The following is a 121,896-nucleotide window of genomic DNA, read 5'->3' as shown; positions in this document are numbered from 1 at the left end:
CTGTCGGGGGGGGGGGGGAGTATAGTAGGAGGGCAGATGGAAAAATACCTGCTGAGGCAAGCAGCCGTGTCCTGCATAGTTGTGTGGTGCAGAGAATTGTAGCAGATCAGGTTAGATGTAAGGGCTGTTCACACCCACTCCAGTCCATTGGTCAGACTTCCCAACTCCCACCCGCATGACGTCTTGAGGAAGGGGGGGGTACGATACACCTGTCATTCTCCGTGCTTCAGTGCATACCTGTATACATCTGTAGAGTTACAAAACTAGGCAGAGGTAACTACGCGTGACCAGACAATCCAGCAGCCACATTGGACTCCTCAGCTTGGAGAACCAGGTACAGAGTCGTAATAACCTCCATGCTCCCTGGGCACAGACATCTATGTGTTACTGACCGATTGCCTGGTACTTTTTTCTATACAGACCCCCTTGAAAATGGAGGAAGAGGTGAGAGATTTGATGGAGCTGACAGTCTTCGATTACGATGAGTGAGTATTTTACTGCCTCCGTTATTTCCATTGTATTGAAAGAATGCATGCCATAGACCGGTTTGTAGTGGACTCCTCTACGTCAGATGCTTAGAAATTCTATAAATGGCAAATCTGGCAATAGGACCACCATATAATATGAGGTACCGTACCTGCTCCGTCACTTTCGAGCAGGGGGCCACACCACTATATACTACTACCATAGGCATTAGGCGCCTGTCCCGGCATCAAGCTGACGTTTTAGTGGCTCTGAAATAAGAACAGTAATAGAGGAAATTGACACCAGTTTTCTACTATGAAAAAGGCACACAAACTTTTTAGCTTTTTGTCTCCTTCACATGACACATTTTAAAAAAGTGGGTGGGGCTTAGTGGATGGAGCGGGGCCACCATGGCCAAGCAGATTATAGCTGAAATGGATGCCAGATCATGAGAATGAGGACAGCAGCAGAGGATGAGTGTACTGAGTTTGTGGGAGACAGTAACCTCTTCATTTATCTATTAGTAAGGCAAGGCTGCATGGGACATCAGGGAGTGTCACAAAGGAAGCGTGCAGTGTAAACCTATCGACAGCCAATCAGATCATGGGAATAAGGGCAGCAGCAGAGGATGAGTGCAACGAGTTTGTGGGTGACAGTGTATATATCAATTACATATGTTAGTATGGACAGAAATGCAAGGGACATAGGCAATGTCACAAAGTAAGGCTGGTTACAACCGGATCTCTGCCGATCCTCATTATAGTTAATGGGGTCGAATGGCAACGCTGTGGCTTCCGGCAATGCCCGATCCAGAGAGACCCGGCAGGTTGTTTTCCTGTCGGATCTCACAACGCCAGTATGAAACTAGCCTAAGTGTGCAGTGCAAAACGTTTGACAACCAGTCAGATCATGGGAATGATGACAGCAGCAGAAGTAGAGTCCAATGAGTTTGTGGGTGACAGTGACCTGTTTATTCATATGTTGGCAAGGACAGGGCTGCATGGGACACGGGCGATGTCACAAAGATGCGTGTAGTGTAAAACCTTCGACAACCAATCAGATCGTGGGAATGATGACAGCAGCAAGGGATGAGTGCAGTGAGTTTGCGGGGGAAAGTGACCTCTTCATTTATCTATTAGTAAGGCAAGGCTGCATGGGACATCAGGGAGTGTCACAAAGGAAGCGTGCAGTGTAAACCCATCGACAGCCAATCAGATCATGGGAATAAGGGCAGCAGCAGAGGATGAGTGTACTGAGTTTGTGGGAGACAGTGACCTCTTCATTTATCTATTAGTAAGGCAAGGCTGCAGGGGACATCAGGGAGTGTCACAAAGGAAGCGTGCAGTGTAAACCTATCGACAGCCAATCAGATCATGGGAATGAGGACAGCAGCAGAGGATGAGTGCAACGAGTTTGTGGGTGACAGTGTATATATCAATTACATATGTTAGTATGGACAGAAATGCAAGGGACATAGGCAATGTCACAAAGTAAGGCTGGTTACAACCGGATCTCTACCGATCCTCATTATAGTTAATCGTGCCGGATGGTAACGCTGTGGCTTCCGGCAATGCCCGATCCAGAGAGACCCGGCAGGTTTTTTCCCTGTCGGATCCCACAACGCCAGTATGAAACTAGCCTAAGTGTGCAGTGTAAAACGTTTGACAACCAATCAGATCATGGGAATGATGACAGCAGCAGAAGTAGAGTCCAATGAGTTTGTGGGTGACAGTGACCTGTATATTCATATGTTGGCAAGGTCAGGGCTGCATGGAACATGGGCGATGTCACAAAGATGCGTGTAGTGTAAAACCTTCGACAACCAATCAGATGGTGGGAATGATGACAGCAGCAAGGGATGAGTGCAGTGAGTTTGCGGGGGAAAGTGACCTCTCCATTCACGTTAGTAAGGACAGTGGTGCATGGGACATGGGCAATGTTATAATGTAAGTGTGCCATTCAAATCATGGGAATGACAGCCGTAGAGGATGAGCGTACTACTTTTGTGGAAGACAGTGACCTCTCTATTCATATGTTAGTTAGGCTTCTGTTTAAAAGTAGGTTCTCTGCACGAGACAGGTAGATTTCACTTCTGAGGTGCTAAAAGTATCTGCTTGAGTCAAGGACAAAATCCTTCATTCATCTTCTGTTTTTATCAATAGGATTTGGATCGGCACTTAATTTGCCACTTCCCATTTCTTTAAAAATCTAAAGCCCACGACCCACCTTGGGCTACTTTCACACTAGCATTTTTTGCAGATCCGGCATAGATCTGCAACCGTCATGAACGGATCCGGTTGTATTATGTCTTATATAGGCATGACAGATCCGTCATGACACACATTGAAAGTCAATGGGCGGCGGATCTGTTTTCTTTTGTATCCGGGAAAACGGATCCGTCCCCATTGACTTACATCGTGGACAGAAAAACGCTACTTGTAGCGTTATTCTGTCCGCGATGGGAGTGCAACCAAACAGAATGCATTTTGATGCATATCTGTTTTGTTCAGTTCAGTTTTGTCCCCATTGACAATGGGGACAAAACTGAAGCGTTTTCACCGCTATTGAGATCCTATGACTGTTCTCAATTGCGAAATTGAAAACGCTAGTGTGAAAATAGCCTTAGATTTCTTCTGACCCACCATATACACTCACCTAAAGAATTATTAGGAACACCTGTTCTATTTCTCATTAATGCGATTATCTAGTCAACCAATCACATGGCAGTGGCTTCAATGCATGTAGGGTTGTGGTCCTGGTCAAGACAATCTCCTGAACTCCAAACTGAATGTCAGAATGGGAAAGAAAGGTGGGCTACAACAGCAGAAGACCCCACCGGGTACCACTCATCTCCACTACAAATAGGAAAAAGAGGCTACAATTTGCACGAGCTCACCAAAATTGGACTGTTGAAGACTGGAAAAATGTTGCCTGGTCTGATGAGTCTCGATTTCTGTTGAGACATTTAAATGGTAGAGTCCAAATTTGGCGTAAACAGAATGAGGACATGTATCCATCATGCCTTGTTACCACTGTGCAGGCTGGTGGTGGTGGTGTAATGGTGTGGGGGATGTTTTCTGGGCACACTTTAGGCCCCTTAGTGCCAATTGGCCATCGTTTAAATGCCACGGGCTACCTGAGCATTGTTTCTGACCATGTCCATCCCTTCATGACCACCATGTACCCATCCTCTGATGGCTACTTCCAGCAGGATAATGCACCATGTCACAAAGCTCGAATCATTTCAAATTGGTTTCTTGAACATGACAATGAGTTCACTGTACTAAAATGGCCCCCACAGTCACCAGATCTCAACCCAATAGAGCATCTTTGGGATGTGGTGGAACGGGAGCTTCGTGCCCTGGATGTGCATCCCTCAAATCTCCATCAACTGCAAGATGCTATCGTATCAATATGGGCCAACATTTCTAAAGAATGCTATCAGCACCTTGTTGAATCAATGCCACGCAGAATTAAGGCAGTTCTGAAGGCAAAAGGGGGTCCAACACCGTATTAGTATGGTGTTCCTAATAATTCTTTAGGTGAGTGTACATGCACACTCTACGTGTTCTCAACTGAGAGAAAGCAGATTTTGGGACCAGTTATCAGGAATTAACGTTCAAGGAAATGTGCCGCCAGTCATTGCTCATTTTTCGGGCGATATGATTGTTTATGCATCACGTGAAATCACTGTTCTGTTACCCTGTGTATCGGCCCATGTAAATAGGTCCTAAGCAGGTGCCCGGCATCTCTGGTGGCATCCTACCTCTTGTGAGAACAAAAGATAGGACATGTTGAAATGCAACTGCCTGAACCTTCTTTTCTTCGACATCTACCATCGGGGCAGATTCAGGACACCCACATACACATTAGGTGATCTGCCAGTCCTGATGAAATTGGTGGTCGGGCGTGTCTAGTGCCGCCCCATTCAGCTCTGTGGGACTCTGGGAGTCCCATAGAGTAGGATGGAGCAGCAGCAGACACATGTGAAGGCCACTCCATTTAAACTGGGGAACATAGGAACCCTGTACTCATAATTGATGAAGTACCTAGACATTTGACCCCCTGCCAGTCAGACACTTAGGCCCCTTTCACACAAGCGTGATTTCCACGCAGGTGCAATGCGTGATGCGAACGCATTTCTGCCGCACTGAATCCGGACTCATTCATTTCAATGGGTCTGTGTACATGAGCATGGTTTTGGACGCATCACTTGTACATTGCATGAAAATCGCAGCATGTTCTATATTCTGCGTTTTTCACGCAACGCTGGCCCCATAGAAGCAAGGGCAGATGCGATGCGTTTTTCACTGATGGTTGCTAAGAGATGTTGTTTGTAAACATTCCGTTTTTTATCATGCGCGTGAAAAAAACTGAACTACTTAACACAATCGCAGACAAAACTGACTGAACTTGCTTGCAAAATGGTGCGAGTTTATCCTGAACGCATCCGGACCTCATCCGGATCGTTTGTGTGAAAGGGGCCTTACAGTATCTGATATAGGCGTTGGGCCCCTAAATTAATTTCCTGTGGTAGGCCCAAGGAAATCCAGTCTAACACTGCCTGGACAGCCGTGTGCACCCTGCATCATGGATGCGGACCCATTAACTTCAATGGGTCCGCAATCCAGGAGGTGCAGAACGGAAGCACGGATCGGAGTGCTTCTGTGTGGTTTCTGTCCGTGCCTCCACACCGCAAAAAACTAGAACATGTTCTATTTTTTTACGGTGCAGATGGATCACTGACCCATCCAAGTTAAATGGGTCTCGATCCGTCCCGGCCGCTGCACGGATGTTGCCCGTGCATTGGGGAGCACAAATTGCGGTCCCCAATGCATGGAATTGCCGCACAACGGCCGCGTGCATGAGGCCTAAAGGAGCTTCTCCGTCTTGACCCTGTAGATTAACCCTAAGGCATCACAAGGAGTAGGGGGTTCCTCCTTAGCATGTAGATCAGGCTAGTTTAACCACACTTGAACCTTCCCTAGAAGACACTTACTACTCGTGGATGGAGGTTTGTCTCAGGCGCTGTTTTGTTGTGGATGATTGGGATCTGGGGCATAGTACACTGTAGTGGTAGACATACCGTTCCGTGCCAGTAAGCATGATAGGAATGTGGGAAGACTTCCCGCATGTATCTGTCTGAGCTCTGACATCACGTCTTATTGTTTGACATTTCATCCGATCAGCTATCTCTCCCGGCTTCCCCATACACACATTTGGCTCAGCTGAACATGTATGTGTATTCTATGAGAAAAAAACTGAGAAAAGCTGCTGCCAGAAACCCATGGCGTCAGCTTATCTCCCGGGCAAGCAAATGTTCGGGTGAAAGTATTCATTCCACCCGATCCTTCTCTCCACCGAAATTTGCAGTACGCAGCCCTGAAGGGTTTGAGCGATGGTGAGGTCACAGGGGTAGTTACTAACCAAGGGTGTTTCTGGTACTCACAGTTTTTCATATACCCTGGGCAAGCGTACAGCAGTGATGGAGAGGCTGGCTCATGGATCCTCTGGGGCACTCTCTATGTATAGGGACCAGGCCGGGTGGTAGGTGAGGTGCCCTGGGTGTTGCAGGTTTTTAATGTGCCGGTGGCAAGATCCCTTTAAGTTCGTGACGCCAGTGCCGGTAACGGTGGCACACCGATTTATTGTAGTAATAATTGAGGAACACAAGTTGCAGTGAACCAGAACTTCCTTTTACTGAAACAGTTCAACTATTTACAGTCTTTAGTTGGTTCCATATGTCAAAAGGTTGAATACAGGCAGGCTTGATACAAAATGGCAGGCAAAGTCCTTGCAAGATACTCAGAGGGCATAAACACCTACAGATCAGGCTGCACTTTTCCTCAGTTCCTGTCTGGGTTACTCCAAGGCCCGTATGCCCTATTGCTGGCTTTATACTTGGTTAGGGAAAACCTTCCTCTGGTTTTTGTCTCCTTGCTATAGAATATCCTTCTGCCCTTCAGCTCTCTGTTTGGCTGGAAAAAAAATTTGCGCTGTACTTTTTTATAGGAACTTGGTTTCTCAGGAGGCAAACCCTTCTCCTGGTGGCTAGCTAGGAGCCTGGGCTATCTAGCTGCATGTCAGAAGCTGCTCCTCAGCTCTCCTCTGGCTAAAGTCCACACTGACTCCTGACTACATACCCCTCTAGACTCTCCTTTCCTGTCCTGAATCTGACTATATATACTAGGGGGTTCCCTAGCTCCCTCTACTGTCTAGGAGGTGGAACTACCCCTAACAGGCCTGGTACAGGAGATACACAGGAAAAAAAATCACATAAAACATCATATAAAATACAATGGCCCTGTTCCACAGGAGGTGGAGAACAACGTGGCCCAATTGACCCTTGTGTAGTGCCCACATTTACCTAGTGGGACACTACACATTAACTGTTGGAAGCTACCCATATACACTAGAGCGTTGGACAAACCTCCCGTTCCCGGTGGGTTCCGCCGAAAATAGACTAATGTTTATGGAGTCCTTTAAAGAGGATCAATGAATTGCAGCTCTGGAGTATAATACAGGATCTAAGTCAGGATCAGTACAGGATAAGTAACGTAATGTATATACACAGTGACTCCACTAGCAGAATAGTGAGTTCAGCTCTGGAGTATAATACAGGATGTAACTCAGGATCAGTACAGGATAAGTAATGTGTGTACACAGTGAATCCACCAGCAGAATAGTGAGTGCAGCTCTGGAGTATAATGCAGGATGTAAGTCAGGTTCAGTATCTCCTGACGAAGCTGAGGCGAAACGCGCGTCGGGGTTCCAGCCTGCTCTGTGTCCGGTGTCTCTGCCCTCCATCATGTCTGTGGGTATGTCTGTTTTTCCAGCGGATACCTGTGTGAGAGACTTTTCTTTGTAGCCTGCATATGATGGCTTGGTGTATAGGGGCGTATCTACCTGAATATTCCAGATAGATACTGTGCTATTATCTGTTCAGTTTTATACATTACTTAGGGCCCCATAACCATATAGACTCTCCTCATGGTATGCAGTAAAGTGAGGATCACAGTTACCTGTAGGTGTTTTGTACCAGATACTATTTACTCGTAAATCACCTCACTGCATATTGTTCATACATCTTACATGTATTCCACCTGTTTGGCGGGTTATTGAGACACCGGAGGGGGGGACTACGGCATCCAGGTTGTTTTGCTGACTGTTCTTCAAATTAATTCTGTGTAAATTTTTGATCAATTGATGACATAATAAAGTATTTATATTTTTAATTGGGCATTCTATGGTTGTTTTTTAGCAACATTTTTAGGTTTACATGATTGGTTCTCTGTTTGCCCTTATTTACGGTGTTATAGTGAGGCCTTTTTCTTTTTTGGTTCTATATCAGTACAGGATAAGTAATGTATGTACAGTGACTCCACTAGCAGAATAGAGAGTGCAGCTCTGGAGTATAATACAGGATGTAACTCAGGATCAGTACAGGATAAGTAATGTAATGTATGTACACAGTGACTGCACCAGCAGAATAGTAAGTGCAGCTCTGGAGTATAATACAGGATGTAACTCAGGATCAGTACAGGATAAGCAATGTAATGTATGTACACAGTGACTGCACCAGCAGATCAGTGAGTGCAGCTCTGGAGTATAATACAGGATGTAACTCAGGATCAGTACAGGATAAGTAATGTAATGTATGTACATGGTGACTCCACCAGCAGATCAGTGAGTGCAGCTCTGGAGTATAATACAGGATGTAACTCAGAATCAGTACAGGATACGTAATGTATGTACAGTGACTCCACCAACAGAATAGTGAGTGCAGCTCTGGAGTATAATACAGGATGTAACTCAGGATCAGTACAGGATAAGTAATGTAATGTATGTACATGGTGACTCCACCAGCAGATCAGTGAGTGCAGCTCTGGAGTATAATACAGGATGTAACTCAGAATCAGTACAGGATACGTAATGTATGTACAGTGACTCCACCAACAGAATAGTGAGTGCAGCTCTGGAGTATAATACAGGATGTAACTCAGGATCAGTACAGGATAAGCAATGTAATGTATGTACACAGTGACTGCACCAGCAGAATAGAGAGTGCAGCTCTGGAGTATTATACAGGATGTAACTCAGGATCAGTACAGGATAAGTAATGTAATGTATGTACATGGTGACTCCACCAGCAGATCAGTGAGTGCAGCTCTGGAGTATAATACAGGATGTAACTCAGGATCAGTACAGGATAAGTAATGTAATGTATGTATACAGTGACTCCACCTGCAGAATAGTGAGTGCAGCTCTGGAGTATAATACAGGATGTAACTCAGGATCAGTACAGGATAAGTCATGTAATGTATGTAGATGGCGACTCCACCAGCAGAATAGTAAGTGCAGCTCTGGAGTATAATACAGGATGTAACTCAGGATCAGTACAGGATAAGTAATGTAATGTATGTACATGGCGACTCCACCAGCAGAATAGTGAGTGCAGCTCTGGAGTATAATACAGGATGTAACTCAGGATCAGTACAGGATAAGTAATGTAATGTATGTACATGGCGACTCCACCAGCAGATCAGTGAGTGCAGCTCTGGAGTATAATACAGGATGTAACTCAGGATCAGTACAGGATAAGTAATGTAATGTATGTACATGGCGACTCCACCAGCAGATCAGTGAGTGCAGCTCTGGAGTATAATACAGGATGTAACTCAGGATCAGTACAGGATAAGTAATGTAATGTATGTACACAGTGACTCCACCTGCAGAATAGTGAGTGCAGCTCTGGAGTATTATACAGGATGTAACTCAGGATCAGTACAGGATAAGTAATGTAATGTATGTACATGGTGACTCCACCATCAGATCAGTGAGTGCAGCTCTGGAGTATAATACAGGATGTAACTCAGGATCAGTACAGGATAAGTAATGTAATGTATGTACATGGTGACTCCACCAGCAGATCAGTGAGTGCAGCTCTGGAGTATAATACAGGATGTAACTCAGGATCAGTACAGGATAAGTAATGTAATGTATGTACATGGCGACTCCACCAGCAGATCAGTGAGTGCAGCTCTGGAGTATTATACAGGATGTAACTCAGGATCAGTACAGGATAAGTAATGTAATGTATGTACACAGTGACTCCACCAGCAGAATAGTGAGTGCAGCTCTGGAGTATAATACAGGATGTTACTCAGGATCAGTACAGGATAAGTAATGTAATGTATGTACATGGCGACTCCCCCAGCAGATCAGTGAGTGCAGCTCTGGAGTATAATACAACTTTCATGTAGAATCATGTGTGAACTCACGATGTACGTGTGAGTTGATGTTCTCAGGGAAGGTAGTTGCCCATACGATGATGTTGTGACAGAGCAATGAGTTCCATTAGCACTTGATGGAAGACTGTGATTTCTTAGGGTATTTTGTACATTTTGATCATTCCTTTTTGCTACTTATTGTGTAAGCAGCACATAGTGACCTTGTGGTGGAGCCTCCCTGGGGGAAAACACCTTGATTGTCAAGCGGTCAGAACAGGTTGTGAGTTCAGCAGGTAACAGAATGTCACTCAGCTACTTCTGCTGGTGATAAGATCAGGAGATGGACCAGTCGTCTGCACACAGGGCCATTCTGTCAACCAAAGCAATATCCAGCCCGTCAATCAGAAAGAACCAGCAGTACGCCGAGGTACGAGGCTCTCCGCACCCAGCCAGATGTGTACTGTGAGCAGATGGTACACGCCTCAGCTGCTGCAAACCTCTTTTTTCTTTGAAGGCTTGAAATCCGCCGCAGAATTTTTATGTTACAGTCGGATTTGCACAGCAATAGATGAAATCTGTGGCCAGTGCTGGGGGCTTGGAGACCTCCGTCAGACCATACAAATCCATGTGGAATCATTCTGTAGCATGGGTACAGGGGCGCAGACAGCTGGGGTCATGGACAGATGGGGACCTTGCTAAACATTAGGGGAGGTCCACATGATACAGGCGGATTTGTGCTGCAATGGATTACAATATTAGACAAGTGGGTGAGATGTTAAAGGGGTTGTCCGAATGTTTAATACTGACATCCTGAGGGTAGGCCATCAGTATCTGATCGGTGGGGGTCCAACTCTCGGCACCACGACTATCAGTTGTTTGAAGAGACCACGGTGCTCCGTGAGCGCCGCAAGCGCCCTACACCATTGATGTCATGTTCATCAGTTACATGGCATAGGTGCAAGTGAATAGGGCTGAGCTGCAATACCAAGCACAGCCACAGTCCAGTGGGTGGCGCTGTGCTTGGTAAGCTGCAAGGAGGCCATACAGCTTCAAAGAGCTGATCAGCGGGGGTGCGGGGCCTCAGAAACACCATCAGTCACAGGCGTCATGCACACGACCGTTGTGTGCATCCTTGGCCGTTGTGCCGTTTTCCGTTTTTTTTCGCTGACCCATTGACTTTCAATGGGTCCGTGGAAAAATCGGAAAATGCACCATTTTGCAGCTGAGACCGTGATCCGTGTATCCTGTCCGTCAAAAAAATGTGACCTGTCCTATTTTTTTGACGGACAACGGTTCACGGACCCATTTAAGTCAATGGGTCCGTGAAAGAACACGGATGCACACAAGATTGGCATCCGTGTCGGTGATCCGTGGCCGTAGGTTACTTTCATACAGACTGATCCAAAGATCCGTCTGCATAAAAGCTTTTTCAGATCTAAGTTTTCACTTCGTGAAAACTCATATCCGACAGTATATTCTAACACAGAGGCGTTCCCATAGTGATGGGGACGCTTCTAGTTAGAATACACTACAAACTGTGTACAAGACTGCCCCCTGCTGCCTGGCAGCACCCGATCTCTTACAGGGGGCCGTGATCAGCACAATTAACCCCTTCAGGTGCCGCACCTGAAGGGGTTAATTGTACTATCATATTCCCATGTAAGAGATCAGGGCTGCCAGGCAGCAGGGGGCAGTCCCCCCTCCCCAGTTTGAATATCATTGGTGGCCAGTGCGGCCCCCCCCTCCCTCCCTCTATTGTAATAATTCGTTGGTGGCACAGTGTGCGCACAGTGTGGGACTCTGATCGGAACTCCGCTGCCACCAATGATCGGGGGGGGGGGATGGGAGGCCGCACACTGGCCACCAATGTTGTTAATGCTATAGAGGGAGGGGGGGCCGATGGGGGGCGCACACTGTGCCACCAACGATTTATTACAATAGAGGGAGGAAGGGGGGGGCGCACACTGTGCCACCAACGAATTATTACAATAGAGGGAGGAGGAGGGGGGCCGATGGGGGGCGCACACTGTGCCACCAACTAATTATTACAATAGAGGGAGGGAGGGGGGGGGGCCGCACACTGTGCCACCAACCTATTATTACAATAGAGGGAGGGAGGGGGGGGGGCCGCACTGGCCACCAATGATATTCAAACTGGGGAGGGGGGGTCTGCCCCCTGCTGCCTGGCAGCCCTGATCTCTTACAGGGGGATATGATAGTACAATTAACCCCTTCAGGTGCGGTACCTGAGGGGTTAATTGTGCTGATCACGGCCCCCTGTAAGAGATTGGGTGCTGCCAGGCAGCAGGGGGCAGTCATGTACACAGTTTGTAGTATATTCACGATCTAACTCATATCCAACAGTATATTCTAACATAGAGGCGTACCCATGGTGATGGGGACGCTTCAAGTTAAAATATACCATCGGATTGGAGAAAACTCAGATCCGATGGTATAAAAGGGACTCCAGACTTTACATTGAAAGTCAATGGGGACGGATCCGTTTGAAATGGCACCATATTGTGTCAACGTCAAACGGATCCGTCCCCATTGACTTGCATTGTAATTCAGGACGGATCCGTTTGGCTCCGCACGGCCAGGCGGACACCAAAACGACTATTTTTTTCATGTCCGTGGATCCTCCAAAAATCAAGGAAGACCCACGGACGGAAAAACGGTCACGGATCACGGACCTAAGGACCCCGTTTTTGCGGACTGTGAAAAAATACTGTCGTGTGCATGAGGCCACATACTAATAAGTAGGTCATCAGTTTTAAACACTCGGACAGCCCCTTTAACACATCTTATCTATAGGCTGTGGTTCTTTGTGGCCCCGAAGAAGATCCCTCACCAGAAAAGTCATATTGTATAAGAAGGTACAGGCAGGGGCGGACTCTGGGAACTTAAAGTTGCTCTAGAAAAAACCTAAAAGTCTCCCTTATGTTGTAGGTGCAGGCTCGGACTGGCCCACAGGGGAACAGGTGAATCCCCCGGTGGGCCCCTGAGCAAGGTGGGACCCTAGTCCCCTATCCCCTGCTCTGTCGGCTCGTGGCACAGTAGACTGACATATTGATATGTTGACTGAGATTCTATACACTACATTGCCCATGTCTATATAAAACACTGGGTAGTGTGGGCAGGTAGTATATGCATGTAGTTTTACAGTGGGCCCCCAGAATGAATTTTACTGGCGGGCCTTAGGTACCCTAGTCCAACACTGTGTAGGCGGGTCCAAATTAACAGAAGGCGGGGCAACACAAGTAGATGGGACTAGCAATACAGTAGTGCAGCACAATATACTGCCCCAGCAGAACCACATACCACAGTGCAGCACAATGTACTGCCCCAGCAGAACCAAATACCACAGTACAGCACAATATACTGCCCCAGCAGAACTAAATACCACAGTGCAGCACAATATACTGCCCCAGCATAACCAAATACCACAGTGCAGCACAATATACTGCCCCAGCAGAACCAAATACCACAGTGCAGCACAATATACTGCTTCATTAGAGCCAAATACCACAGTGCAGCACAATATACCGCCCCAGCAGAACTAAATACCACAGTGCAGCACAATATACTGCCCCAGCAGAACCAAATACCACAGTGCAGCACAATATACTGCTTCATTAGAGCCAAATACCACAGTGCAGCACAATATACCGCCCCAGCAGAACTAAATACCACAGTGCAGCACAATATACTGCCCCAGCAGAATCAAATACCACAGTGCAGCACAATATACTGCCACAGCAGAACCAAATACCACAGTGCAGCACAATATACCGCCCCAGCAGAACCAAATACCACAGTGCAGCACAATATACTGCCCCAGCAGAAGCAAATACCACATTGCAGCACAATATACTGCCCCAGCAGAACCAAATACCACAGTGCAGCACAATATACTGCCCCAGCAGAAGCAAATACCACAGTGCAGCACAATATACTACCCCAGCAGAACCAGATACCACAGTGCAGCACAATATACCGACCCAGCAGAACCAAATACCACAGTGCAGCACAATATACTGCCCCAGCAGAACCAAATACCACAGTGCAGCACAATATACTGCCCCAGCAGAACCAAATACCACAGTGCAGCACAATATACTGCCCCAGCAGAACCAAATACCACAGTGCAGCACAATATACTGCCTCAGCAGAACCAAATACCACAGTGCAGCACAATATACTGCCCCAGCAGAACCAAATACCACAGTGCAGCACAATATACTGCCCCAGCAGAACCAAATACCACAGTGCAGCACAATATACCGGCCCCAGCAGAACCAAATACCACAGTGCAGCACTAAATACTGCCTCAGCAGAACCAAAATACTACAGTGCGAGTACAATATGCTGCCCCAGCAGAACCAAATATTACACTGCAGCACTAAATACTGCCACCCTAGTATTCAACTGTATCATCCTCCTGAGGACTACCATACAGTTGAATTCAGGGGGGCGGCTCAGGTGGACCCCCTGGGCTTTGGCTCATCTGCAAATTTTCCTGTAGGGTCTATGGCCTGTCCTCCCCCCTGGGTACAGGTGCCTAGCCCTGTATATAGGGCCCCAATACAAACCTATAATCCAAGGAGAAGTATATAACCTTCACCGTTCTGCAGATTTTGACATGCACAGTGTGAGCAGAGCCCTGTCATTGCTTTGAGCACCAGATTAACCCCTTACGATCAGCCCCATCATCCTCACGTCTGTCCGATGTGCCGCTCCCCTGTATACAACACTCTCTGCGCATTGATTGACCGCCCTAAGCCGAGAGCCGTCGCTCTCTCTGGTTCCTCAGGACCTGTTTTTCTGTTCCCAACATCTCCCCTGTCCCATTGCTGTGTGACGCAAGCGAGGACTGGCATTTACCGGATGGAGCAGGATATGGGCGTGTGGTCCACATGTCTTGCAGAATAATATGTAGGTAACAGGAGAAGAAACCTGAAATAGTGGCGGTGTAAAACGCCTGAGTAAGCATGAGTGACAAGGGCCATAGTGGGTCAGGTCATCTTCCAAGTAGTAGCTCTTCAAAGGTCCTGGTTCTCCTTGCAGAGATCCCGCCGATCCAGGAGGAACAGAACTGTCTCTCTAGTGCCACCTCTTGGTAACTACTCTGTAGTCAGTGTCCAACTTGGTCTTAAAGGACATCTGTCAGCAGTTTTATACCTATGACACCGGCTGACCTGTTACATGTGCACTTGACAACTGGAGACATCTGTGTTGGTCCCATGTTCATATGTGCCCGCGCTGCTGGGAAACATGATGTTTTAATATATGCAAATGAGGCTCTAGGAGCAACGGGGGCGTTACCATTACACCTAGAGGCTCTGCTCTCTCTGCTCGAGAAGCTGGGATAGCTGGATTACTGCCGCTGTGGCAGCTGAGGACATCGAGGTTGTCATCTAGAATTCCCAGAAACTGATGTAAGGAGGAGGTGGTCACTTATTTTACAGCAGAGGGCGACTCAAAGATTAATATAACGTGGCAGATTATCCGTCGCTTTATTCTCCTGGACTACCTCATGTGAACCGTTCCTGGTGTTACATAATGCGTCACACGTCTCCAGCCTCGCTCACATCCACTCCTCATCTCCTTCCAAGTGCTCCACGTTCCTAGGCAACTCAGTGCTGGAAATACGCCTCCCACCAGGCACTGCCCACCAATATTTACATGCCATATGCAAATCAGACACACCTAATGCCCAGACGTCTCCTGTGACACCGTGCCGCCCCAGGGGCACATCACATGACTGGGGAGTGGATGTAACCGGCGCTGTATGTGCTGCGCATCAGACATGATTAGTGCACGGGCTGAGGGAGCAATCACCATGAGAGCAGGCGACACACACAACATACCGTCATATGTACATGTTACTGTAAACAACTTCTATCATTTATCTATCTTTTACCTATCTATTATCTATCTATCGCATTATCTATCTATCTGTCTATCTATCTATCCCATATCTATCCCATATCTATCTAATCTGTCATTTATCTATTATCTATCTATCTTATCTATCTATTATATTATCTATTATCTATCTATCTATCTATCATTTATCTATCTTATACCTCATATTTATCATCTATCTGTCTATCTATTATATTATCTATCATCTATCTATTTATCTATCTTCTATCTCCTATCTATCTAATATATTCTCTTTCTATCTATCTATCCCATATCTATCTAATTTTGTCATCTATCTATCTATCTTATCTATCTATTATATTATCTATCATCTATCTTATATATTATCTATCTATCTATCTATCTATCTATCTATCTATCTATCTATCCATCTATCCATCTATCCATCCATCCATGATGAATAGGTGATCTCACCCATGCCCCTGATATCTGAAGGAGAGAAGTATGAGAGAAGACGTGGTGACTGTAGTACACCCTTCTTCCTGCACTAGTTATGCCGTGGTATACATAGTGTCATATGAGCTATCTTTTTGGTATGGAGATATCTAGGGTGGTTTCACATGGCGTTTGCGATATTCTTTTTTTGTATATGCGCATATATCAGAGGAATCCATAGGCTCCCACTTATCCGATTGAGGCTGAAAGAATGTTCTTTTTGACCTCCATTGGGTTGGTATACCTTGGTATATGGTTTAAAGGGATTGTTAAAGTTAAAGGGGTTAATACCGATGACATCTCCGCAAGTCATCAGTATGTGATCGGTACCCCCGCCGATCTCCTGTTTGAAGAGGCTGCGGCGCTCCAACGATTGCCATGGTCTCCTCCAGTTCACCCAGCACAGCGCCGTACACTGTATAGTGGCTGTGCTTGGTATTGCAGCTCAGGCCACGTGATCGATAAACGTGTCGTCACTTGCTTAGGCAAAGAATCCATGAGCGCTGTGGTCTCTTCAAACAGCGATCGGTGAGGTTGCCAGCAGCTAGAACCTCACCTGTGGAAAGGTTTAGGAAAGTTTAGGAAAACAAACCCAAATTACCTTGCGCTTCATGGTAACAAGTTAATTTTTCCTAAAATGGCGGCTCCATGTGTTACAAAGTGAAAGTATGAAGCCCGGGAATGCAACATCACCCATAATGCCGTGCAGCCAGCCAATCCGCAGATAGCCAGCCCCTGTGATGTCACAGCCTGACAAAACCCTCATCCCGAGCGGTCTCCGCTATTGTCCTGTGAGCATAGGGAGAGACATGGCAAGTGCTCATGCGCTAGGGACAGTGTTGCTAAGAAACTATTGATACAAGAATATTGGAGAGGGAGACTGCAGGGACAGTGCAGGGAGACTGCAGGGAGACTTATTGTGCGTTAGTTTTATTTATTTATTCCTACATCAGCCATAAATGTAATTCAATACCAATCAGATTGAAGCCTTTACTATTCCGGCGTCAGCGTGCTAACCAATACCATCCAGTCTGCACCCCTTAGGGGGGACCAGGTCTTAATGATGACTAGGCAGAAACCAAAAAACAAAAAAAAATTATTAGTGGCAATTTTGGAGGAGCTGCTCAACCCCTGACACAGTGGCGTGTCTTCAATTAGGGGGAGCAACCCGACCGCATGTGGACCGCGGTAATCGACTAACCCCAGCAAAATATGCATACAATGGAGGATGTCGGCGCGGTCCACATGCACCACAAGAGCAAACTACACAGAATGTAGCAATCATATGAAACACAGAGAAAGAATGCACCAAACAGATATAACACTGACTATGCTGGCAAGACACAAATGAAGATATTAAAAGCTGAGACTTTCGCCAATATATACCATGTGGTGCATGTGGACCGCGCCGACATCCTCCATTGTATGCATATTTTGCTGGGGTTAGTCGATTACCGCGGTCCACATGCGGTCGGGCTGCTCCCCCTAATTGAAGACACGCCACTGTGTCAGGGGTTGAGCAGCTCCTCCAAAATTGCCACTAATAATTTTTTTTGTTTTTTGGTTTCTGCCTTGTTAGATTTGAGTGTGTTTGCCTTTACCTGGCATTCAAACACTCCTTTGCACCTGGTAACCTCCATCACATGGTCTGGTGTGGGTGTGGCTTGCAGCCTGGCTTCATTCACATTGCACAACCGCAGCATTCATGCTGGGCGTTCGTGGGAAGCTTTGCTGCGAGCTGAATTATATCACCCCCAGGCCGTGTTCACACCATAGTTAGAGCAGCGGTTAGGACCCCTTGCCATGCTGAGAGCCGTGACGTGGTGCACGATGGGCTCCGATATATCCATCACTGGTATATATTGGCGAAAGTCTCAGCTTTTAATATCTTCATTTGTGTCTTGCCAGCATAGTCAGTGTTATATCTGTTTGGTGCATTCTTTCTCTGTGTTTCTTAATGATGACTATCCTGATCTTTTGTTGGCTTTACTTCTTCCAAATCATCCTTCTTGGTCTCCATGTCGTAGAAAAGTCAGCATATTCTCATCGATATTAGATGATGTGGAAAAGGAGGAAAAGCAGATGGCAGAAGAAGGGCTCCCACCTGTAGAGCAGAGAGCGCTGGGGTTGGAGAAGTGGGTATGCCGGAGCTGATTAATATTCTGTGTTTACTGTCAAATAACCTGCAGGAGATCATAGGCTAGAACAGCAATATATGCATATTGTGCCCCCACCGAACCAGCCAAACCCCATACCAGCAACAGGCCCTATTTAAGGCTAGGTCTACACGACGACATTTGTCGCGCGACATTTTGTTGCACTAATGTTTATAATGGCAGTCTATGATGTCGCACTGCAACATGCAACATGCTGCGACTGCGTCGCAACAGTCGCAGAAAATCCATACCAGAGAGCAAAACGCAGCATGCTGCGGTTTGCTTTCCGTCATGGGACACGGAGCAAGACAGATCTGTCATGAGCCACAATGCAAGTCAACTATCAATGGAGTTCATGACGGATCCGTCTTGGCTATGTTGAAGATAATACAACTGGATCTGTTCATAAAGGATGCAGATGGTTGTATTATCAGTAACGGAAACGTTTTTGCTGAACCCTGCCGGATGGAAAATAAGTGACCACCTCCTCCTTACATCAGTTTCTGGGAATTCTAGATGACAACCTAGATGTCCTCAGCTGCCACAGTGGCAGTAATCCAGCTATCCCAGCTTCTTGAGCAGAGAGAGAGCCTCTAGGTGTAATGGTAACGCCCCCGTTGCTCCTAGATTCTCATTTGCATATATTAAAACATCATATTTCTCAGCAATGCGGGCACATATGAACATGGGACCAACACAGATGTCTTCAGCTGCCGAGTGCACATGTAACAGGTCAGCCAGTTTCATAGCTACAAACCTGTTGACAGATGCCCTTTAACCCATAAGTACCACCGCCAAACATGAACGGCGGGCTGATAGGGCAGGTGCAGGAGCTGCGCCCGCCTGATCAGCAACACCTCTGCTGTATGCGCCGGCATTGGTGAAAACACAGATGCCTTCGCATTAACCCTCGCACTGCCACGGCCAGCACTGACCGCAGCATATGCGGGATCCTGCCGGGTGCGGGGTGGCCATTGGGTCCCCGTGCTGCTGTGCCGAGGACCCGATGGCAGCCCGATGCCTTATGGATCTCACAGGCAGGAAGCTGTAAGTGTATTACACTTACAGCCAAATAATTACAATACAGAAGTATTGTAATAATGCATTGTAAAGGGTATTAGACCCCCAAAAGTTGAAGTCCCAGAATGGGACAAAAAATAAAGTGAAAAAAGAAGTTAAAAAAATAAAGTTTTACAAAAAAATTAAAAGTTTCAAGTAAAAAAATAAATAAAAAAGCGTCCTATTTTTAAAAATAGGGAAAAAAAGAAAAGTAGACATATTAGATATTGCCATGTCCGTATCAAACGGCTCTATAAAAATATCTCATGACCTAACCCCGTCAGGTGAACACCGTCAAAAAAATAAAATAAAAACTGTGCTAAAAAAAAATTTTGGGGTCACCTTACATCACTAAAAGTGCAACACCAAGCAATCCAAAAGGCGTATGTCCCCCAAAATAGTACTAATCTAACTGTCACCTCATCCCACAAAGAATGAGCCTCTATCTAAGACAATCGCTCCAAAAAAAAATAAATATATGGCTCTCAGACTATTAGGTATTGCCACATCCGTAATGACCTGTTCTATAAAAATGTCACATGACCTAACCCCTCAGGTGAATACCTTAAAAAAAATTAAAACAGTGTAAAAAAAGCTATTTTTTGCCACCTTACATCGCAAAAAGAGTAATACCAAGCGATCAAAAAGTCATAAGCACCCCAAAAATCATACCAATTAAACCGTCTTCTCATCCCGCAAAAAACTATGGCTCTCAGAATATGGAGACACTAAAACATGATTTTTTTTTGTTTACAAAATCCTGTTATTGTGTAAAACTTAAATAAATAAAAAAAAGTATACATATTAGGTATTGGCACTTCCGTAAGAACCTGCTGTAAAAAAATATCACATGACCTAAACCCTCAGGTGAACACCATAAAAAAAAAGTGTCAAAAAAGCCATATATTACTAAACTATGGCACATAGCACAATAAAGAGCATATGTTTAAAAAAAAAAAAAAAGCCATATATTTTACATCACAAAAAGTGTAATACCAAGCGATCAAAAAGTCATATGCACCCTAAAATAGTACCAATCAAACTGTCATCTCATACTGAAAAAATAAGACAGTCGCCCAAAAAATAAAAAAAACTATGGCTTTTAGAATATGGAGACACAAAAAAATATTTTTTTCAAAAATGCTTTATTATGTAAAACTGAAACAAAGAACCATAACAACCTGCTGCATAAAAGTACCACATGATCTAACCTGTCAGATAAACATTGTAAATAACAAAAAATTCAAACGGTGCCAAAACAGCTATTTTTTGTTACCTTGCCTCACAAAAAGTGTAATATAGAGCAGCCAAAAATCATATGTACCCTAAAATAGTACCAACAAAACTGCCACCTTATCCTGTAGTTTCCAAAATTGGGTCACTTTTTTGGAGTTTTTACTCTAGGGGTGCATCAGGGGGGCTTCAAATGGGACATAGCAAATTAAAATTATCCCAGTGAAATCTGCCTTCCAAAAACCATATGGGGTTCCTTTCCTTCTGCGCCCTGCCGTGTGCCTGTACAGCAGTTCACGACCACATATAGGGGGTTTCTGTAAACTACAGAATCAGGGCAATAAATATTGAGTTTTGTTTGGCTGTTAACCCTTGCTTTGTTACTGGAAAACATGGATTAAAATGGAAAATCTGCCAAAAAAGTGACATTCTGAAATGTCATCTACATTTTCTTTTAATTCTTGTGGAACACCTAAAGGGTTAAGAAAGTTTGTAAAATCAGTTTTGAATACCTTGAGGGTGTAGTTTCTAAAACGGGATCATGTATGGGTGGTTTCTCTTATGTAAGCCTCACAAAGTGACTTCAGACCTGAAACATTTTCTGAAACAGATTTGCTTCTAAACTTCTAAGCCTTCTAATGTCCCAAAAAAAGAAAATGTAATTTACAAAAGTATCCAAACAGCAAACATATGGGGAATGTAAAGTAATAACTATTTTAGGAGGTTTCATTATCTGTTTTAAAAGCCGAGAAATTTAAATTTTGAAAATTGCTAATTTTTCCACATTTTTGGTAAATGTGGTATTTTATTATAAATAAAAATGAAATATTTTGACTCAAATTTACCACTGACATGAAGTACAATATGTGACAAGAAAACATTCTTAGAATGGCTTAAATAAGTAAAAGCGTTTTAAAGTTATCACCACATAAAGTGACACATGTCAGATTTGCAAAAAATGGCCTGGTCTTTAAGGTGAAAAATGGCAGGGTCCTAAAGGTGAAAAATGGCAGGGTCCTGAAGGGGTTAAGTGTTTGGTTCTACTATACATTTATATACATTGTTTTGCTTTTTTTCTTTGAACTACATGTCCTTGGCATCATCACATAGAACATTTAGGAGACGCCCATGGTATCAATCATGTAATTATGTCCAGAGAAAGACGGGTAGGCAATACAGCGAAGCAGCAGAACGCAGCGTCCCTAGGAATGACTCCTGATGGTCCACAATGCAAGGCGGGGGTCCCGGGCGGAATGGATATGTAAATGATAGTGGGTGATGAGCGGCACCATGTGGGTATATGACATGTACAGGCGGACTGTGTACATAATAGACTGGAGACAAGTATTAGGTAGACAATGTGTGGGGGGCGTAAGCTGGCGAGGGTGTGGAGGGGGGCTTGGATTTGTACATTCTGATAACTGAGCCTATGACATGGGGGGTATGTGGGCAGAACCTACCAAGAAGTGTCAGGTTGCATCTGCAACGCTCCTAAATATTAATATCTATATATATACAGTGCGTAAAGCCTAACGTCACCCGCTGCCTAAATAATCGGCACTTTCATAAATAACAATTCCATAATTTCTGTGTCTTGTCACACCGGTCATGGGTTGGAGTGGCCGCCATCACCCTGGAGGACTGTGACTTCACACCTGGCAGATTAGTTGCACACATTTCTCAGATCTTGTCGAGGTGAATGGACTGATTTTCCGTTGCGGAAATTCCTGCATGCGAATCTAAGCTTAAAGAGGTTGTCTCACTTCAGCAAGTTAATACCAGGCACTTACTAATGTATTGTCATTGTCCATATTGCTTCCTTTGCTGTCTGGATTCGTTTTTCCATCACATTATACGATGCTTGTTTCCATGGTTACGGCCACCCTCTCATCCAGAAGTGGTGGTCGTGCTTGCACACTATAGGAAAAAGCACATTAAAGAAATTCCAGCTCACCTCACAATCCACAGCCGTGTGCACGGAACGAGCCGAGCAAATCACTCTTGTTGAGAATAGGAAAAAATAGTTCCATCACTTAAAATAAAACTCAGTTGTTCTTCTTGTAGCATGTAACTCACATAAACACAAACCTTCACCCCGGCATGGTTGACGCATTTCAAACACAGGTGTGTTCTTAGTCGTAACCTAATGAGACTATCCCTGCAGGGCTTTAAATACATATCCCACCTCCAATTACCGTAAGTCAGGGGTGGGAATATACAAACCCCTTGCCAAGGAATGCTCATTAACTTGCCACACATAACAAATAGAATCCACATCTAAAATTACATCAAATGCGACATTTCATGCTGCGAGGTAACAACCAATATATAACCCCAACCAAAATTAGGTCCACAACATGAAAAAACGCACAATGTGAACGAAATAAAAACGGAAAAATTGTGCAATTAATTTCCTTAGTTTACACTGTCAAAATAAAATAATAAAAAGTATTAATACTCTTTTGACAACATACAATGGAACTTGCTTTGTGCTTGCACAAGGGAAACATGAGAAAAGGAAAAAGCACCAGCACCTACTGTCCCGGCCACCAGAGAGGTCGGAGCTTTCTCCTGTAGTGTGCAGACACGACCACCACTGATGGATTGCAGGGTGGTCGTAACCATGGAAACAACCAGTATATAATGTGATGGAAAAAATGAATCCAGCCAGCAAAGGAGACAATATGGACAATCACAATACATTAGTGAGTGCTTTGTATTAACTTTCTCTGCATAATAAATCCTATTTGCTGAAGTGAGACGACCCCTTTAAAGAGGACCTTTCACTAGTGCTCCGGCCAAAAATCCTGAAGACTTGCCGCAAGGCCGGATCCGGAATGAATGCCCATTGAAAGGCATTGATCCGGATCCGGCCTTAAGCTAAATGTCGTTTCGGCGCATTGCCGGATCTCACGTTTAGCTTTTTCTGAATGGTTACCATGGCTACCAGGACGCTAAAGTCCTGGCAGCCATGGTAAAGTGTAGCGGGGAGCGGGGGAGCAGTATACTTACCGTCCGTGCGGCTCCCGGGGCGCTCCAGAGTGACGTCAGGGCGCCCCACGCACATGGATGACGTGATCGCATGGCACGTCATCCATGCGCCTGGGGTGCTCTGACGTCACTCTGGAGCGCCCCGGGAGCCGCGCGGACGGTAAGTATACCGCTCCCCCGCTCCCCACTACTACTGTGGCAACCAGGACTTTAATAGCGTCCTGGCTGCCATAGTAACACTGAACGCATTTTGAAGACGGATCCGTCTTCAAATGCTTTCAGTTCACTTGCGTTTTTCCGGATCCGGCGTGTAATTCCGGCAAATGGAGTACACGACTGATCCGGACAACGCAAGTGTGAAAGAGCCCTTAGTCACTACTTGCAACCCCTGTATAATAACTATTCTGGAGCATCTATTCTTATGACTCTATGTTGTGTCACTCCTCTATTATTTCTGCTTGTGGTACCTTTTAAAATAATCATACTCACCGCCCCCCCCCCCCCCCCCCCCCCCACCGCATTGTTCGGTGACTGTATGGTACTTAAGGCTACTTTCACACTGGTGTTTTGGTTTTCCGTTTGTGCGATCCATTCAGGGCTCTCACAAGCGGTCCCAAACGGATCAGTTTTGCCCTAATGCATTCTGAATGGAAAAGGATCCGCTCAGAATGCATCAGTGTGGCTTCGTTCCGTCTCCATTCCGCTTTGGAGGCGGACACCAAAACGCTGCTTGCGGAGTTTCATTGTCCGTCTGACGAAACTGAGCCAAGCGGATTTATCCTGGCACACAATGTAAGTCAATGGAGACGGATCCGTTTTCACTGCCACAATCTGCCACAATAGAAAACGGATCCGTCCTCCATTGACTTTCAATGTTGTTCAAGACGGATCCGTCTTGGCTATGTTACAGATAATAGAAACGGATCCGTTCTGAACAGATGCATGCGGTTGTATTATTGGTGCGGACCCATCTGTGCAGATCCATGACGGATCCGCACCAAACAGCAGTGTGAAAGTAGCCTACCTTGTCTGCTTCCCACCACAGGACTGTCGGGGTCATGCCCACAGCCAATGACTGCACCCATGTGCCACCCGTCATTGGCCATGTACTGGAAGATTGCTGAACAGGGCTAGGACACCCTGGAACAAAGCGGTGAGCGGGTAGCGGAGTATGATTCTTTAATTAGACACCACACGCTATGCGGACTCATTTAAAGGGGTTGAAATCCTGGACTACCCCTTTAAAGGGGGTATTCCCATCGCAAGCATTTATGGCATATCCACACCTCTGGGACTCTACTGTACCTCCATAGGGAGACCTATGAGGGTTTTTCCAGCTGATGCCCCCTAGAATTGCTTCTGTGGGAGAATGTCGCCATAATACAACCCACACAGAATACCTATGGCTCCATACATGACTGCAGTAATAAATAAGAAACCGTAATATAGTAGACTTGGCATTCGGCATCGGCTTTTCTAATCCTGTGCAATCTGTCCTCTTTATTTGTCTGTATGACAGCCCCAATTTCACGGCATGTTTACGAAATCCAGTGCGATATCTGTACAGAGAGGTCAGCATGTTCTATGTATGGCTCCCGTTCCGTATCTGTCAGCATATTATATAAAGAACACACTGATCCTGAGCAGCAGCAGCATCTGGATTTTCCAAGACGTCAGTTACACAATGGTGTCTGCAGGTGGCGCTCAAGACTTCCCCTTCCAGTTAGAATAGAATTCCTCCCCTTCATTGGAAACACATATTCACATGCATACACACACACACACACACACACACCTCCCCGCTGGAAACCAGAAATCGCAACCTGCTCCCATCACAGCTACAGGCACTCTCATAATGACACAGGGCTATACACGCTGCAGCATCTGGATGCACAGCACGCATACACTGAGGCATGCATGGAGGCACTGGTAATGTGACCCAGCTGGTATACCGTGCCATCCCATTCCCAAACAGACACGAGATCTCATATTAGATCAGCAAGGACACCAAGCATCGGGCATCCTGCAGACACCCATCTGTTCCTGCACCCATTGCAGCTCCCAATAGATGAAGCCGGGCACACACAGATGGGTATAGATGGATACACGCACACACCGACACTATCCATGTGTATATAGAGCTAGGCACGTATACCCATAGCCTTGGCCTGTCGATTTCCGATCTGCGGAGAGGATGCGCGGGTGACAACATGGCCGCCATGTATGGGACCAGACTTGGTGTAGTATCAGCTATGTGTGTGTATGACTGGAGTGATGTCGGTGGATGCGGGGTTCTCAGGGGTCTTGTGATTTTTGTTGCATGCTGCACCTGTTATATATATATATTTTTTTGGGGGGGTACTGTTAATATTGATGTGTCATATTTGTGCACCCGTGTCATGTGATTTTTTTCCTGCTGCGTAGGCGCTGTGGTTTCCCTGCTCCTGCACTTTGATCCTCAGCCTGAAGAATGTGACCTGATTCTCAGCATAATCTAAATAGGGCGAGAAAGTTATTATTTTTTTAACCAGGCTTCGTGCCCCGGGGGACACGGGATTTGGCAGCGCAATACGACCTGGTTTTGTCTTATAAATGCTGAGCTTGAACTTATTTGGTCTTTCATCCTTGGCCTTTCGATTGGCACAATTCTAGATATTATGTAGCGTCGCTTTAAGCCTCATGCACACGGCCGTATGTAGTTTGCTGTCCGCAAAAAATGGATCCACCAAAAATACGGATGACGTTCGTGTGCAGTCCGTATTTTACGGAACAGCCGGCCCCTAATAGAACAGTCCTATCCTTATCTGTAATGCGAACACTAATAGGACATGTTCTATTTTTTGGGCAGAACGGAAATATGGAAACGGAATGCACACGGAGTAACTTCCGTTTTTTTTTTGCGGACCCATTGAAATTAATGGTTCCACATACAGAAAGAAAATACGTTTGTGTGCATGAGCCCTAATACTGCAGATGGAGCCATGCATGGAGGCACTGGTAATGTGACCCAGCTGGTATACCGTGCCATCCCATTCCCAAATTGGTCATTGCCCTCGTACAGGCTGCGTTACTGCTCCTTCTTTACAGAGTGCAGATAATGCAGTAGGTTTACCTGCAGTCCTATGTAAAACGAGCGGTAATGCATTGTGATATCCAAAGCAGGGCCCTCATTGAGCATATACTATGTACTGGTCTCGTATGAAGCAGAGAGACCTTTTTGGCCCCTTCAGGTTCCCCTACAACCCTGGTGATGTCACTATGAAAGGCGCCAATGGACAAACTCAGCACAACAACGTATGACCAGCGCAGCTCTGCTTCATCTAGCTAACACAGCTCAGCTGCATATGATAAAACCTAGCCCTCTTACCTATTACCAACTCAGCTCTGCTTTATGTAATAGAGGTATAGGTAAATGTATCACATTCTGGGACTCGGAGTTCGCACTATGTAGAGCTCAGATTATTCCTGCTTGTCTGACCCGTATCTGAACAGTTCTTGTCTCTTATAATAATGTCTAGGATGTATTCACACGAACTCATTTTTGTGTGTTTTCTTTGCCATAATGTTTCTAAACAAGCAAAAAATTTGCCCAAAAAATTAAAAAACTAAATAAAAAGTTTTTAAATGGATTTTCTGGGAGCAGAATATTAATGACTTGTTTTTAGGATATGTCCTCAATATCTGATCAGTGGGGTCTGACACTTGGCACCCTGGCTAGCTGTTTGGGGTCCACGTCCTCCTCACAGCTCACCCAGAACAGCGCCGCACATTGTATAGTGGCTGTGCTTGGTATTGCAGCTCAGTCCCATTCACTAGATCGTGTGACCAATGAATGTGATCTCCCTGGCTTAGGAAGAGACTGCAGCACTCACCAGAGCGTTGCAGCCTCTTCAGACAGCTGATCGGCCGGGGTGCCAGAAGTCGGACTCCTACTGATCAGATATCGATGACCTATCCTATAGGTCGATGATATTGAAGTACCACCGTGCACTCTTTATTTTGATGCAAGTAATATATGTTTTACTGCAAGTCCTCCATGTAATCAAATGCAGTATCAGAATAGCATGAGCTCAAAAACACGTGACTTTTGGTTGTGATGTTTCAGTCCGAACCCGGAATGGAGAATACCCTGTGGTACAGCGGTGTGGCACTGCGAGGAATGGCGCATATCAGGCTGGAGTGTGTGGCACCTGATTTATCACAGGGGCTCAGGCCGGATGACGAATGTGGTGCGGGGATAGACAATTTATTGGTTGGCTTAGTTTCAGACAGAATTTACGCCCAAATTTGAGTGCAATTTCGGCTCAAAATGTTGCCGATTAGGCAATTCCTTTCCCTTGGGCTAGGTGGAGATAATTTCTCTAAACCTAGATACACCAAATTGCGCCACATTTTGGTGCAATTGACGCCAGAATCTTGGTGAGCTCAGCAAATGTGCGCCATTGTATGTAGATTTTTTTAATAATTTCCTATAGACTCCAGCGCCAGGTTGGGTTACCGCATGGGATATACGCCATTGGTAGGTGTAGCTATGATACAGTAAGTAGAGGGGTAGGTTTGTGCTCACAGAATGCAGACGGCTCATGTAAGGCCGAACTGCCGATCTCTTAGGCCCTAACAAATTCAGGCGTTAATGGCCATTTTGTTGTAAGGGGCCTGGCAGCATCCGTGGTGAGTGAATAATGAGGCAGATAACGATCAATACCCATTATATTATAGCAAGTCACCAACTGGCTAAGAACCAGCGACATCAGGGCGGCACCTTATCTGAGGATCTGGGTGTAAGAAATTGTTATATATAAATACTGTATACAATACACCCTCTTATTTGGTCTGATGCGAGGTTGGATGCAATAAATGAGACACAAGAGTGAGCGTATAGAAAAAGATATATTGTATAATGTGGAAAATTGATACCATAGTTATTATTGATGAGTATGGAGTTACAGTGGAACAACAAGAAATGAACAAGAGAGACACATATAGCAATAATTACTTCACCAATCCAAGATGACAAACTTATACAACAGACAACTCTTTAGGGCCTTATTCGCACATCGTCAGTGTTTGGTCAGTGATTTCCATCAGTGATTTTGAGCCAAAACCAAGTGCGGGTCCAAAACACAGAACAGGTGCAGATCTTTCCCTTCTACCTTATGTCTGTGTAGGATCCACTCCTGGTTTTGGCTCACAATCACTGATGGAAATCACTGACCAAATACTGACTATGTAAATGAAGCCTAAACCCTACAGTTCATATTTACCACACATGGCCTTTTTAGGTCTGTCCACCAGTCTCCTCTCCTGTCCCCTTTCTCCCAGCCTCCTCCAGCTTTTCCTCCAGCTTCTCCCATACCCCAAAGCATGGATCTTTTATCCCTTGAAAGTTCTCAACCCCCATTCTTGCCAACGCCCCACATCGGTAATCTGAGAGTCTGTGGGCCTGCCCAGAGTCATGGTCAACCCGTTATTTTAGCATTTTATGACACTTTGCTCTTGTTCACCACACATTTTGGGTGCCTTTTGTTCTGTGCCATTCAGCATATGTAAGAGGTACAGAATCCTACAAGGCCTACACGTCTGTGTCCGTGCTCAAATCCGTGAGCAGGTGGTCATTGATGCATCCATGAAGCTGTCTGTGAAGGATCCGTGTTGGGTCCGTTTTTTGCTGTCCGTGTACCATCCGTGTTTCACTGACACTGAGCAGCTGAAAAATAATTTTCAAAGCATCTGTTCTTAATGATCAGTGAAACACGGATGCAACATGGAAGTCATCCGTGGTTTCCACGGACTCATTGACTATAAGGGGCGGGAGGGATCTGGGAACACGGACCAAGATAGGACATGCATCCGTGCTGAAAACACGGATCCACGGACCGTTCTAAAACACTGATGTCTGAAAACACACATTCAAATAAATGGGGACGTGTGCTATCTGCGGAGAACACGTACGTGAAACACTGACGTGTGAATGAGGCTTAAGACAAAAGGAGCTAGATACGGTACATACTAATGCGTACAGTCGCCTACTCGTCTCTGATTCACACAAATAAATCCCTCATAATCTATAAAATATAATACAACATAATGCATATATTATTTCCAAAACCTGTATTTCTTACATGGGTGCTGATCCCCTTTAGGCTGGGTTCACACCTGAGCGTTCTGAAAGGAGCGCTCTATATGCGCGATTGTACCGGCGTTTACAATCGCGCATGCAGAGACAAGCGAACGCCCATTGTCGCGCGTTCCCGAAAGTCTATGTACGGGAACACGCGACAAAACGCCCCAAAGAAGCTCATGTACTTCTTGGGGCGTCGGGCGTTTTACAGCGTGATCGTACGCGCTGTAAAACGCCCAGGTGAGAACCATTCCCATAGGGAATCATTGGTTTCTCCTTGTTGAGCGTTTTACAGCGCGTAGGAACGCGCTGTAAAACGCTCAGGTGTGAACCCAGCCTTACAGTCCGTACCTAGGAAGACCCCTCCTGTGTATATAATCTGTAGCCCTACCCAAGCTCTGTGGCCCTAGTGGAAAATTAGTAATGGCCCCCCTTCCATGAGACGCTTATAATACTGGTTTCTTCTTATGTGACAGAGTTGCCATTGGGTCCCCTCAGGCACCAGGGCCCGATTGCAACTTTTGCGTCTACACCAGGCATGTCCAAACTGCGGCCCTCCAGCTGTTCCCAAACTACAACTCCCAGCATGCCTGGATAGCTTACAGCTATTAGAGCATGCTGGGAGTTGCAGTTTTGCAACAGCTGGAGGGCCGCAGTTTGGACATGCCTGGTCTACACTAAGTGCTAAACTTGTGTTGCACTGGAATCTATAAATAAGGATGCGTTCACACATTGAGGTGCTGTTAAAAATAGGAAGAAAATGCATTTTTGCCACAGTTTTTAATACACTGTGTCACCTCAGATTTTAGTGGTATATTGCTATGCCACCAATGTCAGATAGGTGCGGGTCCAACCTCTTGGACCTACGTCTATTTCCAGAGCGAAGGAGAACACACTGCTCCTGCGCGATTTCACCTCTGTTGGAAATAGCCAAGCGCGATCATCTGTTTTCGGAAGTCCCATAGGGGTGCATGTAGAGTGCACCGCGGCCACCTCTGCATTCACCTCTATGGGTCTGCTTCACTTTGGGGGTGCTTTTTCTGGAGATAGCAGCGGGTCCCAGAGGTGGGACCTGCACTTATCTGACATTTGTGGCATATTGCTAGGATGTCTGAGAGGAGACAACCCCTTTAACAACCGCAAACTGCAACCACATCGAAAACTGCCCAAAAAAAAAAACACATTGGGGAGTTTTATCAATGCTTTAAAAGTCATCTGTCAGCAGATCTGTCCCTATGACACTGGCTGACCTGTTACATGTGCACTTGGCAGCTGAAGACATCTGTGTTGGTCCCATGTTCCTGTGTGCCCGCATTGCTGAGAAATATGTTGTTTATATATGCAAATGAGCCTCTAGGAGCAACGAGGGCGTTGCCATTACACCTAGAGGCTCTGCTCTCTCTTCAACTGCTGTGCCCTCTGCACTTTGATTGACAGAACCAGATGTGATCACATTTACACTGCCTGGCCCTGTCAATCAAAGCGCAGAGTGCACGGCAGTTGCAGAGAGTGCAGAGCCTCTAGGAGTAATCGTAACGCCCCCGTTGCTCCTAGAGGCTCATTTGCATATATTAAAACATTATGTTTCTCAGCAATGCGGACACATATGAACATGGGACCAACACAGATGTCTTCAGCTGCCAAGCGCACATGTAACAGGTCGGCCAGTGTCATAGGTACAGATCTGCTGACTGATGCCCTTTAAAGGGAACCTGTCATGTGGATATTTGATTATAATCTAACTAATTATTTACAATCATTAACTACTAAAACGTACCTTAAATGTATTCACTTACTGGTGTGACAGATGGTTACCTCATAATATACACACAAAGATGCCGCATGCCAATGAGCTGATTGGAGTCCGGCGTGATGTCATTGAGTCCAGCGTATATTTAATTCAGAGCTATAGCCACTCCCCTGCCCACCTGCTGCTGATTCCTATGGAAACAAACTGTCATTCAGCAGCAGGTGGGCGGGGAGAGTCAGGAGCTCATGAATATTCATGACTCATCATTATCAGCTGGAGCTTCTCAATACAAGATGTTGGCAGATTGACTGGGTCAATTAAAGAAAGTGACCCGGCATTTTGCTAAGAGAATCAGCCACTTATTTATGTTGCCCTTAGTTAGGACACCATAAAACTGGTGACAGGTTCCCTTTAATGTCACTTTTGTTAAAAAGTCTCAAATTATGTTTCATATTAAAGTGTATAGAAAATGGTGAAGCAGGAGGGGTGTAGCCTCTGCCTCCCCCCAGATTTACTATCATTTACACCACAAACTAGTGTGATAATTATTTATTTTCTGGAACACAAAGGGCCAGAGAGCCTCCTCTTTGATTAAGGCCTCCTGCACACGACCGTATGGCTTTTTCAGTATTTTTCGGTAAGCAAAAAACTGATTCACAAAAAATACGGATGACGTCCGTGTGCATTCTGTTTTTTGCGGAACGGAACAGCTGGCCCCTGATAGAACGGTACTATCCTTGTCCGTTATGCGGACAATAATAGGACATGTTCTATCTTTGAACGGAGAAACGGAAGGCATACGGAGTACATTCAGTTTTTTTTGGCGGACCCATTCAAATGAATGGTTCCGTATACGGAACGCAAAAAACTGTCCGTAAACAAAAAAAAAACGTTAGTGTGCAAGAGGCCTAAGAGGCAGATGAATAAGATGCATCTCACTCCGGCGCACAGGCGTATGGGAATGTCAGTCTTGATAAATCTCCCCTATTAGGTTCATTATATGCAACTTTCTCATTAGGCCTCATGAAATCGACATTTTCTGACAAACTGTCTTTGTTGTCCATAGCAACCAATCACAGTGCACCTTTCATTTTTCCAGAGCACATAAAAAAATGAAAACCGGACTGTGATTGGGTGCTATGGGCAACAAAGGCAGTTCTTACTGCTAGCAGTTCAGATAAGGCCTATGCCTGCTGTTAGTCACTCTGGGCATATTTATGAAAACAACCTAATAGAAAAAAATGTCTATAACAACCAATCACAGCGCAGCTTTCAGTTTTCAAGGGCAGAATCCGAAATGAAAGCTGTGCTATGATTGGTTGCTATGGGCAACAATTCACTTTGATAGTGAAAGTGCAAACTTTTGTCAAGATCGCCATGTAGTCCTAGGCCAGGATTAGGTTTTACCTGCTGGTTGTAGACAAGAGTGTTTCCATTCATTTTCTGCAAGCAGAGATATTAAACAGCAATTTATCAAAACTGGTGTAAAGTAGAACTGGCTTATTCGTCCATAGCAACCAGTCAGATTCCACCTTTCATTTTCCAGCGGAGCTCAAATAAATGAAAGGTGGAATCAGATTGGTTGCTATGGGCGACTAAGCAAGTTTTACTTCATACCAGTTTTGATAAATCTCTCCCTCTAGTGTTTTACTAAAGTTACATAATTTTGGACTCTGCAATGAGGTTACATAAAATAGCAGAACCTGAAGGGCATGTTCACACGTGATTGTTGAGGCAAACAATCTGCAATGTAATACAGTGCAAACAAAGTGAAGGCGGTTTTACAAGATCTCATCCACACAGTGCAGAAAACAATGACCTGTGGTGCCGCTATCTAAGGCCTCATGCACACGACCGTTGTGTGCATCCGTGGCCGTTGTGCCGTTTTCCGTTTTTTTTCACGGACCCATTGACTTTCAATGGGTCCGTGGAAAAATCGTAAAATGCACCGTTTGGCAGCCGCATCCGTGATCCGTGTTTCCTGGCCGTGAAAAAAATATGACCTGTCCTATTTTTTTCACGGCCAACGGTTCACGGACCCATTCAAGTCAATGGGTCCGTGAAAAATCACGGATGCACACAAGATTGTCATCCGTGTCCGTGATCCGTGTCCGTGATCCGTGTCCGTTTTTTCCTATCATTTCAATGGCAAACTTGACTTAGATTTTTTTTTCATTTTTCATGTCTGTGGATCCTCCAAAAAACAAGGAAGACCCACGGACGAAAAAACGGTCACGGATCACGGACCTACGGACCCCGTTTTTGCGGACCGTGAAAAAATACTGTCGTGTGCATGAGGCCTAATACTAATTTTACTCTTTGATATACAAGGGGTGAAATCATCGATTGCAAAATTCACCTGTATAGGGACTTTTCTGCTGAATCATCGAGATTCTGCTGTGAAAAATCCATCAGGTGTCCTAAGTATTAAAGTAAGGCTAGGTCTACACGACGACATTTTGTTGCACTAATGTCGCGCGACAATTTTTATAATGGCAGTCAATGGTGTCGCACTGCAACATGCAACATGTTGCGACTGCGACGCAACAGTCGCAGAAAATCCATTCGAGATGGATTTTTCTGCGACTGTTGCGTCGGAGTCGCAGCATGTTGCAGTGCGACACCATAGACTGCCATTATAAAAATTGTCGCGCGACATTGGTGCAACAAAATGTTGCGCTACAAATGTTGCAGTGTAGTTGTGCCCTATCTGTCGCGCAACTTATTGTCGTCGTGTAGACCTAGCCTTAAAGGGCCATCACTAATGGATCGGCAGCCCTCACCCCGTGATCAGCTGGTGAGGCATTGGTACCAGAACTCCACAGCACCATCAACCTTGTAGTCAGGGCCGGCTCCAGGTTCATGTGGGCCCTTGGGCGATAAATCTCAGTGGGCCCCCTTGTGGCATTTGTCTAATGTCACCACGGTATCTGAGAGTGTTAAAAAACGGAAGCGCGGGCTTCCTGCTCAGACGCGCCTTCCCCCAGCGGAGATCAGGGAAAGCACCCTGTTCTAAAAATGAACCGCAGCCTGTACTAGGCTTCCAGGCTCATTGTTATTATACCCCAGTTCAGGCCACTGGGTGGCAGCACTAAACTGTGATATAGTGATTTCTATAGAGAATAATGGAGTAATTTCCATTATTCTGTATAAAGTTGCAATCTAATAAAAAAAGTAATTTTAAAAAAGTTTAAAAAAAAAGTTTGGAAAATATTAAACTTAAAACGTAAAAATCACCCCACTTAAAATTATGGACATCGTCGCATGCGAAAACACCCATACTATTAAAATATAAAAAAAGTTAGCCAATATGTTGAAGGATGTAACAGAAAAAAAATTAAAAAAGGCTGATTTGCCATTTTTTTCATCATTTTATCTCTCAAGAAAATTTTATAAAAAGTGATCAAGTTATACACACCCCAAAATGATATTGTAAAAAAAAAAAGACAGATTTCCCTCAAATGAGCCCCCACACATCTCTGTAGACATAACTATAAAAATGTGTTATGGGGGTCACCAGGGAGCAGCAGTTCTGTAAGGCTGGGTTCACACCTGAGCGCTTTACAGCGCGTTCCTACGCGCTGTAAAACGCTCAACAAGGAGAAACCAATGCTTCCCTATGGGAATGGTTCACACGTGGGCGTTTTACAGCGCGTACGATCGCGCTGTAAAACGCCTGACGCCCCAAGAAGTACATGAGCTTCTTTGGGGCATTTGTTGCGCATTCCCGTACATAGACTTACGGGAACGCGCGACAATGGGCGTTCGCTTGTCTCTGTATGCGCGATTGTAAACGCCGGTACAATCGCGCATACAGAGCGCTCCTTTCAGAACGCTCAGGTGTGAACCCAGCGTTAGGGTTGCCACCTTTCCCAACAAAAAATAATAGTTACACAAATTAAAAAGGTTGCTGTGTCTATATAAGTTATTTAGTCTCTATTTTTGAAGTGATTATGCTGGGATTCAAACTCGCAGCCTTCTACATTAAATTCAAGAACCTTAACCACTGGTCTATAGAGCTTCATGTTAACCTGCTGTACATATATTATGGCTAAAAACCTCAGTAGTAGTTTCCCACATATTATGCATTCATATACTGTATATCAGAAGTATGATTTTATATATATATATATAGTAATGACGTTTATTTTGTGGCATACATTTTTTTACAATTACTAAAAAGAATATAAAATTGTACTTCTGCTGTATAGGAATACCTAATACATGAGAAACTACTATGAGGTTTTTCTAGTACAGTTTAGCATTGAGCTTCATAGCTCAGCGGTTAGGGTTCTTGCCTCTAATGTAGAAGGTTCAAATGTGAGTTCAAATCCTGGCAGAAACATTTCAGAAATAGAGGCTAATTTAGACTTAAATATATTGGGTGTCCCCAAGCATACTGATAATGCTTGGGGATACCCCCTTCATGTTCATAGCCATAGTCCTGACTGTTCAGTAACATTGAGGGATTCCCCATACAGCAATCTTCAGTAGCACTGAGGGATTGCCTGTACAGCGATACTTCAGCATACCCTGAGTGGGCCCCGGCAGGTGCTGATGCTGGCCCTGCTTGTAGTGGACAGAACTGCAGCGCTGCTGTCATTTTAAAGGGATATTCTGATAGTTTGAAGTATTCCCGTATCCACAGGATAGGGGATAACTACTAGACCTGTGGGGGTCCCAGCGATCACTAGAATAGGGGCCTTGTACCCTCTGCAGCCCCCCTGAAATGAATGGAACAGCAGGTTGCACATGCATGTGGCAGCTCCCTTCATTTATATGGGCATTCCGGAGGTAGCCAAGTACAACTCCCCGCTATCTCCGGAATTCCCATAGAGATGAATGGAGTGTCCACGAGCACGTGCAACCGCCCGCTCTGTTCATTCCAGGGCATACGAAGCCCCCGTTCGCATGATTGATGGGGTCCCCACCTATCTAATAGTTATCACCTATCATCTGAAATGGCCCTTTAACTTTTAACAGAGGTTTTCAATACCAAGGTTAGTGCATGCTGCTGCTGTGGGGGCCCATGATAAGGGGCGATCTCAGGCAAGTCCTGTCCCCCTTTTTTACGTTGTATAAACCATGCTCGGAGGCCCCCTTATATAAAATCACAGCAACAAGAAAGGGGGAAATGGTGTGAGAACCAGAAGGGATAGTAAGGGTGATCAGTTCTGGGGCCTCCTACCCTGAGATGGATAATTTGATGGTATAAACAGTGGGGGAAGGGGCTCATTTTAACTATTGATGTGCGCCATAATAGTATGATCCATAAAAATCGGCCTCCTGCCATCATCATGTCTCTTTCCACCAACATACAGATCCCAGCTGCTGGACACTGATATGGATTATGAGCGTCCTAATGTTGAGACGATAAAATGCGTGGTGGTCGGAGACAATGCGGTTGGGAAGACTCGCCTGATCTGCGCACGGGCGTGCAACGCCACCCTGACGCAATACCAGCTTCTTGCCACACATGTGCCAACCGTCTGGGCCATAGATCAGTACCGTGTGTGCCAAGAGGTAAGCATCATTTACATGTATGGGTTCCATTGGGGCATCAATGAGTCCCCCCACCTAATAAGTCCAGCAATCGGGGATTACGGCCTGGTCCCATCAGACCCATCAACGTCTTTTCCTTCTTCCATATTGTAGGTGCTGGAGCGCTCCCGTGATGTTGTCGATGATGTCAGTGTGTCACTGAGGCTCTGGGACACTTTTGGAGACCATCATAAAGACAGACGCTTTGCCTATGGAAGGTATGGTATTTTCAATGTATTAAAGTGAAACTCCACCTTCCAATCACTTTAGGAATGAAACCCCTGGAAACATGCGAGGAAAGTTGGCAATAACAGGAAGCCAGATATGAATCTCCCCGGAGCAGCTGCTGCAGGGAAATATAGTATCACATGCAGTGGCAGAGTTTACCAGCCGAAACTTAAAGGGGTTTTCTCATCTTATACATTGGTGGCATATTGCTAGGATATGCCAATAATGTCTGATGGGTGCGGGACCCACCTCTGTGCGAGTACAGAGACAGCTGTACATGAGAGAGGTGTTACCATTGATTGATAGCATTCTCTGTGTAAGTGGGTATACAGAGATAGCTGTCAGTCACTGATAGCTGTACACAGGGGAGGTGTTATCAGTGATTGATTGCATTCTCTGTGTAAGTGTGTATACAGAGATAGCTGTCAGTCAGTGATAGCTGTACACAGGGGAAGTGTTATCAGTGATGGATAGCATTCTCTGTGTAAGTGTGTATACAGAGACAGCTGTCAGTCACTGATAGCTGTACGTGAGGAGGTGTTATCAGTCGATGATAGCATTCTCTGTGTAAGTGTGTATACAGAGATAGCTGTCAGTCACTGATAGTTGGACACGAAGGAAGGCTGCTCAGCTCTTCCTGATCTATAACATGCTGCTTCCAGATTGCACTGCATTTCGTGGTGACAAGACATCTATCAGCAGATTTGTAGCTATGACACTGACTGACCCATTACATGTGCGCGGTACAGCAGTTGCAGAGAGAGAGCAGATCCTCTAGGTGTAATGGCAATGCCCCATTGTTCCTAGAGAACCATTTGCATATAATAAAATTTAATTTTTCTCTGAAATGCGGTCACATATGAACAATGTGCCATTTAGGTTTCTTTGATGGTGTAAGAAGGTGTTTACGCCCACTCAGGCACCAGAGATTAGGTCCCTCTACAGCTCTCCTCTAATCTGCCTTCTTGTGTTCTCTTCCTCTTGTCTTTTATAGGTCAGATGTGGTTGTTCTCTGTTTTTCCATTGCAAATCCTCACTCTTTGCAACATGTCCAAACAATGTGGTACCCAGAGATAAAGCACTTCTGCCCCCGAGCCCCTGTCATTCTGGTTGGATGCCAATTGGACCTTCGCTATGCTGATCTGGAAGCAGTGAACCGCGCCCGACGCCCCCTTGCCAGGTTGTTTCCTCTGAATATTCTTCGTTAGATATAGAAAAACGCTTAATAATAATAATCTAATATCAGTGCCAATCCATTAGTGAGCTGGCATGACATCTAAGTGTCTGAGGCTGCCCAGCCACCACCAGCCCTTTCCTTACACCTGTCCCATCCTAAATGTCAGCTCATTGATGCTGTACTGAGCTGGGAATGTGAAGCGGCTTGGCAGCACTGAAGACTCTTCCTTCTTCAGCTTAGCTGATCACAGGAAAATCTCCAGATAAAAACTTTAAATAGAAATGAAATGTTCCAGGCTTCTCTGGATCCTTAGTCTAAACATATGCACCCAGTGTATATTCGTTGGGTTGTCCTGGCATTTTTTATTTTTTTATATAAGGGACATGATGTAAACTAAAAAAATGTATACATTTTTTTTTTTTCCAAAAAGCATTGCACTTACATGGCCCACACTGATCTCCGCTTCCTGGTCCAGGCCACTGATTTGCTGAGCATTAATTTCTGGACCAGGAAGCAGAGACCAGTGGGAAGCATCTGATGCTCCTTTAAAATATATACAACATCCCTATGCATTTCCATGACCAGGGCAGTGAAAAGATTCTCGCAGCAAAGACCCACCAAAAAGAAGGCCTGTCTAGTAATTCACCATCATGAAAAGGCAGCTTCATAATCAGAATTAAAAAAATGGTAACTATTTTATCTATTTTTTCAGGCCGATTCGCCCCCAGGAGATCCTTCCACCTGAAAAAGGTCGGGAAGTAGCCAAAGAACTAGGTATTCCATACTATGAAACCAGTGTGGTGGCGCAATGTGGCATCAAGGAAGTTTTTGATAATGCAATCCGTTCAGCGCTCATATCTCGTCGCCATTTACAGTTTTGGAAGTCACATTTGAGAAGTGTGCGAAAACCTCTACCCCAAGCCCCTTTTCTTCCTCCTCGGCCCCCTCCGCCTGTTATCATTGTGCCTGATCCTCCTGCTCAGAGTGAAGATCATCCTGGACACCTTTTAGAAGAAGCATCCTGTGCCGATGTGGTGCTGGTGGTCCAAGAAAGGATTCGTATCTATGCCCACCGCATCTACCTCTCCACTGCTTCCTCTAAATTCTGTGACCTTTTCCTATTGGAGGATGGAGATTCACCATCTAAAGCCAGGGATCCCCTCCTACGTGCCTCAAGTTTTGATGCTTGTGAGGGCTCGGGGGAAACTGAGGGAGGAGGAATGAGAACCTCAGCCAGTGATGGTACATTGGGACGGGAAGGAGACAGAGATTTGTCAGGGTGGAGCAGGGCTTTTGAAAGCATACGAAGTGGAGTTTTGGAGGATCCTCCTGGTTACAGGGCCCGAAGAGTAACAGTGGTAAAGATGGACAGCTCAGTGAGGCCTGGACCATTCAGAGCTGTGCTCAAATACCTGTACACTGGACGACTGGATGAAAGAGAGCCTGAGCTGATGGAGGTGGCCCACATTGCTGAGCTTTTGGAGGTGTTCGACTTGCGTATGATGGTGGCCAATATCTTGAATCGAGAAGCGTTCATGAACCAAGAGATCACTAGAGCTTTCCATGTCAGAAGGAGCAATCGCATCAAGGAATGTCTGGCAAAAGGGATCTTCTCTGGTGAGAATTGGCTGATTTATACTTGCATTATACTCCTTTTTTTTTGGTCAGGGACACTGGAATTTTTTATACCAAGAATAGTGTTGAAATGGTATTTTTTCCATACATAAAATACTGAAAAATTAATAGGATCTTTCCAAATTTAGGTGGCAGTTTTCAGTTTTTAGATTCTCTCCATTTACTTTGTCTTTTTTCTTTTCTATTAGATGTCACTTTCGTTCTGGACAATGGGACCATAAGCGCCCATAAACCGCTGCTTATCTCCGGTTGCGACTGGATGGCAGCCATGTTCGGGGGGCCCTTTTTGGAAAGCAGCACATCTGAGGTGAGGACCTGTAGCATATCAGTAGTAAGAAGTCAGAGCAACTGGACTTGTGGTATTTTTCTCTAGAATACATTTTGCTGGTCACCCAACTGGCTTTCTTAATTAGAATGGCTTGTACACGGAATATTGGGCATTAAATACTGGTAATGCATGTTTATCGTAATTAATTAATACGAGGTGAAGGACCTCATGGAGGTGAGATGTTGATTTGTTGATTGCATTTGCGTGACTGAAGCTATGAGGTATACCATGACCTGGATGAATGAGAACCTTCTCAGATGACCTGTAGCATAATGTTATGTTCCACAACCTAGCAGATGACTGGAGAACAGAGAATAGGTGACCGCCAGACATTTCTTATAGAGGTATGGAGCTACAGTTCTGGAATTTACTAATACGTAATGTTCTTCATATTACTTTGGCCACCTCTCTCCTCACAACCGTGCATTATTGCCGATAGTAAGGAACTATTTTTGATATTTCCATCTTTACGTACACATCATGAACCAAGACTTGCTGATCTTTTTTTTTCATACAGCATTGAAAATAAAAGCTACCTTTTGGTTGGGAAACTTTACTGTTGTCCTCCTCCCTCCTCCCACCCTCTTTTTTAGAGGTAGCCTCCCAGGGAATAACCCAGTATGTACAGGCTATCTGACAATTACTTAGGAATTCAACCACTTTATAGTCCAACCTGTTATATTGTCCCCTCCCTTGCCTGTAGGTAAACTGATTGACAGCTATATATGCCTGAACATTCATTTAGGTTAAGGTCCTTTTACACTGACAGATGTGTCAGGCAATTATCGGGAATGAACCAGACGTTCCTGATAATTGATGAAAACAAAGAAAACTATGCTCACCACCATAGCTCCACATTACTCACTTGAGGGTGTGCAGGTGAAGCAAAGGAACCCATCGGCCAGTAGTACATAACTTGTATGAAGAAAGATACAGAGCTTCATAAAATTGGCAATAATTTATGTATAATCCATATAAAACAGGGATACAGTCCACTCGTCGACATGTTTCGAACATTACAGTGAACTGAAGAGTGCACTGTATCCCTGTTTTATATGGATTACAAATAAAGTACGGGCAATTTTATGAAGCTCTTCATACAGGTTCCTGATAATTGCCTGATCATCAGTGGAGATAAGAACAGCATTTACCTGTAGCGATCGACTCCGCTGTATGAGGACAATCGATCGATTGATGATTGCTTGTCCCCATAGAAAATCATTATTCCCTCCTCACACGGTACAATCTACTGCATGGGAACGAGGATCTTTGCTGCCGGCAGAATGATGACTGGATCAACTGATGAACGAGCGTTTGCAAGTTTATTGGGTGATCAATGGCATCTTTTACAACAGGCCAATGATCGGGAACAAGAGTTTACACAAACCTTCACCCGCCTGACAATTGGCCTGATTGTCGGTCTGTGTAAAAGGACCTTTATATAATGTGTAAAAGCCTAAATAACAAATTTTAATATGAGCAACACCCTCCAACTCTTTTATACATTTTGCTGCCTGACTTTGAACCCTCTCCAACTTCAGTATGGTGTCCAAAACTGAACCCCATATTAAAGTTTGGGCCTTCCAAGTGGTTTTTCCTTACATTAGTCACGGGCTATTATCTGTTTATACACCCATAAATGTTATTACCTTTTGCAGCTGCTGCTCGACATTTAGAATCAACTGCTCAGTTATAATAATACTTTTTTTTATCCTTTGGAAAATATTCATGTTTTATAAGGATTTAGAGGAAAAAAGGGTTAATTTAAGGAGCACAACCCTCAATTTTGGACTAACCAAAATGTAAGTTGAGGACTGGTGTGATTCCTGTCATAGTGGTACAATGTTTTCCATACAGTCTTCATTTTGATGCCCAGAGGGTCTGTGTTAACGTTACAATTGACACGTTTTTGGTTGGGGTAGGGGGATCTCAACCACTCCCTAGAATGAGTAGGCCACGGTCCTCATTTTCTGTGGACACGTGGCTGCACATATGAATAGGTGACCCAGTGCTGACTGAGCATTTACAACTACCCATCCACAGGGAAACGTCAGCAGGGGTCCTCTCATTCTTAGGATCATAGGGGTCTGATATTGGGACCATGTAAAAATGCAGGAAAAAATCCTCTCGATCCAAACTTTTACACTGATCTGAACAAAAGCATAGTGGACGGTTAGTAAGTGAATCTCTGACCCTACGGCACACGTAATGTGTGAAAGTAATAATACCGTAATCTTACAGCTTTTCTCTGCTTTCAGGTAGCTCTTCCGTACACCTCCAGGGGCAGTATGCGAGCAGTGCTTGAGTACTTGTACACGGGGCACTTCACTGCAGGACCCGACCTTGACCCTTTGGACCTCATCATACTGGCAAACAGGCTCTGCCTGCCGCACCTTGTAGCACTGACCGGTAAGGAATGGACATTCATCACATAGACACGGGTGGATCTTACCACCACACAAACCAAGCAAATGCTTCAGGTCCCAGTGATTAGAGGGACCCCTGCTGGCCACAGCTGAAAATACTGAAATACTGCCCGTGCAGCCGGTTTTGCCGAGGGTGGGGGGGGGGGGGGGGGCTTCCCAGCTGTAGAGCAGTGTCCAGGATGCATTGTTATTAGTGGGCCAGCAGAGGCGGAGCTTATAGGTGCTACGGGTAACTTTGCTTGCCTCAGAAATGCCAAATCAACCCCTGACATTACCATAACTTCCATGTATATAAAATGGAATGACAAGACCGCTGATTGCTGTTTTCTTACCCCCCTGAAAGAATTCATATTAATCTGTTTGTTATATCCTACCCCAAAACAGTGGCAATAAAAAAACAATCTCATCGTGCTAAAAACAAGCCCTTACTACAGACAAATTGTTGGAAAATTAAAAACCTAATTAGGCAAAAGAAGAACACAAAAATTCCCCTATGCCAAAATTTTCTCAATCCAAGCGCCCCTCAAAAATGTGTCCTGCCGCTAATGTTAATTACAGTAGGTATACAGTGTAGCGGGAAGTGACGAGTCTTAGAGCTAATGAAGAGAAGCTAATTCCTGTTATTTTGAGACAAACCTGTCAACTGATTGTCTGCATCACATGTGCGACCAGCCGAGAATGAACATATTATTCTGTCTTTGCAGAGAAACACACAGTGTCGGTCATGATGGATGCCTCCATGAATAATAAGGATATTGATGGTGAAGCCCTTATGTTACTGGAAGCTGCTCAGGTAACTTCCTTCAGGTGTCTAGCTTTACCTGGCACAGGGGCGGATTGGGGACTTTAAAGTGGCCCCATGTTGTAGGAAGGGACAAGCCAAATAGGTGGGGTCTGCAAACCATTATAGGCTAAAGAGTGTAGCAGCACTGAAGGGTATACGGGCCTTAATGTGGTGGTGCACGCGGTGTTGAATGCCAGTCCGTAGCGTCCCTCCAAGCAGGCAACCAAAAATAGTAAAACCACAGCACTCTCTTGTCTCATTAATTCCTTTATTCCATCAAACCCATGCGAATTTCAACTTGGACGGTCTTTTTCAAGCTTTGAAAAAGACCGTCCAGGTCAAAACGTCGCATGGATTTGATGGAATAAAGGAATTTATGAGACAAGAGAGTGCTGCGGTTTTACTATTTTTGGTTGTCTGCAAACCATTAGGCATGTTTCACACCGCATACCTCCCAACTTTTGAAAAGCCCAAAGAGGGATATATACAGTGGCAACCTTAGCATGCCATGGCACATTTTTTTACATTAAGCTATGCCCCTGACTCTGGCCAGTGGCTGTCTATACATGCCCAATCCTGCCCAGTACTCATAGTGCTTCCACACAGTAGTTATGCCCCCTTAGTGCCCCCACACAGTAGTCATGCCCCTTTAGTGCCCCCACACAGTAGTTATGCCCCCTTAGTGCCCCCACATAGTAGTTATGCCCCCTTAGTGCCCCCACACAGTAGTTGTGCCCCCACATGGTCATTTTCCCCCGTTGTGCTCTCACACAGTAGTTATGCCTCCTTTGTGCTCCCACATGGTAATTGTTTCCCCTTTGTTCCCCCACACAGTAGTTATGCCCCTTTAGTGCCCCCACACAGTAGTTATGCCCCCTTAGTGCCCCCACATAGTAGTTATGCCCCCTTAGTGCCCCCACACAGTAGTTGTGCCTCCTTTGTGCTTCCACATGGGAAATGTTCCCCCACACATTAGTTATGCCCCCTCTGTGCCCTCACACAATAGTTATACCCTCACAGTGCCCCCACTCTTGACACAGGATACTGACCGCACAGAATGGCCGTCAGCGCCCGGCCTTACTTCACACGTTGTGACTTTGGCCTCTGGTGCTGTCATGATCATGCCTCACTGGTATGGTAATGCCAGACAGCACAGCAGGGCAGGGCTGTCGGCGACCTGCAATGCGTATTATGCATATCGCTGCTCCGAGGGGTCGTCGGTACTCAGCCTCACTTCTTCACACATGTGGCTTTTGCGTTATAATAATAATGACAGTGCTGTGGCCTGCAATGTTTATTGCAGAAGGCTGCCCTGTAATTATCATTGTAACATGGAAGCCACATGTGTGAAGAAGTGAGGCTGGGTGCCGGCGGCCCACTGCATGATAAAGGCAATCGGCCCACCGGGAATCTTCTGTAATTGCTCAATCAGGCATAGTCTTCTCCAAGGTTCCCTGTATCTTTTTCCATCACCAGAGCTCCTGGATCATCTGCACATAATTCCTATGGTATATATTAAATATGTCTATTTGCATTGCCATATGTTTTTCAGTTTCATGGTGCTCAGCAGTTGGCAGCCTGGTGTTTACATCACATCTCTACAAATTATAATCGGGTGTGCAGGAAATTCCCCCGGGAAATCAAGCTGGTATCACCAGGTGAGTGTGGCCATCATTTTATCCTATTAATATTGCAGGATTCATGGCCAGTACACTGTACCCATTGACTATATCAGTCTCAGATGGTACCCTGGTAATGGAAGCATGTTGGGTCATAAGGATTCATTGACCAGTGTTTCCCAAACCTGTCCTCTGGGAACCCAAACAGGCAATGTCTTGAGGATTACCGAAAATTAAGTCATCTGTGCCACCTGGCCTGTTTCTTGATGACAAGTTTGGGGAACATTGCCATAGACATTAAACCTAGCCAAAAGTTTAGCAGTACCCAGTGACAGTCTACATGTCACTGCTAGCCAAAGAAAGTCAAATGGTTTCAGAAGAAAGTCATCTTCTCCATTGCATTTGTTTGTTTGGTCGGTGTCAGTTGTCTGCTGTAACGCAGCGGTTGTGGACCCAATGTGTCACTGAACAGATTTGACTAAGGGCTACTGCTAAGGACGTTATCTAAGTGGACCCGTTATCTAAGTGGACCCCTAGTTTCCACCCCTGTGAAGGGATCTGGACTTCACTGCAGGGGAACCACCAGGCCGCCACCTGTTGGAAGTAGACTCTGTTTAGTGACAGCTGACAGGCTGGATAAGAGACAATGGCGCCAAAGGGGAAGTCGGTAGACAAACCGAGGTCAAAGCAGGCAAAGTTCATACAGTCCGGTAAACAGGCAATAGGTCAGGGCAAGTGGCACAGAATCAATACAGTGAACAGGCAAAGGTTAGAACAGGCTGGATAAGAGACAATGGTTTTCAAAGAAAGGGAGAGTGCACGCCTTAAGGGCTCAGGGACTAGCAGGCAAGAGGTGAGGATGGCCAGAAGAAGCTGATGATGTGAGACCGACAAAATAACAAACACTCCAGCGACATCTGCAATACAGAGGAGCAGTATTGCGGGGGCCATATCCACTGGGAGAGAGTTCTACTGATTATTTCCATGGCCTAAGGAAAATAAGCTGCTGCCTAAAACCTCTGACAGGGGCTTATCTCCTGTGTGAACAAAGGATTGTGTGTCTTTAAATCCCCATACACATAGGATTGTCGGCTGATCCCCCCCTAGATAATGTCTGGCTTGGGCAAATTTTCTCTTGTGACAAGTTTTAGGACATTCTCATTAAATGCAGATACAGGTCTCCAAGTCAAGAAGTGGCAGTACTTTTCTAGAGCAAAAAAGTGAAATACTGTATGTACACAGGTAGTATCTGACCACCTACCCCAAGAAGAAGATGAAGTACAGTCTCCCTACATTGAGGGGAGACACAGAATGAGGAATGGATGGGGTAAGCAGTGTTAGATACAGCCATATATAAACTTGCTGTATATAGTGACTATGAAGCGGTTATATCCTACAGAGAATCAGCAGACCCTGGAGGCGCAGCGCTGGCCCCCTGTCTGGTACCTGAAAGAAGAAGACCATTTCCAGAGAGCACAGAGGGAACGTGAGAAAGAGACAGCCCTGCACCAGAAGAGACAGCCCAAGAGACGCTGGTTGTTCTGGAATAGCTCCAGGGCCGGTTCTCCTGCGCCTTCTACAACCCCATCCTCTGCAGTGGGCTGAGACATGGGACTACATGTGCGTAACCTCCCTCCGGCAGCTATGAGTGCATGCAAAGATACAAAAGTGTTAGTATGTCTTGTGTTTGTGTGAGTGAATGTGCTCTACCGTTTTACCTGCTGTCTACTGGACTGTATGAAATGACAAATCAGATCTAGATGTCGGCACAATAAGCCAATGTCTATAGGTAAAAACCGCCTCAGCAATGCAACCGCCGAAAATTTTCCCAGGAACCTTTTTACCAATGTGCAGAGAATCCTTTGATATGTGGAAATCTCCTTACGCTATCACTGGTTGGGGTTAGGGTCACCAGTTCTATCTTGTATTGACATCTGGTATCATTAAAGTGATGAACATTTGTCATCCAGTTCAGATGTTGGGGCACTGTTCAATGTCCATTCTCGGATATAATGTTATTATGGGAGTCGTTCTCTTTAAAGGGGTGGTCAGCACCCCCTGCTAAACGGTGGAGGAAGCCATGGTCAGCTAAGCATTTCCTTCGCAGCAACTTCTGCAGGTGAAATGTAGAGTACATGGTAGCCGTTCAGATGGACAACTCAAGCCCACCAGAATGCAAGACACTTGTACAGTCTGGCTCTATGTTCTGGCTCATAGAGGGGGGTCCCAAGTGGTTGATCTCCCCTCAAGAATGTTCATATGAACTAATCGGGTGGTAAGGAAGGGGTTGTTGTTGAAATATGGAACAATTCTGACTATATACAGTATATAAATTCTCATACAGGCTGCTTTATGGCAGACCAGACGTCTACAGTCCATTGGTGACAGACATGCTACCGTAAACAGCCACACATACGTGATGCGGAGGGGCAGACTGGCTATAGACCTTACAGGGAAATTTTGTGGTGGACCTATACCTAGAGAGCCACCTAAGCCCTCCTGAAGCCACCAAGTACGTAACGATCTGACATTCTCAGCATTAATTAACGATGGGAGTATCAGGTACCCTCCTCGATACAACTGTATCACCATGATCAAGACAGTGATACAGTTAAAAACTACAACGGGCACAGGAGCCCATGGTTTCTGCCCCACTGTTCACCCTCACTTCACTAGATATGCCTATAAAGAACAGACGACACCAGCTAGAAGAAGCCTGTGCCATGCACTGCAGATGGTATTGCCCCACCTTCTGTAAATTTGGATGGGCCACTTTTAGGTTTTTTTCAGGACCAGTCCATCCCTGGAGATACACAACCATCCAGGAACAGTTCTGTCTGTTCTCCTGATCATGTGGGAGTATTCACTGTAGAATACATAAATGAGATTGACCACGTGGTAAGAGTCTACTCTCAGGAAGAATGCTGCCTGACGTCATTCATAAGGTGGCCTTACACGGTGCATTTTTGGAGCAGAGATGACAAATTGAGGTGTTAGTTGTGGGAATCCTCCTACATGGATCACAGCAGTGCCCCAAATCATGGGTCATAACACCTCAAAGAGTAAAAACACAGAAAAGCGGGTCAAAACTAAAACATAACTACTCAAATAGAATGAAGTTAGCTAGAAGTCTATAAATGCGGCCCATTGAGGAGATGACACTTATACTGTGTACCCCACCACACCAGAACAGAACCATAAGTGCATCTGAAATGATCAAAGAGAAAGGACGCATTCACACAAACTCGGTTTGGTTCCGCATTCAAGCCGCATTTTTTGCAGATCGGATGCGGACCAATTCGCTTCAATGGGGCCGCAAAAGATGCGGACAGCACTGTGTGTGCTGTCTGCATCCGTTGCTCCGTTTCATGGCCCCGCAAAAATTATAGATCATGTCCTATTCTTGTCCGTTTGGCAGACATGAATAGGAATTTCTATAATGGGCCTCCCGTTCCATTAATTGCGTCTGTGTTTGTGTGCATGAGCCCTAAAAGTAATGTTCACAAAGTTCAATTGTGTCCAGAGGAGTCATAGGTCGGGATGGTACCATTCTTGTGTACCCAAGAAGGCTTCACCCTACTCCATACGGCATGTCATATACCTTGTGCGATGCCCTGATACTGATGGATAAACTATTAAAGGGGTTGTCCCACAAATAATTTTCAAACCAGCTCCTGGTACTTTAGGCCAATGGTGGCGAACCTATGGCACACATGCCAGAGTGGTCACTCAAAGCCCTCTGTGGGGACGCGGCTCTGTCGTGCGTAGGGTTGCCATCTGTGCACTATCACTACTTTGTGCTTCCATTGTGGAGGGCTCATTAGTGCAGCCTTTTGGCCCCCCTCTTCTGCTCGCACCACGGGGAACACTCTGCTCACTTGATGCGCAGGACAGGACTTGCACTCCATCGTGATGACGTTTCGCAGCATTGACTGGAAGCAGCAAGACCTGCAAAGCGTCATCACTCTGGAGTGCAGGTCTTGTCCTGTGCATGTAATGAGCAGCGAGTGTTCAGAGCGGGGCGATCAAGATTTTAATACTAGGGGGCATTCATTTTACTGGGGCTCGTGTTAACCCACGCCCCCACTGCTTAACGTGGCCGGTATTCTTTTTAGCATTTATGTTAAATTGCTTTGTTGGCACTTTGAGATAAATTAGTGGGTTTTGGGTTGCTGTTCGGGCACTCGGCCTCTAAAAGGTTCGCCATCACTGCTTTAGGGTATCCATTAGGGTTATGCCTTGGAAAGGGTGGCCTTTTAATTCAGTGGGGTCTTCATAGGATGAACTTGGGGGAGTTTTCCCATCCCTACCTACCAGTCCTCCACTGGGCTGTCTGTATAGGGGCTGTCTGTATAAGTTAACTTTTGGTTTTGACACCCTTTGCTGTGTAGTCCTGATCTATGCCTTAATAGTACCAAAGTGAACTGTCATTCTATTAAAGGGGTTTTCCGGATTTTTACATTAGATAGGCCATCACTATCTGATCTGCACTCCCTCCGATCAGTGGTGCCAGAGCTACACAGCTCCATCAGTTGTGTTGTGGACGGAGCGAGGTACTGCAGTGCTGCTCCCGTTCACATGCATAGGAGCAATGCTGCAGTAACCAGCTCTGTCCACTACAAAACGGATGGAGCTGTGTAGCTCTGGCGCCAGAGCTACTGTATAAGGTAACAGCTGATCGGCGGGGTGTTAGGAGGATACGCCATCAATATTAAATCCCCAAAACCCCTTTAAGGTCAGTATAGCGCCATGGCTTCCATTTACAAAAAAGCTGCGTTCGATCCATTTTGAAATAGACAGACCCCTTTGACCTTAATGGGGATTATGTGGAGTTCCAGTGTTTTAATGGTGCTGCAGACTGAGCTATTCTTAATCTCAAACATACAGGAACCCTGACAGACCCAACTAAAGTTAGTGTGAACAGTGCCTTACACACTACGATTTTTCATACCAGTGATCAACAGTCGATGGCTCGAAAAACCTAGCAGAGGATCCAATGGAGGTATGAATGAGCCCAATTACCCCTCTATAGCTATAATGAGAACCATGGTCAAAGTAGTACATGTAGTATTAGGTTATGGTAGTGTCTAACTGGAGCTTTCTTTTACCGACCAGTCCGTCACATACAGTAGGAGACTATTAGTTCCCATTTTAATTATACTCCATGCTTTAGTGAGATATTTCACTCCTGGTATATTCACTACGGATGCCAGATTGGGATTTTAGTGGGGTGCAGCATGTTCCTCATCCTGACTGTGGACATAAATTGCTCATATATATCTTGCGTACCTAACCTCTGAGACATACAGGGTGTTGTGCACTCCCCTCATAGGTGCATAGCAGTGTAAATATGTATATATGGATATGTGTGTGAATCACAGAAGCGTATACGTGGTGGCTGCATACTGACAGGCTACATACTGACAGGCTACATACTGACAGGCTGCATACTGACAGGCTGCATACTGACAGGCTGCATACTGACAGGCTGCATGGCCCAATGGCCCAATATCACACTGTACAGTATCATCTTCTCACAACAGATTGAAAGATATATCATAAAGATGATTTATTACATTTAGAGGGTACTGGGGGGAGTCGTCTTATAACTCGGACGCCCCCTTTAAGCCCGCTATAAGCATAAGGTGGCTTGGTCAGCTATCAGCCACCTCCTCTGACTTCACCATGGACAGGACGGACCAAACGTGCACATTTTCTGGCATAGAGAGAGGGGGAAAGCTCCCACCAGGTACATATGCCGCCACATATCGCCTGGAGAAAGAAAGGACTGAGCATGTTAAAATCCAACATGCCTGATCCTTGTTTCTTCTGTCAGTAGACATCAGAGAGCAGTTGAAGAGGAACCCTCACCTCTACTGACATATATTTTCTTTTTTAGTAACTACTTGCATCTCCACTGTAATAATAATTATGGAATATTTTTTTTAGAACTCTGTCTTGTGCCTTTCTTCTATTATTACTACTAGAAGTTTAGGTATTAATTGCCAGCAGTCTGCACTAAAGGTCTATGGGTGTTACCAATTGGAGGTGTGTCCTTGCCCGGTCTGACAATGGCAGCACTGATTGGATAATGTCACACTGTGCAGGGACCCCCCCCCAGATGGTAATACCCAGTTGGTAATTTATTCATAAACTTCTAGTATAATTATAGAGGAATGGCAGAACATAGAGTCGTAAAGAATAGATGTTCCAGAATTATTTACATGGGTGATGCGAGTAGCCACTAAAATAGACATGTCAAGAGAGGTGACAGTTCCTCTTTAAAGAGGTATTCTGGTTTTAATGGTTACATTTTATTTATTTAGAGAATAGGATGTTGAACAATTTTGTAATATATTTTTGCTCACAGACTTTTATTATATCAACATCACGGCCTCCCCCTAAAGAAAAAAATATGGTACGGCCTATTCTAGTCCTGAAAAATGTTTCCATAGGAAAGCTGGATAGGACTAAACATGGCGTCAGTCATGTGACCCCCCACCAGTATCATGTGACCCCCACCAGTATCATGTGACCTGGCTTTCAGTTAATTGTTCAGGTATATAACAGGTGAATAGTAGTATATTAGAGAGCAGAACATATACAGTATCACTACCTGCAGCAGCATCTCATGACTTTCAGAGTCTATATAGAAGCAGATCTGTGTATGTTTTTTTACACAAATTTATTAAAATGCCAACATCACCTAGAGACAGGCAGCCACTTTACAACATCACCTAGAGACAGGCAGCCATGGGGAGGGGGTGGTGACTGAGAGAACTGGGCTATATTCATTGGGGCTTGGTCTGCAGATCTTTTGAGACCCTAGCAACGCCCCTGCACTGTTGCTTACTTCATGTGAATGGGGTGTCACATGACTGATGCTATGTTTCAGTTAGGCCATGGATACATTACACTGGATTGATACATGGGTCTTACCATTCTACTATATATAGGGGTGAAGTGCCTGATATAAGAAAGTTAATTGTCTGATTTCCCTATTATATAAACATATAAATAAATAAAAACTGGAATACCCCTTTAAGTGATCCATACAACATTAGAGTGTTGTCATGGGGATATATGAGAAGAGGAGCTATCAGATAACTGTGTACTGTACATGGTCCTTTTTTATTACATTTGTAGCATAGACCATGACTGTATTCAGTTGTGTAGACAGATTGAAGTTATCGGTCAAGCACTATCGGTATGTATCAATGGACATTGTGGATGTGTATACATTGACCAGTGTGCACGATTGTGTAGGTACTACAGATTATATACCTCCCCTTGGGTCTATGGCTGCTATTTCCCGAGGGGGGGCTTCTATAAAAAGCCCCCTGTATAATTTTACCTGAATGGACTGATTATTATGTTTACTGACAATTCATGTTTCCTGTTTTATAATAAAAAGGTCAAACTCTGTGGTTTGTACATCTTTGTTTCATGCAGTCTTCTGTATTGTGAGCCCTGTCGCCTTCTATACAGGTAAATGGATCTATTGGGTGCATTAAAGAGGACCTCTCTCCTCTCCTGACACGCCCGTTTTAATAGCCAAATGCATTCTCCATGTAATAACAATTCTAGAGCATCTATTCTTATTCTATGTTGTGCCTTTCCTTCTAGAAGTTATGAATGAATTGCTAGCAGTCTGCAGTAAGGGTACACAGGGGTGTTGACCAGTTGGGGGGGGTGTACCTGCACAGTCTGACAATGGCCGCACTGATTGGACAGAGTGAGACTGTGCAGAGACACACCCCCAACTGGTTACCACCCCTCTGTACCCTTACTGCAGACTGCTAGTAATTCATTCATAACTTCTAGTTTAAATAATAAGGGAATGGCACAACATAGAGCCATAAGAATAGATGTTCCAGAACTGGTACATATGCCACTGTATATCTGCTGGAGAAACAAAGGACTGAGCATGTTAAAATCCAACATTCCTGATCCTTGGGAAATGCATGTAGCTATTAAAACCGGCATGTCCGGAGTGGTGCCAGGTCCTCTTTAAGAAAAAAAAAATTGTTTGTACATGTACAAAGGGCAGTGACCTTTCCTGGTTCTGCACAGAGGGGATATGATAGAAACTTTTAAATACATAAAGGGAATCAACATAAAAGAGGTGAGAATATTTAAAAGAAGAAAAACTGCTACAAGAGGACATAGTTTTAAATTAGAGGGGCAAAGGTTTAAAAATAATATCTGAATAATACTGAGAGAGTAGTGGATGCATGGTATAGCCTTCCTGCAGAAGTGGCAGCTGCAAATACAGTGAAGGAGTTTAAGCATGCATGGGATAGGCATAAGGCCACCCTTCATATAAGATAGGGCCAGGGGCTATCCATAGTACAGGTCCTTCTAAAAAAATTAGCATATTGTGATAAAGTTCATTATTTTCTGTAATGTACTGATAAACATTAGACTTTCATATATTTTAGATTCATTACACACAACTGAAGTAGTTCAAGCCTTTTATTGTTTTAATATTGATGATTTTGGCATACAGCTCATGAAAACCCAAATTTCCTATCTCAAAAAATTAGCATATTTCATCCGACCAATAAAAGAAAAGTGTTTTTAATACAAAAAAAGTCAACCTTCAAATAATTATGTTCAGTTATGCCCTCAATACTTGGTCGGGAATCCTTTTGCAGAAATGACTGCTTCAATGCGGCGTGGCATGGAGGCAATCAGCCTGTGGCACTGCTGAGGTGTTATGGAGGCCCAGGATGCTTCCATAGCGGCCTTAAGCTCATCCAGAGTGTTGGGTCTTGAGTCTCTCAACTTTCTCTTCCCAATATCCAACAGATTCTCTATGGGGTTCAGGTCAGGAGAGTGGGCAGGCCAATTGAGCACAGTAATACCATGGTCAGTAAACCATTTACCAGTGGTTTTGGCACTGTGAGCAGGTGCCAGATCGTGCTGAAAAATGACATCTTCATCTCCATAAAGCTTTTCAGCAGATGGAAGCATGAAGTGCTCCAAAATCTCCTGATAGCTAGCTGCATTGACCCTGCCTTGATAAAACACAGTGGACCAACACCAGCAGCTGACATTGCACCCCAGACCATCACTGACTGTGGGTACTTGACACTGGACTTCAGGCATTTTGGCATTTCCCTCTTCCCAGTCTTCCTCCAGACTCTGGCACCTTGATTTCCGAATGACATGCAAAATTAGCTTTCATCCGAAAAAAGTACTTTGGACCACTGAGCAACAGTCCAGTGCTGCTTCTCTGTAGCCCAGGTCAGGTGCTTCTGCTGCTGTTTCTGGTTCAAAAGTGGCTTGACCTGGGGAATGCGGCACCTGTAGCCCATTTTCTGCACACGCCTGTACACGGTGGCTCTGGATGTTTCTACTCCAGACTCAGTCCACTGCTTCCGCAGGTCCCCCAAGGTCTGGAATCGGTCCTTCTCCACAATCTTCCTCAGGGTCCGGTCACCTCTTCTCGTTGTGCAGCGTTTTCTGCCACACTTTCTCCTTCCCACAGACTTCCCACTGAGGTGCCTTGATACAGCACTCTGGGAACAGCCTATTCGTTCAGAAATGTCTTTCTGTGTCTTACCCTCTTGCTTGAGGGTGTCAATGATGGCCTTCTGGACAGCAGTCAGGTCGGCAGTCTTACCCATGATTGCGGTTTTGAGTAATGAACCAGGCTGGGAGTTTTTAAAAGCCTCAGGAATCTTTTGCAGGTGTTTAGAGTTAATTAGTTGATTCAGATGATTAGGTTAATAGCTCGTTTAGAGAACCTTTTCATGATATGCTAATTTTTTTAGATAGGAATTTTGGGTTTTCATGAGCTGTATGCCAAAATCATCAATATTAAAACAATAAAAGGCTTGAACTACTTCAGTTGGTGTGTAATGAATCTAAAATATATGAAAGTCTAATGTTTATCAGTACATTACAGAAAATAATGAACTTTATCACAATATGCTAATTTTTTGAGAAGGACCTGTATTCAGTATATTGGGCAGACTAGATGGGCCAAATGGTTCTTATCTGCCGACACATTCTATATTTCTATAGACGTTTGTGTCCTTCAAAACTTCCGGTTTTAGTTAAAATTCCCCAATCTGTGATCGTCCCCACAGTACATGTAACACCTGCATGACGTATGAGCAGACATTACAAGACTGTAATTGCCCCCAAAAGCGGGACTGTATCCAAAGGACATACAATAACACCTTCTAAAAGCCCTGCAGACAAGGCGTGGCACAGTGATTGGAATTTTCTTCAGGCAATGTTCAAGACAACTTTGTCATTCAATGGTAGTTTATCATAAAACTGGTCATAGACTTGAGTTGTTGGCTGACAGATAATCCGATATCTTTGGTGGGAAGATTCAACAAAAGTTGACCAACAAATATCTTAAGATCCCCATACACATTCAATTATTCTGGGTCGTCTAATCTCATGTCTATGGGGGGCTCCCAAATCTGCCCTGACATATGATGTCCTGGGAAAGAAGGACCAGACATGTTGAATTTCAACAACCAAAACTTTTGTATTCCTGTTCCCGTTAGATTAGTCACCAGCTCTTTCCCCCGTTGAAAACCCAAACATGCTCATCTGAGCTCAGTGTATATATATGGGGGAGTTGAGAATGGGTGCTGTTGGCTAAACAGCGAATGCATCTGAGATTCAATGCCAAGTACAGCCACCATACAATGTATGGCACTGTGCATGGTATTCTGTGAGGAGGCTGGTCCATGGTGGTGTTGGTTCCCCACCAATCAGATATTCACCAATATTCTACTCCCGGAAAACCCCTTTTAAGATGTATCTTTAAAGGGTTTGGCCCATTTCAGACTTTGATTACATATTGCTAGATGCACCACGCATGTATGTTTGCCCCTCCATTCACTTCTATGGGAAACATGGAAATCGATGATCCAACGGGCTTGTCTCTTTTCGTATCTCCCATAGTGGTGAATGGAGGGTGCCTACACTTGCGCATTGTACTATCCTTCACTTTGGGGGTTCCTGTCTGGAGACAATAGCGGGTCCCAGAGCTGGGGCCTGCAAATATATGACATTGAGGGCATATCATAGCTCCTTTCAGGAGCTCTCACATACACGTCCTTCCTCTAGGCCTGCTTAGCAAAGAACTGTCTAACTAATGGGTGGCACCAGCCCATCACCTAGGCAACTGCACAAAAAACTATTTGTTGACCATTAAGGATTCACAGAGAGAACAGTTTACCATACAAATGCTTAGGCAATAAATCCCATTTTACTTTTTAGCAGTGATCCACTGGGTCATTGCACTATCACCAGAGGTTACCAAGCGCCAAAGATCTAGCTTCCACTGAGTCTATCCCCTAATTCTTTCTTACCTACTAAATGTATGACCAATAAGACTAAAGGGACCAAGACTACACCGCGTTAGTTTGTTGGCTGTTACCACAGCGACATCTATGAAATCTGTAGACACAAAATGTCAACACATTTTTTATCAAGACTATTGGTAAACTTATTTTTCATTTAAAGACTGCTGGGGCCGGTGATTGGCTGCAGCTGTCTGCTATATGGCACATCACCGCTGCAGGAACATTGACAGTCACCAGTAAGGACCACAGGAGTGTTGTCACTAGTAATGGTTTTTATATTTTACAACACTTTCTCCCTAGAGACTCATTTATTTATCTTATAAAACCATTTAAGATGCATTGGGACAAAAAAATTGATTGGCTGCGCAGGTAAACATAGCCTTTAACTGATCTCACAATCTCAAGGTTAGATTGACTCCTCAATGACCACTTTCCTTCCTGCCTGCCTTCTTCACATTCTCTTCATATTCTTACCAAACCCACCCTTTCACTTCCCTCTCCTATCTTTTTTGCCTCCTCCTCCTCTACCCTGACACACTGGGACCTACCATCATAGGGAAACTTCGTGATAGGGGTTCCCTTTTTCCTGTTTTTTAATCTTGCCTAAACTAGAACCTTTCTGGGTACCATGCTAAATATCACAATGTTCATGAAAGGCTATAATAATGTTATTTGCTAGGTTTATTAGTGTCTCAGTTCTGGCCTGCAGGAAGTCAGTCGAGCTCCCATGAATGCTATCATATTATAGTTATGAAACCTGCACATAAACACTTGCACAAGACCTGACACCACTGGTAGGCCTATATATACCCTCTGACTGGTATTAGATGATTACACAAGGTTCTTCTCTCATGAATCCTACATCCCATAGGGTAGAAGAACAGTAACTGTTGTTCTAAGGTATTGACACCCTTTTCACTTTCCTCCTGTGCTCCACTCTGTCTGGCCACTATACATCCCACAAGCTTATTCTGTGCCTCATCCTGTACCTCCTTGAGGACAGACAAAGTCATAACTTGAATCTCCTAGGCCCCAATGCAAAATCCATAGCAGGGTTCCCACCCTACTATCTATAATACTGGTGTCTTCTTCTTATGAGTGAGAAGGGCCTTTGTGCCCCCATAGGCATCAAGGACACATGCTTCTTCTACACTACTGGACCTCCTAAAGCTTCACCATTGGGGCCAAACTCTTTCTAAAAAACATTCTAGTTTTGCATATTTCATATTGTACGCTGCATTGTGGTCAGCTGCAGGGTTCCACCACAGATAGAGATAATACTTTAGCATCACTTTCCAAAAAATGGTCCAGACACAAAAGGGTGAACCAGATTTCTGAAGACCAATACAACATAAACAAGTTGACAATCTCTCCTATGTCCCTAGATGTCCCTGTTCTCTTAGCGTTCAGGGCACAGACCATGAGTCATGCTCTCCTACGTTCTGCCTTCCAGAGCTATAAATAACAAGCTGCTTTCCGGCTTTTTCATTAATAGAAGTCATACAATGTGCAGGATAAATGATAAAGCATTGGGGTCACGGAGAACTTGGAGGGAAGGCGATCAATTTTTGGATTAAACAGATTCTAAGATTTTACATTGACAGACATAACAGAGGCAATCGAGTGTGCTTCTAGAAGAATCAGGGCTGATATCTGTCCTCTGAATGTTTGTCCCTTCAAAAATTCTAAATATGAGGGTTGGGGGTCATCCCCCCTGTAGTCATTACAGGTCCCCATCACCCTTCTGTTGTCCTCTGCCCCTTACCCCCAGTTGTCACAGAAAGGAAGTACCACCCCTACCTCTGTATTCATCTCTCCTTTAGCATTCCTTTTACTGTCTCGCGATGTCCATTCACCTGCCCTCCACATGATGAAGTTAATTTCCAGCATGACGGTGTGGGGTAGGTTTGCTAACAATGTGCTAACTTAGGCGGCCGATCACCTGACTGGCCATCAGGTGCTCGTGTCTGATCTTATGTGGGGAGGTCGCCATGTTTATCAGGTGCAACATATATATTATTACCATCATATACAGTACACATATATATACTTATGTTAATCTACTGGCGAACATTGATTGATGGGCTAAGGGTTGAAATGGAGCACATTTCAAGAAGAGCTGTACCCTCAGATAAAGGTGTTGCCGAAACACGCGTTCGAGCGTGCAGTTCTCCTGTGGTCATCTCCCCACCTTTTTGGGTATATTTTATATGTTACATTAAGTATGAGGGATATCTTTATGTTGTTTGGTAGAGCATTATGATAGTTTTTACTTAGTGCCCTTTTGACCATATGCTGATACAGTATATATATTTTTTTGATATGGGGATGTGAATTGCTGTCCCCTCCATGATGCACTAGCATCTAGGTATTGATATGTACTAATTCCTATTGATACTATTGATGAGGTATCAGCTTTTGGTCAATAAGTGTATAGTGAAGTTATATACACTGCCTGTCCAAAAAAAAAAGGTCACACACTCTAATATTTCGTTGGACCGCCTTAAGCTTTGATTACGGCACTCATTCGACTCATTCGATGTGGCATTGTTTCGATAAGCTTCTGCAATGTCACAAGATTTATTTCCATCCAGTGTTGCATCAATTTTTCACCAAGATCTTGCATTGATGATGGTAGAGTCTGACTGCTGCGCAAAGCCTTCTCCAGCACATCCCAAAGATTCTCAATGGGGTTAAGGTCTGGACTCTGTGGTGGCCAATCCATGTGTGAAAATTATGTCTCCTGCTCCCTGAACCACTCTTTCACAATTTGAGCCCGATGAATCCTGGCATTGTCATCTTGGAATATGCCCGTGCCATCAGGGAAGAAAAATTCCATTGATGGAATACCCTGGTCATCCAGTATGTTCAGGTAGTCGCTGACCTCACAGTACATACTGTTGCTGAACCTAGACCTGACCAACTGCAGCAACCCCAGATCATAGCACTGCCCCCACAGGCTTGTACAGTAGGCACTAGGCATGATGGGTGCATCACTTCATCTGCCTCTCTTCTTACCCTGATGCGCCCATCACTCTGGAGCAGGGAAAATCTGGACTCATCAGACCACATCACCTTCTTCCATTGCTCCAGAGTCCAATCTTTATTTTCCCTAGCAAATTGAAGCCTTTTTTTCTGGTTTGTCTCACTGATCAGTGGTTTTCTTACGGCTACACAGCTGTTCAGTCCCAATCCCTTGAGTTCCCTTCGCATTGTGCGTGTGGAAATGCTCTTACTTTCACTATTAAACATAGCCCTGAGTTCTACTGTTGTTTTTCTTCGATTTGATTTTACCAAACGTTTAAGTGATCGCCGATCACGATCATTCAAGATCTTTTTCCCACCACATTTTTTTCCTCGAATACGATGGGTCCCCACTATCCTTCCAGTTTTTAATAATGTGTTGGACAGTTCTTCACCCAATTTTAGTAGTTTCTGCAATCTCCTTAGATGTTTTCTCTGCTTGATGCATGCCAATGATTTGACCCTTCTCAGACAGACCAACATCTTTTCCACGACCAAGAGATGTGGCTTTCGACATGGTTGTTTAAGAAATGAGAAGCAACTCATTGCACCAGTTGGGGTTTAATAATTTGTTGCCAGCTGAAAGATAATCGCCTATGCAGTAATTATCCAATAGGAGGCTCAGAACTATTTGCTTAGTTAAATCCAGGTGGCGACTTTTTTTGGGGACAGGCAGTGTATAATGCTGGATATACATCTACCTAACACAGTTGACTATATGTAAATTTGTAACTAAGGGATGCGAGTACTTTATATCCTATTCCCTCAGACGGTATTTATACTGCTATTAGATCACCTCAGGTGAACACCGCACTTTATTCCTGATGTTTCTTGTCTCTACTTTTAATCATGTCTTGTATACACTACGTGCAGAATTATTAGGCAAATGAGTATTTTGACAACATCATCCTCTTTATGCATGTTGTCTTACTCCAAGCTGTATAGGCTCAAAAGCCTACTACCAATTAAGCATATTAGGTGATGTGCATCTCTGTAATGAGAAGGGGTGTGGTCTAATGACATCAACACCCTATATCAGGTGTGCATAATTATTAGGCAACTTCCTTTTCTTTTGGCAAAATGGGTCAAAAGAAGGACTTGACAGGCTCAGAAAAGTCAAAAATAGTGAGATATCTTGCAGAGGGATGCAGCACTCTTAAAATTGCAAAGCTTCTGAAGCGTGATCATCGAACAATCAAGCGTTTCATTCAAAATAGTCAGCGTGTGGAAAAACCAAGGCGCAAAATAACTGCCCATGAACTGAGAAAAGTCAAGCGTGCAGCTGCCAAGATGCCACTTGCCACCAGTTTGGCCATATTTCAGAGCTGCAACATCACTGGAGTGCCCAAAAGCACAAGGTGTGCAATACTCAGAGACATGGCCAAGGTAAGAAAGGCTGAAAGACGACCACCACTGAACAAGACACACAAGCTGAAACGTCAAGACTGGGCCAAGAAATATCTCAAGACTGATTTTTCTAAGGTTTTATGGACTGATGAAATGAGAGTGAGTCTTGATGGGCCAGATGGCTGGATTGGTAAAGGGCAGAGAGCTCCAGTCCGACTCAGACGCCAGCAAGGTGGAGGTGGAGTACTGGTTTGGGCTGGTATAATCAAAGATGAGCTTGTGGGGCCTTTTTGGGTTGAGGATGGAGTCAAGCTCAACTCCCAGTCCTACTGCCAGTTTCTGGAAGACACCTTCTTCAAGCAGTGGTACAGGAAGAAGTCTGAAAGGTAAGAAAAACATGATTTTCATGCAGGACAATGCTCCATCACACGTGTCCAAGTACTCCACAACGTGGCTGGCAAGAAAGGGTATAAAAGAAGAAAATCTAATGACATGGCCTCCTTGTTCACCTGATCTGAACCCCATTGAGAACCTGTGGTCCATCATCAAATGTGAGATTTACAAGGAGGGAAAACAGTACACCTCTCTGAACAGTGTCTGGGAGGCTGTGGTTGCTGCTGCACGCAATGTTGATGGTGAACAGATCAAAACACTGACAGAATCCATGGATGGCAGGCTTTTGAGTGTCCTTGCAAAGAAAGGTGGCTATATTGGTCACTGATTTGTTTTTGTTTTGTTTTTGAATGTCAGAAATGTATATTTGTGAATGTTGAGATGTTATATTGGTTTCACTGGTAAAAATAAATAATTGAAATGGGTATATATTTGTTTTTTGTTAAGTTGCCTAATAATTATGCACAGTAATAGTCACCTGCACACACAGATATCCCCCTAAAATAGCTAAAACTAAAAAACAAACTAAAAACTACTTCCAAAAATATTCAGCTTTGATATTAATGAGTTTTTTTGGGTTCATTGAGAACATGGTTGTTGTTCAATAATAAAATTAATCCTCAAAAATACAACTTGCCTAATAATTCTGCACTCCCTGTATGTATTTGAATAACATCTGTTAAACGGTATATTTGGAGCCCTTTTAGACTTAGCTCTTTTTCTGTGTTGGTGTATCTGTTCCATGTTGAGGGTTTGTGATGTTGCCCAATATTACGTTTGGGTCTTTACTTTATTTAAATTTGTGTAACATGTGTATACTAACTTAGGGGGTAGTGAAGTGATTTTGCCTATTTTGGCCTAGGCATTTGTGCCAAATTTATGATAGATTTGCATCCATTTTTTGGGTGTTTTGCGCCATGTCCAGCAGTTGCATTTACTAAGCGATGGCCCAATGTCTTGGGGCAGAGCTACATTTTTAGCCAAATTTTTTATTTATTGCTTACTTTTTGTAAAAATTGGTAAAAAAAAACATCCTAAATGTTTTCTGGTCTTCTGGCAGCATAAACATTGACGGAGGCTTTGTAATAAATGAGATTAGGCAATAATAAAAATATAGCTTTGCCCACAAAACACCTGACTAAATGTAAACTGTGGGGCATGTCGCATTCCACCCTAAAAATGGTGCAAATATGTAATGAATTTGGTGAAATGCCTATTCCACTGAAAAAAGAAGCCAACTCTCGGCATACTTTGAGACAGAACTTTTGAGACAGATTTTGATGTGGTTTTTAGGCCACCCATTGATTTCAATAGGAATTTCCATGCGGAATCTGCACCAAGAATGAACATGTTGCTTTCTTTGTGCCACAACAGAGATTTTCAATCCACGTATGAAGAAAAAAAAAAAATGCTCCTTATGAATTACAGTGCTGGTTTACAATTTAAAAGAATGAGACAGATTGAGAGCAGAGTCCGTGCAGATTTTCGGAGTGGTGGAATTGACCTGTGCCTGACTGAGCAGAGGGCTCTGCTATGGAAGTTGTTGGGCAGAGTGCCCCCTATTGGAATTATAGGCTCATTCTCGGCAACAGCTCATTCTCCTCTCATATGTCTGTGATTCTAATAGAGGGTGCTCTGTGTTCAGTCTGGGGCTAATTAACATCTATTTACATATTGAGCCCTGCCCACTAGTATTTATTAAAGGGGTTATCCAACCCCTGAAATGCCTGCCCTTATCCCCGGGACCCTTACACACAATGTGCTTACCTCACTACTCAGCACCCAGGGGCTGGCTGACAAATTTTAGCCTGGGGGCAAGAACACAGCACTGGCCCATGTGTAGCGGCCCACCTTAACCTGTTGAACTCCGCCTACTATATTAAGGCAGTGTAGGTAAATGGGCTTTACATTTTTAAAAGGCAGCAGCTGGTTGTGTTTTCATGTTGGGAAAATCTGTGCAATCCCAGATACAGGACATGACTAAGTTCGTAGCAACAGCATGGTCATTAGAGGGGCAAGACTTACCAACTCCTGAGCTGAAGAGACTCCATATACTATAATGGGGTCTGCTCAGGATGCTACTCCTTTACTGGACAGAATCTGTGACAGTGGCCCGAACGCAGATGTGAATGGATAGTATTAGATCGAAGTATAGCATCAGCTGCACGTTTAACACACAAATACAGAGCAAGAACCAAGACCACTACATACATACAGCACCAGAACCAAACCTATAATTCAATTACAGCACCAGAACCAATATATGTTCCCTCTGTATGTATATGCAACAGGCACCCCAAATGTCTCTTTATGTGTGTCACGGTGCTCCTACCTGGATACTGCTGGACCCCAGGCTTTGGCTCCGAAGCAATAAATAAAGGGAATAATTGAAGGATTGGAAAGAATAACTTGAGTCCAGACCTTGAGATGAAGTTCAATGGCAGCTTTACTTTGAATAAATGTTTCTTCAAACAGTTTACAGGTTTTGTCTTGGTTCCAGCAGGTTTAAGCATTAAACTGGCAGGCAAACTCAACTCTGCTATATCTGTTTCTCTCTGACTGCTGTACTGACAGGCTGACTATATAACTCTGCTTCTTCTGTCTGCTGCTCTTCTTCTCTGTAGTCTGACTCTAGGTTATGCCAGGGAACCTTCCTCCTGGCTCCTTAGGCTTCAAGCTTTGGCCTCCAAGGCCAGCAGAGCTTAAGGTGCTCTGGCTGGCGCGGGCACATCCAGCATAGACGTGCCCCTGCACACGTTTTCCCTAGCTGGGGGTAAGCTAGACTAACTAGAACTTCTGCCCCACCCTTCCTGCAGGAAGCAAGACTCGCCCACCTCTCTCCAGAGGGGGAGGGGGGGGGGTTAAAATTAAATGGAAGGTTCCATTCTATTCAAATATAGCTCTGCCGTGTTTGCTGCCACTTTCTGGTGAACCAGACACATTACATGTGAACATAACAGTTGCATAACAAAATAGGAATGCACATTGTGGAGGACCTGGAATAAATGCATAAGATGACATGAGGTTAGACCAATAAAGACAGTAGGAAGGTGCAAAAGTACCTATTATATATCTCCTTTAGGCTCCATTCACACGTCCGCAATGTGTTTTGCGGATACACGGAGCCACGGATCCGCAAAACACGGAAAGCGGCAATGTGCGTTCCGCATTTTGCGGACCGCACATTGCCGGCACTAATAGAATATGCCTGCTCTTGTCCGCAATTGCAGACAAGAATAGGACATGTTCTATTTTTTTGCGGAAACGGAAGCACGGATGCGGATGTGCGGATCCGCAAATGTGGATGCGGACAGCACATTCCGGCCCCATTGAAAATGAATGGGTCTGCACCCGTTCCGCAAAATTGCGGAACGGATGCGGATCCATTTTGCGGACGTGTGAATGGACCCTTATGTATAGTGCCTCTTCTATATGCCCCTTTTATGTATAGTGCCTCTTATATGTGCCCCCTTTATGTATAGTGCCTCTTATATGTGCTCCCTTTATGTATAGTGCCTCTTCTATATGCCCCTTTTATGTATAGTGCCTCTTATATGTGCCCCCTTTATGTATAGTGCCTCTTATATGTGCTCCCTTTATGTATAGTGCCTCTTATATGTGCTCCCTTTATGTATAGTGCCTCTTATATGTGCCCCCTTTATGTATAGTGCCTCTTATATGTGCTCCCTTTATGTATAGTGCCTCTTATATGTGCTCCCTTTATGTATAGTGCCTCTTATATGTGCTCCCTTTATGTATAGTGCCTCTTATATGTGCCCCCTTTATGTATAGTGCCTCTTATATGTGCTCCCTTTATGTATAGTGCCTCTTATATGTGCTCCTTTATGTATAGCATCTCTTGTATGTGCTCCCTTTATGTATAGTGCCTCTTATATGTGCTCCCTTTATGTATAGTGCCTCTTATATGTGCCCCCTTTATGTATAGTGCCTCTTATATGTGCTCCCTTTATGTATAGTGCCTCTTATATGTGCTCCCTTTATGTATAGTGCCTCTTATATGTGCCCCCTTTATGTATAGTGCCTCTTATATGTGCCCCCTTTATGTATAGTGCCTCTTATATGTGCCCCCTTTATGTATAGTGCCTTTATGTGCTCCCTTTATGTATAGTGCCTCTTATATGTGCCCCCTTTATGTATAGTGCCTCTTATATGTGCCCCCTTTATGTATAGTGCCTCTTATATGTGCTCCCTTTATGTATAGTGCCTCTTATATGTGCTCCCTTTATGTATAGTGCCTCTTATATGTGCTCCCTTTATGTATAGTGCCTCTTATATGTGCTCCCTTTATGTATAGTGCCTCTTATATGTGCCCCCTTTATGTATAGTGCCTCTTATATGTGCTCCCTTTATGTATAGTGCCTCTTATATGTGCTCCTTTATGTATAGTGCCTCTTATATGTGCCCCCTTTATATATAGTGCCTCTTATATGTGCTCCTTTATGTATATCATCTCTTGTATGTGCCCCCTTTATATATAGTGCCTCTTATATGTGCTCCTTTATGTATATCATCTCTTGTATGTGCCCCCTTTATATATAGTGCCTCTTATATGTGCCCCCTTTATGTATAGTGCCTCTTATATGTGCCCCCTTTATGTATAGTGCCTCTTATATGTGCCCCCTTTATGTATAGTGCCTCTTATATGTGCCCCCTTTATGTATAGTGCCTCTTATATGTGCTCCCTTTATATATAGTGCCTCTTATATGTGCTCCTTTATGTATAGCATCTCTTGTATGTGCCCCCTTTATATATAGTGCCTCTTATATGTGCCCCTTTTATGTATAGTGTCTCATATGTGGGCCTGAATACAGTGCACACACACTAGATTATAATACTCGGTGGAAACTAGAATGGTGGGGTCCCAGACGCTAAGGAGGGGGGACCCCATGGCATTAAGGTCATCCCTATGTTGTCCCCTTGCTATTTTTTTGTCTGGAATTATTCCTGCCAAAACTGTGTTGCCATCTCTGGGCAGATTGCCTGGGATGGCAAAAGGAATTTGATTGGGTTGCCACCACTTGGGCAGTTCTGCCCTGGTGTGGCAACCTTTATTTTATTGGTTATGGTTTGACCAATGACAGTGTTGTTTTGTTATTTGTTTCTTTCCTCCTGGTGACAGGGCTGGCATTGGTTAGGGCATTTGGGCTGGAGGGTATAAATGTGTGGGTTTTGACAGGAGCTGGGTTGTTACCTCTTCTTAAAGAAAAGAAGATCATCGCTGCCCCGCCGCCCTCTTCTTTTTTATGATGTGTTTTTACAGTTTGTGGTGTATGAGGTTTTTTATAAATCTTCATTTTGAGCTTCAGCTTATGGTTGAGCTTGTTTATTGTTTTTATAAAAGTTTAATTAAATATGTTTATATTGAGTTATGAATGTTACTTATTAAATGAATAAAGGCCGTGGCCAATTTATGAAAAAACTTTATTTCAGACAAAAGTGATTGGTTTCAGTGCTTTTATTTATATTTTAATGTTATTTGAAGTGGGTAACAGAAGGTGTGACTTCACCGATTACATGCTGCTGATGGTCATGTGGTAAGAGGTATAATAGATGCGACGGGTATATATAGTATATACAGCAGTGTACTGATATGTGTGGTACGAGGTGTAAACTACGCCTTGTATTTCAAATATCAGTATACTGCTGTATATATTATATCTCTGTACACACTGCATCTATTATACCTCATACCTCACATATCAGTACACTGCTGTATATATTATATCTCTGTACACACTGCATCTATTATACCTCGTACCTCACATATCAGTACACTGCTGTATATACTATATATCTGTACACACTGCATCTATTATACCTCGTACCTCACATATCAGTACACTGCTGTATATATTATATCTCTGTACACACTGCATCTATTATACCTCATACCTCACATATCAGTACACTGCTGTATATATTATATCTCTGTACACACTGCATCTATTATACCTCGTACCTCACATAGCAGTACACTGCTGTATATACTATATCTCTGTACACACTGCATCTATTATACCTCGTACCTCACATATCAGTACACTGCTGTATATACTATATCTCTGTACACACTGCATCTATTATACCTCGTACCTCACATATCAGTACACTGCTGTATATACTATATATCTGTACACACTGCATCTATTATACCTCGTACCTCACATATCAGTACACTGCTGTGTATACTATATATCTGTACCCATTGCATCTATTATACTTTTATAATACATGCAGTATATACAGATATATAGTATACACAGCAGTGTACTGATATGAGAGGTATGAGGTATAGAAGATGAAGTGTGTACAGATATATAGTATATACAGCAGTGTACTGATATGTGAGGTACGAGGTATAGAAGATGAAGTGTGTACAGAGATATATTATATACAGCAGTGTACTATGTGAGGTATGAGGTATAAATTACACCTCGTATCTCACATGAGTATACTGCTTTGTATACTATATAACTATACACACTGCATCTATTATACCTCGTACCTCTCATATCAGTACACTGCTGTATATACTATATATCTGTACACACTGCATCTATTATACCTCGTACCTCACATAGCAGTACACTGCTGTATATACTGTATATCTGTACACACTGCATCTATTATACCTCATACCTCACATATCAGTACACTGCTGTATATACTATATATCTGTACACACTGCATCTATTATACCTCATACCTCACATATCAGTACACTGCTGTATATACTATATCTCTGTACCCACTTCATCTTCTATACCTTGTACCTGACGTATCAGTACTCTATGTGTATACTATTTGTCAGGTGCGAGGTATAAAAAATGCAGTGGGTACAGTGGGTCACATAGCATTATATTTATTTATGACTCTATTTAACCCTTACAGTTCTGGAATGTATTAGATGACACTGACATAATGCTGTTAGTGTTATCACTTCAGAAGTGACGCGGTGCCAGGGAACAAGGTAAGTACATTGTGTGTGAGAGGCCCGGCCATATGGGCAGGCATTTCAGGGGTCAGATAACCCCTTTAACACCTATTTCAATATTGGAGAACTTGAAAATCAGATTGAAAAATGGAACAGAAAAGTGTAAAATGGAAAGTAAAACACCAGCCGCTGGCGCGGTTCATTTTCATTGGTATTTTGGCATGAAATTTTTACACGGGTGGCAAATGAAATGTCTACAGGGTATTTACATTTCAGATTTTAAAGAAAGCAAATATAGTGGCTCACCCGCTTGCTGTCACAGATATGGTGCTCTTGCCTATTTGACTCACCCCGTCAAGATATGGACAAAAGTATAATAAAACTTGAAGACAGGCACCTTTTTACCTGAAACCATTCAGAGAACGTATGTCCCAACATAAATACTTTAATAATTATAAATAGAAAATAACAAGGAGTGGACCATAATAAGATAAAATAGATTAAAAACAGAAAATAAATAATAACACTAAATAATGGAGGTTACATATAATACAGTGGAGATATTATACCAGCAACTGTATGTATGGCAAATCTACTATGTTGTGGGCTGAGATTGATAGTTGACATCCATACAGCTGTACCTCCAATTATATGTAATAGTATTAGATAACAGATGATACCTTTTAATGGTGCGTTCACACTTGCGTTGTTGGATTCCGGCAGGCAGGTTCGGCAATCTGTATGCAAATGGATACCCTTTGTAGACGGATCCGGATCCGTCTAACAAACGCATTGCAATACCGGATCCATCTCTCCGGTTGTCATCCGAAAAAATGGATCCGGTATTTATCTTTTTCACATATTTAAAGGTCTGCGCATGTGCAGACCGCAAAACCGGATCTGTTTTTCTGGAACACTTGGGGCCGGATCCGGCATTAATGCATTTCAATAGAAAATAATGTCGGATCCGGCATTCCGGCAAGTGTTTTGGAATTTTGGACAGAGAAAATACCGCAATACGAGCATGCTGCGGTATTTTCTCTGTCCAAAAACCGTACAGTGACTGAACTGAAGACATCCTGATGCATACTGAACGGATTGCTCTCCATTGAGAATGCATGGGGATAAAACTGATCAGTTTTTTTCCGGTATTGAACTCCTAGGACAGAACTCAATACCAGAAAAGTTTAACGCAAGTGTGAAAGTGCCCTTAAAAAGTGACACATTTTAAAACATCTTAAGATGATATAATTTGTTTATCCCACGAGTCAGCTGTTTTCCTTATAGAGATAATGTCCCCTTTGGAAGTAGTTCACTCTCAATGATACTTATAAAGCTGTTGGTTAACTCAACAGATTAGATACATTTAGATGTTCATATTGTATTGTGACACAGTATGAGGTTTGGTCTGCGAAAACAGATATTTTCCACCCAGCATGTGCTGCTGGGCTTATATACAGCCAAGTGAGGTCAAATACCGGACCGGATTTTAAAGGCCGGTCCAGATTTTGGCAGCACCTGGCTGTCCTTAAATAGGCAGCTGGGCTCAGAAGCCATGTCATTGTATTGGGATCTGGGAGCCTTGTGTCTGGATGAAGGCTTGCTACCGATATGACTGCTTGTTTTGTCACTTGCCTAAAGTGTGAATAAAACACTGAACTGTTTGATCCAAAGAACTTGTTGTTGCCTCTATACTGCGTCCGCTAATCCTGTCTACCAGAGAGAGTCCCCACAGTATCCATTATGCTTTGCAAAACTCTGCCTTATTAGTAGCGGTACTACACTCGACCTTATTAATAGTGCTGTTTCTCAATAGTCAGTAATGCACACTTACTGTCAGTTACTGACATCTGCCAACCGTGGCGTCTCACGTGGTGATCAGTACACTGACCCCTGTTACCTCTTTCCTGTAGTTGATTCAGCTGCTGCAACCTCTACTCCCGGCTTTTATTTTCTGTAGCACCCAAACTCAGTACCTGGTGTCCCACGTGGTTTGCTCTGCTGGCACTTGGCGTCCCACGTGGTTTGCTCTGCTGGCACTTGGCGTCCCACGTGGTTTGCTCTGCTGGCACTTGGCGTCCCACATGGTTTGCTCTGCTGCCACTTGGCGTCCCACGTGTTCCAATATGCCGGTCTCGGACTTGTGAGTTTTCCTAATCGGATGGGGGACTCTAGGAGGAGGATTCAGTTCCCTGTGAAGCGCTTCAAATCATTTAATATAAAAAAAGTTTTTTCATGTATCTATGGATTTTAAATAAAGTTTAGGGATTGCAGGTATATCTCTAAAACACCAGACGCGTTTCAGAGTCGTGACCCACTCCTTCTTCGGTGGTTACTTGCATATGGATTTCCTGCCCACTTTTATAGTCCTCTTTATGGTCATCATGAAAACCCAAACTGGATTTCCTTCCCTTTTTTGGGGGTTTTTGGTTGCTCCAAATCGATCTTATTTGGTTTATATTGCTCCAAATATCTCAATTAACCTCTTCTTTATCTATATTGTAAGAGTTAGGTAGCAGGGTGGTCGTCTCTGGGATCGACGAGCACACTCTATCGAGCACAGATTCCAGGCAACCTCAGTTTTCCATCAGCTGTCCAGATTTATTGTCAGCGGGTGGTACATAAAATAACAAAATTCTATGCCTGTCCGGCTCTAACTATACAATCAGGAACTCCTGACTAACCTGGTGCCAGCCTAACACTGGGCACCGAACATAACCATATCGTTTGTACCACCTGTATGCTCTCAGAGACTCCCAGCAGTCCTGTTCCCAGGCAGAGTCAGAGCGACGTGTCTGTATTCTCCGCCTTATATCAGGCTAGCACACCTGAGGAGTGATTATCTGACAGCCCAAAACCCGGACTGTCCGGATGGAGTGGGGGGCCCAGCCTTCTCTCCCCACTCCAGCAACACAGGCCCTTAAAAAACAGTTTTTTTTTATACAAACCTGAATTTCAGAGATGTCTGCAAAGACCTCTGCTGAACATTTCCCTGTTGTTGTTTTTTTTTTTTTATGACAGAAGTGAGGAACCTTGGGCACACATAGACCCGTCCACTACTTCTCCAGACACTCTGTCACATGCTCAGATACAGTACAGGGTGTTCTTCTCCATCCCGTACCTGTGATGCAGCGTGCCGGACCGCAGGGGAAAACACGTGAGGCTCATGGTGGGCCGATGGGGATAGTGGTTGTTTGTACTCATGGTTAGCAGATGCCTTCCTGGGCTGGCGTACAGTGGATGGGAAGACGGCACGAGATCTTCCGGGGCACTCTCCGTTGCAGGGAACACCAGCCAGATGTTGGTTGAGGTGCCCTTGATGGTGGTGATGTTTAGGGGGCTTGTGGCTGGGCCCCTGTGTCTGTGACGTCAGCACCGTTAGGTGCAAATGTTGAGAGTAGTAATTGTAGCAATGATATGGAATAAAGAGACTAGAGAGTTTCAAGTAAACTCCTGGTATTTTACTGAAGCTGATCCACAGGTTATCAATGTATGAAAAGTCATTTACATCAGAGCAGCTTTTAAAATGATTCCCATTAGTTCTCAGAAGTTGCATGGGGACTAGCCCTTTATGACAATCAGTCTTTCTCTGTCTCTAGGCTCCCACTTAGAGGTTAATGCGGTTCTTATTGTACTGTATAATACTATACTTCAGTTTCCTTTTATAGGAATACTATATTCAGACAAATGATCCTTTTGCCTTTAAGTATGGTGGGTAGCTGATAGCTGGAGATCTCTCTCCAGCTCAAAGGAGGCTGGAGTCAGATACACGACAGTTACCTTCCTTTGTCAATATTTTCATTACCTCTCTGGGTTGTCTGGGGATACTGTGATCTTTTCCCTTCTATGGCTGGTACATAGAACTAAGGTGCAGGTTGTCCTCGGGCATCACACACACCTTCTTCTTCCTGCCCTCAGAACACACACTTAGTGTAGGGCAGAGTTAGCGCTTGGAGGCTTCTTAGAACCTCTCACTACCTATGCAACTTAATGAGAACCTGTTCACAAGGACAGTTTACATGAAACACAATCACAACATTAAGCAGTTTGTTTCAGGACACTGCTTCCCCCCTTCTATAACGTAAGTCGCACTCGACGCACTCTTGCCACGATGATGCATCACCTGAAAAACACAAAAAGAGCATGCATGCATGTACACAACACCATTAACACATACTTGTGGTTTCTCTTCTTTGGCTGTAAGAGAATTGGGTTAGGCATATCTATATCAGGGGCATCACAATATAAAACGAGTGACAAGGGCCGTAGTTTCTCTTGTAACTAGGGGAACTGGGGCGCTGACCTGGTACAGCAAACAGTAAGACCAGGATAGTCCATAAAATGAAACAATAAAGTAAACTCCTCAGGAGGCTCACAGGGCATGAGTCCATTCCCTGGGCATGAAGCACAAAGGTTGTAGAACATCACGGAGGGCTCTAGTACGTTAAAGTCCATCTCCGGGCACATGACTTGAACATTGCAAAAACATTAGGAAAGGAGTCTTTAGAGAGTCCTTAGGGCAAGGCAAATAATCACAGTAATGAGTCTCTTACTCTGGCTCTGTAGCTCCAAATTGTTGCAGGAATGTAACAAACAGTTAATCCCGATGTCGGGCAGGTAGTTTACCCTTGGTAAGTCATTCAGATACTCAAAGTGGCTGTGACTCTACAGGCCTTGGTTCAGGGTCCTCCGGTACATTTTGAGTTCCTGAAGATCCTTCGCGAAATAGTTCTTCTGGTTGACATTAGTCTTTGCAGGTACAAAAAAGTTAAGCCATGGTGTAAAGAACCAGTGTAGAGAATGTGAGTCCAAAATTAGTTTACCAATAGACTGTGTTGGTTCCTCTGGATCAGGTGACTTTTCAGGCACTTGGTCTGTGGATGGAGTCTCTTCTTGGATTGGAGCTTCTTCCTTCAAACACAGCTTGAGACGGTTGCGATGCACTATTCGTGGTGCTTTGTTCTCCTTGGTGATTTTGTAGATATCTGTCTCAGGATTACGAATACCTGTGACAATGTAGGGTTCTCTTTCCCATTTACTATCCAGTTTACTAGTGCGATAAATATTTTTCAGCCACACATGGTTACCAATTCTTAAAGGTTCTGCTTTTGCGGACTGATCATAGTCTTTCTGTTGCTTTTGGCGTACATTCGCCATGCGAATCTGAACAATCTCTTGGGCATCAGCTAGGCATTTTTGATGTTCACTGACCCAATCAGTTTGAGGTAGAGGATTGATAGAATCTGGAACTTGTACATCCAAGGTGAGATCTGAGGGTAATCTTCCTTGACAGCCAAACATAAGGTAATATGGAGTGTATCCAGTAGAACAGTGGATGGTGTTGTTGTAAATATACATCAATTGAGGTAGTAAAGTTGGCCAATCGGAGGCGTGGCCTGGTCGGGCATGTAAGAGGACGCGGTACTGAGAGGCTCACGTCCTGCCTTTTACAATTATCCTCCATCTGCAGCGCTAGCTGACAGCTCCACAAGCCTCTGGAAGACTCCACTAGGTGCGTGGACCTCGCCTGTGCCGACATGACACACACAGGAAAGAAGATGAAAGAGCAAAAGGACGCTGGGTCTCCTGCACCGCCGAAAAAAGATGGCGCCGCGTCGGTAGTGAGGGCCGCGGAGGTCGCGGTCCGTCTGGGTAAATATGCCCGTTCTTTATCAGTGCCCCCTCCAACAACGATAGCCACACCTTCTACGTGCACAGGGGATGCAACCCTGAAGTCCCCTGAAGGCGCTGAATGTGCGCATAAGGCCCTCAAAATGGCGGCCCAGCAATCAGATATTGGAAAGTCCACAGACAAAAAGGCTCTTCCCTGTGCTGCAGAGGCTACCCCTAAGGAGCTTGGGCATTCTGTTACTGATGGAATAGAACCCACAATTAAAATATATCTTTGTAGCTGTGCAGCACTGCAACAGTTCACTGGCTATCCTTACCACACATATGGGCAGTTTGCAAGAGAACGTCTCCCTCATCAGGTGAGATCTCAGGCAGGTCAATGAGAGGATTAAAGAGGTTGAAGATAGAGTGAGCACTATTGAAGATCAATTGCCACCTGTGAAAAGAGATCTTGGCAGAATTATACATAATGTGTCTTTACTGATGTCTAAAATGGATGACCTGGAAAATAGGTCACAGAGAAATAATCTCAGATTGGTCGGGGTCCCTGAAAAGGCAGAAGGGTCTGACCCAGTGGCATTTTTTGAAGATTGACTAACCCTTAAATGTGGCAAGGACTCTCTATCACGTATGTTTGCCATTGAAAGAGCACATAGAGTGCCATTCCGTGCTCCGCCACCGGGGGCCCCCCTCGTCCTTTGTTAGTTTTGATAAAATGACTACACTTTAGGGATAGAGACACCATTCTTAAGAAAGCCAGAGACCACCCTGAGCTTTTAATCAATGGAATTAAAGTTTCTATCTTTCCGGATTTTTCTGCTGAGTTTCACAAAAAGAGTAAAGTTCCAGGATGTGAAACGTCGTCTTCGGGACTTACAGATTTCTTATTCTATGTTGTACCCGGCCAAGCTGCGAGTGGTGGCGCATGGAGAAGTCTGCATATTGGAAACACCAATGGATGCGGCGCAGTGGGTGCAACGAACGCTCTCTTAAAGCCTCAACGATTACTGGACGAATATATTTTTTCACAGTCTTAGGAACTATGATGGATCCTACTTGGGTCAAGGGTCGTGTCCAATGAGTATAGTATACAGTTTGTATATTTTCTTGTGCTCTTGTCCTATCATAATGATCTATTATAGTAGTATGTACTGTATATTATAGCAACGCACTAATGATTGTTAGTGATAGGCTTCCTCTGTTCGATGATATCTTTGTATGCCTTAGAACATTTAGGGCATAGCTAAGAAATGTAAGATTCACAGGTTAGAGGAGTAACTGTGCCTACTGTTTTATTTAGTTTTTTCTCTCTCATTATGTTTTCGAACGTTTTTCTAACATGTAGGAGCCCGGCTACAGGAACTTTTTGTGCCCTAAATGTAATTTTCTGGAGCACGTTCTTGATAACTGAATATATGTTAATGATGTTAATATGGGGTTTGGCATCGGGTGGGACTGGCGATGAATTGGTTTTGGGGGAGACGGTGGAATGAATACCAGAGCTCCCGAGATAGTTCTTCTGACATTATGTCCTACTGTAAAGAATATGGCTGACAAACTTAAAATAGTATGGTGGAATGTAAGGGGATTAGGAGATGTAATAAAGCGAGCTGCGATATTTTTAGCGTTACAACATTTACAGCCTACAGTAATTTGTTTGTCGGAGACACATCTGATTCCCACTAATACTCATTTACTACATAAACCATCTTTTGGAGTTGGTGCGTGGAGACTTAACCCTTTTTGGCTGCAGCTGGTGGATGGGGAGGGGGATATTACGGAGGAGATCAGGAAATTTTTTACAAATAATATAGGGTCGGCACCTATGGGAGTAGTAGGGGATGCAGGTAAAGCATTTATCCATGGTCTATACATTCAGCGGATTAGTCACCATAAAACAAAATCCAGGGAAACCCTAAATCAGCTTCAAGACCTAGTCATGGAAACGGAAAGGAGATTTGTCGAATATCCGTCACATAAACATGAGGCGTCGTTTGTGGAGGCGCAGACAGATTTAAAGGAACATCTACTTCGCATTGCGGATCATAGACGTTTCTTTCTTAAACAAAAATACTTTGAGGCTGGGGAAAGCTCTGGCAGACTATTGGCCAGGATCGTCAGGGCACAGGATGGTCCATCCAAAATTCTGTCCATCCAAAGAACTGATGGATCTTTGGCCACAACGGACTCTGATATCCTGACAGTATTCCATACAGACTATCAAACTTTATACAAAACCTACAAAAGACGGAGCTCGCCGCGTACTGTTATCAAAATATATAAATACTTTATTGAATTCATAACATGATATATATAAGCGACATAGTCATTAAAAACTGGTAGAAACACCACCCTGATGGGACATAGGCTACATATAAATATTGGCATGTAACTATGCATAGACAGTATACGGCGAATGGATAAATGAATGACACAACGGTAGATCTCATATGGTTGTGTGGTGCATATCTATGGGAGACAGCAGGCCTGCAAAGTGGTTACCAATGATACTGCGAGACCACAGAAAATGCACCGTGATTCCAACCCATAAACCCAATGTACATGGAAAATGAGAGGAGACCTACCAGGTGAAATGCCGTATGTCCACAAACAGTATGGCGGTTCCCCCGACGCGCGTTTCGGCGTGCTTTCGTCAGGGGGTAACGCCATCACTGTGGAGCACAGGTTTTAGACCCCTTTCCACCAATCAGGTCCATGTCCAGTGATTTATTCCCTAAGTCACCTGGATGTCTGTTGACTGCGCCGTGAGCGGGCTGTCGCACAGGAACCTCCCCCGGCTGGCGTCATGTCGCGACTCACACCACGTGACAGAAGTCACGTGATGTGGTGGTTGAACGTCAAGACGCAGGGCGGCAGGGGCCGTTCTCCGCCCCGCGCACGCATCCAGAGGAGGAGGGAAATGGACCGGGCTGCAGCCATAGGGAAATGTACTCCCCCTACTGGCTGTCAGTATAAAACTATATATATAGACGTCACGGTTCGTCTACGGCCAATCAATATTACATTAAGGTAAACAGTATCAATAAGTGATATATCTATCCATTCCATGAATTACAAATATAGATGTACAAATAGATGTTATAGAAGTTTAAGATATTCCCTAAAAAATACATTTGCATATGTAAAGGAATGTGTTGTGAAAAAGAGGGGGAAAAGGGCAAAATAATATAAACAGAATAATATATAAATAGATAAATAAATACCAGTATAATTTATATTATATGTACATATCATTAAAAATGCCAAATACACAATAAATTAGACAAGAATCGTGCATAAGAAACCTGATGTGATGAAGGGTGTATACCAATGAATATAAGTGAAAAAATACAAAATGTCAAATGAAGACATGAGGCCCCTTTCACACGGGTGTTGCAGGAAAATGTGCGGGTGCGTTACGGGAACACCCGAGATTTTTCTGCGCAAGTGCAAACCATTGTAATGCGTTTTGCACTCGCGTGAAAAAAATCGTGCATGTTTGGTACCCAAACCTGAACTTCTTCACAGAAGTTCAGGCTTGGGATCGGTGTTCTGTAGATTGTATTATTTTCCCTTATAACATGGTTATAAGGGAAAATAATAGCATTCTGAATACAGAATGCATAGTACAATAGCGCTGGAGGAGTTAAAAAATAAATAAAAATGATTTAACTCACCTTAGTCCACTTGTTCGCGTAGCCGGCATCTCTTCTGTCTTCTTTGCTGAACAGGACCTGGGGTGAGCATTAATTACATGAACAGGACCTGTGATGATGTCACTCCGGTCATCACATGTTCCATCACATGATCTTTTACCATGGTGATGGATCATGTTGATGGAACATGTGATGACCGGAGTGACATCATCACAGGTCCTGTTCATGTAATTAATGCTCACCCCAGGTCCTGTTCAGCAAAGGAGACAGAAGGAGATGCCGGGCTACACGAACAAGTGGACTAAGGTGAGTTAAATATATATATATTTTTTAACCCCTCCAGCGCTATTTGACTATGCATTCTGTATTCAGAATGCTATTATTTTCCCTTATAACATAAAATAATAATGATCGGGTCTCCATCCACTTGCTTGCGTATGCTTGCGATTTTCACGCAACCCCGTTCATTTCTATGGGGCCTGCGTTACGTGAAAAACGCACAAAATAGAGCATGTTGCGATTTTCACGCAACGCATAAGTGATGCGTGAAAATCACCGCTCATGTGAACATCAGGTGAGGGTTCCCCTACACTGGAGCACCCCATCTATCATCCCAAATAAATACAATGGGTATAGGAAAATTCAAAAAATAAAAAATTATGGCGATGGGTCAGGACCACTCCAGACATCAAAGTCTAAAAACGACAAGGCAGCCGGGTCCTATGTAAAAACAAGAGGTGTTCCACTCTGGACATGGATGGAGAGATCTTCTATTTTCTGGGGTGTATAGTAACCTGATCTTATTATCTGTCCAAAAATATGTCCATCCAAAGAACTGATGGATCTTTGGCCACAACGGACTCGGATATCCTCAGTATTCCATACGTACTATCAAACTTTATATCAAACTAAGTCGACAGTAGACTCCCAAAATATTACAAACTATCTTTGGGAAGAACCACACCCCCAGAAGAAGGTGTTTCCGCCGAAACGCTTGCCGGGGAGTGTGGTCCTCCTTGTGGTGACAGCAACATTATGGGTAAGCTTAATTTGCACTATGTGAATATATTCTGCTTGATGTGGGCGCTATCATAAACCTTTGTTTGGTTCCTGCTTTTGCAGGCTGTATACTTGTTGCACTTGGCACTTTACAACTGTTTAGTATATAGACCAGGCATCCTCAAACTGTGGCCCTCCAGCTGTTGTAAAACTACAACTCCCACAATGCCCTGCTGTACGATGATACCTGTAGGCTGTTCTGGCATGCTGGGAGTTGCACTTTTGCAACAGCTGGAGGGCCGCAGTTTGAGGATGCCTGATATAGACATTCACAGGCCTTCATCCATTGGCTTATGTATACTCTGTCAGCTAGGAGGTATCACATATTTTGTGTGTGTCTTGTTATCTTTATATTTACAGTTGAAAGAAAAAGTATGTGAACCCTTTGGAGATATGGATTTCTGCACAAATTGGTCATACAATGTGATCTGATCTTCATCTAAGTCACAACAATAGACAATCACAGTCTGCTTAAACTAATAACACATAAAGAATTAAATGTTACCCTGTTTTTATTGAACACACCATGTAAACATTCACAGCGCAGGTGGAAAAAGTATGTGAACCCCTAGACTAATGACATCTCCAAGAGCTAATTGGACTGAGATGTCAGCCAATTGGAGTCCAATCAATGAGATGAGATTGGAGGTGTGAGTTACAGCTGCCCTGCCCTATAAAAAACACACACCAGTTCTAGATTTGCTTTTCACAAGAAGCATTGCCTGATGTGAATGATGCCTCGCACAAAAGAGCTCTCAGAAGACCTACGATTAAGAATTGTTGATTTGCATAAAGCTGGAAAGGGTTATAAAGCTATCTCCAAATGCCACGGTACGACAAATTGTCTATAAATGGAGAAAGTTCAGCACTGCTGCTACTCTCCCTAGGAGTGGCCGTCCTGTAAAGATGACTGCAAGAGCACAGTGCAGACTACTCAATGAGGTGAAAAAGAATCCTAGAGTGTCAGCTAAAGACTTACAAAAGTCTCTGGCATATGATAACATCCCTGTTAGCGAATCTACGATACGTAAAACACTAAACAAGAATGGATTTCATGGGAGGATACCACAGAGGAAGCCACTGCTGTCAAAAAAAACATTGCTGTACGTTTTCAGTTTGCACAAGAGGATGTTCCACAGCAGGACTGGCAAAATATTCTGTGGACAGATGAAACCAAAGTTGAGTTCTTTGGAAGAAACACACAACACTATGTGTGGATAAAAAGAGGCACAGCACACCAACATCAAAACCTCATCCCAACTGTGAAGTATGGTGGTGGGGGCATCATGGTTTGGGACTGCTTTGCTGTGTCAGGGCCTGGACGGATTGCCATCATCGAAGAAAAAATGAATTCCCAAGTTTATCAAGACATTTTGCAGCAGAACTTAAGGCCATCTGTCCACCAGCTATAGCTCAACAGAAGATGGGTGTTGCAACAGGACAACGACCCAAAGCATAGAAGTAAATCAACAACAGAATGGCTTAAACAGAAGAAAATACGCCTTCTGGAGTGGCCCAGTCAGAGTCCTGACCTTAACCTGGTTGAGATGCTGTGGCATGACATCAAGAAAGCGATTCACACCAGACATCCCAAGAATATTACTGAACTGAAGCAGTTCTGTAAAGAGGAATGGTCAAGAATTACTCCTGACCGTTGTGCACGTCTGATCTGCAACTACAGGAAACGTTTGGTTGAAGTTATTGCTGCCAAAGGAGGTTCAACCAGTTATTAAATCCAAGGGTTCACATACGTTTTCCATCTACACTGTGAATGTTTACATGGTGTGTTCAATAAAAACATGGTAACATTTAATTCTTTGTTTGTTATTAGTTTAAGCAGACTGTGATTGTCTATTGTTGTGACTTAGATGAAGATCAGATCACATTTTTTGACCAATTTGTGCAGAAATCCATATAATTCCAAAGGGTTCACATACTTTTTCTTGCAACTGTATGTACTCAATAAAATTTATTTTTATATATATTGCCTTTTAACCCCTTAAGGACATAGGACGTACCGGTACGCCCTATTTCCCGAGTCCTTAAGGACACAGGACGTACCGGTACGTCCTGACTTAAAATCGGGATTCCGGCGCCACGGGGGTTAATCGGAACGGGGCGCCGGCTGAAATCATTCAGCCGGCATCCCGTAACAACGCAGGGGGGGGTCATTTGACCCCCCCGTGTCGGCGATCGCAGCAAACCGCAGGTCAATTCAGACCTGCGGTTTGCTGCGCTTTTTGCAGTTTCTGATCCCTGCGGTCCCTGACCGCGGGGATCAGAAACTTTAGAGTGCCTAAAATCAATATAGTACACCCCCCCTGCACCCCTGCACGATTTGATGGCGGCGGGTGGTGCAGGGGGGGTGTCGCAGGCGGTGGGGGCGTTGCGGGAGGCGGGCGGTGCGGCAGGCGGGATCGCGATCCCCCGCCCGCCTCCCATTGCGTAATCGTTGGTGTACAGTGGGTATACCAGGGTGCCAGCACATTGCTGGCACCCTGGTATAAACGGCTGACATCGTTGATGCGATGTCAGCCGTTTAACCCTTTCCATACAGCGGTCCGCACGGACCGCTGTATGGAAAAGGTTAACAGTAAGAGGGAGCTCCCTCCCTCTCCGATCAGGGGGCTGCTGTGCCTTTGCAGCCCCCCGATGGGAGAGGGAGAGAGCCCCCAGACAGCCCCCCGACACCCCCGTCCTCACCCTTCCCCGTCTGCGAAGTTGTGGCAGACGGGGAAGGTTCCCATGGCAACAGGACGCCTGCTCAGGCGTCCTGCTGTCCATGGTGCTGAACAGATCTGTGCTGAAAGCATAGATCTGTTCAGTGTAAGTAAAATACAGTGCAGTACCCTATATAGAGTACAGTACTGTATTATACGGACATCAGACCCACTGGATCTTCAAGAACCAAGTGGGTCTGGGTCAAAAAATAAAAAAAATAAGTGAAAAAAGTTAAGATAAAAAAAAAACATTTATCACTGAATAAAAAAAAATAAACTACACATATTAGGTATCGCCGCGCCCGTAACGACCTGATCTATAAAAATAAAAAAATAAAAACTATGAGAAAATTGAAATTTTGCCCACCTTACTTCCCAAAAAAGGTAATAAAAGTGATCAAAAAAGTCGCATGTACACCAAAATAGTACCAATCAAACCGTCATGTTATCCCGCAAAAAATGAGACCCTACTCAAGATAATCGCCCAAAAACTGAAAAAACTATGGCTCTTAGACTATGGAAACACTAAAACATCATTTTTTTTGTTTCAAAAATAAAATCATTGTGTAAAACCTACATAAATAAAAATAAAGTATACATATTAGGTATTGCCGCGTCCGTATCGACCGGCTCTATATAAATATCACATGACCTAACCCCTCAGGTGACCACCGAAAAAAAAAAAAAAAAAAACTGTGTAAAAAAAGAAATTTTTTGCCATCTTACGTCACAAAAAGTGTAATAGCAAGCGATCAAAAAGTCATATGCACCCCAAAATAGTGCCAATCAAACTGTCATCTTATCCCACAAAAAAATTAGACCCTACTCAAGATAATCGCCCAAAAACTGAAAAAACTATGGCTCTCAGACTATGGAGACACTAAACAATTTTTGGGTTTTAAAAATGAAGTTATTGTATAAAACTTACATAAATAAAAAAAATTGTATACATATTAGGTATCGCTGCGTCCGTGACAACCTGCTCTATAAAATTACCACGTGATCTAACCTGTCAGATAAATGGTGTAAATAACAAAAAAAAAAAACGTGCCAAAAAAGCTATTTCTTGTTACCTTGCCGCACAAAAAGTGTAATATAGAGCAACCAAAAATCATATGTACCCTGAACTAGTACCAACAATACTGCCACCCTATTCCGTACTTTCTAAAATGGGGTCACTTTTTTGGAGTTTCTACTCTAGGGGTGCATCAGGGGGGCTTCAAATGGGACATGGTGTCAAAAAACCAGTCCAGCAAAATCTGCCTTCCAAAAACCGTATGGCATTCCTTTCCTTCTGCGCCCTGCCGTGTGCCCGTACAGCGGTTTACAACCACATATGAGGTGTTTCTGTAAACTACAGAATCAGGGCCATAAATAATGAGTTTTGTTTGGCTGTTAACCCTTGCTTTGTAACTGGAAAAAAAATATTAAAATGGAAAATCTGCCAAAAAAGTGAAATTTTGAAATTGTATCTCTATTTTCCATTAAATCTTGTGCAACACCTAAAGGGTTAACAAAGTTTGTAAAATCAGTTTTGAATACCTTGAGGGGTGTAGTTTCTTAGATGGGGTCACTTTTATGGAGTTTCTACTCTAGGGGTGCATCAGGGGGCTTCAAATGGGACATGGTGTCAAAAAAACTGTCCAGCAAAATCTGGCTTCCAAAAACCATACGGCGTACCTTTCACTCTACGCCCCGCTGTGTGGCCGTACAGTAGTTTACGGCCACATATTGGGTGTTTCTGTAAACGGCAGAGTCAGGGCAATAAAGATACAGTCTTGTTTGGCTGTTAACCCTTGCTTTGTTAGTGGAATAAATGGGTTAAAATGGAAAATTAGGCAAAAAAAATGAAATTCTCAAATTTCATCCCCATTTGCCAATAACTCTTGTGCAACACCTAAAGGGTTAACGAAGTTTGTAAAATCAGTTTTGAATACCTTGAGGGGTGTAGTTTCTTAGATGGGGTCACTTTTATGGAGTTTCTACTCTAGGGGTGCATCAGGGGGCTTCAAATGGGACATGGTGTCAAAAAAACTGTCCAGCAAAATCTGGCTTCCAAAAACCATACGGCGTACCTTTCACTCTACGCCCCGCTGTGTGGCCGTACAGTAGTTTACGGCCACATAGGGGGTGTTTCTGTAAACGGCAGAGTCAGGGCAATAAAGATACAGTCTTGTTTGGCTGTTAACCCTTGCTTTGTTAGTGGAAAAAATGGGTTAAAATGGAAAATTAGGCAAAAAAATTAAATTCTCAAATTTCATCCCCATTTGCCAATAACTCTTGTGCAACACCTAAAGGGTTAACGAAGTTTGTAAAATCAGTTTTGAATACCTTGAGGGGTGTAGTTTATAGAATGGGGTCATTTTTGGGCGGTTTCTATTATGTAAGCCTCACAAAGTGACTTCAGAGCTGTAGTGGTCCCTAAAAATTGGGTTTTTGTAAATTTCTGAAAAATTTCAAGATTTGCTTCTAAACTTCTAAGCCTTGTAACATCCCCAAAAAAAAAAAAATATCATTCCCAAAATAATTCAAACATGAAGTAGACATATGGGGAATGTTAAGTCATCACAATTTTTGGGGATATTACTATGTATTACAGAAGTAGAGAAACTGAAACTTTGAAATTTGCTAATTTTTCAAAATTTTTGGTAAATTAGGTATTTTATTATGCAAAAAAATTAATTTTTTTGACTTTATTTTACCAGTGTCATGAAGTACAATATGTGACGAAAAAACAATCTCAGAATGGCCTGTATAAGTAAAAGCGTTTTAAAGTTATCAGCACTTAAAGTGACACTGGTCAGATTTGCAAAAAATGGCCTGGTCCTTAAGGTGAAAATGAGCCTGGTCCTTAAGGGGTTAAGGACTCTTGTTTCGCTGTAGGTTTACCTGGAAGAGTTTATTGGCAGAATGAGGAGTCCCTAAGAATGATGCGTGCCCGACATAGACATCTCTTCTTGTGAACATCCTCAATAGTAGGAAGTGGAATCCCTGTGATGCGTTGGGTGGTTATCACCACCCGCTGCAGTGCCTTGCTGTCAGCAACAGAGCAATTCCCATACCAGACTGTGACACAGTTGGTCAGGATGCTCTTTATCGCACAGTGATAGAAGTTAGTATATCAGCAGACAGGTGGTTTTTCTTCAGTGTCCTAAAAAAAAAGAGGCGGAGATGTTGGTTGACCAGGACAGATTCTGAGAGATGTACAGTCGTGGCCAAAAGTTTTGAGAATGACACAAATATTAGTTTTCACAAAGTTTGCTGCGAAACTGCTTTTAGATCTTTGTTTCAGTTGTTTCTGTGATGTAGTGAAATATAATTACATGCACTTCATACGTTTCAAAGGCTTTTATTGACAATTACATGACATTTATGCAAAGAGCCAGTATTTGCAGTGTTGGCCCTTCTTTTTCAGGACCTCTGCAATTCGACTGGGCATGCTCTCCATCAACTTCTGGGCCAATTCCTGACTGATAGCAACCCATTCTTTCATAATCACTTCTTGGAGTTTGTCAGAATTAGTGGGTTTTTGTTTGTCCACCCGCCTCTTGAGGATTGACCACAAGTTCTCAATGGGATTAAGATCTGGGGAGTTTCCAGGCCATGGACCCAAAATGTCAACGTTTTGGTCCCCGAGCCACTTAGTTATCACTTTTGGCTTATGGCACGGTGCTCCATCGTGCTGGAAAATGCATTGTTCTTCACCAAACTGTTGTTGGATTGTTGAAAGAAGTTGCTGTTGGAGGGTGTTTTGGTACCATTCTTTATTCATGGCTGTGTTTTTGGGCAAAATTGTGAGTGAGCCCACTCCCTTGGATGAGAAGCAACCCCACACATGAATGGTCTCAGGATGCTTTACTGTTGGCATGACACAGGACTGATGGTAGCGCTCACCTTTTCTTCTCCGGACAAGCCTTTTTCCTGATTCCCCAAAGAATCGGAAAGAGGCTTTATCGGAGAATATGACTTTGCCCCAGTCCTCAGCAGTCCATTCACCATATTTTCTACAGAAGATCAATCTGTCCCTGATGTTTTTTTTGGAGAGAAGTGGCTTCTTTGCTGCCCTTCTTGACACCAGGCCATCTTCCAAAAGTCTTCGCCTCACTGTGCATGCAGATGCGCTCACATTTGCCTGCTGCCATTCCTGAGCAAGCTCTGCACTGGTGGCACTCCGATCCCGCAGCTGAATCCACTTTAGGAGACGATCCTGGCGCTTGCTGGACTTTCTTGGACGCCCTGAAGCCTTCTTAACAAGAATTAAACCTCTTTCCTTGAAGTTCTTGATGATCCTATAAATTGTTGATTGAGGTGCAATCTTAGTAGCCACAATATCCTTGCCTGTGAAGCCATTTTTATGCAACGCAATGATGGCTGCATGCGTTTCTTTGCAGGTCACCATGGTTAACAATGGAAGAACAATGATTCCAAACATCATCCTCCTTTTAACAGGTCAAGTCTGCCATTTTAACCCAATCAGCCTGACATAATGATCTCCAGACTTGTGCTCATGAACATTTTCACCTGAGTTAACAAGATGATTACTGAAATGATCTCAGCAGGTCCTTTAATGACAGCAATGAAGGGGCGTGGCCGTGAAGCCGAGGAGTATGGCCGCTTGATTTCAGAGCTCCTGCTCCTGCTTAGCGTTTTTCATCAGCATTACCCTCACACTGTGCTTCTCAAAGTGCCATTTGTCCCAATCGGTACCGGAACCTGCCCTGATGATGACTAGAGGCAAGAGGGGCATGAAGAAGCAAGGGAAGCTTGAATTTTTCTTCGGTCCAGACCGAGACAAAGATGGCGCCGGCGCGAGGGCCTCACAGGCCGAATCCTTCCCTAGCCCGCTTTCATCAGCAAGCACCGGATCTCCCCGTGCATCGGAAGATGGCAGCTTGTTACACCAGAGCCCACGGGGACCACCGCTCCAGGCTGAGTCGGGTGAGCGCGTTATTATTCAGAGTGCGGGAGACAGGACGGGACACGCTGTTGGGGCTTCTCCTACCCAGACCGCCACTCGTTCACCATCAAAGAGCCCGGCGAAACAGAGACCCAGACTTCAGGGCCCTGAGATCCCGGGAGCTACCTCTAACAACCTAATTGAAGCTCTGAGCAGCTTTCCAACGGACGATAAGCCTGCGTCCAGTATGCTGCTTAAGGACATGTTCTTGGCTTTTAATAATTCAATGGCGTCCCACAGCTCGCAATTACTTGTACCTATTCACTCTTCGGTCAGTGACTTGGGACACAGAGTGCAGCACATTGAAACTAAGATGGGGGAGTTTGCTGAATCCCATAATAGCCTGATTGACTCGCATGATTCCCAGTCTGACGAAATTGTGTTCCTTAAAGCGAAAGTTGCTGATTTAGAGGACCGCTCACGCAGAAACAATTTGAAGCTGCGTGGCGTGCCGGAATCTGTTCCAGCCACAGAGCTGCAAACTTACATCAAATCACTGATTAAACTCTTACTACCTGACTGCACTGACCAGGATCTTATCATAGATCGTGCACACAGAGTAGCGAAACCCAAGCACCTGCCGGATGACACACCGAGAGATGTGCTAGCTCGTCTGCACTTTTTTCATACTAAAGAAGATTCTCTGGCGGCGGCAAGGAAGCTGGAAGTTTTGCCGGACCCCTATCAGCAAGTAAAATTGTTTGCGGATTTATCCATGGCTACTCTTCAACTGCGCCGTGCATTGGCACCCATCACCATAGCGTTGCGGGAGCACGCAATCCAGTACAGATGGGGTTACCCAGTGAAATTGCTGGTCCAACAAAATGGCACCTTAACGGTTATCCGCTCGGTGGAAGAGGGGAAAGCTGTACTTGCCGCGTGGAACATTGCAGTGGCGGAGGTTCCGCAAGTGAAACAACTTCATCATCTATCCGAGGAGGGAGAATGGCATCGTGTTGAACACAGAAGGCAGAAGAAGCACCGTTGAGTGGTTTTATTTTCTTCAGGCTCTTGCCAATATCCAGCAGGAGGAGGATCTTGTTCTACTTGTATGAGTCTCCTGGTGGTAGGCAAGACTGTCTTTTCCCCATATTGTTTACAAGGGGTTAATGTGCGCATACCCTTGTATTACTCTAACACTGTCCTACTATACGGGCAGTCTGTTTATAATGTTCATGTTCTTCTTTTATCCCTTTTATTATGTTCTGTCATGTCATGCCAATTGTACTGTATACTGATTGCATTGTGGAACTATGGCCTGCGTTTCCCTCCATATCGTCCGTGTGACTTTTTCTTAGCTAAACCTGAATATTTAGATGGTACTTAAAATTGTCTCGATTAATGTCCGGGGCCTGAATAGCCCATATAAAAGAAGGATGATGTGGAGGGAAGCGCTGTCATCTAAATGCGATATCTTTTGCGCACAAGAGACGCATATCATTAGTGCAGATGCAGAAAGGCTGAAAAACCCTGCTTTTCCGGTATTGATCCACTCTCATGGTCCAGGGAAGAAGAGAGGAGTGCTCTTGGCAATTAAGAATTCAGTTGCACATGTAGAAAAAAGAACAGTGGTAGATGTGGGAGGTCGTTATGTTATACATATTTGCTCTATAAACAATATCACCTACACGATAGTGGGAGTGTATGCTCCTAATATAAGACCTATCCGATTCTTGAATAAACTCTTCAAGAAAATTCAAAGTTTGAAGGAAGGCCGATTAGTCGTTTGCGGAGACTTTAACATTGTCCCGGATCCGCATCAGGATTCCACTGCTGCTGCGAGAACCGGTTCGGATGCACTGGCTAACACCTTAGTAGAAAATTCACTTTATGATATTTGGCGTGTCCACCATGCATCAGAAAGGGATTTTTCATATTTTTTGCCAGCACATAAATCCTATTCTCGCATTGACCTAATCTTAACGGACAGGATTTCTCTAGCGGCGTCCAAAAATTCTTCCATTGGGTCAATTACGTGGTCCGACCACGCCCCAGTTTCGCTAGAACTAGCTGATGAGTACACCTCCCCCCCAAACCCACTTTGGAGAGCTAATGAGTTCATCTTAGCCAATAACAAATTCCAACCAGAAGTGAAGGCTGTCCTGGCGGAATACTTTAAATTTAATGCTAATTCTGGCCCCAGTCCAACCACTGTTTGGGTAGCCCACAAGGCATTTGTAAGGGGCATTTTATTGAAAATAGGACACCGGTATAAAAAACTGAGGGAAAAACACCAAAATGAGCTTTTAGTGCAAATCCAAACCTTAGAGAATAAAAATAAGCTTTCCCCATCGGTAGAGCTATCTGACAAACTTAGATTGCTTAGATCGCAACTACGCGAATGTTTTCTTCATTCCTATGAACTCTCCTTAAAGAAAACAAAAACTAAATTCTACTCTCAGGCCAACAAGGCAGGGAAGTTGCTAGCAAGCAGGGTTAAGGCTCGGGCTTTAAAGTCGAAAATTCCATTCCTTTGGGATACGGCTAAATCGCATAAACTATACGACCCAAAATCTATAGCAAACAGATTTATGTCTTACTACTCACAACTGTACAACTTAAAAGAAGAGCCGGGTTTTCTCCCTGTAACTAAGGATGCAATAGATAATTTTTTGAATACATTGATTATTGCATCCTTGGATACGTCCCAGAAAAAATCCCTATGCAGTCCCGTAACACAAGAGGAAATTGCTAGAATAATAAAGAACCTGCCGAATCAAAAAAGTCCTGGCCCTGATGGGCTTCCGAATTCTTACTATAAAACCTTTTTAGATACACTACTCCCTCACCTTCAGGCAGCCCTGTCTGGTGCCATGTCGACAGGTAAGATGCCTAATGAAATGTTGGAAGCGGTTATTGTTACTTTACCCAAACCTGGAAAAGAACCTTCTGTACCCCAAAATTTCCGCCCCATTTCCCTACTCAACACTGACCTTAAGATCTATGCAAAGATCTTAGCTGCCCGTTTAGCAGATATCATCTCTACCCTGGTTGCCCCTGACCAAGTGGGGTTTGTGAAAGGGCGCCAAATCACAGACAACTCAAGGAGAGTCTTGAATCTAATTGATTTTGCTAACAGATCTAGGACGCCGACGGTGCTGGTCACTCTGGATGCCGAGAAGGCTTTTGACCGAGTTAATTGGGAATGGGTCTTCTCGGTACTCCGTAAAATGGGCTTCCCCGATACTACTCTGCAAGCTATACGAGTGCTTTACTCGAATCCATCTGCCCGTGTATTAGCGAATGGAGAACTATCTGATTCCTTTGCACTGTCCAATGGCACCAGACAGGGCTGTCCCCTATCGCCCTTAATCTTTATTTTATCTTTGGAACCGTTGGCACAGGCAATTCGCCAATCAGCAATGGTAAACGGGGTTAGAGTAGGAGATAGACAGCATAGCATATCTATGTATGCGGATGACATAATCTTATCTTTGACCAACCCTCAGGTTTCTCTAAGGACCGTGATGGAAATTATCCGCTCCTACGGTGCCCTTTCGTATTATAAAATAAACAAAAGTAAATCTCAAGCCCTCCCAATAGGTATTCCGGATGGAATCTTGGCGCAAATGCATAAAGAATTCACTTTGGATTGGCAAACTAAGACAGTCCGGTATTTAGGGTTTAATGTAACTGCCACCCCCCCAAGAATTATACAAAGCTAACTTCCCTTCCCTGCTAAGCTCACTTCAACCAGAGTTAGACAGCATGGCTAGGGCGGAACTGTCATGGCTTGGTCGTATTGCGGCATTTCAACAACACACCCTCCCCAAAATGTTATATTTATTCCGCACCATTCCTGTACCTATTCCGATGTCCTTTTTCCACTCAGCCAACAAGATGTTAAATTCCTTTATTTGGAGCAAATCAAAACCAAGAGTGGCAAGGTGTATAATGAACAGACATAGAAGAAGTGGCGGAGCGGGGCTGCCGAACCTTTATGACTACTATTTGGCATCTAGAGTAAATCAACTAAAAGATTGGTGGAAAGAGGACATAAGGAAACACTGGGTACATATCGAACAATCGCAGGTTCCAGGCCGTAGCTTACGCGCATTACTCATGGCTGCGTTACACGGAAGCTATACGGCTACACAACCCGCTTATTATATCTCTACATCATTAGCAATTTGGCAAACATACCATAGCAAAGGAAGTGGTGACCCAACATCTATGGCGCACTTAGTGCCAATAGAGTCTTTACAGCATCTTGCCACGGATTTAAATCTAAAGACGTGGATAGATAAAGGGATAAAACTGGTAGCTGATGTGATCTCAGATTCGACTTTAATGCCCTTTGGTACAATCACACGCAGGTTTAATATCCCCCCCCAGTGAAACCTTTTCTTACATTAAGCTTCAACATGTCTTAGGGGACAATCCGTCTTTTAGCCTCAAAGGGAATATCCAACTATTAACTCGTTGGTCTGCGGCGGACCATGTACAAACGGGGATTCGATTCCTATACATGTATTTAGGGGATAAAGACCGGTTTATCAAAACGACTCCTCTCTTAGGCCTCATGCACACGACCGTTGTGTGCACCCGTGGCCGTTGTGCCGTTAGACGTTTTTTTCTGCGGCTCCATTGACTTTCAAAGGGGCCGTTGAAAACTCGGCTTGTGCACCGTTTTTACACCGCGCCCGTGACCCGTGTTTCTAGGCCGTGAAAAAAATATGACCTGTCCTATTTTTTTCACGGCCAACGGTTCACGGGCCCATTCAAGTCAATGGGTCCGTGAAAATCACGGATGCACCCAAGATTGTCATCCGTGTCCGTGATCCGTGTCCGTGATCCGTGTCCGTTTTTTCCTATCATTTCAATGGCAAACTTGACTTAGAATTTTATTTCATTTTTCATGTCCGTGGATCCTCCAAAAATCACGGCAGACCCACGGAAGAAAAAACGGGCACGGATCACGGTACAGCGGAACCACGTTTTGCGGGACGTTAAAAAAAACGGTTGTGTGCATGAGGCCTTATCATGGGAAAAAGATCTGAAGACATCAATTTCGCTGGCACAGTGGAGATCTGCTTACAAACTGGCGATGTCTGTCTTCAGGTGTTCCTCACATGTAGAAGCCTATATCAAAACCGCGCTCAGATGGTATTATACGCCGGTTCGATTAAAGGTGCTCTATCCTACTGTTAGTGCTTATTGTTGGAGGGGGTGTGGGGAGCAAGGGTCACTTTATCATATCCTATGGTCTTGTCCGAAAGTTCACCCCCTTTGGACCCAGGTATTCGCTAAGGTATCCGAGATTGCTGGCTGTCGGATCTCTCCAGGCCCCGCTTTGGCCCTTCTCTTCATTGATCTTGATAAGTTACCTCTTCGGACTAGAGTTATAGTAGCCCATCTATTGATAGCAACCAAATTAGCAATTACAAGAAACTGGAAAAGCAAAAATATCCCGGTTGTGCACGAAATTGTACGGTCAGTAGACTTGACCAGGTCATATGAGTACATGATTGCCCACCAAGCGTTTCAAGTTGACCGTCACCTTAAAGCCTGGGGGGCCTGGAGGGGTCTGACTCCATCGATTCAGGAGAGAATCGGAGTGGGGTGAGAAGGATGTATTATTTTGGAGTGGATTAGCCTTTGGAATTTCCTGTCTGCAGTAGTGCACTTGGACATAGCACTAACATTCATTTTTCCCATTGACGATATGATGTACTGAATGTATGACATGACTTTGTTTATATGTTATATTTTATTCCGTATTTTATTTATTCGTATTTTTATTTCTTCCCCTTTATGCTTTCTGAGCAAATTAATGTTTTAGAATTGAACTTACCTATGTTTTCTGTTAAAACTTGAAAACTCTGGAGAAATGTGCTCTTATTGCTTTAATGTACTTGTAACCTGTACACTTTGTATGTGAGCAGATTCTCTACTAATAAAAAACTATTGGAACTAATGACAGCAATGAAATGCAGTGGAAAGGTTTTTTTGGGATTAAGTTAATTTTCATGGCAAAGAAGGACTATGCAATTCATCTGATCACTCTTCATAACATTCTGGAGTATATGCAAATTGCTATTATAAAAATTTAAGCAGCAACTTTTCCAATTTCCAATATTTATGTAATTCTCAAAACTTTTGGCCAAGACTGTAGGTCCCCAGGAAAGCTGGAAACCCGTTCAACAGCCATGCCATTTATATGTATGGGGTCATGGGTGTCTCTCTTCTTCTTCCTGAAGTCCACTATGAGCTCTTTTGTTTTGCTGGTATTCAGAAGCAGGTTATTGTCAACGCACCACACAGCTAGGTGCTTCACCTCTTCCCTATAGTCAGACTTATTGTTATCATTGATGAGACCAATCGCCGTGGTGTCATCTGCAAACTTAATAATGGAATTGTATCCATACCTAGGCCTGCAGTCAAAGGTGAAAAGGGAGTAGAGGAACGGGCTCAGCACACAGCCCTGTGGCGTGCCAGTGTTTAGTGTGATGGTGGAGGAACAGTTATTTCCCGACCTAGCATGCTGGGGTCTGTTGGTCATAAAGTCCATGATCCAGTTACAGATATGGTTGCTGATTCCAAGATCCAAGATCAAGACAAGTTTAGTGACTTGGAGGGAATGACTGTATTGAATGTTGAGCTGAAATCAACAAACAGCATTCTTGCATAAGTATTCTTGTTATCCAGATGTGAGAGTACACAGTGAAGCTCTGTAGATACAGCATCCTCTGTACTCCTATTGCTTCGATAGGCAAATTGGTGAGGATCCAGTGTGGGGGGGGCAAGCATAACTTGAGGTGTGCCAGGACCAGTCCCTCAAAGCACTTTATAACTATAGGTGTCAGTGCTACAGGGCGGCGATTCAGGCACATTGGTGATGAGTGTTTCAGCACTGGAACAATAGAGGTGGTCTTGAAGCACGCTGGTACTACTGACTGGGCAAGCGACAGGTTGAAGATGTCAGTAAAGACCCCTGCAAGCTGCTCTGTGTGCTGCACTGTGGTATTTGGTTCTGCTGGGCGGTATATTGCTCTACATAGGGACGTAACTACTATAGCAGCAGACCAGGTGACTGCCATGCTTAATTGGGATAATCTCCTCTTCTACTGGGGGTGAAAACTTGGTCAGGACTCTACCCTCTAAACAAACAACATTTAGCAAACAAGGCAGTGGAAAAAATGGCTAAAGGGTCATTGAAAAGGGTTTAGGCAGAATCCCTTCTGTCCTGTGTGGGGGGCCTGGTTTAATCCTTGCTATCGGGCCCTTACTTCTCTATGTACGCCACTGGCTCTACACTATGGTATTGTTGGCCCTGTCTACTTCTGTTGTTCCTGCCTAATTATGTTGCCTGAAAAATGGGGCCACTTTTAGTTCCCAGTCTACCCCTGCCCGTTGTGGAGCAGAGGATGCTTCTTTGATACATATGTTCTAGGAATGTTCTGCGCTGGGAGCATACTGGTTGAAGATTCTGGGGATAATTGCCCAGGTATCTCAGATACAATTATCACAAGACCCTAAAACATGCTTACTAGGTCTCCTGGATAGGGATGAGTGAATCCGAACTTTAGGTTCAGGTTCAGTGTTTGGGTGGTGAGGGATTTCTGTTATGGATTCTGTTATAATGGAATTCGTAGACGGAATGAAGAAAAGAAGCCTTTAAGAGGCTAATTCTAGACATACACCACCTACCAAGCATGAGTTTATGAACCTTATGAACGCCATACTTAGATTTGAGAGAGGCGTATATATGAAGAGGGCATGCCCAGCCAAATTCTTATCCATATGGCAAGGATGGTTAACAGCACCAGGTCTATCGACTGTCACGAGGGTGTCAAGAACCACGCCTAACTCCGTTATACCCGGGGTCAGGAAGTCGCAGCGGTTGGCTGCGCGCTCTATGTAGTAAGATAGGGCTGTTTCCTTATGGTAGCTTTCTGGGTTTGCTTTGCAACCCTTTTTGGCTCACTCAGGGATCCGTAGCTCCTTCTCCTCAGCTGTTCCTTGTCCAGCACTCCCAACCTCATTATATTCCCCTCTCACACTTCTCTGGTTGCCAGATATAGAGCTTCCTGCCTGGACTTCTATACTGACCCACTGGAGCTGTGTTGCTGCGTTCTCTGGTTGTTGGTCCAGAACGTTTCCCTCCGGATCCCTGTTGGACCTTTGTGGTCTGCTGTGGTCGCCCACCTGGGTTTATGTGTTTGTCTGTATTGTCTGTCCTCTCCCTGGTGTTTTCCCTCTTAGTGTCAGTGGTGCGGACTAGCGATTCCACCGGCCCGTTCACTATCTAGGGCTCATTTTAGGGAAAGCCAGGGTTTAGGCACGTGATCGCCGCACGGGTGAGGAACCCGTCTAGGGACGTCAGGGCAGTCAGGTGCCAGCCGCAAGGTGAGTCAGGGGTCACCACCTTTCCCTCTCCCTTGGGCAGGGCTTTCCCTTTTCCCTCCCTGTGCGTGACGCCGGTCATTACATTATATCTGGCCCTTATTTTGTGTAGGTAAAAAAATAAATAAAATATATGACGACCCTGACCGAGTCGCACTGGCTGAATCAAAATTGCGGAGACTCCTACAGGGAGAGCGGCCGGTAGAGGAGTATTGCTCCGACTTCCGTAGGTGGGCTACGGATACCTAATGGAACGACCCGGCTCTCAGGAGTCAGTTCTGCTCTGGGTTATCCGAAAGGGTTAAGGATGCGCTTGCATTATATGAGACCCCCTTTTCCCTTGATGCGGTTATGTCCCTTTCTATCCGTATAGATAGACGCCTTAGGGACAGGTTGAAAAAACCGGAGCAATTGGTTACCCCTCCCAAGCAGCAGTTAGTTTGTACGGACTTAGACGAGCCTATGCATCTAGGAGGAACCACTCGTCAGGTCCGTCCTCCTGATGTTCGCCATAGGCGTGGGGTTTGTTTTTTTTGTGGGGAGAGGGGTCATTTCATTAATGTCTGTCCTTCTTTCCTCGGAAACAAAAGACCGTCGGAAAACTACTAACCCCAGGCTGTGTGGAGGATGTCAGCCAGGGGGTATATGTTTCCTCCATACGTACATCGCAATTTGTGTTGCCAGCGGTTATTGTTTTTGGTGTTAAGGCGGAGACTATTTCTTTCTTTCTAGACAGTGGAGCAGGGGTAAATTTGATAGATGCCCATTTTGCCCACACTATGGGTTTGTCTCTCTGTACGCTACAGAGACCTATTCCCATATTCGCTATTGATTCTGCTCCTCTGTCTCAGAGAAACCTCACCCACATTGTTCATAATTTACACCTTCGGGTAGGGGACCACCATAACGAGATGCTTTCATGTTATGTTCTGGAGGGGCTTCCCACTCCGGTAGTGCTGGGCCTTCCCTGGTTGGTAGCGCACAATCCAGTGGTGGATTGGCAGGCCAGGGAGATATCTGAGTGGAGTGAGCATTGCAGAGAAAATTGCTTAAATAGCAATTGCTTAGTCGGCTCTATAACTACCCTACCTACATTTATTTCGGAATTTGAGGACGCTTTTTCTGAAAAGGGTTGTCAGACGTTACCACCTCACCGTCCTTATGATTGCCCGGTTAACCTTATTCCCGGCGCAAAATTACCCAAGACCAGGTTATATAATCTTTTGGGTCCAGAGAGACAAGCCATGAAAGATTATATCTCCGAGAGCTTGGCTAAGGGACACATCAGACCCTCTTCTTCACCCGTGCCTGCAGGGTTTTTCTTCATTAAAAAGAAAGATGGGGGTCTGCGTCCTAGATTTTCGCGAATTAAATCGGATAGCCATCCGAGACCCATACCCTCTTCCTCTCATTCCTGACCTGTTTAACCAGATTGCGGGTGCTAGGTGGTTCTCCAAACTTGATCTTAGGGGGGCCTACAATCTGATTCGTATCAAGGAGGGGGATGAGTGGAAGACAGCTTTTAACACCCCTGAGGGGCATTATGAAAATCTAGTTATGCCTTTCGGTCTGACCAATGCTCCTGCCGTCTTTGAACATTTCGTTAATGACATTTTTAGTCATCTAATCGGCAGGTTTGTGGTAATATACCTAGATGATATTTTAATTTATTCGTCTGATCTGAGAACACATGAGGTGCATGTCAGACAAGTACTGCAGGTCCTACGGACGAATAAATTATATGCTAAAATTTAAAAATGTGTCTTCGCCGTTCAGGAGATACAATTCCTAGGTTATTTTTTATCTGCTTCAGGTTTCCGTATGGATCCTAGGAAGGTCCAGGCAATTTTCGATTGGGATCTTCCTGAGAACCTCAAAGCACTGCAACGATTCTTGGGCTTCGCGAATTTCTATAGGAAATTCATTAAAAATTATTCAGTTATTGTAAAACCCCTTACTGACATGACTAGGAAGGGGACTGATTTTTCTAAATGGTCTGACGCCGCTAAAGTTGCTTTTTCTTCTCTAAAAGAGAGGTTTACCTCGGCACCTGTACTAGTCCAACCTGATGTCTCTCAGCCTTTTATTGTTGAAGTCGATGCGTCAGAGGTGGGAGTGGGGGCGGTGCTGTCTCAGGGTCCGTCTCCTGGCAAATGGTGTCCTTGTGCTTTCTTTTCTAAAAAACTATCTGCAGCAGAAAAGAACTACGATATTGGCAATAGGGAACTATTAGCTATTAAACCAGCGTTTGAAGAATGGCGTCACTTTTTAGAGGGGGCAGTCCACCCCGTCACGGCGATTACGGACCACAAAAATCTTCTGTACCTCGAATCAGCTAAGCGTCTCACTCCTAGACAAGCTAGGTGGTTGCTATTTTTTACCAGGTTTAACTTTGTTATTACCTATCGTCCTGGGGCAAAAAATACCAAGGCTGATGCACTATCTCGTTGTTTCCCTGGAGGGGGTAATGTGAGTGATCCGGTACCCATTCTTTAAAGAGGAGTGGTTGTTTCTGCGGTACACTCTGCTCTGGAGGGGAAGGTGTTAGAGGCCCAGGGGGACGCCCCGGTCTCTTGCCCCTCAGAGAAATTGTTTGTACCGTTGAACCTGCGTTTCGAATTATTAAAGGAACATCATAATTCGGCACTTGCTGGGCACCCGGGTAGTAAAGCAACCTTGGAGCTATTGTCTCGTCGTTTTTGGTGGCCAAGGTTGCGTCAGGATTTATTGGATTTTGTGTCTTCTTGTTCTACCTGTGCACGTGCAAAAGTTTCGCACACACGTCCTGCAGGGTCTCTATTACCACTCGTCATTCCCAATAGACCATGGATTTTATCACTGACTTACCTTTGTCTGCGGGTAAAACAGTTATTTTGGTAGTAGTGGACAGGTTTAGCAAAATGGTACACTTCATTGCGTTACCCGCACTACCTAATGCTAAGACTCTTGCTCAGGTATTCATCAGTGAAATCGTGAAGCTTCACGGGGTCCCTTCCGATGTTGTTTCGGATCGGGGTACCCAGTTTTATTTCTAAATTTTGGAAAGCTTTTTGTTCCCGTTTGGGGGTACACTTGTCGTTTTCCTCAGCTTACCATCCTCAGTCGAATGGACAGACTGAGCGTACCAACCAAAACCTTGAGACAAGATGTTTTGTGTCTGAAAACCAAGAGTTGTGGTCATCATATTTACCGTTAGCTGAGTTTGCCATAAATAATCGTCGTCAGGAATCCACTGGCAAGTCACCATTTCTTGGTGCATATGGTTTTCATCCCCAATTCTGTACTTTCAAAGAGGGGGGGGTCTTCTGGGGTTCCCGAAGAGGAACGTTTTTTGTCATCTCTTTCATCGGTATGGCAGAAGGTGCAAGCTAACTTGAAAAATATGGGAGGTAAATACAAATGCATGGCTGATAAGAGACGGTCGCCAGGTCCGGACCTAGGAGTGAATGACTATGTGTGGTTGTCTACTAGGAATAATAAATTAAAGGTTCCCTCTTGGAAACTGGGTCCTAGGCTCATTGGCCCTTACAAAATTGTAGCCATCATCAACCCCGTGGCTTTTCGCCTGGAGCTACCTCAGACTTTTAAAATCCATAACGTCTTTCATAAGTCGTTACTCAAAAAATATGTTCCACCTCTAGAACCGTCACCGCTGCCACCCCCTCCTGTTGTTGTGGATGGTAATCTAGAGTTTAAGATATCCAAAACTGTTAATTCTCGTTGGGTCCGCCGCTCTCTTCAATATCTGGTGCATTGGAGAGGTTACGGTCCCGAGGAAAGAATGTGGGTTCCTGCGTCTGAGGTAAACGCCGACAGGATAGTTCGGGCTTTTCATGCCTCTCATCCTGAGAGACCTGGTCCTGAGTGTCCGGAGGCCCCTCGTAGAGAGGGGGGTACTGTCACGAGGGTGTCAAGAACCACGCCTAGAGCTTCCTGCCTGGACTTCTATACTGACCCACTGGAGCTGTGTTGCTGCGTTCTCTGGTTGTTGGTCCAGAACGTTTCCCTCCGGATCCCTGTTGGACCTTTGTGGTCTGCTGTGGTCGCCCACCTGGGTTTATGTGTTTGTCTGTATTGTCTGTCCTCTCCCTGGTGTTTTCCCTCTTAGTGTCAGTGGTGCGGACTAGCGATCCCACCGGCCCGTTCACTATCTAGGGCTCATTTTAGGGAAAGCCAGGGTTTAGGCACGTGATCGCCGCACAGGTGAGGAACCCGTCTAGGGACGTCAGGGCAGTCAGGTGCCAGCCGCAAGGTGAGTCAGGGGTCACCACCTTTCCCTTTCCCTTGGGCAGGGCTTTCCCTTTTCCCTCCCTGTACATCGACGCAGGCGCTGCTAAGGGTGGGTTCACACTAGCATTATGGCATTCCGTTATAGGTTCCGTTTATAACAGAATATAACGGAAGCCTTAAAGAGGCATTCAGTCCTGTTGACAGACGGATCCGTTATGCTTGCCTATAGACTTCTATTAGGATGGAGCAAAACGGAAGCCTTTGTGGTGACGGGGAGGCTCGTCCACGTCACCGACTGCCATTGGCTGACCCCGACACCGGATGTTTTCATCCGCGCACAGGGAGAAGCAGCGACGACCGTGCGGGGAGCCAGGTAAGAAGAATCAGTGTAAGGGGCATATGGGGGGGAATTTCCAGACTCTGATAACCCCGTTAAATGCCCCAAAGTTACCAACAGAAATTTTACTAAGTATGCATATGTCATGTACAGTATGCAACTAACCTTACCTGACTGAAACGAGTTATATCACATTTGCTTACTAGGCTAGTTATGACATCATAACGACTTACCTGATTATCTGGGGAGTAGCATTCTTGTGCACTTTTTCCCTTCCTACCAAACAGACCGCCTTAATTAAGGTGGTACATATAGCTGTGTGTGCTCCCCCTCTCATCGGTTGCTGGATGCACATAGAGGTAACTAGGAGCAGCACACCCTGGAGGACATAGGACACATAATGACCCAACCATAACTATAACCAGTAAATAAGACCGTGTTGCTTTATTATGGGGTTACCGAAATGTAATGAACCAGTGAATCTTTAACCACTTCAGCCCCCCTAGCTTAAACACCCTTAATGACCAGACCACTTTTTACAATTCTGCACTACACTACTTTCACCGTTTATCGCTCGGTCATGCAACTTACCACCTAAATGAATTTTACCTCCTTTTCTTCTCACTAATAGAGCTTTCATTTGGTGGTATTTCATTGCTGCTGACATTTTTACTTTTTTTGTTATTAATCGAAATTTAACGAAATTTTTGCAAAAAAATAACATTTTTCACTTTCAGTTGTAAAATTTTTCTAAAAAAACGACATCTATATATAAATTTTCTACATGTCTTTGATAAAAAAAAATGTTTGGGTAAAAAAAAATAATGGTTTTGGTAAAAGTTATAGCGTTTACAAACTATCGTACAAAAATGTGCATTTCCGAGGTTCTACAATGCCCAGACAGTAGAAAACCCCCACAAATTACCCCATTTTGGAAAGTAGACACCCTAAGGTATTCACTGATGAGCATAGTGAGTTCATAGAACTTTTTATTTTTTGTCACAAGTTAGCGGAAAATGATGAATTTATTTTCATTCGTAGGTCCGTATGTGTTTTGCGGATCCGATCCATGGATCCGTAGATCCGTAAAACACATACGAATGTCTGAATGGCGCCTAACAGGGGGGATGATCAATGACAGAGGGTGATCAGGGAGTCTATATGGGGTGATCACCACCCTGTCATTGATCACCCCCCTGTAAGGCTCCATTCAGACGTCCGTATGTGTTTTGCGGATCCTATCCATGGATGCGTGGATCCGTAAAACACATACGGACGTCTGAATGGAGCCTTACAGGGGGGTGATCAATGACAGGGGGGTGCTCAGGGAGTGTATATGGGGTGATCACCCCCCTGTCAAGCTCCATTCAGACGTCCGTATGTGTTTTGCGGAACCATGGATCGGATCCGCAAAACACATACGGACGTCTGAATGGAGCATTACACGGGGGTGATCAATGACAGGGGGGTGATCAATGACAGGGGGTGACCAATGACAGGGGGGTGATCACGGAGTGTATATGGGGTGATCACCCCCCTGCCAGGCTCCATTCAGACGTCCGTATGTGTTTTGCGGATCCATGGATCGGATCCGCAAAACACATACGGACGTCTGAATGGAGCCTTACAAGGGGGTGATCAATGACAGGGGGGTGATCAGGGAGTGTATAAGGGGTGATCACCCCCCTGTCATTGATCACCCCCCTGTAAGGCTCCATTCAGACGTCCATATGTGTTTTGCGGATCCGATCCATGGATGCGTGGATCCGTAAAACACATACGGACATCTGAATGGAGCCTTACAGGTGGGTGATCAATGACAGGGGGTGATCAATGACAGGGGGTGATTAGGGAGTCTATATGAGGTGATCACCCCCCTGTCATTGATCACCCCCCTGTAAGGCTCGATTTAGACGTCCATATGTGTTTTGCGGATCCGATCCATGGATGCGTGGATCCGTAAAACACATACGGACATCTGAATGGAGCCTTACAGGGGGGTGATCAATGACAGGGGGGTGATCAGGGAGTCTATATGGGGTGATCAGGGGTTCATAAGGGGTTAATAAGTGACAGGGGGGGTGTAGTGTAGTGTAGTGGTGTTTGGTGCTACTTTACAGAGCTACCTGTGTCCTCTGGTGGTCGATCCAAGCAAAAGGGACCACCAGAGGACCAGGTAGCAGGTATATTAGATGCTGTTATCAAAACAGCGTCTAATATACCTGTTAGGGGTTAAAAAACTTGCATCTGCAGCCTGCCAGCGAACGATCGCCGCTGGCAGGCTGTAGATACACTCTCCTACCTTCCGATCCTGTGAACGCGCGCCTGTGTGCGCGCGTTCACAGGAAGTCTTGTGATATGACGCGTAGATGCGTGACTCTGCTGGGACAGCCGCCTCCGGACCGCGATCCTGCGTTAGGCGCTCACGAGGCGGTTAATAAAACCATGAACTAAGGTCAAATATTAGACCAATAAAACCAATGACAACCAAGCCCACCCAGCATTAGCTGGGTAATTTTACCCCCTAATAAGCAACACGAGAAAGGGAGAAAAGGGAAGGGTGGGCGGGGCTCAGGTCCGGATCTTCTTAACACTGCAGCAGCTGATAGCGATGTGCCGTCTTTTATTTCCACAGGGATTCAAGCTACAGGAATGCTTCTCCAATCAGCTGATGAGGATTTTCCCGCCGCTTGTGCAACTGGCCAATCATCTTCCTGAGATCTGACAGCTGTCAATATCCACATCTGACAGGACCAGCTGGATCCGGATAAAACCAGGTAGGACCTGTCAACATAAGAGAGGGGGGGGGGGAGGGGAAGCAACCACACAGCAATACTGAAACTGCCAGAACATTAAAACCACCTGACAGGAAAAAGTGCCCATGTCCCCATGTGTCCCCCAAGATATCTGCTCTGGGGGGCACCTGCATGGAGGACATAGGACACATAATGACCCAACCATAACTATAACCAGTAAATAAGACACCAAACACTTAGTTGGAGAAAATAGGCCGTGTTGCTTTATTATGGGGTTACCGAAATGTAATGAACCAGTGAATCTTTAATAAAACCATGAACCAAGGTCAAATATTAGACCAATAAAACCAATGACAACCAAGCCCACCTAGCATTAGCTGGGTGACTTTTACCCACAAGGCCGAGGCTTAACAGGCCGAGGCCCCCCTCCAAAAGCAACACAGACCTTTCTCCAATGCATTATGTAATCCCAGATTAAAAATGTCAAGGCCTACATCAGATAGATGTACATCATCAGACCTAAACAAACCAGGCACAAAACCTTCAAGGTCGGCGTGCCTATAACTAAGCCCTCCTATGGTGGGCAAAAATTTGGACATTGCCCTATTTATTATTTTTCTTATTTTTTCAAAGGGTCGACCCTCAACAGACGACCAAATGAATCTTTGTACAATTTCAGAGAAAATTAAAACCGAATCTGGTGGCAAGCTTTTTATAAAAGCCAGACCCTGCTTAATTCTCCAAAGCAGCTCCAATGTTCGAATTTTGCCCACATCGTTACCACCTAAATAATTGATTACTAAATGAGGCAGAGGCCATTTAACTAGCAATTTGTAAAGTAAAGGCAACACTTCATTCCAATGTAGACCTCTTACTCCCCACCAAAATATTTTAAACTGATTAGAGTCAAAAGATAAGTGTCACCACCAGACATCTGAGAAGCTCTGACAGACATTTTTCAGAACCTCCTCCTTTAAGGCTCCTTTTGTTTTGCTTTCGTTTTCTCATCTTGTTAGCCTTTCTCAGCTGTCATGTAGGTGCACTGATTGCATCCCTTTAAATCCCTTCCCATACTGCATCACTTTGCGGTTTAAACAACTTCCTGGAGTGTATGCATGCTGGATGCTACTACTGAGTCTTCTACAGATAAGTTTTGTTCATTCATTTGTATTTTCCTGTTTGCTGGATCCCAGGTGACCATGACTCCCTCAGTATCAAGTGTAGGGAGCCGGTGGTCGTGTCCCCTCACTATTATAGGGTGTTCAGGTGTTATACAGTCGAGGAACGAGGATATGCGATCATCTACCATTGAGATTTTTGCATAGGCTGAGCAGTTAGGGAGAGAGACAGGTCTGTTGCAGGGCTATCCCTTTGGTTCCTTAGTTTTGGATCCAGTCAGTCGGATCTTCATTTTGTGTCTTCTAGTTTTCTGTACACCTTCCGGGACAAGAGGTTTTCCGTATAATTCCTCTTACTGGCTCTCTTCTGGGCCCAATACACAAAGGAGTGCCCTACCACCCAAACTACATACTGGGCACCTGAAAAAATATAAGGAAAATTAATCTATAATAAGTCCGGCCTTATGTAAATTTTAAAACGATTAGAGTTCCAGCGACCTATTCTTTTTATAGCGGACTCCTCTAACCCCAAAACTGCTGCCTCTGTAGCAGCCCCAATGTGAAAAGAGTGAGCAGATATTTTCAAAAGCCCTAGTCCTAGCAAAGCAAGACTCCTCTTGAGAAACGCATTAAATTGAAACCTAGTCAAAGGACTCAGATCCTTATGTAACAAAAAGGAACCTTGAACTGCTGGTCTAATGTTCAGCCAAGCTATAACAGCTCTGACCGGACAAAGACCAGACTGAACCCAACTATTTAACAATATCAATTGACCTCTCCCCAGCTGATCCGTTTAGGAACGTCTAATTTTAATTAGAACCTTATCCTCATGAACCACTACATCCGACAGCAATAATCCGACATCCTCTGATTTCTTAAGAGCAACTAATTCCCCAATTTTAAAGGCACCAAAAAATGCTAAAATAAATGCAGTTCTAAATAACACTAACTCAAATTGATCGTTAGCTACAGATGATAATACCGCTATTAAACGATGCAATAACTCACAAGAAATAGGACGACGGACATCACTACTGAATTTACACTTACGATAACCCTTTAAAACCTGTTTGATGGAAAATAAAGACGACAAGGGGGGTTGACCACATAGCTTCTGAAAAAAAAGAAATTCCCACTACCAACTTAGAAATATGGGATAGAGATATGACACAAATCCCAGCCCAACACTCTCAAAATCTACGCTATCCTGCTGATCCACTGAATTGACAAAATTTGACTAGCTATCCCAAGCTGACGCATAGACAGCCCACGTCCTAGGTGCATAGGAATTACAGATACTGTTAACGATTACTCCAGCACCAGGTCCCATAAATGCGGGGGGCCAGGAACACCCACTTCCTCTGCAGTTGGAGCCAATTCCCGAAATCTGGACCACTGAAACCGAGATAGAGAGTCCGCGATGACATTAGACTTACCCTCTATATATTTAGCTTTCAACCAAATATTAAATGATAGACAACATAACACTAAATGCCTTAATAATCGGACAACCCTCTCACATTTTGACGACAAAGTGTTAATAGCAAACACAACACCTTTTTTATCCGAGAAAAGGAGAATTCTCTTATTCCTAAAAAAGCTACCCCATATAACCATTGCCACTAATACTGGAAACAACTCCAATAACACTATGTTTTTCGTTAAACCGTTCTCTATCCAACGGTTATCCCAGAATGCCCCAAAACCACCACTACCTGCCGCATCTGTATATAACTTCAAAGCATCAGAATCCTGAAATTCCTGTTGCCAGCAGCTCCTACCATTAAACTTTGATAAAAACTCCAACCACATAGCTAAGTAATCCTTTAAAGGCCTGGTCAACTGTCACGGCGGGCGTGCACTCAGACTCACAGATAACCCACCAACCAGGCTCTGGGCGAGAGACAGGGGAAGGGTCACCTCCTAGCTAATCCCTGACCTCTTTCCCTGCACTGCTCAGCCCACATGCAGACCTTAAAGGTAGGTGTGATGTGTCCCCGTGCCTGGGCTGAGAAAACCCTAACTTCCCTGAGATGATGAAGAGGGGAAATAGGAGCAGCCTGCTCGCACAGAACCTGGAAGGGAGAGATTACACAAACAACCAAACTTGAAATACACTTATCTTTCTGAGCTGGAACAGACAACCTTCCTTCCTAGCTTCCAAGACCACAATGATCCTTATAATCCGCTCAGAGCACTGGGCTCGTGTGCTATTTAAACTAATGACCCCACCCAGTGCACCTTATGAGAGGCGGATCCAGCACGGCTCCAAAACAAACACTAAACTCGTGCTGCTATCCTGGCCGACCTCTGCACATCGTCAGAGTGGGGCATGACATCAATCTAATGTGAGCCCGTGGAGATTTTAACCCTCTAGTTGCAAAATATAACCTCTTGGAAAAAACTCGTCCCATTGGAATTTATGTATTCTACATGCAAAGTTTAAAGACCCTAACACAGATTGCAATTCCTTTATTGTACATTTTACTATTGCTAGCAAGGATACTAAACTAAAACGTAATGATTCTAGCTTACTCTCAGATAACCTAAATTCCATTTTAACACTATCAACAATTAGTGTTGAGCGCGAATATTGGAATATCAAAAAAAAAATGCAAATATCGGCACTTCGCTAATTCGCGAATATTTCGAATATAGTGCTATAAATTCGATATTTCGAATATTCTTTATTTTTTTTTATTTTTTTTTAATTGTTATATTTTTTTCTTTCCCACTTCCCTAAAGTTGTTCTTACCTGTCCTTTGGATTCCTGGTTTTCTGGCTGCTCCAGTCAGTGCCCGTTGCCGCTTCTGCCTACTTCCATGCTCATGGAGCGTCCCCATCACCATGGGAACGTCTCCATATACTAGAATGTACTGTCGGATTTGAGAATTACGTTGAAATCGCAATTCGATTATTTCTTATTATAATAATCGAATTGCGATTTCAACTTAACACTGCTATATTCCATATTCGTTAATTCTAGCCTAATATGGAATATAGCAGTGCTAAGCTGAAATCGCAATTCGATTAATTCAAGTAATAATAATCGAATTGTGATTTCAACTTGGACTTGGTTTACTATGGTTGGCTTGGTAGAATTAGCGAATATGACGAATATATTCGTCATATTCCACAAAACGAATATAACGAATGTATTTGTCATATTCCACAAAATGAATTCGTTTTAGCTACCTATTCGTCAACTTCGCTAATTCTAGCAATCATATAGGAAAGTTTACTATAGAGACAGCTAAGTTTATTTCTATTTATTTCTATTTTTTTTTTTAAAAGCAGTAATATAATCGTATAGCGAATTAAACTTAGCTGTCTCTATAGTAAACTTTCCTATATGATTGCTAGAATTAGCGAAGTTGATGAATAGGTAGATAAAACGAAGATGCAGAATACTTTGTTATCTTCGTTTTGTGGAATATAACGAATACATTCGCCATATTCGTTTTGTGGAATATGACGAATACATTCGTCATATTCGCTAATTCTACCAAGCCAACCATAGTAAACCGGGTCCAAGTTGAAATCGCAATTTGATTAATTCAAGTTATAATAATCGAATTGCGATTTCAACTTGGACCTGCTATATTCCATATTAGGCTGGAATTAACGAATATGGAATATAGCAGTACTAAGTTGAAATCGAAAGTCGATTATTATAACTTGAATTAATCGCATTGCTATTTCAATAGGAGAGTAGCCTTTAAGTTAAAATCGCAATACGCGATTATTTAAATCGCATATTAATCGCGATAACTAGAATAATGACGAATATTCGATTGCAAAGAATATAAAACGAATATTCTATTGAATCTATTTTCGTCGAAATCGAATATGGCACCTGCCGCTCATCACTATCAACAACAATACCAAGAAATTCCAACACACAACAAGGAGAAATGGTTTTCTCAACGTCTATAGGAATACCGAAAAAAGAATACATATCAATAAAACAGTTTAACAAATCCAAACAAAGACTAGAACCATTATAACCAACAAACAAGAAATCATCTAAATAATGTAACACCCCTCCCTCAGGAACTGAAATTTGAACAACCCAATGCAGAAAAGAAGCAAATGATTCAAAATAAGAACATGACTTAGAAAAACCCATGGGCAAACATTTATCAAAACAAAACCCCAAAGAATTAAAACCCACTGGACTAACTGGTAATAATCTAAAGGCCGCTTTAATATCAGCCTTTGCTAACATAGCACCCTGACCGAATTTAATCAATAAGTCCACTGCCTGGTCAAAAGAGGCATATTCAACAGACGCTTCTTCTCTAGAAATCTTGTCATTAAGTGACTTATCCCTAGGAAAAGACAATTGATGGATCAACCTAAATTCACCAACTTCCTTCTTTGGAACTAAGCCCAAAGGTGATATTCTAAAATTTACATAAAGTGCGCATTTGAATGGACCCGCAATTCTCCCACTAGCTAGTTCTTTTGCAATTTTTTCACGCACCACATCAGGAAACAACTCAACAGACTTTAAATTCTTAACCATTAAACAGCCTTCCCCTTTAAATTCAGGAACCGGAAAACCTTAAGAAAAACCAACAAAAATTAATCTAGCTATCTCCTTGTCTGGGTATTCCTTTAACCAAGTGAGCATTCTTTCCAACCTTACTGGCGTTGAGGCTTTTAGAAAGTTGTTCCCTGGTTGAAGAAAAGTTACCGCTCCTTTTAAAACATTTGGACATTGGGTGTGTGCCACCGCAAAAGGATGTTTGTACCTACAATTTGTCAACCACTTGCAAGTGCTCTCATTAAAGACGAAACAGACCCCTTTCTTCAACGCCTGAGAAGGGGCCCTTTTTTTACCACACTCGTCCGCTGAGGCAGCATTAAATTAATCCATAGCCCTATGTCTTTTATACCCCACTTCAATGTAGGATGGATGGCTAATTTCTGCCTAAAATTCTCATCATAGTTAAACCATGCCATCCCTCCAAAGTTTCTATATGCTTCCAAGATAATGTCCAAGTACTGGAAAAGTCCACAACACTTGCTTGGAAACTTCTCACCCAGGACAGACGCATAGATACAGAAGGCCTGCAGCCAGTTATTAAATAACCGCGGCACACTACGCTTCCTAGCCTCATCTGATTTGTCTTCTTTCCTATCATTAACAACCTGCTCCTTAACTGATGGCAATAGGGACATAAGATCAATAAATTCCATGCGCCAAATCCTTTCTTTTACATTTAGAGGTAAATGATAGCCTAAAGGAGACACCTCACAAGGTAATGCCTCCTTAACGCAGGCTTCAGATACCCCTAAACCTTTATCTAAATTTGGAACATTAGCATAAGACTGAAGAACACTTGCACAGGACGCCACTGGCTTGTTAACCCAAACTTTTAATCCAGCAATTAAATATAGGTCTTTAATAAATGGGTCAATGAAGAAGTACAAAATCCAGCTACAGAGTCAACCCTTCAAGAAAACAATCGCTTCAGTTATTAAATATTCTTTATTATGTCAACACATATCGAGTGTCCACGGTTGGTCCACCACCTATCCGACTAGATGGGTTTAGCTGTGGGCAAGGACAATGTCCCTATTATAGACCCTGTGCTAAACCCTTTGCCCAGGGACGGCCCCTGATGGTGGGGACTCCCTGTCCTCCAGCCTAAGGCTAACAGATCCTAGGTAGCCCTCCCTGTTGAGATGAGCCTATTCTGTGGGGGACCTCTATGGACAGCAAGACAAAAACAAACATAAATTTAGTGCGCCATGTATACATCCCTGGTGATATAAAAATATCAAAAGGTACGTGGCGCACCGGACTTACTCATTAAAAGACACTCCGTTATAGGGGTGTAAGCGGTCACCCAGATATATGGACCGAATCAAAGCAATACACTAATACCCCAACGCGTTTCCCCCACGGTGTGGGATCATCAGGGGGTGAATGAATCTTTCCGTTAAATTAAATAATGAGGTGTAGAAAATGCTGCATCAGGTCAGCAGCATATAGCCTATATATCACACTGATAGGATAAAGGCCCAGATAATGGGACCACTCTATTGGTGAATCTCTCTCACCATCCCTAGTGTGATAATGTCTGTTACTGCACAAATGGCAGTTCGGACTGGACCTATTGGTTTTGCATGATATTATTAGTATTAAAGAGAGTTTAAGGGAGCATCCGACATAATCAACCATCGATGCATGGCTATCAAGTACATAGATGCAGGACTTCAGATTAGGATTCTGTAAAAGGAAACAGAAAGGAAGAAGAGACATATATGTATAATTACAGGTCGTCATCAGCACTAATTCATCACCTGATAAATGTGTGCCCACCACCATGCTAGTCACATAGTGTTAATGGGTAACTCACTCTGTCTAAGTGTTTTGATGTCACTCCTTGTATAGTATGCCAACAGGGCACAGGTCGTCATGTTATAGGACGAGCGTCCCTATGTGATATAGATATATGGCTGAAAAAGAGAGGAGTATATACATATACATACTTATTGTGTCTCCAGTCAATCCAGGAAACCACCACCAAAATAAATGGTGCTACCTTGAAAAGGTCCTAGATCACGTAAGTCTGGCCCCACAGATATATCAGGTGGATGAATGGAGCCTGGGCATTCAAGACATTAACTAATGAGAGAAGATGTATTCATATATTTTGAGCCGATTTATAGCAGTCTTATGGGGTTACTCACATTTAAGTTGTCCTACGGTCCAGTCCTCCCTTGCAATCCCTATGGCGGTCCAGAGTCATTGTCTGACTGTCACTACCCACTTTATAGCCCTCTTGATTATTCAGATGTATTGGCCACAGGTGTAGCTACGCTGCAGGCATGTAGTGTGAGCGTGCGTTCCACTGTGGAACGCATCCCGCCACCGCAGCCTAAGATATCCAGCGTATTGTGGGTGGAGTGCCGAGTCTGGGCGTGCGTTCCACAGTGGAACGCACGCGCACTTCCGCCCATTCGTATGACCATTTCCGGATTCTTGTCACTGTTGTTGCCTGTGGAGCGCACGGTGCATCCGGTAATTGAACCGCATCGTGCACATTATCCCACTTCAGATATATAGTAGTGAGGGGAACATTATTGACGCACCAATAATATTGATGTTTGATATACCAGAGTCAGTTTATTAGTGATACAGCGGCCCTCACATTACAGATGGAGTGGATCTCAGTTTATTATTATTTATATCTATATGCATAATTATCTAAGGACACCTACTGCCCTCTATGTCATATATACAGTGACTTGGTATATATTGGTTATGGTCATATGGTCATCGGTCTTTTCAGAGGGACTATACGGTGGGGTTAGGACTAGCACTAATGTGTGAGATAATGTCATTATAACTATTTTTCCCCGTAAAGGTGCATCAGGGGAAATCGAGTACACAATGAATCCATTGTCATTCATGTGTTTTTAATAATCATATTTCGGCGCTTTGCGCACCTGGTCCAGTTTAAGGGACCATCTAATCACTAGAGCCTATATAGCTATAGGGGATATACAAACACACACATAGAGGAAAAGGCAGGAAGGAGGGGGGGGAGGAGAAAAGCGGAAGGGAAAGAGGGGGGGGGGGGAGGAAAAACACAGAAAGGGATGTCCCAGGAATACGCGGAACGGACAGTAATTAAGGTTCAGATGGACATTTTACTGGGGGTATATACATCTAAACGCCCCCTGTCAATACATTATTGACACACCAAGAAACTGAGGGTCAAAGGAAACACGAAAAGGTCAGCCTTTCATTAAGGCCACGTGGTGACTGGGAACAGAACCTGTGGATCCATTGACTCTCCTTTTGCAGGATCATTCTGTCCCAGTCACCCCCACGTGGAGGTGGAGGGATCACCTCAAGTACCGAAAAACGTAGAGACCTCAAGTCACCCCCATGTATGGTGTTTACATGGGTGGCGACCGGTGTCGCCTCATTATTTTTAATGTCGTTGACGTGTTCCAGGATCCTTTTTCTCAGTTCCCTGATTGTCTTGCCCACATAGTCCATGGGGCAGGAACACTGACATATATAGACCACACCTTTTGATCTACAGTTAATAAAGTCCCGAATTTGAAATAGACGACCTGTCGTTGAGCAGGTAATTGTTTTCGCCGTGGATAGGAACTCACAGGCTTTGCAACTCCCGCATTTGAAGATACCCACTGGTTTTCTGTCCAGCCAGGTACCAGTTTTAGTAGGAGGTACAAAGTGACTGGTAACCAGGCGGTCTCTCAAACTTCTGCCTCGTCTATATGAGACAGCGGGATGTTCAGTGGTTATCTCCAAAAGATCAGGATCCATTCTAAGGATCGGCCAATATTTTCTGAGTATTTGTTTTACATCATCATTTGCTACATCATAGTTGGATATGATCCTTAACGGTTGTGAGTCAGTTGTTTTCACTTTGGGGACTAGTAAATCACTTCGGTCTTTGGTAGCCGCATGTCGAAATGCGTCTCTCAGTACTGTTTGAGGATACCCTCTATCTATAAATCTAGATTGTAAGGCTTTTGCCTCATTGTAGAACGCCTCATCATTTGAACAGTTTCTTCTTACCCTAAGATATTGTCCTCTAGGGATCCCTCGTTTCAGGGGGGTTGGATGATAGCTCCTCCAGTGTAATAGGGAGTTGGTCGCTGTGGTTTTTCTATATATATTGGTTGATAATCTATCCCCCACTTTGCTAACTTTAACATCCAAGAATGTAATGGTGGATGAGTCATATTCAGAGGTGAAGCGAAGGCCTATTTCATTTTTGTTCAGATCCACTATAAATCTTTTAAAATCTGTTGGCCCACCCTTCCACACAATAAATATGTCGTCAATAAAGCGGGTCCAGAACTGTATGTTGCTGGACCACCAAACAGCGACATCCGGAAATACATGTGTATCCTCCCACCAGCCCAGGAAGAGGTTCGCGTAGGTTGGGGCACAAGGACTGCCCATCGCCGTCCCCCTGAGCTGGTGGTAGAATCTTGAGTTGTACAGGAAGTAGTTATGCGTCAGAGTAAATTCCAACAGCTTTAGTATAAACTCATTGTGTGTGTTATATTGTATCCCTCTTGTGCGGAGAAAGTATCCTATGGCCAGGAGGCCATGTTGGTGGGGGATCGAGCTATATAGCGATTCTACGTCTATGCTTCCCAGAATGCAGTCTGGATCAAGGTTTAAGGCATCAATCTTATTGAGGAAGTCCATTGTGTCCCTCGTATATGCCGGGAGGGACACAACGAACTCCCTCAACACCTGGTCCAGATAAACTCCACAGTTCTGAGTCAGGGAGTTTATTCCTGACACGATCGGGCGACTCTTTAGGGGAGTGGTCCCCTTGTGGATCTTGGGAAGCCCGTAGAAGGTGGCTGTAGTGGGTTTTGTTGGTAGTAGGAACTCAAATTCTGAGGTACTGATCACTTTATCTTGGAGACCATCAACCAGTATCTGTTTTAAGTCAAGCAAGAAAGGCTGGGTCGGATTAGTAGATAGGATCCTGTATCCATCCTTATCCTTCAGGAGATCCAGGCACATACGGACATAGGCATCACAGTCTAGGATGACAAGATTGCCCCCTTTATCAGATGGTTTGATTATAATATTGCGATCCTTTTCTAGGGACGTAAGTGCCTGCATCTCCGTCAGGGAGAGATTGAAGGACCTCGGTCCCCTCTGTTCCAGTTGTTCCATATCACTGATAACCATCTGTAAAAAGATGTCGACATGTTCATAGTTAGCCAACGGTGGCATTCTCCTGCTCTTAGGTCTCAATGTTGTAAATGGTCCAGAGCCTGTGATCCGATTATGCTCGCTATTAAGATCAGTAAGGGTTTGTAAATCATCAAAATCCCCTTCATCCAGGCCAAGTCTACTGCATGTTTCTCTATTGGAGGTCTTGAAAAATTTGTGCCACTTTAACCTCCTACAGAAGAGGTGGAGGTCCTTCGTCCAAGAGAAGAGGCTAAAGTTGGTAGTTGGGACAAAGGACAAACCCCTCTTAAGGACCCCCGCCTCCTCGGGAGTGAGGCCCCTGGATGAGAGGTTCACGATCTGTAGGTCTCCTGTTGACCCCTGTCCTTGCGGTTTCGTAGGTCGTAGGGCATAGCACTCTTTTCTAAAAAAGACAACGGTTGGTTTTGTGACAAAGTATTGTCGGAGTAACCAGAGGGAGGTGAAAACGAGGAGGCACTCGAGTACCCCGATCCTCGTCCTCCCCTTCCCCTGCCTCTGTAGTTCCCACCCCTCTGCCATCCTCGATTCCCTTGTCTTCCAGAACCACGCCTATTCGCGTTGTAGGGGCCCGTATAGGGCCTAGAGTATGACTCGGTTTCAGAGGAGTCGAGATCAGAGGAGGATGGTTCAGAGGCTACTGTTTGTCCCTGTCCTGTTGTATATGCCCGATTTTCCTTGAACTCACCAAGGTCTCTGACAAACTGTCTGTGTTTCCGCTCCTTGATGAGTCCTTGGAAGCGGTCAACAGATGTTTGGAGAGAATTCTCACGCCTAGCAAATTCCGAGTCTTCTTTAAATTTCAAGGCTATTTCTATTTGTTCCTTGTTCCTGAGATCCACTCCATCTGTAATGTGAGGGCCGCTGTATCACTAATAAACTGACTCTGGTATATCAAACATCAATATTATTGGTGCGTCAATAATGTTCCCCTCACTACTATATATCTGAAGTGGGATAATGTGCACGATGCGGTTCAATTACCGGATGCACCGTGCGCTCCACAGGCAACAACAGTGACAAGAATCCGGAAATGGTCATACGAATGGGCGGAAGTGCGCGTGCGTTCCACTGTGGAACGCACGCCCAGACTCGGCACTCCACCCACAATACGCTGGATATGTTAGGCTGCGGTGGCGGGATGCGTTCCACAGTGGAACGCACGCTCACACCACATGCCTGCAGCGTAGCTACACCTGTGGCCAATACATCTGAATAATCAAGAGGGCTATAAAGTGGGTAGTGACAGTCAGACAATGACTCTGGACCGCCATAGGGATTGCAAGGGAGGACTGGACCGTAGGACAACTTAAATGTGAGTAACCCCATAAGACTGCTATAAATCGGCTCAAGATATATGAATACATCTTCTCTCATTATTTAATGTCTTGAATGCCCAGGCTCCATTCATCCACCTGATATATCTGTGGGGCCAGACTTACGTGATCTAGGACCTTTTCAAGGTAGCATCATTTATTTTGGTGGTGGTTTCCTGGATTGACTGGAGACACAATAAGTATGTATATGTATATACTCCTCTCTTTTTCAGCCATATATCTATATCACATAGGGACGCTCGTCCTATAACATGACGACCTGTGCCCTGTTGGCATACTATACAAGGAGTGACATCAAAACACTTAGACAGAGTGAGTTACCCATTAACACTATGTGACTAGCATGGTGGTGGGCACACATTTATCAGGTGATGATTTAGTGCTGATGACGACCTGTAATTATACATATATGTCTCTTCTTCCTTTCTGTTTCCTTTTACAGAATCCTAATCTGAAGTCCTGCATCTATGTACTTGATAGCCATGCATCGATGGTTGATTATGTCGGATGCTCCCTTAAACTCTCTTTAATACTAATAATATCATGCAAAACCAATAGGTCCAGTCCGAACTGCCATTTGTGCAGTAACAGACATTATCACACTAGGGATGGTGAGAGAGATTCACCAATAGAGTGGTCCCATTATCTGGGCCTTTATCCTATCAGTGTGATATATAGGCTATATGCTGCTGACCTGATGCAGCATTTTCTACACCTAAGTGTGAGGAAATGTGTAAAGCATGTGGTACATGCATGACCGGGAGGATCATGGCGGTTGTTCATGAAATGACAGCTTGCGCCCCATTTCCACCTATCCATTGAGTATGATGCAGCAATTGTTATTTATTTTTTTTTGGACAAGAGGGCCTTCTCATGATCTGCCATGTTTATTTCCAGGGTGTAGATGTGTTTCCCTGCCTCTGTGGGGCTGCTGGGGAGTGTGACTTGAGGGGCGTGCTGGGAGGCTCCCCTGCCGCCCGACGGCGGGCCCCCCGCACCAGATGCGGCTCGCACGGCCGCCGGGACACCGCGCACGCGCAGACCAGGCACCAGGACGCGCCCGGGCGCCACCGGCCGCGCGGCAGGAGGAGCGGTGACCAGGCAGGAGGTAGCAGGGAGGGGATGTCAGGGCCGCGGTGAGCCCCGTGGAGGTGAAATGAATGGGGGGTGTGCAGGTGCACCGCCGCCGGCCCCCGTGACTGCGCACGTGAATGACCGGGGGGCCATGAACGTGAGTGGGTGTGGTGAGCGTGGCCATGGAACATGCCTGGAGATTGTGACCGCGAGGAGCGACACCGGGAGCACGTGAACACCCATTTACTGGTGAACCCATGCGTCCGGAGTTCGCCCACGGCCGCCGGGACACCGCGCATGCGCCGACGAAATCGCTGCGCATGCGCAGAACCCCGGCCGCGCATGCGCAGACCAGGCCCCAGGACGCGGCCGGGCGCCATCGGCCGCGCGGCGGGAGGAGCGGCAACAGGCAGGAGGCGGCGGGGAGCGCAAGCCCAGCGAAGTTGACATGAACGGGGGGGAAGGGGGGGGCCTGAATAAAGGATGTTGAGGGGTGAACCAACGGGGAATGGGGCTGGGACCGACGGGGAGCTGACCGGAGTCTTGTGGGGAGACGTGAGAATGCCTGAGAAATGAGCTGGCGGTGACTGCTGCGAGAAGCCGTGACCTGGGTGCAGCGTGTGTGAAACCCAACAGAAAAAAGGGGGATTACACCAGGAACCATTGCCGCATGCCGCCAGAGTGTATGACCGGAATGTTGGTGCAGATTGTGAATGAGAACGCATGCACAGGTGTGACAGAAATGAATACTGGTGACTTGTATGAGAAAACCGTGACATTGGTGCAGCGTATGATGAAATGAAATGAACCGGTACAGGGGCAACCGTGAGGCCCCGGCTGTACCGTATGGATGACTCAGAAACCACTGCCTGCAGCCGCAGGGGTGTTGTCCGGAGTGGTGATACGGTGTAGGTAAATTTATACATGAACAAGACATGACAGAAATGAAATGCTGGTGACCTGGGCGAGAAAGCTGTGACATTAGTGCAGCGTTTGGTGAAATGAAATTAACAGAAATGGGGGATTGCCCAGGAAACGACTGCATGCTTGCCGCAGGGGTGCTGACCGGAATAGTGGTACGGTGTAGACAAATTGTGCATGAACAAGGGGTGACAGAAATGAAATACTGGTGACTTGTATGAGAACACAGTGACATGGTGCAGCGTTTGGTGAAATGAATTGAACCGGTACAGGGGGCAACCGTGAGGCCCCGGCTGCACCGTATGGATGACTCGCAATTTAACGGGCAAAACGTGACCCCCAGTGAACCTGAGTAAAGCCGGAAAAATAGAACCGAAATGCTCCAAATCCAGAACTGATGGCAACGAAAAACTCCCAGAAATTCAGCGACTCACAGGCAACTCTCCAGACACTCCATAAGCGACCTCCTCTCTCAAAAGCTCAGACCTCAATGATGCAGGAGCCAGGTAAGGGGAGTGCCCTAAATAGGCTGGAGGCGGACCTCAGCCCCTCCCACAAATCCAGGCAATCTGCCTTAATACATGTCTCTTCTTCCTTTCTGTTTCCTTTTACAGAATCCTAATCTGAAGTCCTGCATCTATGTACTTGATAGCCATGCATCGATGGTTGATTATGTCGGATGCTCCCTTAAACTCTCTTTAATACTAATAATATCATGCAAAACCAATAGGTCCAGTCCGAACTGCCATTTGTGCAGTAACAGACATTATCACACTAGGGATGGTGAGAGAGATTCACCAATAGAGTGGTCCCATTATCTGGGCCTTTATCCTATCAGTGTGATATATAGGCTATATGTTGCTGACCTGATGCAGCATTTTCTACACCTCATTATTTAATTTAACGGAAAGATTCATTCACCCCCTGATGATCCCACACCGTGGGGGAAACGCGTTGGGGTATTAGTGTATTGCTTTGATTCGGTCCATATATCTGGGTGACCGCTTACACCCCTATAACGGAGTGTCTTTTAATGAGTAAGTCCGGTGCGCCACGTACCTTTTGATATTTTTATATCACCAGGGATGTATACATGGCGCACTAAATTTATGTTTGTTTTTGTCTTGCTGTCCATAGAGGTCCCCCACAGAATAGGCTCATCTCAACAGGGAGGGCTACCTAGGATTTGTTAGCCTTAGGCTGGAGGACAGGGAGTCCCCACCATCAGGGGCCGTCCCTGGGCAAAGGGTTTAGCACAGGGTCCATAATAGGGACATTGTCCTTTCCCACAGCTAAACCCATCTAGTCGGATAGGTGGTGGACCAACCGTGGACACTCGATATGTGTTGAGATAATAAAGAATATTTAATAACTGAAGCGATTGTTCTCTTGAAGGGTTGACTCTGTAGCTGGATTTTGTACTTCTTCATTGACCCATTTATTAAAGACCTATATTTAATTGCTGGATTAAGTGTTATTTATGTTTTAGGAATGGCCAGTTTTTTGTCGGGGACCTTATTCACAGAAGCTTTGGTTAACGAAGCTAGGGATATTTTTTCAGACAGGGACGTCCCAGGGTTGGGCCAGACGGCCACTATTAAGCAAGTGTTTAGTGACTTATACAACTGCTATAAAGAGAACATAAAGTCCTGGTGGGAGATTAAATCCTTAGAGAGCTATACAGGACACAAAATCGTCCCGCGGGGGCTAAGGCTCCGAGTAAGACCAGCTGACAGGATTTCCTCACCGACCCTTGTGACAAAATGGGAAGAGATACTCACGCATAGCTCTCTGAGTCTGATGAATTTACTATTAGAGGAAGAGAAAAAAGTCTTCGAACTTTCATCCAAAAAACTCCAGGAACAAATAGAAATAGCCTTGAAACTTAAAGAAGACTCGGAATTTGCTAGGCGTGAGAATTCTCTCCAAACATCTGTTGACCGCTTCCAAGGACTCATCAAGGAGCGGAAACACAGACAGTTTGTCAGAGACCTTGGTGAGTTCAAGGAAAATCGGGCATATACAACAGGACAGGGACAAACAGTAGCTTCTGAACCATCCTCCTCTGATCTCGACTCCTCTGAAACCGAGTCATACTCTAGGCCCTATACGGGCCCCTACAACGCGAATAGGCGTGGTTCTGGAAGACGAGGGAATCGAGGATGGCAGAGGGGTGGGAACTACAGAGGCAGGGGAAGGGGAGGACGAGGATCGGGGTACTCGAGTGCCTCCTCGTTTTCACCTCCCTCTGGTTACTCCGACAATACTTTGTCACAAAACCAACCGTTGTCTTTTTTAGAAAAGAGTGCTATGCCCTACGACCTACGAAACCGCAAGGACAGGGGTCAACAGGAGACCTACAGATCGTGAACCTCTCATCCAGGGGCCTCACTCCCGAGGAGGCGGGGGTCCTTAAGAGGGGTTTGTCCTTTGTCCCAACTACCAACTTTAGCCTCTTCTCTTGGACGAAGGACCTCCACCTCTTCTGTAGGAGGTTAAAGTGGCACAAATTTTTCAAGACCTCCAATAGAGAAACATGCAGTAGACTTGGCCTGGATGAAGGGGATTTTGATGATTTACAAACCCTTACTGATCTTAATAGCGAGCATAATCGGATCACAGGCTCTGGACCATTTACAACATTGAGACCTAAGAGCAGGAGAATGCCACCGTTGGCTAACTATGAACATGTCGACATCTTTTTACAGATGGTTATCAGTGATATGGAACAACTGGAACAGAGGGGACCGAGGTCCTTCAATCTCTCCCTGACGGAGATGCAGGCACTTACGTCCCTAGAAAAGGATCGCAATATTATAATCAAACCATCTGATAAAGGGGGCAATCTTGTCATCCTAGACTGTGATGCCTATGTCCGTATGTGCCTGGATCTCCTGAAGGATAAGGATGGATACAGGATCCTATCTACTAATCCGACCCAGCCTTTCTTGCTTGACTTAAAACAGATACTGGTTGATGGTCTCCAAGATAAAGTGATCAGTACCTCAGAATTTGAGTTCCTACTACCAACAAAACCCACTACAGCCACCTTCTACGGGCTTCCCAAGATCCACAAGGGGACCACTCCCCTAAAGGGTCGCCCGATCGTATCAGGAATAAACTCCCTGACTCAGAACTGTGGAGTTTATCTGGACCAGGTGTTGAGGGAGTTCGTTGTGTCCCTCCCGGCATATACGAGGGACACAATGGACTTCCTCAATAAGATTGATGCCTTAAACCTTGATCCAGACTGCATTCTGGGAAGCATAGACGTAGAATCGCTATATAGCTCGATCCCCCACCAACATGGCCTCCTGGCCATAGGATACTTTCTCCGCACAAGAGGGATACAATATAACACACACAATGAGTTTATACTAAAGCTGTTGGAATTTACTCTGACGCATAACTACTTCCTGTACAACTCAAGATTCTACCACCAGCTCAGGGGGACGGCGATGGGCAGTCCTTGTGCCCCAACCTACGCGAACCTCTTCCTGGGCTGGTGGGAGGATACACATGTATTTCCGGATGTCGCTGTTTGGTGGTCCAGCAACATACAGTTCTGGACCCGCTTTATTGACGACATATTTATTGTGTGGAAGGGTGGGCCAACAGATTTTAAAAGATTTATAGTGGATCTGAACAAAAACGAAATAGGCCTTCGCTTCACCTCTGAATATGACTCATCCACCATTACATTCTTGGATGTTAAAGTTAGCAAAGTGGGGGATAGATTATCAACCAATATATATAGAAAAACCACAGCGACCAACTCCCTATTACACTGGAGGAGCTATCATCCAACCCCCCTGAAACGAGGGATCCCTAGAGGACAATATCTTAGGGTAAGAAGAAACTGTTCAAATGATGAGGCGTTCTACAATGAGGCAAAAGCCTTACAATCTAGATTTATAGATAGAGGGTATCCTCAAACAGTACTGAGAGACGCATTTCGACATGCGGCTACCAAAGACCGAAGTGATTTACTAGTCCCCAAAGTGAAAACAACTGACTCACAACCGTTAAGGATCATATCCAACTATGATGTAGCAAATGATGATGTAAAACAAATACTCAGAAAATATTGGCCGATCCTTAGAATGGATCCTGATCTTTTGGAGATAACCACTGAACATCCCGCTGTCTCATATAGACGAGGCAGAAGTTTGAGAGACCGCCTGGTTACCAGTCACTTTGTACCTCCTACTAAAACTGGTACCTGGCTGGACAGAAAACCAGTGGGTATCTTCAAATGCGGGAGTTGCAAAGCCTGTGAGTTCCTATCCACGGCGAAAACAATTACCTGCTCAACGACAGGTCGTCTATTTCAAATTCGGGACTTTATTAACTGTACATCAAAAGGTGTGGTCTATATATGTCAGTGTTCCTGCCCCATGGACTATGTGGGCAAGACAATCAGGGAACTGAGAAAAAGGATCCTGGAACACGTCAACGACATTAAAAATAATGAGGCGACACCGGTCGCCACCCATGTAAACACCATACATGGGGGTGACTTGAGGTCTCTACGTTTTTCGGTACTTGAGGTGATCCCTCCACCTCCACGTGGGGGTGACTGGGACAGAATGATCCTGCAAAAGGAGAGTCAATGGATCCACAGGTTCTGTTCCCAGTCCCCACGTGGCCTTAATGAAAGGCTGACCTTTTCGTGTTTCCTTTGACCCTCAGTTTCTTGGTGCGTCAATAATGTATTGACAGGGGGCGTTTAGATGTATATACCCCCAGTAAAATGTCCATCTGAACCTTAATTACTGTCCGTTCCGCGTATTCCTGGGACATCCCTTTCTGTGTTTTTCCTCCCCCCCCCCCCCTCTTTCCCTTCCGCTTTTCTCCTCCCCCCCCCCTCCTTCCTGCCTTTTCCTCTATGTGTGTGTTTGTATATCCCCTATAGCTATATAGGCTCTAGTGATTAGATGGTCCCTTAAACTGGACCAGGTGCGCAAAGCGCCGAAATATGATTATTAAAAACACATGAATGACAATGGATTCATTGTGTACTCGATTTCCCCTGATGCACCTTTACGGGGAAAAATAGTTATAATGACATTATCTCACACATTAGTGCTAGTCCTAACCCCACCGTATAGTCCCTCTGAAAAGACCGATGACCATATGACCATAACCAATATATACCAAGTCACTGCATATATGACATAGAGGGCAGTAGGTGTCCTTAGATAATTATGCATATAGATATAAATAATAATAAACTGAGATCCACTCCATCTGTAATGTGAGGGCCGCTGTATCACTAATAAACTGACTCTGGTATATCAAACATCAATATTATTGGTGCGTCAATAATGTTCCCCTCACTACTATATATCTGAAGTGGGATAATGTGCACGATGCGGTTCAATTACCGGATGCACCGTGCGCTCCACAGGCAACAACAGTGACAAGAATCCGGAAATGGTCATACGAATGGGCGGAAGTGCGCGTGCGTTCCACTGTGGAACGCACGCCCAGACTCGGCACTCCACCCACAATACGCTGGATATCTAAGGCTACTTTCACACTAGCGTTCGGGCGGATCCGTTCTGAACGGATCCGCTCATAATAATGCAGACGGAGGCTCCGTTCAGAACGGATCCGTCTGCATTATTTTTAGCATAGAACAGCTAAGTGTGAAAATAGCCTAGTACGGATCCGTCCAGACTTTCAATGTAAAGTCAATGGGGGACGGATCCGCTTGAAGATTGAGCCACATTGTGGCATTTTCAAACGGATCCGTCCCCATTGACTTACATTGAAAGTCTGGACGGATCCGCACGGATCCGCACGCCTCCGCACGGCCAGGCGGACACCCGA

General features: G+C 44.5%; 1 protein-coding gene across 3 annotated transcripts; it reads left to right on the top strand.

Moving 5' to 3' along the window:
• The first annotated feature begins 257 nt into the window (after positions 1-257).
• RHOBTB2 (Rho related BTB domain containing 2) lies at positions 258-52,551 on the top strand. 3 transcript variants are annotated; one of them, XM_044279012.1, is made up of 11 exons: positions 258-334; positions 421-485; positions 36,711-36,912; positions 37,045-37,148; positions 38,153-38,338; positions 39,048-39,952; positions 40,159-40,277; positions 42,557-42,707; positions 43,429-43,517; positions 45,061-45,166; positions 46,527-52,551. In XM_044279012.1, exons 2-11 carry the CDS (start codon positions 433-435, stop codon positions 46,730-46,732), a joined length of 2,121 nt encoding a protein of 706 aa, XP_044134947.1. In that variant the 5' UTR covers positions 258-334; positions 421-432; the 3' UTR covers positions 46,733-52,551. The 3 variants fall into 3 exon arrangements, with proteins under 3 accessions (XP_044134947.1, XP_044134948.1, XP_044134949.1); XM_044279013.1 differs by lacking the exons at positions 258-334; positions 421-485 and adding an exon at positions 25,317-25,739; XM_044279014.1 differs by lacking the exons at positions 258-334; positions 421-485 and adding an exon at positions 25,754-25,772.
• The last annotated feature ends 69,345 nt before the right edge of the window (positions 52,552-121,896 follow it).

Source organism: Bufo gargarizans, chromosome 2 (assembly GCF_014858855.1).
Source record: "Bufo gargarizans isolate SCDJY-AF-19 chromosome 2, ASM1485885v1, whole genome shotgun sequence".
Taxonomy (NCBI): domain Eukaryota; kingdom Metazoa; phylum Chordata; class Amphibia; order Anura; family Bufonidae; genus Bufo; species Bufo gargarizans.
This window is presented reverse-complemented; position numbering and strand designations above follow the sequence as displayed.

Coding starts and splice junctions, on each gene's coding strand:
- RHOBTB2 (XM_044279012.1), top strand. CDS start 433: ATGGAGGAAGAGGTGAGAGATTTGATGGAGCTGACAGTCTTCGATTAC. Junction 42,708..43,428: donor GCACCTTGTAGCACTGACCG/GTAAGGAATGGA, acceptor CTGTCTTTGCAG/AGAAACACACAGTGTCGGTC. Junction 45,167..46,526: donor AATCAAGCTGGTATCACCAG/GTGAGTGTGGCC, acceptor TATATCCTACAG/AGAATCAGCAGACCCTGGAG.